We start from the raw sequence: 109,851 nt of genomic DNA, 5'->3' as shown, positions 1-109,851 counted from the left end.
TGGGGAGGCAGGATGCCCACAGAAGAGTCAGAAGAGCCAGACCCTGAGCAGCCGGCACATCACCAACAACTGAACCCAAGTATAATTTAACCATCGCCGGAGAAATAATTCCAGCCGTTTATCTGTGTGTGTGTGTGTGTGTGTGTGTGTGTGTGTGTGTGTGTGGTTTTTTGTTTTGTTTTGTTTGTTTTCAGATGGAGTCTCACTCTTGTCCCCCAGGCTTGAGTGCAGTGGCGCGATCTCGGCTCACTGCAACCTCCGCCTCCTGGGTTCAAGTGATTCTCCTGCCTCAGCCTCCCAAGTAGCTGGGATTACAGGCATCCGCCACCACGTCCGGCTAATTTTGTATTTTTAATAGAGACGGGGTTTCACCATGTTGGTCGGGCTGGTCTCGAACTCCTGACCTCAGGTGATCCACCCGCCTCGGCCTCCCAAAGCAATGGGATTACAGGCGTGAACCACTGCACCCGGCCTGTGTGTGTGTGTTTTTACACAAAACTAAAACTCAGCAATGACAACCAGAAAGCTGCGTGTGGTGTGGTGAGCAGGGGTCACGTTCTAAAGCCCCGGCCTGCTCAGAAAAGCCTGGAGAAACTGCATGGCCTCTCTTGGAATAATGTGCAGTTAGTTGTGTATGTTAAATATCGAATGTCAATGGCCGGGCACGGTGGCTCACACCTGTAATCCTAGCACTTTGGGAGGCTGATGCAGGCAGATCACTTGAGGTCAGGAGTTTGAGACCTGGCCAACATGGCAAAACCGTCTCTACTAAAAATACAAAAATTAGCTGGATGTGGTGGCGCCTGCCTATAATCCCAGTTACTTGGGAGGCTGAGGCAAGAGAATCCTTTGAACCCGGGAGGCGGAGATTGCAGTGAGCCGAGGTGGTACCACTGCACTCTAGCCTGGGCGACGGAGGGAGACTCTGTCTCAAACAAACATACTAACTAACTAACCAACATAGAACACACCACACGAAGAGCATCCAGTGTGGACTTCAGGATGGACTTCCATTAAGAAGGACGTGTCAATATCGGTTCATCAATCATAGCAAAGGTACGAAACTCATGAGAGATGTAGATAATGGGGAAGTGGATGGAGCACAGGGTTTGGGGGAGAGAGGGGTATATGGGAACGCCGTACTTTATGATAGATTTTTCTATAAATCTAAAATTGCTCTGAAACATAAAGTCTAATAATTTTAAAAAGCAAATTACTAATTAATGTAGCCAAAGAGTGCAAAACTAATATTCTGAAGGCTACAACTACAAACCATGACCAAAAGAATCTAAAGAAGGTCAAAGTAAATGGAAAGATGTCCTGAATCCGTGGTAGGAAGACAATATTGTTAAGGTGTCTCCAACCTAATCATTCAACACAATCCATATCAAAGTCCTAATGAGCTTTTTTCAGAAATTGACAAGTTGATCCTAAAATTTATATGGAAATTCAGGGGACTCAGAATAGCCAAAACAACCTTAAAAAGAACAAAATTGGTCGGGTGCGGTGGTGTCTCACGCCTGTAATCCCAGCACTTTGGGAGGCCGAGGCGGGCGGATCACGAGGTCAGGAGATCAAGACCATCTTAGCTAACACAGTGAAACCCCATCTCTACTAAAAATACAAAAAATTAGCCGGGCGTGGTGGCAGGCGCCTGTAATCCCAGCTACTTGGGAGGCTGAGGCAGGAGAATCGCTTGAACCTGGGAGGTGGAGGTTGCATGAGCCAAGATCGTGCCATTGCACTCCAGCCTGGGCAATAGAGCAAGACTCCATCTCAAAAAAAAAAAAAAAAAAATGCCAGGCGTGGTGGCTCACGCCTGTAATCCCAGTACTTTCGGAGGCCGAGGCGGGTGGATCACCTGAGGTCAGGAGTTCCAGACCAGCCTGGTCAACATGGTGAAAACCCGTCTCTACTAAAAATACAAATATTAGCTAGACGTGGTGGCGCAGACCTGTAATCCCAGCTACTTGGGAGGCTGAGGCAGGAGAATCACTTGAACCCAGGAAGTGGAGGTTGCAGTGAGCTGAGATTGCGCCACTGCACTCCATCCTGGGTGACAGAACGAGCTCCATCTCAAAAAGAAAAACAAAACAAAAACAAACAAACAAAAAAAGATGCTCATTTCCAACATATTCAATAAAAATTTGATAAAAAAAAATTTGATAACATACACAAAGTAGTTATGCCACACAATACACAAAAGGTCAGATATCAGTCATACCTACAGAGAAATTAGACACATACACTACACACAGCCGTGTGCACACACACACACACAATACCTACCTGCCAAAAGACAGGCAAAAACATTAAATACCCATCTCAAAGTCTTTTTTTTTTTTTAATTTATTTTGAGATGGAATCTTACTCTGTCGCCCAGGCTGGAATGCAGTGGCGCGATTTCCACTCACTGCAAGCTCCACCTCCCGGGTTCACGCCATTCTCTTGCCTCAGCCTCCCGAGTAGCTGGGACTACAGGCGCCCGCCACTACGCCTGGCTAATTTTTTGTATTTTTAGTAGAGATGGGGTTTCACCGTGTTAGCCAGGATGGTCTCGATCTCCTGACCTCGTGATCCGCCCGCCTCAGCCTCCCAAAGTGCTGGGATTACAGGCGTGAGCCACCATGCCTGGCATTTTTTTTTTTTTTTTTGAGACGGAGTCTTGCTCTATTGCCCAGGCTGGAGTGCAATGGCATGATCTTGGCTCATGCAACCTCCACCTCCGAGGTTCAAGCGATTCTCCTGCCTCAGCCTCCCAAGTAGCTGGGATTACAGGCGCTTGCCACCACGCCCGGCTAATTTTTTGTATTTTTAGTAGAGATGGGGTTTCACTGTGTTAGCTAAGATGGTCTTGATCTCCTGACCTCGTGATCCGCCCGCCTCGGCCTCCCAAAGTGCTGGGATTATAGGCATGAGCCACCGCGCCTATCCTCCATCTCAAAGTCTTAAAGCAGGTTAGACCCTATTGGGAGGCAATTCTCCACACCTCATGTTTCTCCACAGTCCAGGTTCTCAGAGTCACTGAAACCACGTTAAGAATGTTTGTCCAGGCTGGGCAAGGTGGCTCACGCCTGTAATCCCAGCACTTTGGGAGGCTGAGGCAGGTGGATCACTTGAGGTCAGGAGTTCAAGACCAGCCTCGCCAACATGGTGAAACCCCGTCTCTAGGACAAAGACCTCCTCCACCCCCACAATGCCTCCCACCTACCTCTGTCCCTGGAGAAGGCTTACTTACACACCAGAGAAGGGACCGGGTTTGTCTCTCTGGAAGGGAGGATGAGGAGGCCCCCAGCAGCCACATAAAGGAAAAAAGAGTTTCAGCCGGCCGCAGTGGCTCACAGCTGTAATCCTAGTACTTTGAGAGGCCAAGGCGGGTGGATCACAAGGTCAGGAGTTCGAGACCAGCCTGGCCGACATGGTGAAACCCCATCTCTACTAATAATACAAAAATTACCCGGGTGTAGTGGCACGCGCCTGTAATCCCAGCTACTCAGGAGGCTGAGGCAGGAGAATCGCTTGAACCTGGGACGGGGAGGTTGCAGTGAGCCAAGACTGCGCCATTGCACTCCAGCCTGGGCGACAGAGCAAGACTCTGTCTGAAAAAAAAAAAAAAGGATAAGAGAGTTTCCTAAACTCGGGGTTCTTCCCCAACATGCACCTGCTGCCTGTCCAGGTTCCACCCACATCGTCCGAGGCTGAGACACGGGGACGGGACTGGCAGCTGCCATTGCCGGGAGCGGTGAATGCTCTCGGTCTCTGATGGGAACTGATGTTTCCCGTGTCCATGTATGTGTGAAACTGGCTGGCTATCTTGTTAGCTTGTGAGCAGAGCAAAGTCTCAGACACTTCAAGTCTCTGATTTAACACACATTCATTTTATAACACACACACACAAAATCATTTCACACCACGTAGATAAGAAAGTAGATACCTGATCACACAATGTACAAAATATTAGATAACTAAACCCTACACACACACACACACACACACAAATTCTTCTTCACCTTCTTTTTTTTTTTTTTTTTTTTGAGACAAGAGCTTCACTCTGTTGCTCAGGCTGGAGTGCAGTGGCGAGATCTCAGTTCACTGCAACCTCCGCCTCCCCAGTTCAAACGATTCTCCTGCCTCAGCCTTGTTTGAAATGCTTGTTCCCCGGTGCCGTAAAGAAATAGCACTTGAACATAAATTTAATTTACTCAACAAGGCCATTTCTTACTTTCTGCAGAAAGAGCACACTCGCCAGCAATTTTGCCGTGAAGGTACACCGAACAAAGGAGACAGGGTCATTTATAACCTGATGCGTCCACCCTACTGCTGTGTCCGGTTTCCACTGGCTGGAATAGGACCTCACATTCTGTATTTGTCCCGATTGGCTAGCAACTTAGAACTTTTTAAAAGAGGCAAAGGCAGAGGAAGACGAAGGAGGAAGTAACTTGTGGAATGCTGAGAAAGGTAAAAACATCTTCAAATAAGGAAGACGAACAGACTGTGACCTAATGCTTGCTGGGACCAGTATAAGCATGCCAGGGCAAATATTTAGGCTAAATTGTGGGAGCTAAGAACAACAAGTACCTTGATTTCTTTATTACGGCTAGCAGATATTTAAGAATGTTAGCACAGGTCTTTGAATAAATTTTGCTTTTAAGAGAAGTTACTATTTATTCCTAACTAGATGGGGAGGAAAGTTTTTGAAGAGGAACCTCTACTTAACTTTTTACAGCCTCCCAAGTAGCTGGGATTACAGGCACGCACCACCCCGCCTGGCTAATTTTTTGTATTTTTAGTAGAGATGGGGTTTCACCATGTTGGCCAGGCTAGTCTCAAACTCCTGACCTCAAGTGATCCGCCTGCCTTGTCCTCCCAAAGTGCTGGGATTACAGGCACGAGACACTGCGCCCAGCCGATTTAGAAAGCTTACTTTCCCAAGGTTAAGTACGGCCTGTGACATAGCTTCAGGCAGTCCTGATGGCAGGTGCTCAAGGTGATTGGGGCACAGCTTGTTTTTTTGTTTGTTTTTCGAGACAGAGTCTCCCTCTGTCGCCCAGGCTAGAGTGCAGTGGTGTGATCTCGGCTCACTGCAAGCTCCGCCTCCCGGGTTCACGCCATTCTCCTGCCTCAACCTCCCGAGTAGCTGGGATTACAGGCGCCCGCCACCACACCTGGCTAATTTTTGTATTTTTAGTGGAGACGGGGTTTCACCATGTTGGTCAGAGTGGTCTCGAACTCCTGACCTCAGGTGATCCGCCCGCCTTGGCCTCCCAGAGTGCTGGGATTATAGGCATGAGCCACCGCGCCCAGCCCACAGCTTGGTTTATACATTTTAAATAGGCATGAGACATCGATCAATACATGTAACATGTACATTGGTTCAGTCTGGTAAGGCTGAACAACGTGAGGAGGTGGGGGGCTTCAGGTCACAGGTAGATTTAAAGATTTTCTGATTGGCCATTGGTTGAAGGACTTACTATCTAAAGACCTGGAATCAAACAGAAAGGAATCCCTGGGTTAAGATGAGAGGTTGTAGACAGCAAGGTTTTATTATAGATGAAGCCTCCAGGGAGAAGACTTGAGAGAGAATAGATGGCAAATGCTTATCAGACTCAAAGAGACTGAAGGTCTCTGTGTTGATGTTTGTGAAGCTGCTCTGAGTCCCATTTCCCCTCATGGCCTGAAGCAGTTTTTCAGGATAATTTGGAATGTTGTTGGCCAAGGGGAGGGTCCATCCTTTGGTTGGGGGCTTAGAATTTTAATTTTCATTTACACACAAATGAGAACATCAGGTCCTTCCACGCTTATACGAAATCCTCTGTGAAGGAGAGACAGAGGGGGCCCCCTAGACTCCAGATTCAAGGTGCTCCGACTTCGGGACTCACGGGAGCCTCCACGCTGGATGGGGAGGGGAGGAGAAGGACACGGAGGGCTCCTCTCTGGCAGGTCCGACTGGAGTGGCATGTGGCCTGGACGTGGCGAGGGCCCTCCCTTGTCTAAGTAAATAGGCTCATGTTCCTGCGCACATCTCTGTAAAAGGATGGGCCTTCCACATGCTTGAGGATGCATTCACGTTGTCACTCTAGGGCAGCCTGTGCATCCGGGTCTGGGTGTGCTGACTCAGTCCCGGCCACAGGCGCTGTCCCGCATGGGCTATCGGCAGCCGGGCCCTGAAGGGAGGTGCAGAGACAGATGGGAGTGATGGCATGCAGGCGCGTGGAGATGGGGCACATGGAGCCAGACATGTCAAGGAGGCTCCGCACAGGAAGTGAGCACCCTGCGGAAGAACCTGTCTGGCAGGCCCGGGGCGGTGGAGGGACCCACAGCAGACAGGCCATGCCTCCCACGGTTTCTGTTTTTACCCTGGAGCTGTGCTGGGTAGTCCTTCCCCCAGGGCTTCAGGGTGGGCAGATGGCTCCTGCCCTCACATTGCTGAGGTTCTCTGGGAGGAGCAGATAAAAACCACTCAGAGGAGCAGCAAGACAGGCAGGTCGTCTCACTCAGAGGAGCAGCAGGACAGGTAGGCCTTCTCAGCGCAGCAGGTGAGGTTTCCTCCCTGACAGGCTGGAAAAGGTGGCCTGCCTCCTCCTTCAGTCTTGGCAGAGCAACTGTTCCCAGTGGCTTGATTTTGAACAAGATACTGTTTAGGAAAGACACATTAGCCCGAAATTAACAAATGCTAGTCTGGGATGCTGACAGAAGTCTATGTTGGGTTAAAAGAAGAAAGATAACAGCATTGAAATGCAAATTTAGCCATAACTGTGTTATGTTAAGGATTATTTAAATAAGCTTTTGAAGATCCTTTTCTTTTCTTTTTTTTTTTCTTTTGAGACAGCGTCTCCCTCTGTCGCCCGGGCTGGAGTGCAATGGTGCGATCTCAGGTCACTGCAACCTCCGCCTCCCTGGTTCAAGCGATTCTCCTGCCTCAGCCTTCCAAGTAGCTGGGACTACAGGCACCCACGACCATGCCTAGCTAATTTTTTTCTGTATTTTTAGTAGAGACGGGGTTTCACCATGTTGGCCAGGCTGGTCTCGAACTCCTGACCTCAGGTAATTTGCCCGCCTTGGCCTCTCAAAGTGCTGGGACGACAGGCATGAGCTACCGAACCTGGCCGAAGATCCTTTTGAAAAGCAAGATGCTGGGTGCCTTTGTATGGAGGTCACCATCTAAACGTACACAGGCAATTCTGGGCTCAGGGTGAGGATCCCAGGATGGTGCTGTACCCGGATCCAAAACTCAGGCAGCTTAGATGAGTGTGCTGAAGGTGCTTGTGGAGAAATTTAAACAAAACCGTTTCATTAGATGTGAGAGTGGAAAAAGTCATTGTTTCCAAATGAGTGGACTTATACTATGAGATTTTTTTAAAAATTAAACTTTTTTTTTTTTTGAGACGGAGTCTCGCTCTGTTGCCCAGGCTGGAGTGCAGCGGCACAATCTCGGCTCACTGCAAGCTCTGCCTCCCAGGTTCATGCCATTCTCCTGCCTCAGCCTCCCGAGTAGCTGGGACTACAGGCATGTGGCACCACGCCCGGCTAATTTTTGTATTTTTTGTAGAGACAGGGTTTCATCATTTTGGCCAGGCTGGTCTCAAACTCCTGACCTCAAGTGATCTGCCTGCCTTGGCCTCCCAAAGTGCTGAGATTACAGGCATGAGCCACCGTTCCCAGCCGATTTAGGAAGTTTATTTTGCCAAGGTTAAGGACTCGCCTGTGACATAGCCTCAGGCAGTCCTGATGGCACGTGCTCAAGGTGGTTGGGGCACAGCTTGTTTTTTTTTCGAGACAGAGTCTCCCTCTGTTGCCCAGGCTGGAGTGCAGTGGCACGATCTCCACTCACTGCAAGCTCCACCTCCCGGGTTCACCTGAGGTGTGAGCCACCGCGCCTGGCCCACTTTTTTTTTTTTTTTGGAAACGAGGTCTTGCTCTGTCACCCAGGCTGGAGTGCAACGGTGTGATCTCGGCTCACTGCAACCTCTGCCTCCTGGGTTCAAGCGATTCTCCTGCCACAGCCTCCCAAGTAGCTGGGATTACAGGCATGCACCACCACACCCGGCTAATTTTTGTATTTTTAGTAGAGATGGGGTTTCACCATGTTGGCCAGGCTGGTCTCAAACTCCTGGCCTCAGGTGATCTGCCCGCCTCGGCCTCCCAAAGTACTGGGATTACAGGCGTGAGCCACCGCACCCACCCGGCAAAAATTAAACTTCTTATTTTCAGCTAAGTATAGATGGACACACGTAGTAGAGAGATCACTTGTACACTTTGCCCTGTTTTCCCCCAAAAGTAACAGTCTGCAGAACCCAAATGTACAATATCAAATTCATGATACTGACATTGGCACAATCCGCCCGTGCTGCTCAGATTTCCCTGGTTTTCATCGTGTTCATTTGTGTGCGTGTACTTATCACACGCGTGGGTTCCTGTGCCGCCACACTCGTGTTCATTTGTGTGCGTGTACATATCACACGCGTGGGTTCCTGTGCCCGCCACACTCCTGTTCATTTGTGCGCGTACATATCACACGCGTGGGTTCCTGTGCCCGCCACACTCGTGTTCATTTGTGCGCGTGTACTTATCACACGCGTGGGTTCCAGTGCCCGCCACACTCGTGTTCATTTGTGCGCGTGTACTTATCACACGCGTGGGTTCCAGTGCCCGCCACACTCGTGTTCATTTGTGCGCGTACATATCACACGCGTGGGTTCCTGTGCCCGCCACACTCGTGTTCATTTGTGCGCGTACATATCACACGCGTGGGTTCCTGTGCCCGCCACACTCGTGTTCATTTGTGCGCGTACATATCACACGCGTGGGTTCCTGTGCCCGCCACACTCGTGTTCATTTGTGCGCGTGTACTTATCACACGCGTGGGTTCCAGTGCCCGCCACACTCGTGTTCATTTGTGCGCGTACATATCACACGCGTGGGTTCCTGTGCCCGCCACACTCGTGTTCATTTGTGCGCGTACATATCACACGCGTGGGTTCCTGTGCCCGCCACACTCGTGTTCATTTGTGCGCGTACATATCACACGCGTGGGTTCCTGTGCCCGCCACACTCGTGTTCATTTGTGCGCGTACATATCACACGCGTGGGTTCCTGTGCCCGCCGCACTCGTGTTCATTTGTGCGCGTACATATCACACGCGTGGGTTCCTGTGCCCGCCACACTCGTGTTCATTTGTGCGTGTACATATCTCGCAAGTGTGGGTTCCTGTGCCCGCCACACTCGTGTTCATTTGTGCGTGTACATATCACACGCGTGGGTTCCTGTGCCCGCCACACTCGTGTTCATTTGTGTGCGTGTACTTATCACACGCGTGGGTTCCTGTGCCCGCCACACTCCTGTTCATTTGTGCGCGTACATATCACACGCGTGGGTTCCTGTGCCCGCCACACTCGTGTTCATTTGTGCGTGTACTTATCACACGCGTGGGTTCCTGTGCCCGCCACACTCGTGTTCATTTGTGCGCGTGTACTTATCACACGCGTGGGTTCCTGTGCCCGCCACACTCGTGTTCATTTGTGCGCGTACATATCACACGCGTGGGTTCCTGTGCCCGCCACACTCGTGTTCATTTGTGCGCGTACATATCACACGCGTGGGTTCCTGTGCCCGCCACACTCGTGTTCATTTGTGTGCGTGTACTCATCACACGCGTGGGTTCCTGTGCCCGCCACACTCGTGTTCATTTGTGTGCGTGTACTCATCACACGCGTGGGTTCCTGTGCCCGCCACACTCGTGTTCATTTGTGTGCGTGTACTCATCACACGCGTGGGTTCCTGTGCCCGCCACACTCGTGTTCATTTGTGTGCGTGTACTCATCACACGCGTGGGTTCCTGTGCCCGCCACACTCGTGTTCATTTGTGTGCGTGTACTTATCACACGCGTGGGTTCCTGTGCCCGCCACACTCGTGTTCATTTGTGTGCGTGTACTTATCACACGTGTGGGTTCCTGTGCCTGCCACACTCGTGTTCATTTGTGTGCGTGTACTTATCACACGTGTGGGTTCCTGTGCCTGCCACACTCGTGTTCATTTGTGTGCGCGTACGTATCTCCCATGCGTGGGTTCCTGTGCCCGCCACACTCAAGATGCAGAATGCTTCCACACCACAAGGGTCCCTCCTGTTGCCCCACAACCCCAGTCCCTAAACCCTTGCAACTGCTGACCTTTTTCACTTCTAAAAGGCTGTCTTTTCAAAATGGAACATCAACGGAGTGACAGAGGATGTGCTTTTTAGGCTTGGCTTTTTTTGCACTTGGCGTCATTACTTGAAGATTCATTAGGTTGTTCTATGTGTTAACGGTTGGTTCCTGCTGAGTGCACTTTGCTCAGCCATCACTGACAGAGAGACACCTGGCTTGTTTCCAGTTTGGGGCTTCACAAGTAATGACTATGAACATCTGGGCACTGTTTTTGGGGTGAACATAAGGTTTTTTTGTTTGTTTTTTGAGACAGAGTCTCATTCTGTCACCCAGGCTGGAGTGCAGTGGTGCAATCTAGGCTCACTGCAACCTCTGCCTCCCGGCTTCAAGCGATTTTCCTGCCTCAGCCTCCTGAGTAGCTGGGACTACAGGTGCCTGCCACCATGACTGGCTAATTTTTGTACTTTTAGTAGAGATGGGGTTTCACCATATTGGCCAGGCTGGCCTTAAACTCCTGACCTTGTGATCTGCCTGCCTTGGCCTCCCAAAGTGCTCGGATTACAGGCATGAGCCACCATGCCTGGCTAGGGTGAACATAAGTTTTTATTTCTTTGGGATAAATGCCCAAGAGTGCAATTGCTGGACCATATGATGATTGCATATTTAGGTTTTTTGTTTTTTTTCTTTTGAGACAGAGTCTTGCTCTGTCACCCAGGCTGGAGTGCAAAGGCACGATCTCGGCTCACTGCAACGTCCGCCTCCCAGATTCAAGCGATTCTCCTGCCTCAGCCTCCCGAGCAGCTGGGATTACAGGCGCCCGCCGCCATGCCTGGCTAATTTTTGTATTTTTAGTACAGATGAGGTTTCACCATGTTAGCCAGGATGGTCTCGATCTCCTGACCTCGTGATCTGCCTGCCTCAGCTTCCCAGAGTGCTGGGACTACAGGCCTGAGCCAACATGCCAGGCTGCTCATTTTCTAATTGGATTTTTGTTTGTTTGAGATGCAGTCTCACTCTGTCACCCAGGCTGGCGTGCAGTGGTGCAATCTTGGCTCACTGCAACCTCCATCTCCTGGGTTCAAGCAATTCTCTGGCCTCAGCCTCTTGAGTAGCTGGGATTACACGCATGTGACACCATGCTTGGCTACCAACTGGGTTTTTAAACTGTTGAGTTTTGAGGGCTCTTTATATATTCTCAATACTAGACCTTTGTTGGATATGTGGTTTGCAAATATTTTTCCCAGTCTATGACTACAAAAACCTTTTGATGGAATTGAATTAAATGTATAGATCAATTTAGGGAGAACTGACATTGTTACTATGTTGGGTTTTCCAATCCATGAACATTGTATGCCTCTCCATTTCTTTAGGTGTTTGTTGATGATGTCTTTTATTAATGGTGTGCAATTTTTTTTTTTTTTGAGGTGGAGTCTCACTCTGTTGCCCAGGCTGGAGTGCAGTGGCACGATCTCAGCTCACTGCAACCTCTGCTTCCCGGGTTCAAGAGATTCTCCTACCTCAGCATCCCAAATAGCTGGGACTACAGGTGTGCGTCACCACACCTGGCTAATTTTTGTATTTTTACTAGAGACGGAGTTTCACCATGTTGGCCAGGCTGGTCTCAAACTCCTGACCTTGTGATCACCTGCCTTGGCCTCCCAAAGTGCTGGGATTACAGGCGTGAGCCACCGCACCCGGCCCACGGTTTGTAATTTTTAGCATGCAAGTTCTGTAGATGGTTTACTAAGTTTATACCAAAGTATTTAATTTTCCTTGGAGTAATTATGAATGTCTTTAACTTTGGTTTTCATGTTTCTTGTTGGTATACATCAATGCAAGTGATTGTTGTGTGCTGATCTTGCATTCTGCAATGTTGCTGAGCTCACTTGCTCAACCCAAGAGTTCCGACACGTAGGGAGGAGGAGCCCCTCGACAATGCACGCTCAACAGAGACTGAACGATGGAGGTAGCTTCTGTGGCTGCCCCGTTTCATGGTGAGAGGCTCAGACACCACCTGTCAGAGGCAGTGCTCCACAATAGTGAGGTCCCTCAACAGGGAAGCCTGCACTGCAACTCCCCCTCTGCCAGGTGGGGTTAGGGGATGTTGAAGGCCCCAGGCCAACATTGGCACTGGGCTATGGAGGAAGGTTGTGAGGGGGCTGGGTCCTCAGGGCAGGGTGAGCAAGAGGTGAGGAGAAGGAGAACAGAAGGAACTGGTGGGGGAATGGGGAACAAAGATGAGGGGGGAGGCTAGACGGGGGGAAGGCAGAGGAGATAAAGAGAGTGAGGACCACAGGGCCCCATCACATGTCTCAGAGAGTGGAACCCCCTTGGGGCCCACCCATCTCAGGACACCCTGGGTGAGCTCCATTTTCTCTTTGTTACTGGATGAGACTCTACAAAAAAAAAAAAAAAAAATCCCAAAGCGGACAGCTCTATCTGAGACACACGCACAATCCCTGCAGAAGATTGCACAGTGAAACCTGGGGCCTCATGATTAGCCTGTTCAGACTCAGGTGTGGACCATGGACAGGCCCTGGCAAAGGAGATGAATGTTTAAGACAAAAACCAGGAATAATATTGTGTCAGAAAACGGGGATGGTTTCAAGGGTCAAGAGAGCCTCCCTGTTTGGGGGATATCCTGTTTGCACGTCTGACCAGGCCAGCCTCCACCCCACCCCTACACTGGCCTCAGCAACAGGGCCTGGAGCCCCTTGGGTCCCCCCAGGGTGGGCCGGGCACAGTTGTGGGATCTGCAGGTTCTTGCAGACAAGACTAAGCCGAAACTCCCTCCTCTGCCTTCCGACACACAGGCCTCTCCATCCCAAACAAACAGAAACCTGTGCCTACTCCTCTGAGAGCTGTGTCCTCCGTTGTAAAATGCAGGTAACAATCCGGTGCGTGTGTGGCGGACTGCCTACCCCAGGGTGGGGCCCACAGGCCTTCCCGGCCCTCCCTCCCGCCTTGGCCTGCAGCCCCTCGCCTCTCCTACCCCATGCCTGCTTCCCACAGGAGCACTAGAGGGGCTGGTCTGATTTGAGGCTCTGCGCGAAGCGAGCCCAGCCTCTTCTTCCAGGCTGGCCTCTGGCCCCTCCCTGTGGCTGGCTTGAACCTCAGGAACTTGGGGTCCACAGCCCCCTTCAGGAAATGCAGAGCTTCTGCTGGGCAGAGTGACTTCCAGGCCGCCTTTCCTGCGCCCACCCTGAGAAGCACACAGGCTGTGAACGGGGCCCTTTCCGGAGGGGACATTCGGTTTTTGTGGCAGGGACTTCCAGCATGAGGCCGAAGGAGGAGGGTCCAACTTCACCTTTGCCCGCCCTTCCCCCGCTTTTCTGGGTCTCCTTTAACTGGGACGGGGCGGGACCCTCCTCCGTAGTCCTTGGGGCGGAACCGGCCCCGTGGCCCGGCCCGGCCCCATCTCCGCCCGCAGGCGGTCCCGGCCCACGCGGGAAGGTCCTTAAGCCCGGGCGGTCGGCGGGACCGGCGGAGACCCGTGGAGGCAGCGGACGATGGCGGGGCCGACGGAGGCCGAGGCGGGGTTGGCCGAGCCCCGGGCCCTGTGCGCGCAGCGGGGCCACCGCACCTACGCGCGCCGCTGGGTGTTCCTGCTCGCGGTCAGCCTGCTCAACTGCTCCAACGCCACGGTAGGGGCGGGGGCGGGGGCAGGGGGCTCCGGGACCCTCAGTCCCTCGGACCAGCCGGGTTTTGTTTTCCTGTGGCCACAGCCCGAGGTGCCAGGTGCTGGCTGGGGGCGGGGGGTGCCTTCTGGGGGTGGCTAGGGATTGCGGGCACTGGGGGCACTGTCTGTCCTGGAGGTGGCCGGGCCCAGGGCACAGAGCAGGGCTGGGTGCCCAGGGGGATCTGCCAGTCACGGAGTCCCAGCCCTTCCCAGCCTTCAGTAGCTCCAGCCTGGGTCCCTCTTCCCCAGCCAGTCACATACAGGTGGCCCTGCGGTGGCCCTCTCTCCCTCCACGCCTCCCAGCCCCCGGACAGCAGGCACAGAGCAGAGGCGCGCTTGGAGCCGCCCTCCCCTCCACCTGACTCTGAGTGAGGGGCGGCTCCTGGGCTGGGCTGGGTTCCGTCCTGCCCCCACCCTCTTGCGGTGCTGCACGCTGCAGCCTTTGCCGCCCTGTGTGCTCTCATCAGCCATCCCCCAGAGCCTCAGGAACTGGTCGGGCAGCATCAGGCCAACGTGCAATGAACAGCTAGAGTTGGCAGCAGGACCCACAGCTCAGGGAGGCGCCGGGTCACGGGGACGGTCAGGAAGCTCAGGGTCAGGGGCAGGAGTCACTCTTAGGCCTGGGTCAGGGCTCTTCCAGGTGGACCCCGGGGCCTCTCCCCTCCTTCTTTGCTGACTGGGTATGGAGAGCCAGCCTCTGGCCGAGACAGGCCCGGGATCTGCTGGATGGGCCCGGGGGCTGCCTGCTGCCCACAATGCTGGCACGAGCCATAACTCACTGCCGTGGCTTGGCGCCCTGGCCCACCGTGTCCAGGCACTGGGGAAGCCATAACTGGCTTTGGGTGGAGTGTCTGAGGGTGCAGGGCTGGTTCCATGGTCCAAGAGTCAGTGGGTGTCCTGGGTGTGAGGCATTCCTTGGACAGTCAAGGGTCTCCTCCTGCAGTTCTTCACCGTTTTATTAATATCCACAAGTCATCATGGAGCACACAGAAATCTCACCCTGACACCAAGAGTTGTCATGGTCTCTGCCTGGGTCACCACAGTGAGCCGTGAGCACCACGTTCACTCCAGCCAAGTGCCCTTGAGGCTGGAGGTTACTCATCTGCAGCCAGTGACCAGGGATCCCGGGTTCCAACGGGCAGCATGAGGGACAGGCGGAGCAGAGCTCGGGTCAACACCCACCCCGGAAGGCAGCCCAGTGCTCTGGATGAAACTCAAAGGACCCAAGGGGGCGAGCGCAGGCAGGGTCGAGGCTGGGAGAGGAGGAAGGGAGTCGGACAGATCATCCTCCCACGTTGCCCCGCACGCTTCAGATGCATCTCTGCTCAGTGAGTCAGCTGTGGGCCGCACTCAGGCCCCCGAGGAACCGGGACAGGGCTGAGGCTGGAGCGGCGGGCTCGGCTCCGCAGGGCGGGCTTTCTTTCCTGGGCTCGGCCAGGCAGGCAGCAGCTGGGCCTGGGGAGCTCGTTCTGTGCCTGGCCCTGTCCTGCAGAAAAAGGAAGACAAGGCGGCTGTTGCCCAAGCTCCCTGTCCTGTCCCGTGGGCTGAGTCAGACCTTGTCCGGGCGGAGCCTGGGTCTGGCTGCTCTGTCCGAGGGTGTGGCCTGGAGCTCAGTCGACTCATGGAAGTTGACCTTGAGTGACACGGTCTCCTCGGGGCCCACGCCCAGACGCTCCCCTCCCTCCCGGAGTGAGCCCCGGTGACCTGCTCCACTTTGGCCTCCCTCAGGGATGAGCCAGTCTCACCTCTTCTAGGAGGCCTTCCCCTTGGCCGCAGCGTGCGCTTGTGCTGTGTGCTGGACGTCTGTGGGGTGAAGAGCTCTAGCACTTGATAATGCCTGTGGCTGGGGAATGGTGCCCGCTCTGGCAACATTCTGCCCAAACACCTGGGCCTTGCAGGAGGGAAGGTCAGGCTGGCCTTGGGTGAGGCCGGCCTGCAATCCCAGAGGTTCTAGCTGAGACCCTGTCATGCCCACCTTTCCCTGACTTGGAGCGCCAGGTCTGGTCTGGGCAGGGCTCGTGGTCCTGTGGGCTCTGGCCAGGTCCTTGGCCTCAGTGTCTGCCCCTCAGGCTGGTCCCCGGTCAGGGCACGCTCTCTGACCCTGCGCTGGGTGCCTGCCCTCGGGGGAGGCAGGGTGGCGCTCTCCTTGGGCAGGAAGGCCCTGTGTCCAGCTGCTGTGTCCCCTCGGCCTCACAGGCCTGCTGGCACTCTGACTCCCTCAGGCTGGCTGGGGCCAGAGCATGTAGGTCCAGGGTCTGTGGCCCTGCGCTGACTCCTGCCTGGCCCCCGCAGCTGTGGCTCAGCTTCGCACCTGTGGCTGACATCATTGCTGAGGACTTCGTCTTGTCCATGGAGCAGGTCAACTGGCTGTCATTGGTCTACCTCGTGGTATCCACCCCATTTGGCGTGGTGGCTATCTGGATCCTGGACTCCGTCGGGCTCCGTGCGGTGGTGAGTCAGACCTCACACCATGGCCCGCTCTGGGACAGGGCAGGGGCCCCTGCATTTGGGAACGAGAGTCAAGGCCTCCTCCCCAGACCAGGGCCCACCAGTTCCAACAGCTGGGGACCCCAGCAGAGGCATCGAGGAGGCGGCAGTGGGAGGTCCAGGTGCTCGGAGGACGGGGCGGGCACTTGGGCTGGTGGCAGCGTTCCTGACCCCGTCCCTGACCCCCTCCTCACAGACCATCCTGGGCGCGTGGCTAAACTTTGCCGGGAGTGTGCTACGCATGGTGCCCTGCATGGTTGTTGGGACCCAGAACCCATTTGCCTTCCTCATGGGCGGCCAGAGCCTCTGTGCCCTTGCCCAGACCCTGGTCATCTTCTCTCCGGCCAAGCTGGCTGCCTTGTGGTTCCCAGAGCACCAGCGAACCACGGCCAACATGCTCGCCACCATGTGTGAGTTCCAGGGAGGGAGGCCGCCTGCCTGGGCTCACCCCAGGGTCTCTTCTGGCTCCACACACAGATACTCGACTCCCCGGGCTCTCTGGCCAGGGTGGAGGAGCTGGGGCCCGGAAGGTTCTGCCTGTGGGCTGGCGATGAAGCCGGGCCACAGCCGAGCTGACACGTTTCTCTGTGCATCCGCCCACCCAGCAAACCCCCTGGGTGTCCTTGTGGCCAACGTGCTGTCCCCTGCGCTGGTCAAGAAGGGTGAGGACATTCCGTTAATGGTGAGGGGTCATGAGGCGCCCGTGCCTGGCCTGTGTGGTGTGTGCGCATGCACGTCTGTGTGTTCCTGAGCCCAAGTGTGTCCGTGTTCCTATGCCTGTGTGTGATTCCCGTCCCCCGCCCCGCCACCCGAGAAGGAGTCTCAGCCTGTCGCTCCGGCTGAATTGCAGTGGCGCGATCTCGGCTCACTGCAACCTCCGCCTACTGGGTTTAAGCAATTCCCCTGCCTCATCTTCCCGAGTAGCTGGGACTACAGGCGTGCGCCACCATGCTTGGCTAATTTTTTTTTTTTTTGTATTTTTGGTAGAGTTGGGGTTTCACCATGTTGGCCAGGCTGGTCTCAAACTCCTGACCTCATGATCCGTCTGCCTCAGCTTCCCAAAGTGGTGGGATTACAGGCATGAGCCACCGCGCCCGGCCAGTGTGTGATGTTTCTATGTGTGCCTGTGTGTATTGAGTGTGTGTGGTGTGTGTGGTGCGTGTCTCTGTTCCTGTGCCCATGTGTGTTGTGTGGTGTGTGCATATGGGTCTGTGTATCTGTGCACGTGTGCGTGCACCACATGTGTACCTGTGTGTGCTTGTGCATGTGCCTCGGGTGTATGTGGTGTCTGTGCTTGTGGGTATGTACTGAGCGTGTGTGTGCACGTGTGCCTCTGCACTCACCTGTGTCCGTGTGTTGAGCCCTATCATGGGCTATGCAGCTGGCAGTGAGATGTAAGTCTGGAGCCTGGGGGTGCTGGGCTAACGTCAGCCGGGAGGGTGTCACTGGTGAGGGATGCGTTGACAGCCAGGGGTCCCCATGAGCTCCTGGAGCAGGCCCCTCCCAGCCTGGGCCTCGCAGAGGGCAGCTGCAGACCAGAGGTTGGGAGGCAGCTGGTGGTGGGGCAGGAGGAGCTGGGAGGTGGCGCCTGGGACAGGCAGGGCTGCGGCGTGTGTGGGCACCAGTCTGCATGGTCTCCTTGTGCACACACACCCCTCCCCAGCTCGGTGTCTATACCATCCCTGCTGGCGTCGTCTGCCTGCTGTCCACCATCTGCCTCTGGGAGAGTGTGCCCCCCACCCCGCCCTCTGCCGGGGCCGCCAGCTCCACCTCAGAGAAGTTCCTGGATGGGCTCAAGCTGGTCAGTGCCGTGGGATCCCTGGGGTAGGGTGGATTTGGGGGTGGGGGCAAGAGGCTGAGGAGGTGACGAGTTTGAGAAGGGCCCCCGGGCTCTGGGGCTGAGAGGCTCTTTCCCCGCAGCTCGTGAGGAACAAGGCCTATGTCATCCTGGCTGTGTGCTTGGGGGGAGTCATCGGGATCTTCTCCAGCTTCTCAGCCCTCCTGGAGCAGATCCTCTGCGCAAGCAGCTACTCCAGTGTAAGCCCTGGCCCCACCCCTGGGGACCCTGCCTCTGTCACCCACCCCATATGGCCACGGAGTCACCGCCGCCTCCAGGGTGCCCAGTGTCCGACCCTGGCGGGGGCCACATTGACAAGCTTCTGTGCTGTGGGCCCTCCCGAGATGCCCTGTGTGACATTATGTCCACAGGCAGTGGAGGTGGTGGGCACAGCTGCAGTGGGGTGGGGCAGCTTTGGGACGGAGCGGAGGGACTGACGGTGCCCTGTGGATGGGAAGGTGGGGCCCCCAGGGCTCCCAGTGCCCCTTCCCAGCAAGGCCCCGCCCCTGTGGGTCTGCAGGACAGCGCCACCTTCTGGTATCCAGACGTGCAGCGGGGAGGGCCTTGCTCTGCTCACACATCTCCGAGCTGGCCCTCTGCCCTCTGCCCTCTGGGATCAGTGCTCAGTGTAGGATTGGAGGCATGTTTCCACCTTTGCCAGGGCCACAGGCACCACGGTCCTGTGGGGCCTCTGTGGAGACAGGCTCTTCCCTTTAGCGATTGCTTTGCTCTGGGGTGGGGTGGGAAACACAAGGCAGGAAACCCTACCCTGCAGGCAGCCAGCGGTGCGGCTGGAACCTGTGTTGCTATGCCTGGGCCTTGGGCACAGCACACAGCCCTACACTGAGCCCCCTGCCCTGACGGCGTGCACCTAGGATGATGGTGGCTTCTTGGGGCCCTGGCCTCTTCTCGTCTCCTCCAGGGGTTTTCCGGCCTCTGTGGAGCTCTCTTCATCACGTTTGGGATCCTGGGGGCGCTGGCTCTCAGCCCCTATGTGGACCGGACCAAGCACTTCACTGAGGCCACCAAGATTGGCCTGTGCCTGACCTCTCTGGCCTGCGTGGCGTTTGCCCTGGTGAGGGTCTCCTCAAGCCAAGACCGCCCTGTGGGTTGGGTGGGTGGTGAGGCCCGGAGAGGGCGGTTGGCGGCTTGGCTGGAACAGAGGTCTGGACTATCTCATGCCCAGCCTCTGCCAGCCAGGGTGGCTCCGGGATGGGATGGGTTCTCCTGCCCCGTGCCCCATGTCCCGTGAAGCCAGGTCCAGTTCTGACTGCCACCCCCTCCACCTGTCTGCCTGCTGTTCCGCTGCTCCCAGGTGTCCCAGCTGCAGGGACAGACCCTTGCCCTGGCCCCCACCTGCTCGCTGCTTGGGCTGTTTGGCTTCTCGGTGGGCCCCATGGCCCTGGAGTTGGCGGTCGAGTGTTCCTTCCCCGTGGGGGAGGGGGCTGCCACAGGCCTGATCTTTGTGCTGGGGTGAGTGTCCATCTGCCCCAGCTGCACCCCAGAGATACTCCCCTTGCTCCACCCCTATACCCCTGGGGTTGCACCATGTGGTCCAGGCCCCTTTTCGGGGAGGTGGGGAACCTGCCTGCTCTGGCAAGAGCCGAGCAGGTTCTGAGCGCTTGCTGTGTGCAGGCAGGGCGGGCTGTTAGGGCCTGTGACCGAGGCTGCGTGCTGCCTTCGGGAGGGTGGTGTCGGGAGGGTGGTGGCACAAGGGACAGCACCGATGTCAACACTTCCCAAGGTGGCACCTGGCTCCGAGGGGGTGGGCAGTGCAGCGGGGGCTGAGGGCCACGTGTGTCCAGGCAGGCCGAGGGAATGCTCATCATGCTGGTGATGACGGCACTGACTGTGCGACGCTCGGAGCCGTCCTTCTTCACCTGCCAGCAGGGGGAGGATCCACTTGACTGGACAGGTGAGCCCCACATGGGGAGTCCCCGGGGAACAGGACAGGTGAGCCCCATGCGAAGAGTCCCGGGGAGGGGGACAGGTGAACCCTACGTGGGGAGCCCTAGATAGCAGGACAGGTGAGCCCCACGCAGGGAGTCCTCGGGCAACAGGACAGGTGAGCCAGGACAGGTGTGGCCGAGATCAGAGGTGGGGCTGGCACACCCATATCCCAGACCCCATGCTAGTGACCTCTCTCAGGACCTGGGTCTGCAAACACCCCCTCAGGGCTGTGAAGAGCTGGGAGTGGGCTCTCTGTCTGGGGTCACTCTGTGGTCAAGGGTAGTGGGGTCACCATAGGCCAGCATCGGGCTCTGCCCATCTGTGGCCCCTGGGCTTGGCTGTGGGGACAGCTGTGCTATGTGTCCCCAGTGTCTCTGCTGCTGATGGCTGGCCTGTGCACCCTCTTCAGCTGCATCCTGGCGCTCTTCTTCCACACCCCATACCGGCGCCTGCAGGCCGAGTCTGGGGAGCCCCCCTCCACCCGGAACGCCGTGGGCGGCGCAGACTCAGGGCCGGGTGTGGACCGAGGGGGAGCGGGAAGGGCTGGGGTCCTGGGGCCCAGCACGGCGACTCCGGAGTGCACGGCGGCGGGGGCCTCGCTAGAAGACCCCAGGGGCCCCTGAGCCCCGCGCGCAAGGCCCAGCAGCCACCGACGCGCCCTCCCGCCCCGGCAGACTCGCAGGCAGGGTCCGAGCATCCAAGTTTATTGACCCGGCCGGGCCTCACTCCTCCTTCTCCTCCCCGTGGGTGATCACGTAGCTGAGCGCCTTGTAGTCCAGGTTGCCCGCCGCATCGATGGAAGCGAACTGGAACATCTGGTCCACCTGCGGGCGGGGCGCGAAAGAGCTCCCTGCGGGCTCCGGGAGCGAATTACAAGCGCGCACCTGCAGCGGCCCCGGGTGTGGTTTCTGCGCCGCGGGAGGGGGAGCGGGGATGGGCCGGGGTGGGGGTGAGGGCGGGGCTAGAGGGGGCGGGGCGGGGCCGAGGTGGGGTGAGGGCGGGGCTAGAGGGAGCGGGGAGGGGCCGGGGTGGGGTGAGGGCGGGGCTAGAGGGGGCGGGGCGGGGCCGAGGTGGGGTGAGGGCGGGGCTAGAGGGGCGGGGCGGGGACGGGGGGCGGTGGCGGCTGCAGCCACAGTCTGGGCGCAGGTGTCGGGCTTGGCCCTTCAGCAGCGTCGGGGAGGACCGTGTGGGGTCTGGGGGAGGTGCGGGGGTCCTAGGGGGTGGCCGGGCATTAGTCTCGCCCGCTGGGGCTGGGGCTGGGAGCGGCGCGTCGGGGGTGGAGGGCGGCTCCGGACCGCACAGCTGTGAGCCCCGCCCCTCCGGCTGGGACAGACGCTCGGGCCGCGGAGGGGTCTCCAGCCGCTGACCTAACGGAGGGGAGGGGTCTCCAACCGCAGACCTGACCCCTCTGAGCCAGTTCCGTCCCTCAGACGGACACTTCGGGAGCCCCCCCGGGGACCTGTTCTGTCCTGGGTCCTGACCGCGGCGCTGCAGCCCCTCGGGCTCCGCGTCCCCTCCACCCAGCTGACCCCGGGAGCCCCGCCCTCCCCTCGTGGGCTTGGCAGGGGAGCCGCGGGCCAGACCTCTTCCGCTGTCATCTTGTCAGCCTGGGACATCAGCAGACGCTTGATGCTGAGGACGAGGAAAGGGGTCAGCGCGGGCTGATGCGGGGGCGCAGGAGCCTTCTCGGTGGGGCTCAGGTGCTCCAGGGGCCCCAGGTTGCACTCGCTCACTGCACTCCCGCCCTTCCCGCTGGAGTGTGGCCCTGGGGCAGGTCCCTTCCCAACACACAGTCCGGGGCCATCACTTCTGGGGGAGCCGCTGATGGGGACAGAGCCCGAGGGAGCTTAAAGGACACACTCGGGGGCCATCACTTCTGGGGCGGACGCCTGGGGGCCGCTGATGGGGACAGAGCCGGAAGGAGGTTGCAGGCCAGCGCCTGGCACTTTCCCCAGCGCCTAGTAGGAGCTGAAGATGGAGGAGTGGGCTGAGGGGAAGCCGCCTCCCGCCCCCCGCACCGCCCCGGGCACAGGCGCTGGTCCCTGTGTGAGCAGGACTGGCCTCCCACTCAGCTGGGATCCTGGGTTCGCTCCTCATGGCCCTCAAGCTGGTCAGAGGTGGGGAGGTGGGGGTGGCATCTGGTGGCTGACTGTCCCTTTTGGGACAGGGTGAGATCGCTGGGGTCCCCCGGAGGCCGGGCCGCCCTGGCCGAGCCGGGCACTCACTACTCCTTGTTGATTTTCCCTTTTCCGTCCGGGTCCAGCATCTTGAAGGCGTTTAGAATGGTCTCCTCGGCGTCGGTACCTGCCACAAAGGCACCTTCAGCCCTGGGGCTTCAGGATGGCCGTCCTGCTGTGGCTGCCAAGGGCAGATGGCAGGAGGGGAGACCCCTGCCCCAGCAGGGGGAGACTCCAAGCCTCTGCCCACGAGGTGGCCTCTGCCTGAAGGCCTTCTCCTTTCCTGAGCCCCAAGGAGGCCTTGTCGGGCACTCCTGCCCTGGGGTGTAGTGAGTTTTGGGGTGCCCAGGGTCAGCCCAGGCCTGGAGCTGGGGGTGAGTGCTGCACGAGTGAGGGACAGAGGTGTCGACGGCGGGTCACACAGCACGTGGGGCAGGAGGGCGGGCCTGAGCACATGGCTCTGGGGTGGCTGACGGGGCCCCACAGTTGTTGGCTCCCAGAGTGCCAGGCCCTAGGGCTTCTCCAGAGATTGGAAAAGAGGGATTTTTACGTGAAATGTCCGGATCTCTAACTGTCAGGAATTAGCTAGGAGGGCAAGGCCTGCCCCACCGGTGCTCACCGCTCAGCTTCTCCCCAAACAGGTTCAGAAACATGGTGAAGTTGATGGGCCCTGAGGCCTCTTTGAGCATGGCATCCAGCTCGTCGTCCTTGACGTTGGTCTTGCCTGTTACAGACGTGGGGGCGTCACAGGGCAGGGCATGTTGCCTGCCCTGTGCCACCAGCAGGTGACCCCAGCACAGGGCCAGGCGGGCAGATGGGAGGGGTGGGGAGGGAGCAGGAAGGAGGCGCTTGGCCCAGGCACGTGGGGCAATGGGTGCATCTGGCTGGCTGTGTCCACCTCACCCCAAACCCTGAGCCCCATGACTAAGTGCTGAGGGAGAGGGAGGTGACACAGAGCCTGGGAAGGTGCTAGGATCTGCTGTTCTTAACTTGGGCATAAGCAGGGCCGAGAGGAAGGTGGGTCACTTGCGACCCTCCCACCCCAAGGAGAAATCACTCCCCAGCTCCCAGGGCAGGACCGAAGCCCCCTGCCCTCCTGCCTCAGGTCAGAGGCAGCTGCTGGGAACAGAATGTGCCGCAGGGAGAACTGAAGCTGGGGAGGGCAGTGTGCCCCACCACACTCGGGCTGTGCTGCAGAGGCTGGGCAGGGACTCCATGCCGGCCCCGCCCCGACACTGTGGTCCAGCTGGGCAGGGTCTCCATGCCCTCTGTCAGCTCTGTGGTCCGGCCGGGCAGGGTCTCCAGGCTCCCTGCCAGCTCTGTGGTCCGGCCTGGGGGCAAGCTGCCTGCCTGCCTGTGGCGTCCTACCAGAGTGTCGGCCCCTCCCTGGAGTCTGCTGCCCCAAAGCCCACTCTGAGTTTCCAGGCTTGGGCTGTCCCACCCACCCTGTCTCACCCTGGGATGCTCTCTGCCAGCTCTGATGGAACCAAGGGCGGCCAGGGCCATCGCCTCGCAGCTTCAGGGCCGTTGGTGGGCCTCTAAGGCGCGGACCCTGGCTCCACTTGAGGAGGGGCCGCGGCGTCTGGAGCTGGAGGACCTCTGTGTTCGCCTCCTCCAAGGGCTCTGAGGCGTTCTGCCTGGATACCTACCCAGGGAGGCGTAGGTGTCCTTCAGGTCCTCCTTGTCAATGAAGCCATCTCGGTTCTGATCCATGAGTGTGAATGCCTGGGAACCAAGGTCAGGGCTGCTGTGCTGCAGACCCGGCTGGGCTCTGCCCTGCCCCCTCAGGGCTCCTCAGCACCCCTGACTGAGGATAGGCTCCCACTCCTGCTGGCCCTGGAGCCAGCCCACCTGGGGTCTTTCCAGCACAGGCTCCTGGGGGTGGGGGCTCCCAGTGAAGCAGGAAAGTCTCACCTCCTTGAACTCCTGGATCTGAGTCTGCTCAAAGTTGGAGAAGACATTGGATGAGGCTCTCTGGGCCCGGAGGGCACCCCCTTCCTTCTTCTTGGTCTTCCTACTGGCCTGCAGTGGGAGCGCCATAGCTGAGGGGCCTGGGCTGGCTGAGGAAACCCTCCAGGGCACCCAGAGTTTTGAGAGACTTAACTCAGATGAAGGGTGGACCTCAGCCCTTGGGGCTGGAGGGGGCCAGGCAGCTGAGGAGCATGCCAGCCTCAAGCCTGGGTAGCTGGGGTTGGGGGCAGGACGGCTGCAGGTGTCTGGCTTCAGCACAGGGAGTAGGGGAGGGACAGTGGCTTCCAGAAGGCCCACAGAGCACAGTGGTCAGGGATCACAGTCCAGCAGGAGCCAGCTTGGCCTCTGAAGGCTTGAGGGGCAAGTGGACTCTGGGTGGGCTTGTTCTGGGTACCAGGATTTTGTGAAGGCCAGGAACCCCCTCATCCTGCTCCGGACTCTCACCAGGGCAGCAGCGTGGGACATGTACCTCCCACCGCACAGCACAAGCCCACACCTGCAAGGTGACACACACGCACATACACACGCTCATGCACACACATATGCACGCACAGCACACGCCCACACCTGCACTCACATGCATGCACAGACACGCCCACGCTCTTGTCTGTGCACATGTACACATGCACAGCACAGCTCACACCCACACGCCTGCCCCAGGCATGCACGGCGGCCTGCTCACCATGCCTGCTTCTGCCTGCTTCGATGTGTCTGCCCAGGGCCCCAGGTCTTGCCCATCTTAAGCTCCTGCTTGGTCCCCCAGGACAGTTCAGACTCCGGCTGCCACTCCCTACAAGGACAGGCTTGGGGCTACCCCAGGGGACTGGACAACTGCAGAGTGAGCTTTGGCAGCCCGACAGTGACTCACACCCTTGCCCTGCCCTACCCCGCAAGGCCCCCAGCCCCCCCAGACTCCTCTGGCCAGGACCACCTCCCACCCCATGTGTCCCCTATCCCCAGGGAGGCTTTGTTCTCCCAAGGATTCTGTGTGTCACCAGGGCCACCTGTACACGCTCTTGGCTGGGGGCCTGGGCACCCTGGAACTGCAGGAGCCAGAGGAAGGGGCACTTTTTCTAGATTTGCACAAAGGTGCTGTGGGTGACTGCAGCTGGTCACCAGGCTTCTGCCAAGCACACTCTGTCTGTCAGGGGTGTCCACGCCCCTCCCTGCCTTGGTGACAGAAAAGTCAGTCCATAGCCTTGGCCCTGGGACCACCCCGTCTGACCTCATGGCTGGGAGCTCCTTGCCTGGCCCATGGGTGATGACATTTCTGGGTTGGAAGAGCCATGGAGATGGCCAAGCTGCTCAGATGGGCTGGGATGGGGAATCCAGGGCCCTGAGCCTGGTCTTCCCCACTATACCATGGTCTCAGGGGCAGAGTCTGGGGAAGGGACCTGGCCCAGGGTCTGTTGGTGGTGCCAGACATCAGAGGCCACCAGAGTCAGAATCCAGATGCCCTGGTTCAAGGGGTGGGAGGAGGGTCTGCAGGCCAAGCCGGATCAAGGAGGAGGCCTACAGGCTGAGTGGAGAACAAGCTTTTGGAGCCCCCCAGGCCTGCGTCTGGGTGGGTGGCAGCAGGTAATAGGACCCAGGGCACCTGCCCCTCGGTGCTGCAGGGGCCGGGGTGGGAGTGAGTGTATGCAGCCACAACAGCGGGTGGAATCCCTGGGGGCGCCACCGTGTCTGCAAAGCTAAAAAGACAGGCGGCACTTGCATGTCTCTTGAGCAGAGGTCCTACCCCCGAGGGACACATGGTCACAGTTGGCGTCCCCTGAGATGCTGCCTGGTGCCATCCCCAGGTCCAGCGGCCTCTACGAAGCACTGACGCCTGAGGTCGAGGACCCTGGGAGGCATGACCTGCCCAGGAGGGACCTGGGGCCGACTGCAAGGGGCCAGGTGACCAGATGTGGGAACCTGGGGCTGGGAGCAAGGGCCAGGGCATCCCCTGCTGCCAGTCCAGTGGGGTCTGGGTGTGACCCTGAAGGGGCACTGCTGGGCTGCAGGAGTGGGGAGAACCACACCGAGGGGGGGAAGCATGGTTGGGAGGCCCCCCGAGGCCACCGGGAATGTGAGAAGGGCTGCAGAGCCCCCTGCAGAGGGTTCCCAGGCCACTGGAGTCTGAGCACAGTGCTAAAGATAGCAGCAGAGCCTCAGCCGGGGGAGTATCGGCTTCTGCACCCACAGCTGACCTGACAGCTGCAGAGGACCCCGCGGGCGGTGTGCTGAGCCAGGTGGGACCCCTCCCACCACTAAGCTCTCAGGAAAGGCCTTGAGCAAAGGCAAGTCTCCATCGGCTTCAGGGGGTCTTCCTCAGGCGGTGTGTGTTTGCCCGCATGTTTTCTCTGCTGGTGCCCTGCCCCGCCCCACCTCTGGTGGAAGCTGCTGGTATGTCCCCCTCACCCCCCACCTTGGGCCCCAGAGACACTTATTTTTGATTCTGGAAGCAGGAGTTGCTGAGGAGTCTGGTTTATTTTAAACTCCAGTGAAGGGAAAACCCATTGTCACCTGAGGCTGTCTGCCCTGGCGGAAGAGGGGGCTTGTCGAGGGCCAGGATGGTTCTGTGTCTTGTGGATCCAGTGTGCACCTGTGGCTTCCTCAGCGAGCAGTAGGCCTGGGGAGGGCTGGAGTTTGCTTCTGGCCCCCTGAGGACAGGGTTCAGGCAGAGGCCTCAGGCAGGAGTCTTCAGGGACTGCCAGTCAACCTCACAAAAGCTGGAGAAAAGATCAGGGTGGCCCTACAGCAAGTACCTAACCTTTCTGGCACCTGGGACAGGTTTCATGGATGACAATTTTTCCGTGTTGGGGAGGAAGGTTTCGGGATGAAACTATTCCACCTTAGTTCATCAGGCATTAAATTCTCACAAGGAGAGCGCAATCCAGATCCAAGTGCGCAGCTCACAGTAGGGTTCACGCTCCTATGGGAATCTGTTGCCCAGGCTGATCTGAAAGTGGGTGGAGCTCGGGCGATCATGCTCCCTCAATGCTCCCTCACCTCATCTTGTGCTGCCTGGTTCCTAACGGGCCACAAGCTGGTACTGGTCTGCACCTGGGGGTTGGGGACCTCTGCTCTATAGGATTGGCCTTGGTATACCCAGCCCAGGAAACAGAGCCCAGTGACTTCCTAGTTTCTCAGCCAGAGAGGGCCAGGACCCCAGAGCAAGCCAGGAGAGGGGGCAGAGGCGACTTAGGCCCGGACAGGCAGCCCAGGCCGCCAGGATCACGGGTCCTCCCCACGATCGCCTCAGGAGTCCTGGAGTTTGTGATGCTGCACCTTAGCGAGGCCCGAGCCATAGTTCTCCAGTTGCTTCTGCCCGTAGCAGTGCAGGGCCAGGAGGGGACACAGGAGGCCTTGCGTCACTACTGCATGGTGCCAAAGGGGGCCCGCGGGTGGCCCAGCACGGGCAGCACGGCTGCCGCCAGGAAGACTCAGAACGTGTCCCAAGAAGATCCCAGCCCCTCCTCGGGACAGAAGTGATGGGGCATCCTTGGGTGAGGAAGCTCCAGCTCCGAGGTGAAGGGCGCCCGGTGCTCCCAGGCAGAGCAGCCGCAGGAAGAGGGGCTTGGAGGCCATGCTACCGCGGGCCGCGGAATCCAAAGCGGCCCGGCCGGCGACAGACACTACTGCCTTGTAGGAGAAGGACCTGCCCGGGGAGCCACCTGCACTCGGCTCACACTCCGCTCCCAGGACCCCCAGGTCCCTGCCCAGGCCACCCTCGGGTGGGCGCGGTCCGCGGGGCTGGACCCGCCCGAGCCGCCCTGACTTCAGGCCTCGGACGCTCCGCGCAAGAAGACAGAGTGCGCCCCGGTCCGCAGTCTGGGGTGTGGACACACGGCCAGGACGCCGACAGTGGGGCCTCGACAGCAGCGCGGGGAGACAGCGGACGCCCAGCCCTGCGGGGAAAGGAAACCCCCCGCCCACTGGGCGCTGACCCCGCCTCACGCAGCAACTGCGCAGGCGCAGCCGATGGTCCTTCGCGCACTCCCCAGCCTTTGTGCGCGTGCGCCTCACGTGACGTTACCGCCGCGCGGGGGCGCGCAGTCACCCTCCGGCCGCCAGGGGGCGCGGCCCCCCGCTCTCTCTCGCCGCTGACGGCGCATGCGTCCGCCCAGCTCCGCCTTTGCCTCCAAGGCTTTGCCGGCTTGTGCGGCATCCGCCTCGGTGTGCAGGTTGTGCTTCCGGTGCGGAGGTCAGGGACAAGATGGTGCCGCCGGTGCAGGTCTCTCCGCTCATCAAGGTGATCCAGGCTTTGCAGCCGCCGCCCAGTGCTCTGGGCGCCCCCGTGTCCCGCCCCGCAGCTCCGACCCCGCGGGCTGCGACCCCCGGCCCCCGCCCCCATGATCCTCGCCCGGCGACCCTCGCCTGGCGACCGGACCCCCACCCCTCCTGCGACCTCTGCCCAGCGACCCCACCCCCTCTCCTCCCGCGACCCCCGTCCCGCGAGCCCCGTTTCGCGCCGCCTCTGACCAACCTCTCCCGCAGCTCGGCCGCTACTCCGCCCTGTTCCTCGGTGTGGCCTACGGAGCCACGCGCTACAGTGAGTGACCGCGGGCGGGGCCGGGGCGGGGTCTGCTCGGCTTTCCTGTGGAGCTCCAGTGCTATTTGGAGAACTCCAGCTCTGGAAGGGGGGCTGGGACGCATGCGAGGCTGCAGGACCGTGTCCTCCACCGAGCGTGACCCCGAGAGTGGAATCAGCTCACCCAAAGCTCAGGCTTCTGAGGCCCGGGCGGGGGACTCGAAAACGGCTGCTTCTTGGTGAAAACGGGTGCTAAGTGGCTGTTGGAGTGCTGAGGTCTGACGGGAGGCAGTCCCTATTCGCAGAGGACGAGTGAGCCAGTGCGTGAGTGGGTGGGCAGCAGGGACTCTGTAGCTTCTGGGGTGAAGGTCAGGCGTTGACTCGCATTAACATAAAGAGAGGGGACAGCAGGTGCGTCTGGTTTACAGCGTCGCTGAAGATACCTTGACCTGTGGACTCAGTTCCTTTTGTGCAGCATTTCCAGTGACTTTTATTCTCCTGCATTCCGCCAAACAGATTACCTAAAACCTCGGGCAGAAGAGGAGAGGAGGATAGCAGCAGAGGAGAAGAAGAAGCAGGATGAACTGAAACGAATTGCCAGAGAATTGGCAGAAGGTACGAGTGACACTGGCTCTTATAGATTGTCCCTCCCAGGTTTGTGCAGGGATAAGGAAAATGGAGGAGGACATTTAAGCAGAGCTAAGTAGATGCGGATTGTTTAAAAATGGGGAAGCTGGCCAGGCGTGGTGTCTCATGCCTGTATCCCAGCACTTTGGGAGGCCGAGGCGGGCAGATCACCTGAGGTCAGGAGTTCAAGACCAGCCTGACCAACATGGTGCAATCCTGTCTCTACAAAAATTAGCCGAGCATGGCCCGGTGCGGTGGCTCATGCCTGTAATCCTAGCACTTTGGGAGGTTGAGACAGGCAGATTGCCTGAGCTCTGGAGTTCGAGACCAGCCTGGGCAAGATGGTGAAACCCCATTTCTATTAAAATACAAAAAAATCAGCCGGGCATGGTGGCAGGCACCTGTAATCCCAGCTACTCAGGAAGCTGAGGCATGAGAATTGCTTGAACCCGGGAGGCGGAGGTTGCAGTGAGCTGAGATCACGCCACTGCACTCCAGCCTGGGCAGCAAAGTGAAACTCTGTCTAAAAAAAATTAGCCAGGCATGATGGCGGGTGCATGTAATCCCAGCTACTCAGAAGGCTGAGGTGGGAGAATCGCTTTAATCTGGGATGCAGAGGTTGCAGTGAGCTGAGATTGCGCCTTTGGGTGACAGAGCGAGACTCCGTCTGAAAACAAAAAATAAAAAAAAAAACAACTGGGAAGCTGAAGTGGTCTTTTTAGGTTGCCTGAATGTAGTAGCATGTGCTTTTCTTCTAACCTTCCAGCCCAAGATGACAGCATATTAAAGTGAGTGACCCTGCGACCCTCTCTTTGGAGCAGCAGCGGATGAATAAAGCTTCCTGTGTTGTGTGATACTCCGGCTCCTTCTCATTTGCTGTCGCTGGTTGTCGAATTCCTAGGTTGAAGTTCTGTCCACCTCCCAGTTCACATGAGGTGGAAGACAGGGAGGGGGTTTCAAAAGAATCCACGTCACCATTCACAGACCCAGAATGCATCATATAAACACACTGGGAAGAACAGATGCGCGCTGCCTGTTCTGTCTGGGGCATCCAGGTGGGGAGCCCCAAAGGCCGTCTGTAATGGAGTCAGTCAGCTGGGGGCCTCATGAGTACTGGGGTTGTCTTGATTCTGAGTTCTAGGCTGCTGCTGTCAGCAGCCCAGACCCCTGGATGGGGAGGAGTGAGCACTGACTGATGCCCTTACAGTTGGGAAGCTGGGTCCTCCACAATAACCCCTTGCCCCCACCTGTCACTTCACAAATCCTCCCTTTGATCCCAGGAGGTGGCCAGGTCAGACTTGGGACTAAAAGTCCGGTGATGTGACCTCCTGAGCACAGGGCCTGAGTGCTGTTTGAGTTGTGCAGGGAGGTGGTCCTGTGGTGCCTGAGCGACTTCCCTCCCCAGCAGTCTTCCTGGGCTTCTCGCCCCTCCTGTCTGTGAGCTTGCCAACAACCCTAACCCCTGGCCTGGTGGTTTGCAATGGACAGATTGAATTTGCTACTTCCCAGTTACGTGCCTTGAGCAAATCTAAGCTTGGAGCCTCAGTTTGTAAAATGAGTTCATTTGCAAATATAAAGCCAAAGGGAGAAGCAGCCTACAAGCTTTTCAGGACATTTGGTTAAGGTGAGGTTTGAGTGAGCAAGTTGCTTTCACATCCTGTCCTGGCGTCCAGAGGGGCTGTTTGCAGGATCCCTCAGAACCTCTTAAGAGCCCCTCATGCCCGTCCCAGGCTCTGGATACCAGGGGTCTCTGACCAGTGAGATGAAAAGGCTGGGCACGGTGGTTCACACCTGTAATCCCAGCACTTTGGAAGGCCGAGGTGGGCGGATCACTTGACGTCAGGAGTTCAAGACCAGCCTGGCCAACATGGCGAAACCTTGTCTTTACTAAAAATACAAAAATTAGCTGGTTGTGGTGATTGGTGCCTGTAATCCCAGCTACTCAGGAGGCTGAGGCAGAATTGCTTGAACCCGGAAGGTGGAGGTTGCATTGAGCCAAGATCAAGCCACTACACTCCAGGCTGGGTGACAGAGTGAGACTGTCTCAAACAGAAAACCCAGCACCCGCTTCCTGCAGGCCTGTAGCTGTGCTGGGCATGTCTGCTGCTCTCCCACACCCACCGCAATGACCCCATCTAGTTAAGCGTCATCTAGTGTTGGGAGCAAATGCTTTGGAGCTCACATCATGAATTGAACATCCTGAATTTAACATAATACCCATTTCAACTGGGAAGTCCGTTTCTTTGCCTCTGTCCTTTACTCCAGGCTCACCAATATTTAATCATGGGGGTGCACGGGCATCGGCATCCAGCCCCGCCCCGCCCTCCTGGAGCCGTCTGGGGCCATCAGCGCCACTCTGCATGGTGTTCATTACAGATCATTTCCACTCAGACCACTGAAGTTGGATGGCTGCTCCACTCGTGGCCTGGACCTTTCTGGCAGAATTTTCTGATGGGTCAAATGTAGGGTGGCTTCTGCTATCATTTTACCACAAATAATGGGCAACTAGTTTTCTGTTTATTTTATTCTGAATTCCTGAGCATGTGTGTTTTCCTAAACCAGATGAGAAACGGCCTCTCTGTGTCCATCTGTCTACCTGTATACACATATGTACATGTGTGGCTGCAAATGTTCTCAGTGATTTCAGAGTTCACGGACCCTTTTCAAAGGTCTCCCAGTGGTAACTATCCAAAAATGGATGAGTAATGTAAGCTACAGTTTATTCACAGTTGGCTTCAGTTTATAAAAACAGGCTGGGCATGGTGGCTCATGCCTGTAATCCCAGCACTTCAGGAAGCTGAGGCGGGGTGATTACCTGAGGTCAGGAGTTCGATACCAGCCTGCCCAATACAGTGAAACCCCATCTGTACTGAAAATACAAAAATTAGCCATGTGTGGTGGCAGGCGCCTGTAGTCCCAGCTACTCGGGAGGCTGAGGCACAAGAATCGCTTGAACCTGGGAGGTGGAGGTTGCAGTGAGCTGAGATCATGACACGGCACTCCAGCCTGGGTGACAGAGCAAGAGTCCATCCCCTCCCAAAAATAAAAATAAAAAAATAAAATACCCAGAAAGATCTTCAGTCATTTTGTTGGACTTCCTAACCTCTTGTAGCAAATGGCCACAGGCAGAACCCAAATCCTAGTGGGTGAAGATTGAGGGAGCCATGGGGTCCCCACAGGACCGGTGCTCACAGGATACAGCAGGTTGAAGACTTGGGTGCTGGGCCGCCATTGCAAATTTCTGTGCCTACTGCAAGAGAAGACAGAAGATGGTGAGTGGAACCACCTGTGCACACCAGCACTATTCCTTCCCTCCTGCCTGGTGTGACCTCTACCAACCCCTGCAGGAGGAAGGACAGCGCCTGGGTCTGTGACCAGCCCAAGCCGATTAGCCGGGCTGAGCCTTTCTTAGTGCTTTAGCCCCTGTTGACACTGTGCCCTGATTATGCTCATCCTGGCCTTCCATAGTCCTGAAGTCGCCTTGTTTATGTAGCATAGGATAGCGGGAATAGCATGGGGTAGGGGAATAGCATGGGATAATGGGAAGCATGAGATAGTGAGAATACCGTGGGATAGTGAAATAGCATGGGATAGGGGAATAGCATGGGGTAGTGGGAGCAGCATGGAGTAGTGGGACTAGCATGGGCTAGGGGAATAGCATGGCATAGGGGAATAGCATGGTGGAGTGAAGAATAGCATGGGGTGGTGGGAATAAATAGCACGGCATAGTGGGAATAGCATGGGATAGCGGGAATAGCAGGAATAGCAAGCCAAACCTCAGAGCTAAGGTAGCCAAGCGCGGGCAAATGGCAAGACCACGATGCCTTTGGGACTTGAACTTGGGGGGTGTGCTGACTTGTTACAACTAAGTCCTTTATAAAGGACATAACATATGGTTACTTCTTTAGTGAAAAATGGGGTTCACTGGCTAGGAACGGAGGAAGTTTTTCAGTCCGGGTTTGCTACTGAGGTGGAGTCAGCTGCCACTCTCCCCCGCCGTGGCCTCTTTCCCTGCACTCCGGCCCTGTCCACGTCGGGGCTGCTTGAAAGCAGCTCTGCTTTTCTCCATTTTAACTCTGCTCTGTGCCTTGTCTTTTCATTTTGCCTTGGGAGAGTCACCGAGTCCCTGCCCCGCAGGCCACACAGAGCCAGACCTTTCTTGACCGCCACCCTCTCCTCCTCCTTCTTCTTCTCCTCCAGAGCCTTCACTTTGGCCTCATACTCATCAGCCAGCGCCTTCCACTCCTTCCTATTGTTTTGCAGTCGGTCGAACATGGGCAGGATCTCTTCGTGGAAACGAGAGAACTCCTGAGGGGAGTCGAGAAGTCACCACGAGTCCTGTCCTGCCTGCTCTCTCCAGAGTAAGACAGCCCTTCCCCAGCTCATCCCCCTCGTAGGGGAACTGCCTGGCAGGAGGAGGGAGTGCCACAGAGGGGGCACCTTCCCAGCAGAGCCCTATGAAGGGAGAAACCTCGCGGCCTGTGTTGGTGGCATTAAAGCCGGGAGCTTTAGGGTGTGAATGCTTAGGGTGCAGCGTTGCAGGGAGAGGAACCCAAGAACGAGCAGAACAGCTCAGGGGGCGGGGGCAGGGTGCTGGGCAGAGGGGTGGTGGGCGCAGGCGGACAGCAGGCCCTGCAGTGCCTTCTCCCGTCCCTCCCACACACGGCACACATCATGCAAGCGCAGCACATGCGTGCACTCACGCACATCACACATGGAGTGTGGCGGGGTGGGGAAGGCAGTCGGGGGCACCTGCAGTGGGGCCTTGACCTGTGGCCACTTCAGGCCCAAATATCCTCTCTTGTCCCACCTTCTCCCTAGCACTGGCGACCTGGGGTGGGTGGGACGGGGTGGGGAGCGGGCATGGCCCACTCCGGGACAACTTCATGTGGAACCCGTGGCATCCTCCTTGGGGCGTGGATTCCATCACCAGGGAGCGCGGCCGGAGGCAGCTGGCTCTTATGGGCATCACACAGGGGCCCCACGGTCAGACCCCTGCCCCAGCGAGTCTCCCCCTCAGTGTCTGCCTTGCGTCCTCGGAGACTCAACTGGCATCGGACTGTGGCAGATTGGCAGGGATGTGGCTCCTTCTGCTGTTCCAAATGCCGCTGTGGGCGGGCACACCAGCAGACAGGCCGACCCAGCCCCGCCTCGACGGTTCACAAATATGGAACAAATGAACCCACAGAGCTGCAGCCAGGGTCCCCAAAACAGTGCTGGCCACGGTGGGGGGCACTGAGGGGGAACTTCTGGGGTGGGCCTGGAGGCTAGCAGAGGACATTCTGGGCTGGGAAAGGACTCAAAGCTTCCAGGGGCACAGTAGGGTGAGGACGGCTGGGGCACCTGTGGGGGTACGGAAACTGATGTTCCTCCCCATTTGCCCCACTCGAGAGCGGCATGAAGCCGGCACTGGCATCCCTGCTCCAGTGAGGACACCGCCGGGCCTGTGTGAGTCCACACGACTCCAGCCCACGCCCCCTTGCCTGCTCCCAGCCACCCTGCCCCAGTCAGCTCGGAACACCCGTGAACCACGCGCCTTGTACACGAATGTGCACACGAAGTCGATGAAGCCCACTTGCAGCTTGGGGAGCTCGGCCGCCTTGTTCCGGTCCATCATAGGCTGGTGGGAGGAACAGAGGGTGGGAGAACAGTGACCAGGGAGGCAGCTTCTCGGACCCCGCCCAGCCCCCCCGACCCTGTGACTCAGATGTGCTCGTGGAGACACAGCCTGGGCAGGGAGGCAGCTCCTCGGACCCCGCCCAGCCCCCCGACCCTGTGACTCAGATGTGCTCGTGGAGACACAGCCTGGGACGGAGCCTGCCCGACAGAAACTGGCTCTCGGGAGGGGAAGCTGACACCCTCCCCCTCGGCCAGCTGCTCCACAACTCCTAGGAACTGTGGGCAGCTCCCTCCCACAGCTGCTGTTGGCTCCAGCCTGTGGTCCCCTGAGGGCAGCCCCCTCTTGGCTCTGGGGACCCTTCCTGCAGCTGGGGAGAGGCGGGGAGGGGGATGGCGCTGTACACAGTGCTGAGCTGGGCTGGGCTACACTGCCCAGACACTCAGCTGACCAGGACCTCACCGTGCACTCACCTGGGGCAGACACAGACGTGCTCTGGAGCTGTTTCTAGTGTCAGACCCCAAGTGCCCTGGGCTATCTTCAGTCCCCTCACAGCCTCCTGGTGGAGGGTGAACCACGCAGCACTCTAGAGGCTGGGCCCGGGGGATGGACCTGCTGCCTGTCCTTCCCCTGTGGGGCTTTGCTGACCAACCAAGGCCCCCTTTCCTGCCAAGGCTGCACCTGGCCTAAGCCCTCTCCACTGCAGGCTCCAGACAGCCCCTCGCCACCCACCGGAGCGGGTGTGTGAGGAACCACAGCTCCCACCTGGTCCACGTGGGGCTGGGGCAGCCCTGCCTCTCCTGTTCCTGGCGCCTATCCTGCCTCTCCCATTTGCTGGCGCCTCTCCTGCTGCCAGCAGGTATCCAGACCCCGCTGCTGACCTGAGGACCCTGGCGTTGTCCATCGTGCCACGGTGTGGGCCTGGGACGCCCCCCCTGCGTTCTCTGCCCCAGCACCCTCCCCAGGGCTTTCTGGGGGCATGGCTCGCGGCCCCGCTGGGGTTCACCTGAAGAGCTGCCTGGACCCAGAGGCTCCTGGTGATGAGCCGGTGGCCCTGGTTCCTCCAGTGCCAACGACGTCACCTCTGCATAAGCATCACCCAAGCCACAGCTGTACCCAGATCCGAGCCACCCACACGCATGTCACATGACCCCACAAAGTGAGATAAAGACCCCAGGACCTCGGAACCCCCTGCCTGACACCAAGCCAGGACCTGAGGCTCCTGAGGACCAAGAGGGGTCTCTAACAGCCGTTTCAGGAGTGGAAGTTTCCAGAAGCAGCACTCACAATGGGCTGCTGATCCAAGACTGTCCTTTCCAAGTCACCTTGCTCCCAGAACTCAGCAGCCACAAGAAGTGCGACCTGGAGGCACAGGAAGGCAGCTGTCTGTGGAGCTCTGAGCCCATGCGGAAGGGCCTGGGCCCGCCCCGTGAGACTCCGAGCCTCGGTCTTCTCCGCCCCAGACCCCCGGAGTCCCCATCACACAGGGCTCCAGTTGGGCCATGCAGGCACACTGCAGCACCCTCACCCTTGCCGCCCTGGCCTGGCCCGGAGGTGGCCCTCAGAGCTCCTTGCAAACAATGGTCTGTCGCCATCCGAGGCTCCCGCCCGCCCGGCAGTCCCCTGTGCTGAGAGGCACTGATTCTGGGTCTGGAGGGCCCTCTGTTCTAACCTTGCTCTGGACTTCCCAGGGCTTGGTGATGGCAGACAGATCGCAGGCTGTCATCATCATGGCCCTGCAGACACAAACCGGGCACGAGTGCTGATGGGCGTCTCCTGAGGGCAGGTCGTTTATATGTGTTTTCTTTTTTGAGATGGAGTCTTGCTCTGTTGCCCAGGCTGGAGTGCAATGGCGCAATCTCAGCTCACTGCAACCTCCGCCTCCTGATTCTCGTGCCTCAGCCTCCCGAGTAGCTGGGATTACAGGCGCCCGCCACCACGCCCGGCTAATTTTTGTATTTTTAGAAGAGACGGGGTTTCACCATGTTGGCCAGGCTGGTCTCGAACTCCTGACCTCAGGTGATCCACTCCCCTCGGCCTCCCAAGTGCTGGGTTCATGTGTATTTTCTCACTGGGTCCCTGGGACCAGCCTGGGGAGGGGCTGGTTGTGAATCACAATTTTACAGGTGAAAAAGTAGAAGGTCAAAATGAAGTAAGTTACTGCCAAGGGCTACAGACCAAGGCAGTGCCTGTGTGCTCCCCAGCTCTGCACCATCTCCCTGAGAGCTGGGGGGAAATAAGGACGGCGCATTTGTTTCACAGGCCTCGACAAGCTGCCGCGACGGGCTCTTCCTGCTCCAGAGCGTCTGGGGAGGGCTGCAGGGTTAACCAGCTGGTGAGTGGGCCCGGTCCCTGCGGGGGAAGAAGGACCCCTCGTGCCCCCTCCGCCCGCGCTCACATGACGATCTCCTTCCGGGTCGTCTCCAGGGACAGGTACTCCACCCAGCTCTTCTTGTCCTCGTAGTTCTTGGACTCATCCACGATCTTCTGAAACATCGCTCTCTTCCTGAACCCAGGGAACAAGGGAGGTGCAGGTGGGAGCAAGTGTGGAGACCCCGCCCCAAGCGCCCGTCTGCAGGGAGGCGCGGAGCCGGAGCGAGGCCCCATCCGGGGTGTGCGGGGCCGGCGGGCGGGGACGGAATCCGGGGCTGCGCCCCCGTGTCTGCCGGGGGTCCCAGGCTTCCCGCCCGCCCCGCGAGGCGCCCCCTCCCGGAAGGCGCGCACTTGAAGTACAGGGCCAGGTCCGTGGCGATGATGGCGATGTCCATCAGGTGGATCACGTGCTCGTGCTGCCGCCGGTTCAGGTTCTGGTAGATGTTCAGGGTCTGCGGAGGTTGTGCCCAGCGCGTCAGGCGCCCTGCGGCCGCCTCCCAGGGTGCCCGGGGACCCCGCCCTTTCCGCCCCGGCTGCCTGTCCCTCTCACGCCCCCGCCCTCGGGCCCTCGGTGGGCGGGACCCCTAATCCGCCTGCTGCTCAGGGCCCTCCTCGGGGTGCCCAGCCCTCCACCAGCGGCTCCTGCCCCGGGTCGTCGGCTTGGGACGCAGATGGCCTCAGAGGTCACCACCGGGGAGGGCAGGGAGGGGGCCGCTGAGTGTCCAGGTCCCTGGGGGCCGCTCAGGGCTCGGCTGCCCCTCATTCCCCCGCTGGTGGGTCCCAGGCCGCTTCCCCCTCGGCTTCCACCCCACCCCACGAGGGGCCCTTTCCAGATGTGGACCAGCCCCACAAGCGTCTTCCCAGGGCCTCCGATGCACCTGCCCCCAGCCTCGGCCCTGGGCCTTCTCTGCCTCCCTCCCCCAGTGCTCACCCACCCAGTGCTCACCCACCCAGTGCTCACTCGCTGCATCAGAACCCTGCTCCGCAGGATACGGCCCTGCAGTCCTGCGGACGCTGCGTCCCCAGTGCCCACAGCAGAAACCGAGAGTGAGTATACCAACCTCCTCCGAGAGCAGGAACTTCCCAAACTCCAGGTGGTGCCGCTCCAAAATCGAGGAGCCGTGGAGCTTAGCCAAGGGGTTCTGGGACCTGTTACACAGGTGGTGGGGGTGAGGCCCGTGGGACCTGCCCTCGGCCCACCCTGCGCTCTGCAGCCCCTCCAGATGGGCCCCGCTTTCTTTCTTTTTTTTGAGACAGGGTCTGGCTCTGTCACCCAGTCTGGAGTGCAGTGGTGGCTCAACACAGCCTTGACCTCCTGGGCTCAAGTGATCCTCCCACCTCAGCCTCCTAAGTAGCTGGGACCACAGGCGTGCACCACCATACATAGCTTTTTTTTTTTTTTTTTTTTTTTTTTTTTTTAAAGTTTTTGTAGAGGAGAGATCTTGCCGTGTTGCCCAGGCTGATCTCGAACTCCTGGGCTCAAGCAATCCCCTCGCCTTGGCCTCTCACAGTGCTGGAGTACGGGCCCTGGCCGTGGACTCCACTTTCTGCATAGCCTGCTATGCGGAGCCTGATTCACGCCAAGAGCGTGGAGTTGATTTAGGGCTAATTCCCATGCCCGCCCTGAGGTGCCTACTTCATCTGGTACAGGTTGTTGGTGCCACGGTGATCGATGTCGTGGCACAGGCCGGCTGTCACCATGGCGAAGGCCTCCAGGTCCGTGTAGTAGCTCTTTAGTTTGCCGGTCTGTAGAGACAGGGCCACCTTGCTCACCGGTCCTGGCTCCAGCAGGGTGGGGAGTGGTGAGGGGTTGGGATGACCGAGGAGTCGGGTTGGAGGTTGGACCTCCAACCACTGCAGGGCTGGGGTGCGGGGTGCACGGTGTTAGAGGGCGTTGCCCTTCTCCATCCTTCTGCCCTGGGAGGACCCCCATCTCATCCCTCGGGGTGCATGAGCGCTGCCCTTGGTACCAGGAGGGCCTGCACAACCCCGGCCATTCTGGCAGCCACGCACCGTGAGCAGTGTGAACATCGTCTGGGCCACATTGAAGCCGTGACGCCAGTTGTGGTAGGTGATTCTCCGGTACCCTTTGCTGATGGAGAACAGGAACCGCACCAGGACCTAGGGGAGCCGAGAGGACACAGGGCTCCGGCAGCAAGTGTGTAAGTCCCGCCAGAGCGGCACATGTGGCTGACTTCACGGTGGAAGCCCTGCTCCGTACCATCATCCCCACACCCTGTCTCCCGGACTCCCCGACCTTCCCCGTCCCTGCGTTTCCCGCTGGCCTCCGCTGGCCTTCCTGGGTAGGGGCTGCCACATTGGCACCTATGGGGTGGAGCCAGGCAGGGCAGGAGCTGAGAACAGCCCCAGCCTTCAGGGGCCGCCCAGCCTCCATCCGACTGCCTGGCCTCAAGCTGGGAGGAGGACCCCTGGGGATGCAGCATATTTTAAGATGTCGGTTTTAGGCATGGACATTTGAATGAGCAGAATGTGTGGGCTGCAGGCTGGGGTGGGAGAGCTGATGTCTGCAGGGCAAGAGAATGCTGGTCACCAGGAGGCTCTTCCTGCAGTCATTGTGATTTTTAGGGTCAGAAAATTATTTGGAAATATTTTTTATTCTGCAAATATTTTCTATACATTTTTTCTTGAGTGTTTTCCCTTAGTATTTAGTAAAACTTCTTTTGAAAATGCTGGCCTGCTGCACCTGTTCTCAGAGGGGCATGAGAAAAGAGGATTCTCTTCTTTGGGCTGTGGGAAGCCCCCTGAGATGTTGGAAGCAGGGCAGGGCAGGAGAACCCAGGGAGGGCACAGAACTGTGGATGAGAGCTGGGAAAGCCATCCCGCCTCCCCAGGGGGTCTCCGAGGAGCGCTGCTGTGGCCAAACCTGGAGGGCCACTTTGTGCTTTCTGTTTAGGTGATGGGATGCTTCTATCTCCTCAGCACCCTACACCAAATCCCGTTATTGCCAGATGATGTGCCTAATGATCAAATTGCTTGGAACTCCTAATAATAAAACCTTAAATCTATCCATTCACCATCCATCTGCTGTCCACCCACCCATTCACCCATTCATCGACCCATCTATTAATTCATTAATTGACCCACCTACTCATCTATCACTCATCCACCCACTTCTCCATCCACCCACCCATCCATCCACTTATCCAACCATCCAAGTACCATTGGCCCGCCCACCCATCCATCCACTTATCCAACCATCCAACTACCATTGGCCCGCCCACCCATCCATCCATTTATCCAACCATCCAACTACCATTGGCCCACCCACCCATCCATCCATTTATCCAACCATCCAACTACCATTGGCCCACCCACCCATCCATTTATCCAACCATCCAACTACCATTGGCACCCACCCATCCATCCATTTATCCAACCATCCAACTACCATTGGCCCACCCACCCATCCATCCATTTATCCAACCATCCAACTACCATTGGCATCCACCCATCCATCCATTTATCCAACCATCCAACTACCATTGGCCCACCCACCTATCCATCCATTTATCCAACCATCCAAGTACCATTGGCCCACCCACCCATCCATCCATTTATCCAACCATCCAACTACCATTGGCACCCACCCATCCATCCATTTATCCAACCATCCAACTACCATTGGCCCACCCACCCATCTATCCATTTATCCAACCATCCAACTACCATTGGCCCACCCACCTATCCATCCATTTATCCAACCATCCAAGTACCACTGGCCCACCCACCCATCCATCCATTTATCCAACCATCCAACTACCATTGGCACCCACCCATCCATCCATTTATCCAACCATCCAACTACCATTGGCCCACCCACCCATCCATCCATTTATCCAACCATCCAACTACCATTGGCACCCACCCATCCATCCATTTATCCAACCATCCAACTACCATTGGCCCACCCACCCATCCATCCATTTATCCAACCATCCAACTACCATTGGCACCCACCCATCCATCCATTTATCCAACCATCCAACTACCATTGGCATCCACCCATCCATCCATTTTTCCAACCATCCAACTACCATTGGCCCACCCACCCATCCATCCATTTATCCAACCATCCAACTACCATTGGCCCACCCACCCATCCATCCATTTATCCAACCATCCAACTACCATTGGCATCCACCCATCCATCCATTTATCCAACCATCCAACTACCATTGGCATCCACCCATCCATCCATTTATCCAACCATCCAACTACCATTGGCACCCACCTATCCATCCATTTATTCTTTGTTTCTTTCTGCTTGCCTGTTTGCCTTCCTTCCTTCCTAACCTCCCTCCTTCCTCCCTGCTTTCCACCCACCCAGCCATCCATCAATCCAGCCATCCACCCAGCCATCCAATTATTTGTTTTATGCTTACTTCCCGTGTGCATTTTACCTGTTCTGTGATGAACACGTCTGCCCTCTAAACTTCCTGTGGGATCTGGAACCCCCATTCTCATCCCCCTCACCTTCTGGGGCACCTGAGGCCCTGATCACATCCCCACCCCCACGTCCTGGGCGGCCTCAGGGACCTGACTGTGCGCCCTGCGGTGTCTCCCACCTCCTGGGGGATCTGGAACTTTCGGACCACGCCCAGCTCGTAGTACATCTGGATACCACATTTGACCAGGTCCAGTTCGGTGCACTCCAGGTCAGAGAAGTGGAATTCGTAGATGTCAAATGTGGTGGGCCCTGGCAGCTCCTCCTTCTGTGGGAGGGATTGTGGTCTGAGGGAGGTTGGCCGGCCACAGCCCCCACTTGCTTCTCATCCTTTCTTCCCTCCAGATCCCCTGTCAAGCCTCAGACACCTCAGGCATCTCTGAGGAGACGTGTCATTCCCGGCGCTCCAGCCTGTATCCCAGGCTGCTCACACGCCCCGCTGGCTCAGCCTCACTCTCCCCTCTTCTACCCTGTGGCCCAACAGTGAAGAACTTGCCCAGTTGGGTGGACAGGGTGATGTTGTTGAAACAAGCAAACACAAAGTGTGCACATGAAAAGAAACACACACACGGATACAGACACACACGTGACACAGGCACACCTGGACACACGGCCACTCCCGTGAATACAAAGGCACCGGTGTGGACACACGGGCACACACATGAACACCCAGGCACACCCACAGACACGCAGGCACACACGTGCAGACTCACACATGTAGGCTCAGGCACACAGCCATGAGGTAACACACACAACAGTGGACTTGCAGACTCACCAGGCACATTCCCATGCTCGGTCCAAGGCCTACTCACAAGGCTCGTGGCCCCAGGAGATTCTGGCTAAATTGCACAGGCAGACACAGGGTGATGGGGACACCACATAATCCCCACATTGATCCAGCAATGGTCTCTGGGAGACACACACAAGCATGTGTCTATATATATCCACGTGCACACACATGCACACACACATGTGCACACAATACACACCCACCTGTGCACACATGAGCACACACACATGGGTGCACACAGGGCACACACACAAATGCCCATGTGCAAACACATGCACACACATACTCATGTGTGCATACATGTGCACAAGCACCACGTGTACATGTGCATACTCATACAATGCGCACATGCACACATACACACCCACATGTGCACACACATGCACACAGACACCCACGTGTGCACACATACACACCCACGTGTGCACACACATGCACACACCCGCGTGTGCACATACACACCCACATGTGCACACATGTACACACCTGTGCACACACCCACGTGTGCACATACACACCCACATGTGCACACATGTACACACCTGTGCACACACGCACACAGATACCCACATGTGCACACACACGCACAGAGACACCCATGTGTGCACACACATGCAGATGCACACACACTGGGTGTTGCAGGCACCTAGGCACTCTGACAGCAGAGATGACATAGATGGACACTTAGTCCAAATCAGGCCCACTAAACATCCGGTGAAGACTAAACATCTGGCAAAGCGCAGAGGTGACAGGAAGACACGAAGATACACTCAGGAGTGCAGACATCAAAGCCACATTCTGGCCTTGCAAACACACTCAGGGACACACTGGCTGAGACTGAAAGCCAGGCTTATGTAGACACACGTACACTGAGGTGCTTAGATACACAAGTATACACACACACACAGCACCAACATCCCCGATGACTGTGTGTGCAAAAGCACCCTCGGGTCCGTCCCGGAGAATGGAGAACTCTTCCTCCCAGCCTCACACGTGGCCGGCCTCCATGGGAGGGACGGGAGCGAGGTTCTTACCAGGATTTCGCCCAGCTCGTCCTCATCGCAGTCAGCAGGCTCCTTCCCCAGGCGCGCTCTGGTTGGCTAGCACAGAGACACAGATGTGTCACGAGAAAGAGCCTTGCGTGTGGGACAAGGTGACAGCGGTGCGTCCACCCCGTGTGAGCTGGAGGAAAGCGCTGTCAAGAACTCGTGCTTTCACCCTGGGAAGGCCCTGGCAGCCTCTCATCTGGAGACAAATGACCGCGTGCACGGCCTGCTGACTTTCCCACCTGTCCTGTCTCTCGGGCACTGCCTTATGCAGGCCTCAGGCATAACGATGGGACTCTGTCATGATGACCAGGAGGGCTCTGGCCACACAAGGCCCCTGGCTGGGGAGATTGAGCACAGGGAAGGGATGCCGGGGCCGTGCAGACACAGGGACCTTGGGGGCATGCCAGGGCTGTACTCAGCTCTGGCCCCGGGGCCGTGTCCCCGCCACACAGAGAGAGCTGTGACCCCTGGGTAACCTGGCCGTCCACTGCGCAGAGGGAACCGTGACCCCTGGGCGACCTGCCCCCGCCACACAGCCGTGACCCCTGGGTGACCTGCCCCCGCCACACAGCCGTGACCGCTGGGTGACCTGCCCCCGCCACACAGCCGTGACCCCTGGGTGACCTGCCCCGCACACCTGTGACCCCTGGACAACCTGCCCCCACCGCACAGCCGTGACCCCTGGACGACCTGCCCCCACCGCACAGCCGTGACCCCTGGACGACCTGCCCCCACCGCACAGCCGTGACCCCTGGGTGACTTGCCCCCGCCACACAGCCGTGACCCCTGGGTGACCTGCCCCCGCCACACAGCCGTGACCCCTGGTGACCTGTCCCCGCCACACATCCATGACCCCTGGGTGACCTGCCCCCGCCACACAGCCGTGACCCCTGGTGACCTGTCCCCGCCACACATCCATGACCCCTGGGCGATCTGCCCCCACCACACAGCTGTGACCCCTGGTGACCTGTCTCTGCCGCACAGCTGTGACCCCGGCAACCTGCCCCCACTGCACAGAGAGGGAGCCATGACCCCTGGTGACCTGCCCCTGCCGCACAGCCATGACCCCTGGGTGACCCCTGGATGGACCCCTGGACGACCTGCCCCCGCCACACAGCCATGACCCCTGGGTGACCCCTGGATGGACCCCTGGACGACCTGCCTCCGCCATGACCCCTGGGTGACCCCTGGACACCCTGCCCCGCCGCACCAGGATGAGCTGGATCTCGTCCCTATCGCACTTCACGTGGTAAAGGACCATGTCCTGCGCGATGTCCTTGCGGTTCTCCAGCTTGTTCATCTTGTCGTAGGTGTCGGTGTTCATCACTGACCAGCCCAGGAACTGTGTCAGGGACTGGAAGGGGTGGCAGTGTCACTGGTGCTCAGCGCTCCCAGCGCGCCCCCCTCCCGTGTGCCTGTGTGCCAGGCCCCGTGGCTCCGCAGGCAGGTCCTGGGGCTGCCACCGTGGTGTCGCAGTGCTTCTGTGCGGGGTCTCCTGGGTGCTCTGCAGAGTCCCCTGCTCCCGGGGGGGCCCTTTGTCGTCCTCTCCCTGGCCGCACGTTGCGCCGCACGCACACAGCACACACACGAGCACACACACACGGCTGAATGCTTGGCGGGGAGGCCCCCACACCGCACAGACCCCACCCCTTGCAGGGCATCCCCAGCGGAGCCACGTCTGCCCAGGTGCTTACCTCCATGAGAACCTCGTCCTGTTCGTCAAAGGGCTTCCCGTCTTTCCTGTTGTAAAATGTGGCGACTCCCACAATCTCCTCCTTCTTGTTGACAATGGGCATGGATAACACATTCTTGATGAGCCACCCGGAGTCGTCCAGGGCCCCTTCCTGCGGGAGCGGTGTCCAGAGCTGAGCTCCGCGCTGAGGCTGGCCCTGGCCCGGGCGTGTGGCCGGGGAGAGTGACCTCACGTCTTCTCCCCTGGAGCCGTGACGACCGGGCTCGCATTCCCGTCTCTGCTCTCTGCGTTCCCTCTCTCCCTCTCTCCCTTTCTGCATTTGGAGTTTATGTCCATGGTTTTTGTGTCATGATATTTTCCTACTGGAGGAGGTAGAGGCCGTTTTCCCACCAGGAGTGGTTTCATGGGCGTGTGTGGGGCTGCGGTCACGGCCTCGTGGGTGTGTGGGGGCTGGGGTCACGGCCTCACGGGCGTGTGGGGCTGGGGTCATGGCCTCACAGGTGTGTGTGGGGCTACGGTCACCGCCTCGTGGGTGTGTGGGGGCTGTGGTCACGGCCTCAGGTGATCCGCCTGCCTCGGCCTCCCAAAGTGCTGGGATTACAGGCGTGAGCCACCGTGCCTGGCTGAAGTTGTTTCTTAAGTGACAAAAACTAATTTACTTCATCATTGCTGAATCAAAATCTCCTCTTTTGTAAGTAAGTGTAATTTCTACCAAGGCATGGACAGATACCTGAAATTTGAACATTTCATCAGCGGAAGCATTCATGATGTTACAAATCTGAAAAAGGATCAGAAAAACGATTTCATCCAAAGCAGCAGAAGGTCTGTTATGATCTAAAATGGCCTCTGTGGCCCTGAGGTGAGCTTTTAAGTAGGTAAAGCAGGGTAGCTGGGGGCTCGCTGAGGCACGTGGAGGCTGGCTGTGAGGGCGGGACGTGGGGCTTCGCTGAGGCACGTGGAGGCTGGCCGGGAGGGCGGGACGTGGTGGAGACAAGGAGAAGCACACATCACCACACCCAGCGAGGGCAAGGCTGTGGGGGCTCCAGACAGCACAGGACTCACAAAGCCGCTTTCCGCCACGTAGCTTGGAAGGCCGCTGGCCAGGGCCCAGTGATCGGCTGGGGGTGTGCTGTGGGCAGAGAGCAGGAGTCAGATGGGCCACACTGGGCTGGATGTGTGCATGCAGGAGTCAGATGGACTGGATGTATGTGTGCCGGGGTGAGAGGGGCCGGGCTGGGCTGGATGTGTGTGTGCACGGGTGAGGGGCCGGGCTGGGCTGGACGTGTGTGTGCAGGGGTGAGAGGGGCTGGGCTGGATGTGTGTGCAGGGGTGAGAGGGGCCGGGCCGGGCTGGATATGTGTGTGCAGGGGTGAGAGGGGCCGGGCCGGGCTGCACGTGTGTGTGCAGGGGTGAGAGGGGCTGGTCTGGGCTGGACGTGTGTGTGCAGGGGTGAGAGGGGCCGGGCTGCACGTGTGTGTGCAGGGGTGAGAGGGGCTGGGCTGGGCTGGATGTGTGTGTGTGCAGGGGTGAGAGGGGCTGGACTGGATGTGTGTGCAGGGGTGAGAGGGGCCGGGCCGGGCTGGATGTGTGTGTGCAGGGGTGAGAGGGGCCGGGCCAGGCTGGATGTGTGTGTGCAGGGGTGAGAGGGGCCGGGCTGGGCTGCACGTGTGTGTGCAGGGGTGAGAGGGGCCGGGCTGGGCTGCACGTGTGTGTGCAGGGGTCAGAGGGGCCGGGCTGGGCTGGATGTATGTGTGCAGGGGTGAGGGGCTGGGCTGGGCTGGATGTGTGTGTGTGCAGGGGTGAGAGGGGCTGGGCTGGATGTGTGTGCAGGGGTGAGAGGGGCCGGGCCGGGCTGGATGTGTGCATGCAGGGGTGAGAGGGGCCGGGCTGGGCTGCACGTGTGTGTGCAGGGGTCAGAGGGGCCGGGCTGCACGTGTGTGTGCAGGGGTGAGAGGGGCTGGGCTGGGCTGGATGTGTGTGTGTGCAGGGGTGAGAGGGGCTGGGCTGGATGTGTGTGCAGGGGTGAGAGGGGCCGGGCCGGGCTGGATGTGTGTGCAGGGGTGAGAGGGGCCGGGCTGGGCTGCACGTGTGTTTGCAGGGGTGAGGGGGGCTGGTCTGGGCTGCACGTGTGTGTGCAGGGGTCAGAGGGGCTGGGCTGCACTGGACGTAGGTGTACAGGGGTCAGATGGACTGCGCGTGTGTGCAGGCGTCTGGGGGTCTCTGGCTCATGTGCCATCCTCAGCATTTACTCTTTTCTGAGCTCCGGGGGGTTCAGGAGGCGAGGAGGCCAGGGTGTGGGTTGGAGGACGGCTGTGCTGCCTTCTTCCTCCTCCCCAGACTGCCGTGCTGGGGCCCCTGCCTCTTGGGAACCCCTCCCTCTCCAGAGGCAGTGTGGCTTCAGCCTGCTTTCTAGGACTCAGCGTTGGTGCCTGCCCTGCCACCCTGGCCCTGACTTGTGCTCAAGCCTGGCACCTGGATCCTGGTTCCTGCTTGGGGCCTGGGGATGGAGTCCCGACAGGCTTATGGGATCATAGGGCCACTGGGCCATGCAGCTGTCCCTCCCTTGGCTGGAGTCCTGCTCTGACCTCCGGACTGGAGTTCCCCTCCTCTTCCAACCCCACGGGGCCAAGACTCGGCCTCCTGGCTGGAGGCTCCACTGTCTGGGTGGGGCTGGTGGAGCCAGGGTCAGATCCTGGGGCCTTTGTGCTCAATTGTTGCTGGCGAGGCTGCCTGGACAGCTCGCCCGGTCCCCTGGACGTCCACTCTGGATGTCCACAGTGACTCAGGCTCCTCAGCTGCCCACGTCCTCCTCACCGTCTCCCAGAACAGTGAGTCGGCTTCTGTCTCACCCCCCACTCCACTATGCCCCACGGCACACGGAGCACCACAGGCAGGGCCGGGCCAGGCTGGCGCTGCTGACTGCTCCGTGGGAAGCCCTGGGAGGACGGCCCTGGAGGCTGAGCCCGGGTCTGAGGGGAGGTCCCTCCCCCGGGGACGCTTCTGGTAAAATCCTGCACTTACGGAATGACCTTGATCTCCTCCCTGCCGTGGAGGATGTAGTCGATCACTTTGTAGAAGACGATTTCCTGAGAAGCAGAAGACACCGGTCAGGGGGCTGCCTGGCCAAGCTCTGAGGGGCTCCCACACACGCACACGCAGCTACACGCAGCTACACACAGCCACACGCATACACACACATGCACACCCCCACACACGTAACCGTGCATGTGTACACATGTGAACAGATGTCTCCGCCGTGCGCAGGTATTCTATGAACGCGGGTGCACTCACGCCCATGTCCACACATGCACAGGCTCAGGGTGCACACACATGCAGACCGTCACCAATACTCACGGGACACGCATCACATGCCATGGTTTAGGTCTGTCTTCCCAGCCTGTGTTCCGCACAATCCCACACACAAGCTGGGCCCGTACTCTCTCACACACATACACACACACACACACACACATCCTACACGTGCACAGGAGGTCCCACGTGGGGAGATGGGGCAGCAGGAGCCCCCGCAATCAGAGCCGACATGGGTCTTCAAGACCAGCCTGGAGGCCCTCATTCAGGGACCAGCCCTGGACACCCCATCCCTGGAGTGCAGCAGGGGAGCCTGGTGGAGACGACAGACAGGCACCCGGGGGCCCACCCGCCAGTTCCCACCTCCCTAAACCCCACCCCTATTCCTCCCTCTCCTGCCCTGCAGTTGGAGCCAGGGAAACAGAGGCGTGTGGACGGGCCCTGGGCCCCTCCCCTAAGACTCACCCGGCCATCAGGCGTGCGTGGGCCCGAGTACGGCTGGGACTCTCCCATCAGCACAGGCCACACGTCAAAAAATTCCTGGGCAGAGAAGAGGTGAGGGTGGGGCGGTCAGCACGGGACTGGGTCGGGCCAGGCATGGGGTCCCTCAGCCACCGAAGCCTCACCTTCTCCTTGGTCATATCCAGGAGGCCCACGGAGTACCGCTCGCAGTTGAGGTAGGCCCGCACCGTGTAGAAGGCCTTGTGGAACTGCCTCTCGATGTCCGTCAGCTCCTCAAACACCTTGTTGGCCGACCACAGCAGCACCTGGAGGGAGGGGCACACCTGTGGGCCTGCGGCCACTCCCACCCTCACACCTGTCTGACCACAGCAGCAGGGGTTCAACTCAAGCCTGACACACAGGTGCGCTCCCTGATCTGACCACCTGCCCAGCCGCGGAGCCTGGCACAGACCCTGATTGGTGGCGCGGTGGCCAGGTTTCATCTGAGCTTGTGGGGCCCAGGAGCCGGCTGGTGGTGAGGCCTCCAGGCTGTGGTCGCATCCCTGATCACTCACGAGTGGATGAGTGGAAAGTGGTATCCGTCGCTTTGAGCTTGAGAGGCAAATATCCGACCAGCCCTTCCTCCGCCCGGCTGCTCCAGAACCACCTGTGGCGAGCAGGGCTTTGAGAACATCGGGCTGTGGTTTCCAGACGTCAGGCCCCCTGTGGCCTCCACCAAGCATCTGAGAGTAAAGCGTTACTGATGCACTCCACGAGGTCCTGGCCAGACCTTGCGCAGGACATCCCGCCGCACGGGCCCCCGGCTGCTGGGTCAGCGCTGCCGCCAGGCTCAGACTCACCCCAGCGCCCTCCTTGGGCCACCTTTCTCTGCCTCCTTGGTCAAGGCCCAGACCCAGGCTCCGCCAGGCCCCGCCTCCTCACACTCGCGGTGGCCACTGGGTCTTCTACCGTGTGGTGCCAGCTCCCTCTCCTCCACTGCGGTGTCCTAGCCCAGCTCTCTCCCTGCCAGGCCTTCTGAAGTTCCACCCCCTGGCACTCAGCTCATGGTGGGAACAGGACCAGGCTCTCCTGTTGCCAAGGGCAGTGAGACGTTCGTAGCTTTATTTCCCAGTACATTGATTTTACTGATTTTAGTTTATCTTCAGTTGAATAATTGTGTGTATTTATGGGGTTTATGTGTTATGGGGTTTGGTGTGATGTTCTGATCTACGTATTTGTTGCAGAAAGATTCAATTAAGCTAATCAACATATCCATCACCTCACCAACTTGTTTTTTTGTGGTGAGAACATTACAAATCTATTCTCTAGCATTTTGGTATACAATACAGTCATCCCTCGGTATCCTCAGGGAAATTGGTTCCAGGATGCCGCTCTGATAACAAAATCCAAGGATGCTCAAGTTCTGGATGTGAAATGGCCTAGAGTTTGCACAGAGGTTGCACATGCCCCTGCCAGCACTTCAAACCATCTCTGATGACTTAGCACCCAGTGCAAGGCAATGCCATGAAAATGGCTATTTTACTGTATTGTTTTACATTCTTATTCTTATTTTTAATTTAACACTTTTCCCACATCATAAATCCTCGGAAGCAGAACCGCACTTACCGAGCACCCTGTGTACTGTGGTTAACGGCAGTGGTGGCCACCATACGGCGAGGCTGACCTGGAAGCCCACAGCTCCAGCTAACGAACGCTTTGCACCCTTTGACCAACGTCTCTGCTTTCTCTATCTCTCTTCCTGCCCCAGCCTCCTGCAACCCCCTTTCCACTCTCTGTTTCCATGAATTCAGGGTTTTCGGATCCCACACGTGAGTGAGATCCTAGCTTCTCTCAGCCAGTGGCATCCTCCAGGTCCATGCACGTCAGTGCCCTTCCCTGGCAGCATCCTCAGTGCCGGCTCTGCTGTTCCCAGAGTCCCTCCCTCCCTCCCTGCTGAGGCCCAGCCCCCCAGCAGTCCCTGAGCACCAGCCTCTCTCGTCCAACGCCTTTTACTCCCTGAAGCCTTTCCTGAGCCATGTTTCTGCAGCGTACCCTGACTCCTGCCTCACCGCTGGCTGTGGACCCTCCTCACCGGCCTCCGCACTCTCCTGCCCTGGCCGCAGTCACGGTCATGGAGCTGCTGCTGGTGCCACCCTCAGCAGAAGCTCCCAGCCTTCTCAGCCCTTATCTGAGTATGTCCCGCCCCCCGTGTCCCTGCACTGGTCAGGAGCTTTGGCCCTGTGCCCGTGTGCAGAAGTCAGCTCAGTCACTAGAGTTAGTGGGTCCAGAACAGGACTTAGGAAAACAGCAGGTGCAAATGGCAACCGCTCTACCACTCTCCATAGCCCTGGCGTCTGCTGAATGGAGATGGCTCTTCATAGCCCCAGCGCCTGCTGAATGGAGACGGCTCTTCATAGCCCGGGAACCTGCTGAATGGAGACGGCTCTCCATAGCCCCGGTGCCTGCTGAATGGAGACGGCTCTTCATAGCCCGGGAGCCTGCTGAATGGAGACGGCTCTCCATAGCCCCGGTGCCTGCTGAATGGAGACGGCTCTTCATAGCCCCAGCGCCTGCTGAATGGAGATGGCTCTTCATAGCCCCAGCGCCTGCTGAATGGAGACGGCTCTTCATAGCCCGGGAACCTGCTGAATGGAGACGGCTCTTCATAGCCCCGGCGCCTGCTGCTCAGGAGACTCGCTGTAGATGTGTGGAATCGCCAGGTGCATTCTCCTCGAATGACTGGTTCATCCAGAGCCGCAGGTGGAGGCCTGGCCCCACCCCCTGCGCCCTCTGCGTCCCTCGCACTCTCAGTCTGTCTCCTGCGGAACTCAGCACCTTTGCACGCGCTCTGGCCTCTGCCTCCAGGCCCTCATCCCGGGCCCTCCTCCTCCCAAGGCTTGGCCTCAAGTCCTTTCCAGGAGGCCCTCCCTGAGGACCCACCAACCCCTGGGGCCCCCACTCCCCATTCAGTCTGACCCCACGGTGGTCCCGCCTCACGAGGCCCCCGGACCGCAGCCTGTGTGGGGTTGGGAGGCGCAGGTGCTGGTGCCCATTCGGGCCGTGCACCCACGTGCTCGGTCTGCCCAGCGCAGACCTCCAGGCTCTGTGTGATTGCAGCCAGCGGCCCCCAGGAGGCCTTTCTCCACACATGCGCCATGGGGAGGGCGGCTCACCCCCCACCCCCGCCCCCTTACATCCATCCACCTGCTACAGGGTGAGCCCTCAACCCTCTGCTGTTAATGCACGGACGGGGAGTCAGGCATTTCCCCAGCACACAGCACTGAGGACGCTGAGCTACCTTTCGCCAGCCCTGTGACCTCGGGAAGGCTATCTCACTCCTGGACCACAGTTTCACCACGTGTAAAACAGAAAGAGTGACATTCTGCACTCAGGGTGCAGGGAGGGTTGCAGGCAGTAATGCTTGTCACACTCTCCAAGGGTGCCTGGCTCTGGGAGCCCCTCGTGTGTGGCTGTGTGAGTCGCTTGTGCGTGCACCGCACAGATATTCTGTTGGGGACCAAGCTCTGGCCAGGACATTGCACACAGCTGCAGCTCACTCTGCTGGAGCTCAGGGAGGGCTGGGCTTCACATCTAATTTTTTGAGTCGTCTGAGGACATCGGGAAGAGGGTTTAGCCCTCCCCCCACAGTATCGAAGGCTGGTCGAACGTCCCCAGCCCCTGCCCCGCCTGTGACAGCCCCACTGCTGTTGACATCGGTGCCTCAGTGAGGGCAGGCACTGAGTTCAAGGTGGTCCGAGCCCAGCAGCCCCACCCTGAGGCCTCTGCCTTCCTCCTTGTTTTCATTTTTAATTTTCCGGTTAAAAGCCTGCTGGTGCACACAGTAATTGACTGAAGTGTGGGCGTCTTCAGCGTGCAGCCGGTGGATTTTCGCTGCCGGCTCAGGCTCAGGGCATTCCTCTGTGCCTTCGTCAACACCCCCTGCCCTCCAGAATGGCTCTTCCAACCTCTGACCCTGGCCTGATCTGAAACTGCATCTACACAGCCTCCTGAACCAGCCTTCTTGCCTCCACAGCCTCCAGACGCCAGCCCTCCCTGCCGGCCCCCTCTCCCTGTGTGTGGGTGCTGGAGCTGTTTCTGTCCTGACTGCTGGGAGTCTTGGTGCCTGGGTGGTTCTGGGCTGGGGGACCCCCTCCACTCTGTCCCCTCGGTGCCCTGACCCCACGCTTGGGGCCTTCCTGGGCCCTCTCTGCCCACACAGGTGGCCCTGGCATCTTCCTGGGCAGCATCTCCCAATTCCAACTCCAGATCGAAGGGGAGCCCTGAGGCCTCTGATGGAGGCTGTTGCCTGTGAGGAGGAAGCAGGCTGTGAGGCTTCGCACCTGGGGTCTGCCTGTCCCGGGCAGTGGCCCAGGGGGCCGGACACCCAGCAGTGTTGAGCTCCCAGCCTTTCAAGAGATGTAGAAACCCCAATTCTTACGTGAATTGTCTCGACTTTAAAATGTTGGGAACTTGTTAAGCCAAACATCCAGTGCTGGGTGGGACCCCCTTTTCAAGGTGTGGCTGGAGGCCTGCCCTGGAGTCTTCTGGACTTGTCCCCTCCTCAGGGAGCGGGGGCCCCTCTTGCCCCGAGCCCGTGCCCAGCGTCCCAGCACCCTGGTACAGGATACACCTGCTGCATCCACAAGGCCCCGGGGATGGTTTGAGCGGCCTGGGCTTCTGGGCTGCATGGAAGCTGAGGTTGTGTCCCTCCTGCATTGACTGGGGTCGGGTTTAATGCTCCAGGGTGAAACCAGGGTGACAGCGGTGGCTGCCCAGTGTACTCAGAAATGAGGGATCCACTGACACGGGGGGCAGAAGGCACAGAGACTAATGTGGCCCTGGAAGGGGAGCTGCTCAGCTTCATGGCCCTCTCATTACTTATGGGAAGGAGGAGTCAGGAGGTCCTGAGGGGCCAGGGCAGATGGGATCCCCACTGGCTGCCCACCCAGCAGAGTAGGGCCTGAGTCTCCCCCCGACCCCTGAGCCCTGGCTGTGGTGGGAGGCAAGCGCTTAGGCCTACGCGGTCCCAAGCCCGGGCCTTTGTGGGTCCACCGGTGAACAGTCTTCCTAGGCTGTGGTCAGCATGACAGACCCCAGCGAGTGCCTGGGGAATCCAAGAATGGCGCTCCTGGACTTTCAAAGCAGCAGCAGGTGGCCCCAGCGTCCCTTGGAGGCCCAGTCGCTAGGACGGGCCTCGTCCCTACTGAAGCCCCAGCCCCAGGAGCCTTGTTTCTGGAGACATGTCCCCCTCCAGACCCAGGGCCTTGACATCCCCAAATCTAGTGTGTGTCCCGGCATCAGGGCCAAGGGCTTCATCGCATGGTGGGCTTCTCAGAGCTGGTTGTTGAATCCTCAGGCATTCTGAGAGCCAGCCGTTAAACATAGCCACTATGACAATTAAATCATGTAACCTATAAACTAGAATGTTGTATTAAAAGGAAAGGTGACAGACACCCAGGATCACCCGCCCAGCCCCACTGTGGGTCGCTGTTGCCTGTGCTCGGGGCTTCGCTACGGCAGACGGGCTGCTGTGCTAGCGTGGATCTCCCCACAGCTCCGTCTGGCTCATCATGGTGGGGCCCTAAGTCACGAAGTTGGCCAGCTCAACAGGCTCCCGCCACTGCCCGGTGTGGACAGACCACGCCCGCCCCTCCTGGCCACCTCTCCATGTGGACAGACCACGCCCGCCCCTCCTGGCCGCCTCTCACTTCTGAATGGCTCTGCTTCCTCACAGGAGGCAAGAGTCAGACCTGCTGAGACGGAAGGCTCCCCCGCTCCTCCCACGCCTGACCTGAGTCACAGCACCTCCTCTGCCCTTGCAGCGAGCCATCGGGTCCTGACGCACGGCCGGCCTGGAGGTGGGAGCCGCAGCCCTGTGCCCACAGGCCCTTCACGCAGCCTTGCTGCTGCTCAGACGGCTGGGTGGTGAGAATTCCTCCACTAAGCCGAACAGGCGGCTGCCGTGACAGGTCAGAGAGAAACCTGAGCTCTGTAGGGCCTAACCCATGGCTTCCCTGCAGCCCCTGTTGGCTCTGATGGGAGTGTCCGAGAGGCTTTTCAGAAAGGGAATGGCAGGGGCCTCCAGCCGGAGGGTGCCTGGGACAGAAGGTAGTTCCTGATTGTCCAGGTGAGGGCCTGGACAGAGGGAGGGGTGAGCGCCCAGAGGCTGCTTTAATCCCAGTGACCAGCTTTCCTTCCAGAGCTCAAGGAGGAGGCAGATGAAGTGCAGGCGCTGGGTGGACCACGGGGGCCAATCTTTGCTCATCACAAAATTTATTTTCAAAAAGAGCCGTGAGGCAGGCCTGTGCCTCCTGCAAGTCAGGATGCCTAAAAATGCCGTTCGGAGGGGAAGACCCAGAAACAGCTTTTCCTAGGATTGGGCAATGTCTGGTGCAAAATCAAAAGTCTCGCATGGAGACACAAAGTCATGTGTTAGAACCTTGAGCTGGTCTTCACACGCCTGCAGGCTGAGAGGCTGGAAACAAGGGGTTTCCTAGGTGTTGGTAATTCACTTATTGCCTGGTTTAGGGCTGGCGTGACCAGACAACAGAACGGGCAAACACGCCTGACTCTTGGCTCTTTCTTTTTTTTTTTTTTTTGAGATGGAGTTTTGCTCTTGTTGCCCAGGCTAAAGTGCAGTGGCGCGATCTTGACTCACTGCTACCTCTGCCTCCTGGGTTCAAGCGATTTTCCTGCCTCAGCCTCCTGAGTAGCTGGGATTACAGGCACACACCACCATGCCCAGCTAATTTTTTGTATTTTTTAGTAGAGATGGGGTTTCACCATTTTGGCCAGGCTGGTTTCGAACTCCTGACCTCAGGTGATCTGCGTGCCTCAGCCTCCCAAAGTGCTGGGATTACAGGCATGAGCCATCACACCTGGCCAGAGCCACACTTTTAAAACTGAGATGTGTTGCTGGGTGGTTCCTGCTGTGTACCAGATTGTGTGCTCCTCCCCCCATGCATCTGTGAAGCCCTCACCCCAGACGCGATGGTGAGTGGAGGTGGGGCCCTGGGGGATGATTAGGGTTAGGTGAGGTCATGAGCGTGGGGCCCCTATGAGACGATTGGTGCCCTTATGGGACGAGGACACAGCAAGCCAGGGAGAGAGCCCTCGCCAGAAACGGAACCTGGTCAGCACCTTCATCTGGAACTTCACAGCCTCCAGAAGTGTCAGAAACAAATGCCCACTGTCTAAGGTGCTCGGTGTGTGGTATTTTGTCATGGCAGCTCAAGTTAATACAGGAGCAGAAACAAACCACAAACAAGGGCGCGGAAGCGAGAACCCTCAGCTGCAGCAAATGTTCAATACAGCCCAGCTCCTGGCCAGATGGACCCCAAATCCCACACTTAAGACTGATTTGCCCCAGTGCCTGCTTTGGCCAAAAATTATAAATCATGCTAAAAGGCAAGAAAAAGCAACAGTCCAAAAAGACAAAGCAAGCCTCAGAACCAGACTCAGATGTGACACGAAGTTGGGAATTATCAGACTGGGAATTTAAAATTACTATGATCAGGCTGGTGGAGGTGGCGCATGCCTGTAATTCTAGCACTTTGGGAGGCTGAGGCGGGCAGTTGAACTGAAGTCAGGAGTTCAAGACCAGCCTGGCCAACATGGTGACACCTTGTCTCTACTAAAAATACAAAAATTAGCCGGGCCGCGGTGGTGGGCACCTGTAATCCCAGCTACTCAGGAGGCTGAGGCAGGAGAATCACTGGAACCCGGGAGGCGGAGGCTGCAGTGAGCCAAGATCCTGCCACTGCACTCCAGTCAGGGCCACTGAGCAAGACAACTCTCAAAAAAAAAAAAAGAAGTAAAATGACGATGATCAATATGCTAAAGGCGCTACTAGAAAAAGGAGGCAGCGCACCGGAGCAGATGGTAACATAAGCAAAGAGATGGACGCTCTGGGAAGGACAAGGCGTGCTGGAGTACAGGAAATGCCAGGTGGAAATGCAGAGTCTGCGCGTGAATGAGGACGGGGGCCGGGAGCGCGAAGACAGAAACGCAGCAGAAACGCAGAGGGAACCACGAGCGGAGCGAGCGCGGCAGACAGACAATTACAGAAGGTGCGGGGGGCGGCGGGTGCCGGAAGGAGCAGAAAGAGCGAAGGAGAAGACATGTTGGAAGTAATAATGGCTGCGATTTTCCAAAAGTATTGACAGACACCAAACCGCACGTCTAGGATGCTCAGTGACTGTCAAAAACGACAAATGCCAAAAAACTGATCCTAAGGCACGTCATATTCAAACTGGAGACAACCGAGCTGAAAACCTCCAGGGAAGCTGGGGGTGGGGGAACATCTGACCAAGAGTGGAACCAGACGTTGGAAGCATCTCATCAGAAACGAGGAGAGTAGAGTGAAGTATTGGAAGTGTTGAGAAAAAAATGTGCTAACTTATAATTCTGTATCCAGTAAAATTATCCTTCAGAAGTGAAGGAGAAATAAAGACTTTCTCAGATAAACAGAAACTGAGGAATGTGTTACCAGTGGACTTGCCCAGCAGAAAATGTTCAAAGAAGTTCCTTGGAAACAGGAAGAATGAGATAGATCAGAAACTTGCATATGCGTGAAAAAAGGAAGAGCAGCAGAAAATAAATAAATGACAGGAAAGTAACATATTTTCTTTTTCTTAATTTCTCTAATAATAACTATTTGTTCAAAGTAATAATAGTAACAGTGTATTACATGATTATAGCACATGGATAAGTAAAATAAATGACAGAAATTTTATAAGGGCAGAAGTGAGAAATTGTAGGTACATTTTTGTAAGATAGCTGCACTCTAAGTGAAGCAGTATAATGCTCTTTGGAAGAGGGCTTAGAGTAGTCATAAATGATTATTGCAAATTCTGGGGAAATGCTAAAACTTTTTAGAAAAACAAGTATAACTGATAAGCTAAGAGAGGAGAGAGTGTGGGATGAGATGTTCAATTCAAACCAGAGAAGGCAGAAAAAAGAGGGGATGATAATAATAAAGAGTAAGTGCAACACAGAGAAAATGTCTAAGAATATGCTATATGTATTAATCCAACTATATCAATAATCACTTTAAATGTGAATAGCCTAAATACACCACTTGACAGATTTTCAGAGTGGATAAAAAGAACTAAGACCTGACCATATATATATATGTTGTCTATAAAAAACCCACTTTAAGTATAAAGACACACATAGTTTAAAAGTAAGGAATGAAGAAATATATGCTATGCTAATACTAATCCAAAGACACTGGGGTAGCTATGTTAATTTAGACAAAGAGTACTTTAGAACAAGGAAAATTATTGGTGGAAGGGGCATGACAACATGATAAAGGGGCTGTTTCTCTATGAAGACATAAAAATCATTCATGTTCACACATCTAATAACAAAGCATCGAAACACATGAAACAAAAGCTGATAGAGCTGTAAGGAGAGACGCATCCTCCACTACTGTTGGAGACTTACTACCCTCTATCAGAATGAGCACATCCAGCAGGCAGAGGCTCAGTAAGGACATTGCTGAACTAAACAACACTGTGGGCCGGGCGCGGTGGCTCACGCCTGTCATCCCAGCACTTTGGGAGGCCGAGGCGGGCAGATCACCTGAGGCTGGGAGTTCGAGACCAACCAGGGCAACATGGCAAAACCCCGTCTCTACTAAAAATATAAAAAGTAGGTGGGCGTGGTGGCGTGTGCCTGTAGTCCCAGCTACTCGGGAGGCTGAGGCAGGAGAATCACCTGAATCCACGAGGTGGAGGTTGCAGTGAGCTGAGATCGCACCACTGCACTCCAGCCTGGGCAACAGAGAAAGAATCTGTCTCAAAAAATAAAAAATAAACAAAAATAAACAACACTGTTGTTCGACTGGACATAATTGACATCTGTAAATTACCTCATCCACCAACAGCACAATACACATTCTTCTCAAGGTCACGTGGAGCATAGAGCAAGATAAACCACATTCTGGGCCATAAAACACATCTTAACAAAATTTTGAAAATAAAAATAATGAAAAATATGTTCTTATACCATAGTGCAATTAAATTAGAAATCAGTAACAGAAATATAGCTGAAAAATTTAAAATGGATTTAACAACACACTTCTAAATAACAGATGGGCCAGAGTCTGAAGAGACCTTTTAAAAGATTTTGAACTAGGGGCGCAGTGACTCATGCCTGTAATCCCAGCACTTTGGGAGGCCGAGGCGGGCAGATCACGAGGTCGAGAGATCGAGACCATCCTGGCCAACATGGTGAAACCCCATCTCTACTAAAAATGCAAAAATTAGTTGGGTGTGGTGGTGTGTGTCTGTAGTTCCAGCTACTCGGGAGGCTGAGGCAGGAGAATGGCGTGAACCCGGGAGGCGGAGGTTGCAGTGAGCCAAGATCCCGCCACTGCACTCCAGCCTGGCTACAGAGCGAGACTCCGTCAAAAAAAAAAAAAAAAAAAAGATTTTGAACTAAATAAGAATAAAAATACACAACCTGTCAGAATTTGTCAGGTGCAGGGAAAGCAGTGCTTGGAGGGAAATTTATAGTATTGAATGCACATAATAAAAAAGAAGAAAGATCTAAATCAATACTCAAAGCTTAAGAAACTAGAAAAAGAACTTCAAATTAAGCCTAGGGCAAGCAGAAGAAAATAAATAATAAATATTATGACAACTCTATGCCTCAAAATTTTATTTTAACTTAGATGAAATAGACTGATCACTAGAAAGACACAAACTACCAAGACTCACACCAGGAGAATCAGGAGAATCAGAAGAATCTGAAGAGTTCTCTGAGTATTAAAGACATTGAATCAATAATTAATAGTCATCCAAAAAGAAAGCACCAGTCCCTAATGGTTTCACTGGTGAATCTGACCAAACATTTAGGAAAGATATTATGTCAATTCACTACAATCTCTTCCAAAAAATAGAAGCAGAGGGAATACTCCTATCTCATTCAATGAGGTCAAAATTATCCTAATAGCAAAACCAGATAAAGACATTATAAGAAAGAAAAACTACAGACCAATGTAGCTCATGAATACAGATGCAAAAATTCTTTTTTTTTTTCTTTTTTTGAGATGGAATCTCGCTCTGTCTCCCAGGCTGGAGTGCAGTGGCATGGTCTTGGCTCGCTGCAACCTCCACCTCCCGGGTTCAAGTGATTCTCCTGCCTCAGCCTCCTGAGTAGCTGGGACTACAGACGCCTGCCACCACACCCAGCTAATTTTTGCATTTTTACTAGAGACGGGGTTTCACCATGTTGGCCAGGATGATGTCGATCTCTTGACCTCGTGATCCGCCTGCCTCAACCTCCCAAAGTGCTGGGATTATAGGTGTGAGCCACCACACCCGGCCTATAGATGCCAAAATTCTGAACAAAACATGGCAAGACCGATTTAACAATGTATGAAAATAATTACACTACATGACCAGGTGGCATTTACTCCAGGTATGCAAAGCTCGTTCACAATTTGTTCAAAAAATACATGATGTTATCAATCAATGCAGAAAAAAATTAGAAAAATCCAACACTCATTCAGAATAAAAACACTTAGCAAACTAGAAATAGAGAGAACTTCCTCAACTAGATTTTAAAAATTCAACAAAAATCCTAGAGCTAAGGGCATTCTTTTTTTTTTCTCCTTTCTTTCTTTGAGACAGTGTCTGTTGCCCAGGTTGGAGTGCAGTGGTGAGTTGCTGGGACTGCTGGCACACACCACCACACCTGGCTAACTTTTTTGCATTTTTTGTAGAGACGGTGTTTTGCCATGTTGCCCAGGCTGGTCTCAAGCTCCTGGGCTCAAGGTGTCTGCCTGCCTTAGCCTCTGAGAGTGCTGGGATTATACGCATGAGCCACCGTGCTGGGCGATGTCATTCTTTTGTTTTGTTTTGTTTTGTTTTCAGACGGAGTTTCACTCTTGTTGCCCAGGCTGGAGTGCAATGGCATGATCTTGGCTCACCGCAACCTCTGCCTCCCGGGTTCAAGCGATTCTCCTGTCTCAGCCTCCCGAGTCTTTTAATTCGTTTTAATTCACTTAAAAAGATTTAAGTGAATTAAACCTGGGATTACAGGTGCCCACCACCATGCCCAGCTAATTTTCGTATTTTTTTTTTTAGTACAGATGGGGTTTCACCGTCTTGGCCAGGCTGGTCTCAAACTCCTGACCTCAGGTGATTGGCCTGCCTCGGCCTCCAAGGCAGGGATTACATGAGCTGGGATTACATGAGCCACCATGCCTGGCCAATTGGACTTTATTATAATAAAATTTAAAACTATTTTGCAAAATACAGTGGAAAGTGAATTAAAAGACAAGCCACATCTTGGTAGAAAATATTTGCAAATCACTCTTCTTTTTTTGTAGAGATGAGATCTCACTATATTGCCCAGGCTGATCTCAAATTCCTGGCCTCAAGTGATTCTCCCACCTCAGCCTTCCAAAGTGCTGGGCCTGTAGAGGTGAGCCACTGCTCCTGTCTCAGCATCACCTTTTTTATTTTTTTGGAGATGGAGTCTCGCTGTGTCACCTAGGCTGGAGTACAGTGGTGCGATCTCGGCCCACTGCAAGTCCTGGGCAGGAGGACCTGAGGAGGAGAACCCAGCTTCTGGGTTCAAGTGATTCTCCTGCCTCAGCCTCCCGAGTAGCTGCTACCATGTCTGGCTAATTTTTTGTATTTTAGTAGAGATGGGGTTTCACCGTGTTTCCCAGGCTGGTCTCAAACTCTTGACCTCAGGTGATCTGCCCGCCTTGGCCTCCCGAAGTGCTGGGATTACAGACGTGAGCCACCGTGCCCGGCCTCAGCATCACTTTTGAGTACAAGTTTAACTTTCTCATGCCAGAAGCAGGGCTTAGTCACCCTTGACAGTTTCCAGTTCTGCACCTAAATGGCTCAAGCTGATGGCAGCCATAAGAACTTAGAGGCATCTCTCCTGCCCAGAAGCCTGGGCTCCCCACTTCTCCCCCTTTCCTTTAGAAAAGGCTGTTCAGACATTTGCCTATGAACTTAAGGGACCTGCTCTCTATTCCCTCATGTTTGCTGCTAGCAGAGCCCCTGCTCTGCCTGACTTGCCATTTCTGCCTCCTGTGAACTGTGGACCCCAAGAAAAACATCACAGAACTGCCCTCCTGCCATCCTGGGCAACACAGCAAGACTCTGTCTCTAAAAAATAATTACCCAGGTGTGGTGGGGCACACCTGTAGTCCCAGCTGCTTGGGAGGCTAACGCAGGAGGATCTGTTGAGCCCAGGAGTTTGAGGCTGCAGTGAGCTATGATTGCACCACTGCACTCCAGCCTGGGCAGCAGAGTGAGGCCTTATCTCAAGAAAAAAAAAACACCCCCCAAAAAACAAAACTGCCTCCGGAATCATGGTGCCCTTCCTGCCCAGGACCTGTAGTAAAAATCTTTGCACGTGTTTCCTATCACAGTGGTGGACTGAATTTGTGCTTCCATCTGAAGAGCTAGGAGCTACCCCAGGCCAGCTTTTCCCTGGGACGCTGGAGGGAACAGAGGGTTGGGCTCCCTGTGCCAGAGTGATGGCCAGGTAGGCATGACCTGGGCGTGGGTCAGACACAAGCCTCAGGCACCTGCCGATATGAACAAGTTTCCTGTGTGAGGGAGCCCCTGGTTGTGGGCTGGATAATTAGGCACGAGGCTGCCCACCCAGTGAAAGAAGATCCTGTGAAAGGTGCAGGATAAACACCAGGCCCAGCCCCCCTCATTACTTGCTAGGGTAACGAGGACCCCTCATTACTGGGACCCTCATTGGGGCCCTCAATGGGACCCCAATTTAGCAAGAAGCTCTCAAAACAAACATATCTGATAAAGGACTTGTGTTGAAAATATATTTAAAAACTCTGGTCAGGTGCAGTGGCTTACACTTGTAATCACAGCACTTTAGGAGGCCGAGGCAGGAGGATCATTTGAGGTCAGGAGTTCGAGACCAGCCTGGCCAACATGGTGAAACCCCATCTCTACTAAAAATACAAAAACTAGCTGGGCATGGTGGTTAGCGCCTGTAATCCCAGCTACTCGGGAGGCTGAGGCAGGAGAATTGCTTGAATCTGGGAGGCGGAGGTTGCAGCGAGCCAAGATTTCACCACTGCACTCCACCTGGGTGACAAGAGTAAGACCCTGTCTCTAATAAATAAATAAATAAATAAGTAAATAAAATAAAAACAAAACTCTTTAAATGCTAAGAAAACAAATAACCCAATCAAACAGGGCAAAACATCTGAACAGACACCTCATCAAAGATTAAGATGTACAGATGGCAAATATGTAAATGAATAGACATGTGACATCATCTGTCATTAGGGGATTGTAAATTACAACAATAATGAGATGCTACCATACACCCATCAGACTACAGTTCCACCAAACGCTGGTGAGGGTGCAGAGCAGCAGGAACTCTGACTCGTCACTGGTGGGAAGGAACAGAGCAAGCCGCCTTCTGGCCTCAGTAAGACTGAAGGCAAAAGAAACTCTTCATCAACCCCGTATTCTACTCGATAACACTGCTCTCCACAGGATGCGGGTGAACAATCCTGACGCTGCTATACCCCTGCGCTGGCATCAGACAATTAAGTGCCTGGGCGGAGGACAGCTCCCAGGCGTCCCACTGTTGGATGGGAATTCACATAGCAGCAAGAGGAAGAAGCCAGAATGTGCCGCGCTGTCGTGGACCAGGGTTGGAGACGTCAGCTCGAGCGCGATGGTCACATGCAGGAACATTTGCAGCTCTGCGCACACGCAGGGGACGCGCGAGGGCTGGCAGAGCACGGCTGCCTCTCGCTCTGCCGGCCGAGAAGGCCTGGAAGCAGTGACCCCGGCAACCAGCACAGCCGGCCCCCAGGCCGCGGCTCCTGTTACTGCTTTCCAACAGAAGGAACCGGGCTCCCTGGAGAAGTGGCTGATGGCGAGACCAGGGCGGGAAATACACAATGAGCCAGGGGCATCCGTTTCAAAACCAAGCCAGGCTGGGCGCGGTGCCTCACACCAGTAATCCCAGCACTTTGGGAGGCTGAGGTGGGCAGATCACTTGAGGTCAGGAGTTGGAGACCAGCCTGGCCAACATGGTGAAACCCCGTCTCTACTAAAAATACAAAAATTAGCTGGGCATGGTGGTGCACGTCTGTGATCCCAGCTACTCGGGAGGCTGAGGCAGGAAATTGTTTGAACCGGGGGGGGCAGAGGTTGTAGTGAGCCCAGATGGACCCTGTCTCAAAAACAAAACAAAACAAAAACAAAAAACACACAAAAAACAGAAAACAAACCAAAGCGAAACCCCACAGTGATGGGGTCATGTAAAAGGGGCCCAGGAGACAAGTGAAAGAGCTCCCAGTGGCCACAGCTGGACTCACGTGAGCAAGAAAATAAATAAAATCATATTGAATTATAACCTAAGCATACCATACTCATAAGTCCACACTGACATAAATAAATGGTTGAATAAATTAGTAAATGAGGAGAAGAGACAAATCGCTCATGCAAAAGAATTCCAGATACATTACACAGATGGTCTCCCTGGTCCCTGGTTCCCACGGCCCTGTCCTGTGGGAGGCCTGCTTCGATTGAGGCTGAGACGTCCCTCCGGGGGGTTTTCTCACAGGTGTCCACTGGCTGGATGGCTGGATGCCCCAGGGGCCCTGACCGCCTTTCCAGACTGCCCCTGAGGCAGCCCTGGGGCCAGGAGGAGGCCCCTAAACCCGGCCTTCCTCCAGATGCTGAGATAAAGACCTCAGCCTCTCGCCACGTTCAGCAGGCTCGCAGCAGGTGACCAGGGCCAGGCAGCATCCGCAGGCAGAACAAGACACGGCGAAGGCAGGAGGTGACCTGCCGTCTTCACAGTTCTCCTTTGTGGCTCAGCCCCCAGGCCACTGTGTGGATGGCTTCCCAGCCCCAATATAGAGCCTCCCTCCCCTGGCCACTCACTGTCCATCCAGGTCTCCCCTGAGCCAGGGTCTCAGACGGGAGGACCACCTGCCCTGGAGGTCATCCCCCTGCGTTTTCCCACACACCTGGGCACACCTGACTCCATAAGGTCCTCAGGCCTCCCTCCCCAGCATCTCGGCCAGGGCCAGACCTGCCCCCGTACCCTCTCTCAGCCAGGGCCAGACCTGCCCCCGTACCCTCTCTCAGCCAGGGCGGGACCTGCCCCCGTACCCTCTCTCAGCCAGGGCCGGACCTGCCCCTGTACCCTCTCTCAGCCAGGGCTGGACCTGCCAGGGAGCCCCTCTGCTCCCTGCTCACTCATCACTCATGCTGGCTTCTCCCAAGGAGGTTGGGGGCAGCCTCTAGGAAGGGTGCCCCTTTCCCCCCTCTGCAGGTGCCTCACACCCACTCTGGCCAGATCGCAGGCAGGTGGCAGATGGGTCTGGCCATTGCAGCTCAGCACAGCCACAGAAGCCATGGGGCCCTCCTCTCCCCGGAGCAATGCCCACCCCAGGACCTACCCAGGTGAGCACAAGACCACCTGCCACCACCTGCCTCTGTGCAGGCAGCGAGACGGGCGGAAGGACCCTGGCCCACGTGGGCAGGGCTGTGCTCAGCGTGTGGGTACCTGGCCACGGCGCGTCTCGCAGTTGTGGAGGTAGCTCACGTGATAGATCTTCAGGTACAATGTGGCAAAATTCAGGTACTTCAAGAACACCTGAAACAGGAATTGCAACAAGAGGAGCTAAAATTCCAGTTTTCAGACACGTGCCCCCGTGAGTATTTTGCAGGAGAAACATGCTCGCCTGAGGGTGCCCAGACACGCCAGGAAGCTGTGCCCCGCAGACAGACATGGACTGGCACACGCAAGCTCAGGTGCATAGGGTGGGCACGCAAGCTCTCTCTCTCTCACACACACACAGGTGTGCACAGACACACAGGAGCACAGTGATGTGCAGATGAGCATGTGGAGCCCAGCAGCCCAGCAGATGCACAGCACAGAACACACAGGCAGGCAGGCAGGGAGGCAGGCAGGGAGGCAGACGTGCAGCACAGAACACGCGGGCAGGTGGGCAGGCAAGTAAGGAGGTGGACGCACAGCACAGAACAGGCCGGCGGGCAGGCAGGCAGGTAAGGAGGTGGACGCGCAGCACAGAACAGGCCGGCGGGCAGGTAGGCAGGCAGGGAGGCAGACGCAAGGCTGCCCAGGTGCCCCCCACACTCACATCTTCGTCTTCGCTGGTGAAGAATGGGCCGTTGAGCTTGTTCACCGCCATGATCACTGCCACGACGTCTTTGCCATTCATGATGGGTGTGGCCAGCATATTCTTTGTTTTGTAGTCAGTGAGCTCGTCAGCAAATGAGCTGAAGTGAGGGCACTGCCGCAAGAGAGGAAAGAGGCTAAAGAGGCTGTCGCTCTGTGGGCCTGGAGCCGGCACCACTGGGGTTGTCATCAAGCTCTGTGGAGGCTGCTGCCCTCCAGGTGTGAGGTGCCCGGGGGCCCCGCTGGGCACTGGGACGTGGCCACTGGGGGGTGAAAGCTGGGCCTGTCCCTGTGACTCCAGCCTGGCTCCATACACCTCTGTGCAGAGGACGCTGGTGCCCCCCAAGTGCTCAGTCCAGCAGACTTGGACAGGCCTCATGGGTGGCCCCGCCCTGCCTGGCACCTCCCGCACCTGCCACCCTCCGGCCACGTTGGGCCTCCTGGATGCCTGTTGAGCCTGCCTGCTCGCCTTGTCCCTGAAGCCTCCTGGTGCCCGCCACCCTCTCCTGCCTTTAGCCCCCTGCAGGACACTCCTACCCTCTTCCCTGAGAGACAGCCATTGGTAGGATGCGAGATGGGCCCATTCTGATTGGGGGCTTGTTCGTCGGACAGTTTAGCCAGGGCGGGTGCAGCTGGCAGGCCGGGGTGGGAGTCCTTGCACTCCTCGGGTCTGTCCTCCACCCCTCTGGCCTCCCAGGCGCACACTCCCAGGGGTCTGCTCCCTGGGGTCTGGGGCCCACCGTGATGAGAACTTTGCCTGCCTCTGGCTCCTGGAGGGTACCCACCCACCCTCACTTCTACCCTCACTCCCACCAGATTTAGAGCAACCCCTCCTCTCTTGGGTCTTAGGTTCCGGCCCCTCAAGGAACAGGTCAGCTGAGCTCTGCCTCAGCCCAGACACAGTGAGGGTTACTGAGACCAGGCACCCCCCGGCGACCGGGATTCTGTCCTTCAGAGGGTTGGATGTGACCCCAGACCCTCCTCTTACTTCCTGGTTCTGACGTTTGTTTACATGAGGCCGGGGTGCCCTGGGGCAGTGTCCCAGATGGACGGCTCCGGGGTCAGCCCTGCTGGGGTCAGGACTTCCCACCTGTGCGACCTGCAGCAGGCACAGGGCGGTTCTGTGGCCTGCTCCTCACCAGTCAATGGGGCAAAAATAACAGGCTCTGCCCTCAGCCACTGCGCCAGCTGAACGGGAGCTCCTGGGATGTGCCTCACATCTGCTGTTTCTAGGGATGGTGGCCCTGCAGCGGCAGAGGGCAGACTCCTCGAAACTCCCCTCCACCCCCTTCCCCTGCAGCAAGGATGAGAGGTCAGAGGAAGCCTGCTGGGGGCTGGCCGAGGTCCAGCGTGCTCCTAAATGGCACCCACCCTTCCTGCTCCTCCTTTCCTGATTCTCGGAGATACAGCTGCTGCCCATAGCCACGTGGGCTGGCACTGAAGGAAAACCAGCATTTAAAAGATGGTGGAGCAGGAAGATGGGTGAGTGAGCCCTGGCAGGGGTGGCAGCGTGGGCAGTGGGGCCAGCATCCCTTTATTGGATCTGAAACAGGGACAGTCCCTGAGGGAGGGCTCATCTCTGCACCTGCGTCCCCTGAGGGCTCATCTCTGCACCTTCGTCCCCTGAGGGCTCATCTCTGCACCTGCGTCCCCTGAGGGCTCATCTCTGCACCTGCGTCCCCTGAGGGCTCATCTCTGCACCTGCGTCCCCTGAGGGCTCATCTCTGCACCTGCGTCCCCTGAGGGCTCATCTCTGCACCTGCGTCCCCTGAGGGCTCATCTCTGCACCTGCGTCCCCTGAGGTCTCATCTCTGCACCTGCGTCCCCTGAGGGCTCATCTCTGCACCTGCGTCCCCTGAGGGCTCATCTCTGCACCTGCGTCCCCTGAGGGCTCATCTCTGCACCTGCGTCCCCTGAGGGCTCATCTCTGCACCTGCGTCCCCTGAGGGCTCATCTCTGCACCTGCGTCCCCTGAGGGCTCATCTCTGCACCTGCGTCCCCTGAGGGCTCATCTCTGCACCTGTGTCCCCTGAGGTCTCATCTCTGCACCTGTGTCCCCTGAGGGCTCATCTCTGCATCTGTGTCCCCTGAGGGCTCATCTCTGCACCTGTGTCCCCTGAGGGCTCATCTCTGCACCTGCGTCCCCTGAGGGCTCATCTCTGCACCTGCGTCCCCTGAGGGCTCATCTCTGCACCTGTGTCCCCTGAGCCAAGCACAGCACACTCCTGCCTGCTTGTCGTGGTGCCTGTTATGCCTGTGGCGGTTTGGACAGTGTCTCCCCCACCAGCCGTCAGTGCTACAGTGGCCACCATGTGTGCTCCCTGCTGAATTCAGAGTCTCTGTTACTGTTTCCCTCCCTTTCTACCTGGAGCCCATCCTTTTACCCATCCCTTGCCAACTTCACTGACACCCTCACCTGGGGTCCTTCCCTGGTTGCTGATCTTCACAGCATGACACCTGGACATAAACCAGTGATTATGGAAAGAGCACAACATGACCCTCAGACGGCACCACACAGATCCACACAATGTGACCCTCAGACAGCACCATGCAGATCCACACAACGTGATCCAGAAATGGTGCCACACGGATCCACAAAACGTGATCCAGAGATGCTGCCACACAGATCCACACAACGTGACCCTGAGACAGCACCACACAGATCCCCACAATGTGACCCCCAGACAGCACCACGCAGATCCACATGTGATCCAGAGGTGGTGCCACACGGATCTACACAACGTGACCCTGAGACAGCACCACACAGATCCCCACAATGTGACCCTGAGATAGCAGATGGCACCACACAGATCCACACAACATGACCCTCAGACGGTGCCTCATGGATCCACATGTGATCCTCAGATGGCATCACACAAGATGACCCTTAGATGGTGCCACACACAAATCCATACAACGCGACCCCCAGACAGTGCCACACGGATCCACACAGCATGACTCTCAGCTGATACCACATGGATTCACACAACGTGACACTCAGATGGTGCCACACAGATTACAGCATGACACCTGGACATATACCAGTGATTCTGGAAAAAGCACAACTTGACCCTCAGATGGTGCCACATGAATCCACACAATATGACCCTGAGATAGCAGACGGTGCCACACAGATCCACACAACATGACCCTCAGATGGTGCCACGTGAATCCACGCAATGTGACCCTGAGACAGCAGATGGTGCCACACAGATCCACACAACATGACCCTCAGATGGTGCCACGTGAATCCACGCAATGTGACCCTGAGATAGCAGACGGTGCCACACAGATCCACACAACATGACCCTCAGATGGTGCCACGTGAATCCACGCAATGTGACCCTGAGACAGCAGATGGTGCCACACAGATCCACACAACATGACCCTCAGATGGTGCCACGTGAATCCACGCAATGTGACCCTGAGATAGCAGACGGTGCCACACAGATCCACACAACATGACCCTCAGATGGTGCCACGTGAATCCACGCAATGTGACCCTGAGATAGCAGACGGTGCCACACAGATCCACACAACATGACCCTCAGATGGTGCCCCATAGTCACACAGGCTATGGTTGATGAATGTTCAGCCTCACTTCTCTTGCCAGCTTTGTCTCTACCAGTTTCTTCCTGGATCTCAGACCTGACTCTGTCACTTCTCTCTGCCCCACACGTTTTCACAGCTCTTGCTTCACAAAGAAAGTATGGGAACAGCCACAGAGCCTTCCCACCTCCCTCGTGGCCTACGTTCCACCCAAGAACCTCACACTATTTGTCACCTTCTCTTCTTCATAGTCTCTCCCCATCCTGGGATTTAAGTGCACTCAGGACTCTGTAAAATGCTCTCTCAGCCCATTCGTCTTTTCTCTTTCACAGCTGCTCCTGGGTCCTCTGTCTTCCTGGCTGCGTCACTGGTCTCAGCAGGCACCTGGCTCCATTTCAGCTCTCCCAGCTGAGGTGGGCTGCCGTTACCATCCTTATGCCGACAGCCTCTCTCCTTCACCACTGGCCCCATTCACTCCCTGGTCCTTCCAGGCCTGTGCCAGATACACCCTTGGTCCCAGCACTGAGACCTTCACCCTGAGGCTTTGTGACTGCAGCCTCTTTGTGTCTCACCAGCCCCCACACCCTCAGGAGCGAGGGGAACAGCTCCTTAGAGGTCCAGAGCAGGCAGCCAGAATTGGGGCTTGGCCACCGCGGAGTTTCTGCCAGAAGCTATGCTCCTCTGAGCAGCTTGTTTTGAGTGAGGTTGCCCCTCGTTCCTCCTTCCCTGTACCTTGTCAGGCCTCTGTGAGCAGCTGGCCCAGCCCAGGGACTTCCCAGGAACATCTGCTCCAAACCCTGGCTTGCACTCTGCCCTCTGCCCTCCTCAGCTTCCCTGACACCACAGGGAATGTTTACTTTTTTGTAAATCTGCCATCAAGACTGCGAAGAGTCCCACATGGAAACATCCAGCCACTCTCCCACTGACACCTGCTCTCCTTTCCCCAGCATCTGGTCACTCTGCTGCCCATGCATGGATGGGCACTTGGTACCAGCCGGGCCACAACCACCTTGGTCCCAGCTTGGCTGGTGCAGCTTCCAGCCTCAGCAGCTCCCACCCTCTGCCCTTGGTGGCCCAACAGCCCGACCCCAGCTCAGCCTTCACTTCCTGAGATGACAGCCCTGCAAACTCCCCTCGGCCACAGGGATGGGCCCCTGGGCCTCCCCGTCTGACTGCCAGCTGCCCCACCCATTGTGAAATGCAGCCACACCATGGTGCGTCTATCGGTGAAGATTAACACGTGGCGCCCGCCAGCCCCCCGTCTCTCGTCTCTGGTGCCCTCTGGGCTCTGTGTCCCCTGTAGTGATGCTTGGCCGGGGGGTCCTTGCCTGTCTCTTCCTCTCCACTGTCCAGTCCCGGCTTCCCTGCTTCCCCAGAGCCTCCTGGTCAGACGTGCCAGGAGCCTTGCCTGGGAGCAGGAGGCAGCTGTGGACTCTCAGGCTCCTGGGAACCCCCTGCATTTGCTCTGCCTCTAGCAGGCCAGGGGCCTGTGTGTGCTCACATAGCCGAGCAGCTGGGCCTCGCTCTGGGGACTTCACACCCACTGTGGCTTCTCCAAAGCACCCCCAACTGCCCGAGCCCCACGCCTCCTCTGCCGTCTGTGCTCAGCGTGGCTGACAGCTGGTCCTGCTGCCCTCCTCCCTCTGTCTCTGGGTTCCCACCCGGCCCGTGTTCTCAACGCCCCTGCTCTGTCTAGCCTTGTAGAGACCACCACAGGACTGAGTCCAAGGGTCTTGACTGCTTGCTACGTGCAGGACCCCGTGATGAGGTGTTTTGGGGCAGGGGTCAGGAGACCTACCAGGGTCCCGGGACAGGCCTTTGGGATGGGTTCCCGTGACAGTCCCAGGGAGAGGAGCTGGAAGCGGGTGGAGGCTGAGGCTGCATGCACAGCACTGCGGGGTCCGTGGCTGTTCTGCTGGGGCTGGGCTCAGAAACCGCTGCACAGTCAGAGCCGGGGTGTGAGTCCTGCCCTGCCACTTGGTGGCCGTGGCCGAGCCCCACCAGCCCGCCAGGATTGTCCATCCCAGCTGCCCTTGCTGTGAACTCTTGCAGGTCTGATGAGCCACAAAGGGGTGATGGCAGGGCTGGTGGCTTCCCCCTCATCAGGTGTGGGCGGCGTCCCTGCCCGGGGTGCACAGTGGGGGACAGGGAAGGCCGTGCTGCCTCACAGGCCCACTCGCTCCTCCGTCTCTGCACCTGACCCGTGCTTCCTTCCTGCTAAAAGGCTTGTCTAGGGGCCGTGGACACCGGGTGGCTGGGCAGGGCCTCTCACCCGGCTGCCCCTTTGGCTTCTGACATGTTGGGAGGGATGGAGGGGGGCCTGGTGTCCACTTTCTGGGACCTGTGGTTCCTGAGCCCAAGGTTTTAGGGTTCACAATCCACGCCCAGGCCTGGGCCAGGCTCCAGGAAGGTTGTGCTCAGTCCTGAGTCCCAGCAGGGCCCCCCTTGTGCAGGCCCTGGGATCCGCCATGTCTCCCCAGGGGGCTGCCGTGACACACAACATGCGTAGTTGTGGGGTTCTGGGAGCAGACAGGGACTTGGAGCCATCAGCTGAAGCCCTGCACCTCCCAGAAGCTGGTCCCATGTGGCCTGGCACTGCCTGGGCTCCCTGTAGGCCCGAGAGAGTGAGCCCTGGGCAGCCCCTCCCTCCGTGGTAACTCCTGGGACAGACCCCTGGGGACAAGAGGGCCCACAGGCCAGGCTACTGCAGCCTTCACCCTGGGCTGGCACCCTCAGCTCCAGGAGGATGGATGCTCGCAGCTCAGGGAGGAGCTAGTTACCCGGGGCCTGCCGGCCCTGCAGACTCACAGCCCGCCTGTGCTCAGGAGCAGGCTGGTTTAGCCGCTGCAGCGCCCTTGCGAGGCAGACATCATTTCCCCAATGTAAACAGGGAGACAGGGCTCAGGTGGGCGAGACTCCAGGTGGCCCAGGTGTTGCATGCTGGCCACCCATACCCCGTCTGAGGGACTCTTGCACCACAGCCACCAGCTGCTCTCCTGAAACGGCCGGTGCAGCTCACACCCTCCAAAGAGGGTGCAGTGGGCCAGAATGAGGTGTGCTCTGCCTCAGTTTCCCCTTCTGTAAACTGAAACATGAACCCAGAAGCCACTTGGCAGTGCTTAGGGTGCTGAGATGCACTTCATGAGGATTTGCACTTCATGAAGATTTGCACTTCATGAAAATTTGCTTTTTTTTTGGCAATTTAGACTCAAGTTTCTGTTCCCTTAGTCTAAGATAACTAAGACTTCACAGAATGGAGGGGCAGACACCATGCTCAGCCCCTCGGAGTGGCACCAGCTACACTGGGCAGGGGAGAGGCCTTGGAGGTCAGTCCTGGGGCAGGTGCTGCCATGGCACTGGGGGTGGGGGTGGCAGGACCTGGAACAGCCCTGGGGAACAGGCCAGGCTAAGGGACAGACCTAGGACAGCCCAGCAGTTTGAAGGGGACCCGCAGAGCAGGGATGAGAGACCATCAGCCGGTTGGGGACAAAGGGGTGAAGGGGTGGTGGCAGCGGGGGACAAACTCCTGGGGGCAAGAAGGACACAGCCCGGGCTTGGGACAAACTCCTGGCAGTGAGAAGGACGCAGCCCAGGCTCGGGACAGGGTGGGGATGAGAAGTTGTCTTGGGGATTGTGTGCAGGAGGAAGGGAGAGAGGGAGGATGGCAGAAAAGGAGGGAGGAGGGTGGCAGGAGAGCGAGGGGAGGAGGGAGGAGGGAACGGGGGGAGGGAGGAGGCAGCTGGTGTCCACCCCAGGCCCCACCGCTGTGAAGTTTCCTGGCTTCCTGGTAACTCATGCTCCTGATGCACGATTGATTTGTGGGTGCCCCACTTCTTAGGAGGGAGGTGGAGATGAAGGTAACCCGGGGATTACTGAATCTAGGTCACTGCCTCGCTGCTTGCTTACTGCCATTGGGATAAGAGGATTGCCACTTCCGGCCTGGTGCGGTGGCTCACGCCTGTTATCCCAGCACTTTGGAAGTCCGAGGCAGGTGGATCACCTGAGGTCAGGAGTTCGAGACCAGCCTGACCAACATGACGAAACTCCGTCTCTATTAAAAATACAAAAATTAGCCAGGCATGGTGGCGGGTGCCTCTAGTCCTAGCTACTCAGGAAGCCAAGGCAGGAGAATCGCTTGAACCCGGGAGGCGGAGTTTGCAGTGAGCTGACATCGTGCCACTGTACTCCAGCCTGGTGACAGAGTGAGACTCCATCTCAAAAAAAAAAAAAGGATTGCCACTCCCTCTCCAGCTGCCTGGGAAGGAGGGACCACGCCTGCCCCTGGGCTGGCGGCCTGATGGGTAATTCCCAAGGCTCATCCAGCAAGAGCGGAGGCTGCCTGGGCCTCTTGCAGCCTCTTTAGCTGTGGGGACAGAAAAGGGGAGAGGAAGCTGGGACAGGTGCAGGACAGGGAGAAGGGGCTTCCCCACTCCCCTTCTTCCTCAGAGCCCCCTTGCCGGGCAGCTCCTCAGGGCCCTTCCAGGTCTCTGCTGGCCGCTGCCCTCACCCAGTCTGGCAGGCACCTCACACCGTCTTGTTCTCCAGTCCTGCCAGGACCGCCTCTGTCCTCGGGAAGCGTCTGCTCCAGCCCGTGCTTTGCATGGACAGGCCCTGCCCTTCCCTCCTTCGGTGACTCCAGTGAGCCTGTCTTGATTCTCAGTCTCTTGTCCCTGCCCAGTCCCACCCTGGACCGCTGTGCTCAGTGGCTACCAGGTTTGTTCTCCCCTGGTGGCCGGCGTGGGCTTCCATGGGATAAAGCTGCTTCTGCCACAGTGGGAGTTTGGGGTTCCCCTCGGCTCCCCCGCCCTGTGGGCGTCTGTACCACCTTCGACTGTGACCTCTTCTTCCCAAATCCCAAGGCAGGGCCTCCCTCCCAGCCCAGAGAGCTCTGAAGCCCCCATCTGGTCAGTCTTCCTGGAAGCCAGGGGTCCTCACTCGGATTACACGGTCCCCACCATGGGACGTGGATGCAGAATCAGGGGCACCCTGGTTTGAGCCTGAGTCTGCTTCAGCCGAGGCTCCTAGACTCAGGTCTAACCAACTCAGTGGCCATGCGATGTCAGCTTGAGCCAGAAGCTGAGTCGGAGAGGCAGGCGGCCAGGGCACAGTGCCGGGAGGGGGCTCTAGGTACTTGCTCCTCAGCACAGAACAAGCCTTGTGCCCTGACAAGAGGCCTTCCTGGAGGCCTGAGGATCCGAGCTGACCCTCAGACACCTGGGACAGGTGCAAGAGATGCACACAGCCACCTCCCTGATGTAATGCCCAACCTAGTTTTTACTAACCCTGTTTTTAGGCTTGTTTCCACCTGAATTGACTTTCCCTTAGCTAAGAGAACCAGACAGACTCCATCTTGGCTCTTTCACTAGCAGCCCCTTCCTCAAGGACTTAACTTGTGCAAGCTGACTCCCAGCACATCCAAGAATGCAATTAACTGATAAAATACTGTGGCGAGCAATATCCGCAATTCCGAGGAATTTGTCTGATTGATAACGCCCAAAGCCACAAGTCTATAACCTTGTAATAATCTTAAAGCCCCTGCACCCGAAACTGTTTACTTTCCTGTAACCATTTATCCTTTTAACTTTTTGCCTACTTTATTTCTGTAAAATTGTTTTAACTAGACCCCCCTTCCCTTTCTAAACCAAAGTATAAAAGAAAATCTAGCCCCTTCTTCAGGGCCGAGATAATTTTGAGCGTTAGCCGTCTCTCGGTCGCCGGCTAGTAAAGGACACTTAATTCGTCTCAAAGTGTGGCGTTTTCTCTAACTCGCCTGGGTACAACACCGAGGCTTCGCACAGACCCACCTCGGCCACGTCCTTGACGTTCACCATCTTCTTGGTCTGAGCCACGTGGCCCACGACCCCGACGTCCAGTGGGAAGACGATCTCGGAGTCGGGGGGCACCAGACAGTCCTCCAGGACGCTGTCCGGCTGCACGCTGAAGAGCCTGGTGGCCAGCTCGGCCACGCCGTTGCGCTGGCGGTACATGAAGAGGCTGCAGCGGTCGGCCTGCAGGAGGGTGCAGAGGCGCCGCAGGACCTTGAAGACCACGCGCTCCATGTTGATGCTCTCCTGCGCATCCTGCACCAGCTCCAGCAGCGCCGCGCTCTCCTCCACCTGGCAGAGCTCCCGGAGGCTGTCGCAGTCCGGCGGGCACCCGTGCTCGCAGGCCGCGGCCACATTCTCGGGGCTCAGTTTCTTCCCAAAGTACTGGTGGGCAAAATCGGGGTTCTGGTCGAGAAAGCTCCGGGCCTGCTCCTCACTGAGGCTCATGGTGGCTGCCTGTCCCTGGAGACGCTGCTACTCCAGGCACGCATGGACTCCCAGGAAACCCTGTCATCAGCAAAGTCTTTCTTAGTGAGATTAGGAACCCCGGGGGGAGTCCGCTGACTCACTCCTACAAATAGGGGCCTGCGCTCCCTCTCCTCGGACCCCGGGACTTCCCACCTTCCAGGAAAACCAGACCCCGTGGAATGAAGGCTGGGAGTAACTGTTGGGGGATCTCCTGCCTGTTGCAGGGGTCATGGGTGGCTGGGCGCAGGCATTTGGCTTCCAGTGGACCAGGCCTTGAGAACTAATCCCCTGAGGAGGTTATCCCATACACAGCATGAGGCTTTCTGCCGGCGGAGCTGCCTGAGGGTTTGGGTTGGTCCCACAGGTGGCCCCAGGCCATCCTGGGAGCCCACCTGGGTTCGGGTGTGGTGGGGAGGTGGTGGGGCACTGGCCCTGCCTCCAGGAGACGCAGTTCACCCCTGTGCAGGAGACAGGGCCAGGTAATCACACCAGGACCCAAATGCCCAGAGGCCAACAAGGGGACCCTGGACGTGGAGGTGGGACCACATCCACCTTCCCCCACACTCTGAGGGATCCAGAGTCGCTAGTCAGCCTTTACCTGCTGTCAGGCCCCGGCTGGGACAAGCTTTGGGGTGACGCCGCTCTGAGGCCACATGGCTGTCGGTGGCAGAAGGACCTGAATGTTGGGGGCTGCCTGGCAACAAAGCCCGGCCTCTCCTCTCCGCTGTCACCGCAGCAAGCCCTGCCTGCTCCCATAGGCCTCTCGGCTCCTGGGCCAGCTCCCCGCGGGCCAGCAGGGGTGATGTGGTGGGAAGCACCTTGGCTGGGTCTGGCACGGGCGCCGGCCTGGCAGGCGGGTGGCAGTGTTCCCGACTTCCCTGAATATAAAAACGCTGATTGCCGCTTTCCAGGCACCTTTGTGCTGCCAGATCCTGGGCTTAAGGTTTCTTGCCATCTTTTCCAGTTTGTCTGTCCATGTTCTCACCGTACTTTTAACCAAGTTGCAAGGTTTTCATGTGGTTCTTTTACTGCACTCAGCTGGTAGACGTGTGTGCACGCATGCATGAGTGTGCACATACGTGTGTGCAAGGAGTGTGAGTGTGCGCACGTGTAGGTGTATGTGTTCGTGTGTGAGCACGTGTGCATGACAGCCAGGTACCCTCTGGAGCGCAGAGTTCTCTCAGCACGAGGCCAGGCCCCGGGGAAGCTTCTGCGAGGGCCCTGGGCTGCACGGCTGCAACTGCCTGTCTCGGAGGCTGCTCTAAGGGCAGCATCTGCGCCGTCCACAGTGGGCCCAGCTGGGCGTGTGACGTGTGCCCTTGTGCCATGATGTTCCTGCCTCCGCTTAGTCACAAAGTCACTTCCTTTCAAGGATCTGCTGAGAGGCTTCCCCTTTTTCCTCAAACTAGTGAATTCTCACTGGGGACGGGGGAGTGGGGATGCGGGTGGGGGGAGGGGTTGCGGGGCCGCTGCAGTGCTTGGGTTTGGGGCCAGGGTGGAGGGTCGCCTGCTTTGCATTCAGTCCCAGAACAGCCTCCAGAGCCTGCCGGGTGCATTTCCCAGCTCCCAGGGATGAGCTCACATTGCACCTGGATGTGAGGATGGTGGCCGGGCTGAGTCTTCAGGTCCTTGGTTGCTTCAGGTCCTCGGTTGCCCCACCCTGAGGTCTATGCACGCGCAGCCCCTCCCCACCTCCTTCTTCCTCTGCAGGCTCTTTCCCGTCCCCCAGTTCTTCACAACCCCCTTCTGGATGCCCCCACTTTGCCCCTTGAGTGCGTGGCAGGTGCTAGTGCCCTCGATGAAGACGGGTGCAGACGACACGCCACAGAGGACCACGGTCCCCACCTGGCAAAGGTTGGGGGGAGGGTCCACAGGAGCTGGGCAGGGGGCTGTCTGGAAGGGGGTCCTCACCGTTTGGTACCTGTGGCTCCTGTCGGGCAGTCTCAGGCTCCCTCCAGATGTGAGGGCGGCACCTGCTCCTGCTCAGATCTGAATACAGATGGGCCTTTGTCCTCAAGCCGAGGATGTTTCTGTGTATAATGAGGAGATGCGGAGCAGGAGGCAGAGCCTGTGTTCCTCTGTTGGTTGGGGGCGGTTGGTGCCTAGCAGGATGATCCCGCTCCCACCAGTGGCACGACCACCTGCTCCATGGTGTTTATTTTTGCTTTTTCATAAAGAGGCCCCAGGGCTCCTCTGCCTCCACTCAACAGGACCTCTTCATCCATTTACCTCCTTGTAGCCCTGGAAGTGCCATGTTGAAACTCCGGACACCCGCCCCTCATCCATAAAAGACTTGGTCCCTGTTCTCACGAGGCCTATAATCTAACGAGGGCAACAGAAGTTTATTTTAAAAATCCCACAAATGCATGGAAAACACTCACTGTGCCCAGGGCCAAGGCTGATGGAGATGCCGGGTGTCCGTGGGTTGGGAAGCCACATGGAGGGGATGATGGCGCAGAGAGCAGGGGGAGCTGGTGTGACGCGAGGCAGCCCTGGCCAGTGGGGGATCCAGTCTGTCTCACTTTAGGGTGGGACAGGTTGAGGTGCAGCCTGGAGGAGGCGCAGGCACCACCTCCTCGCAGCTGGCGACCCTTACGTGTGTGTGCCCTGCATGTGGGTCACACCAGCGTGGGGAGACTCCTGCTGCCGTGGGGTGGAGGGGCTTAAATCTCAGCTCCAGATGGATACTCCTCAGTGGGCAGAAACCATCGCTCATCCTTCAGGACGCGTCTGACACGGGGCGTCAGAACGTGTTTTGCTTTGTGCGTCTGTGGGGCTTTGTGCGTCTGTGGGTCTCAGTTTCTCAATCTCTTGGTGCATCTTGGGTCTCGGTCTCAGTGCTGGACCCAGGGAGCATTCTGTCCTTGTTTATGAGGTTCTTGGTTGATGAGGAGACAGAAAGTGAGCTCATGTCTCTGTAGGGAAAAGAAAGAGAGATCAGACTGTTACTGTGTCTATGTAGAAAGGAAAGACATAAGAGACTCTATTTTGAAAAAGACCTGTACTTTAAATAATTGCTTTGCTGAGATGTTGTTAATTTGTAGCTTTGCCCCAGCCACTTTGACCCAACCTGGAGCTCATAAAAACATGTGTTGTATGAAATCAAGGTTTAAGGGATCTAGGGCTGTGCAGGACGTGCCTTGTTAACAAAATGTTTACAAGCAGTATGCTTGGTAAAAGTCATTGCCATTCTCTAGTCTCAATAAACCAGGGGCACAATGCACTGTGGAAAGCCGCAGGGACCTCTGCCCTTGAAAGCGGGGTATTGTCCAAGGTTTCTCCCCATGTGATAGTCTGAAATATGGCCTCGTGGGTTGAGAAAGACCTGACTGTCCCCCAGCCCGACACCCGTAAAGGTCTGTGCTGAGGTGGATTAGTAAAAGAGGAAAGCCTCTTGCAGTTGAGATAGAGGAAGGCCACTGTCTCCTGCCTGCCCCTGGGAACTGAATGTCTTGGTATAAAACCCGATTGTACATTTGTTCAATTCTGAGATAAGAGAAAAACCGCCCTATGGTGGGAGGTGAGACATGTTTGCAGCAATGCTGCCTTGTTATTCTTTACTCCACTGAGATGTTTGAGTGGAGAGAAACAAATCTGGCCTACGTGCACGTCCAGGCATAGTACCTTCCCTTGAACTTAATTATGACATAGATTCTTTTGCTCACGTTTGTTGCTGACTTTCTTCCTATTATCACCCTGCCTTCCTACTACATTCCTTTTTGCTGAAATAATGACGATAATAATCAATAAAAACTGAGGAAACTCAGAGACCGGTGTCAGTGCAGGTCCTTGGTATGGGTCCCTGGGCCCACTGTTGTTTCTCTATACTTTGTCTCTGTGTCTTACTTCTTTTCTCAGTCTCTCGTCCCACCCGACTAGAAATACCCACAGGTGTGGAGGGGCAGGCCACCCCTTCACGTCTCCATCACGATGTCTCTGGGCTACATTCTGCTGAGTCCTTCCCTTGTTCTGTCATTTCACCTCTTTTCTGCAAACGTTTTTTTCAATCATGTAAATGCTTCTTTTCTAGTGGCTGGGACTGTCTGAGGTCTCCATAACCAACCCAGGTTCCTCGGGGCTGTCCACTTGACCTGGTCAGAGGGGCCTCGTCCTGGTGCAGCCTTCAGGGGGCTCCCAGGTGGCCACTCTTGCTCAACTCTTGGGGTTTTGTGCCGTGCGTGCGAAGCTTAGTCCTCAGCCAAAGCCCCATGTGGCCCTGTACAGATCGTTGGAGCCTGTCGTGTGCACAGATTCCTCCTCGGCAGCAATCTTCCCTGCAAACTGTGGCCACCGCTGCCTCCCCAGGGCCAATCTGTCTTCCAAGCTTCATAAGATCTCAAAACAGTAATTCATTTTTGTCTCCCAGTTTTCCATAACAACACATAAATAATTGCTATCATAAATTAGTAGAGCCTCATGTAAGGTAATCCCTAATGTGTCTACACAGTGCTCTGCAGATTTTCAAAATAATGAAGATGTTTTCGTGTGAATGGGGTGCCCTTGTGTTGTGCACAACCTGAGCAACTGTGCATCTTAGCCTTGTAGTAGCCCAGAGAGGCTTTGACTTCCCATGTTAGATGGATCGCGAAACTCTGAAGCAAGCATCTCATGATTAGGAGAACTATTGTAGTTTTGCAGAGTCTTTTAAAAAATTATTTTCTCCTCTATTATCCCATAGTGATCATCAATAAAATATTTAAAATGTAGATGGTGTGGGTAAGAATGTTAGAATGGCAACTCTCTGGGCCGGGCTTGGTGGCTCACGCCTGTAATCCCAGCACTTTGGGAGGCCGAGGCAGGCGGATCACGAGGTCAGGAGATCCAGACCATCCTGGTTAACATAGTGAAACACTGTCTTTACTAAAAAATAGAAAAAATTAGCCGGGCGTGGTGGTGGAGCGTGGTGGCGGGCTCCTGTAGTCCCAGCTACTTGGGAGGCTGGGGCAGGAGAATGGCGTGAACCCAGGAGGCGGAGCTTGCAGTGAGCCGAGATCGCACCACTGCACTCCAGCCTGGGTGACAGAGCGAGACTCCGTCCCAAAAAAAAAAAAAAGAATGGCAACTCTCTGGAGAAACAATCACTGAACTGGTAGAAAGGAATGAAATTATAAAGAACAGTTGAACAGAAGAGGATTACCAGCAGATGAGAGCTATGGCTGCCTGATTTAAAGGGGCAGGGGAGGCCCACCAAAAAGGCCACAGGCCAGCCTGGCCAACACGGTGAAACCCTGTCTCTACTAAAAATACAGAAATTGGTTGGGTGTGGTGGTGGGTGCCTGTAATCCCAGCACTTTGGGAGGCCGAGGTGGGTGGATCACCTGAGGACAGGAGTTCGAGACCATCCTGGCCAACGTGGTGAAATCCAGTCTCTACTAAAAATACAAAAATTGGTTGGGTGTGGTGGTGGGTGCCTGTAATCCCAACTACTTGGGTGGCTCAGGCACAAGAGTAGCCTGAACCCAGGAAGTGGAGGTTGCAGTGAGCTGAGATCACACCACTGCACTCCAGCCTGGGCAATAGAGTGAGACTCTGTCTCAAAAAAAAAAAAAAAAAAAAAAAAGCCACAGGAAGGTACCCTGTGAGACACACTGATTCACCCCGTAGCTCCAGAGGACCAAGAGATTCAGACCCTGGGGCTGGTGTCGGTTGGGACTCCCCAGGAAGCAGACGCTGGCAAGCAGGTTCACTGTTGATATGTTTGGATATGGGTCCCCTCCAAGCCTCATGTTAAAATGTGATCCCTGATGTTGGAGGTGGGGCCTGGTGGGAGGTGATTGGGTCATGGAGGTGGATCCCTCACGAACAGCTGGTGCCCCTCTTGTGGGGCTGAGTTCTCCCTCTCACCTCCTGTGAGCTCAGGTTGTTAGAGCCTGGCCCCCACCCCCCTCTTTTTCCACTCTGGCATGCTGGGTCTCCTTCACCTCGCCCACAAGTGGAAGCTCCTGAAGCTGTCACCAGAAGCAGACCCTGGTGCCAGACTTCCTGTACAGCCTGCAGAACCGTGAGCCAGAGAAATCTCTTTCTTTACAAATGACCCAGCCCCAGGTGATTCTTTACAGCAACACAGCTGGACTAAGACAGCATGCCCTGGACTCAGCCTGGACTCCTGACTGATGCCCTGGACTCAGCCTCAGGGGAGGACTCTAGAGACCTCCCAATACCATGAACCGGCATCAACCCACGGGCACGAGTCCAGGGAGACAGAACATGCACACAACCAGTTATGAAAGCAACTTTATTACTCACAGGCAGGCAGCAGGGAACAGCAGAAGCCTAGGATCCATGGTGAGCGGCTCCCTGAGGCTCGGGAAAACTGCCTAGAACGAATGGAGCCTTGTCTATGTGTGCCCCGCTTCACACCACAGCTGAGGGATCCCAAGGGTGCACTCTGCTCTGGGTTCCATAGCCAGGGGTGACTCGCGGGGCTACAGTGTGCGGGACATCCTGCCCTAGGAGGCACAGGAGCAGAGCCAGGGCTGTCCGGCTGGTCTTTCCCTAGACCAGGTGGTTGCATTCCTGGCACATTCTTCAGGTATTCTCGTGAACTACGCATGAGAAGGGAGGGGCTTGTTCATTCCAAGGCCACCTGGGACTTGTCCTGCAGATGCCAAGACAGAATAGGAAGTGGATTTATGGGATGGGGGCTCCCTTGGAGGGGTAGAAGGGAGATGAAGGAGGAGCAGGTGGGGAACCCCAGGTAGAGGTGTGGTTGTGGCACCTGTGGAAGGAGAGGGAAGGAAGGTGGCTGGGCAGGACCAGCCTCAGACTGAAGTTCAAGACCGTACTAGCCAGGCTCGGAGGAGCCCTGGGGAAAGAACGCCTTTCGGGGAAGCCCCTGCGCATGGAACGTTCTGAGTCTAGCACCTGCCATTGCCCAAACTGGACTTCCAGCCTTTGGTACCTCATGTGAGGAGCTCAGGAGCTGCTGCTCCACCCTAACAACAAGTCAGCTGAGCAGACTGAAAATCAACAATTCTTCCCACACCCAAAACAGCTTGAAATGTGAAGGTACCTGGTATGCCCAAGACTTGAGGGGCTGGCAGGCGCTGGCCTGTCAATGACAGGGGCCGTGGTTTGCCAGAGCAGAGACGCATCCATGGAAACCACCTCAGGAGCCTGTTCCAGGGCGGGGAAACCTGAACTGTAGCTGATATATCCCTGGAGGCTCAGTGTGGGCAACTCCAAACTCCTCCAGGGGGACCCAGTCATGGCGGACACCACTGGGGGACCCAGTCATGGCAGACACCACATGGGGGGACCCACTCATGGCGGACACCATGGGGGGACCCACTCATGGCAGATACCACATGGGGGGGGACCCAGTCATGGCGATCACCACAGGGAGACCCAGTCATGGGGGACACATGGGGGACACCACACGTGTGTGAGTTTTACCCCAGGAGTTCTACCACATTCTCACAGTGAATATCAGAGAAAAATCTCATTCTGCAGGTAGTAGGATGGAAAATGGAATCATTTTGAAACACACTAGACCATTCTGTCCTTAACAAGAGCTGCCCTCAGGAGAAACTGTTCAGCTAGAGTATAACCTGCTGGGGGAAGAGAAATATCCAACTTCCGCCCCCTCGAGCCATCCTGTCCCACCTAAGAAGGTGAGGGGTGGGCGGCTGAGAAACCCTTGCGAAGTTCACAGCCCATTGCACAGGTTCACTAAAGACTGAGGCCTGGTTAGAAGGTTCTAGAATGCTTCCCCTCCCCCCACATCTTACAACCGCATCACTAAAGGCATCTGTATGGCAGGTCTTTATACTCTGCACATCATGTCTGGCTATCAAGAAAATATTACAAGACATACTAAAAGGAAAAAAAAAAAAAAACCCCACACCAGAATTTGAGGAGCCAGAACAACCATTAAAACCAGACATGGCAGTTATGTTGGAATTATCAGACAAGGAATTTAAAACAGCAATGACTAAGATGCCAAGAGCTCTAGTGGGTAAAGGAGACAGCACACAGAACAGATGGACAATGTAAGCAGACAGATGGAAAGTCTAGGAAGGAACCAAAAAGAAACATAAAGATAGAAAACACGGCAACAGAAATGAAGACCGCCTTTGATAGGCTCATTAGTAGACTGGACACAGCTGAGGAAAAAGCCTCTGAGCTTGAGGATAGCTCAATAGAAATTTCCAAAAGTGAAAGGCAAAGAGAACAATCACTAAAAAACAAACAAAAAAAACAGAACAGAATATCCAAAAGCTGTAGGACACCCATAATACCAGAAGCAGAAGAAAGGAAGGAAGGAAGGAAGGAAGGAAGGAAGGGACAACAAAAAAACTGAAACAATAATGACTGAGGATTCCTCCAAATTAATGTCAGACACCAAACCACAGATCCAGGAAGCTCAGGGAACACCAAGCAGGATAAATGCCAAAACAAAACAAAACAAAACAAAAAACACTGCCCCCAAAGAAAACAAACAAGTAAACAAAATGACACCTAGGCATCTCATATTTAAACTACATAAAATCAAACATGAACAAATTTTGAAAGAAGCCAGAAAAAAACCTCCCAACACCAACACCTTGCCTGTAGAGGAACAAAGGTAAGAACGACACCACCTTCTCTCAGGAACCATGTGTCTGAGTCCATTTTCTGCCACTAAAACAATGCCACACAGATGGGGTAAATTATCAGGAAGTTTATTTGGCTCACAGTTCTGGGAGCTGGGAAGTCCAGGAGCTGGGTGCTGGCATCTGGCCAGGGTCAGTCTATGGTGAGGGGCAGAGCAGGGACGCAAGCAGGGGAGACAGAGAGGAAATCAGCCTGAACTCATCCTTTTATCAGGAGCCCACTCCCAAGACAATGCACCCACTCCTGAGATAATGGCACTAATCCGTTCATGAGGGTGAAGCCCTCAGGAGCTAATCGCCTCTCAGGGGTCCCATCTCTCAATATTGTCTCAATGGCAATTAAATTTCAACAGGACTTTTCGAGGGGACATCCGAACAACAGCACCACGCAGCAGGAAGAGAGCGGAGTGAGATATTTAAAGTGTTGAGAGAAAAAAACCCACCACGCTAAAATTGTGCACCCCATGAAATTATCCTTCAAAAGTGAAGGAGAAATAAAGACTTTTTCAGGAAAACAAAAATTGAGGGAATTTGTCGTCAGTAGATTTGCCTTGCAAAAATCTTGAAAGAAGCTTTTTAGAGAGAGGAAAGTAATATAGATCAGAAGCTCAAATCCACATAAAGAAAGGAGTAACACCAAAGAAGGAACAGTGAGGTAAAATAAAATTTTTAATATTCTTATTCTTAGCTGATCTGACAGATAACAGCTCTAAATAATAACAATGCATTCAATTATGTATGGTTCCTTATGTATCTTGCGTGTGTCTTATATGTACATATATGCTTATGTATGCTTAGACATGACGGAAACAAATGGCATTAATCATGCAAAGGACACAAAGAAGGAGTTAAGATTATGTTGTTGCTGTAAGGAACTCATGTCATGTGTGAAGCAGTGGAGTGTTTGAAAGTAGACTGGGATTAATTGGGGATGATATTGCAAATTCTAGTGCAATCACTAACTGATATTCTAAGAAAGGAGAGAAATGGAACTGAGCATATAAGATGCTCAATTAAAATCACAGAAGGCAGAAAAAGAGTGGGAAAAAACAGGATAAAAAGAACAAGGGCAACAAACAGAAAACCGTAACAAAATGGCAGATATTAATCCAATTATATGAATAATTACTTTGAACATCAATGGTCTAAATGCAACAATTAAAAAAACAGATTTTTGGCAGGGCGCGGTGGCTCACGCCTGTAATCCCAGCACTTTGGGAGGCTGAGGCAGGCAGACCACAAGGTCGAGAGATCAAGACCATCCTGGCCAACATGGTGAAACCCTGTCTCTACTAAAAAAATAAAAATAAAAATTAGCCGGGCATGGTGGCACGCACCTGTAGTCCCAGCTACTCAGGAGGCTGAAGCAGAAGAATATTTTGAACCCAGGAGGCAGAGGTTGCAGTGAGCCGAGATGGCACCGCTGCACTCCAGCCTGGCCACAGAGCGAGACTCCGAAAAACAAAACAAAACAAAAAAACAGAGATTTTTAAATCAGAGTGGATAAAAAATGATACCCAACTATATATTGTCTACAAGAAACACACTTTACAGTTAGATACATATAGACTAAAAGTAAATGAGTGGAAAAAAAGACACCGTGTTTACACTGATGGAAAGAAAGCAGGAGTAGCTATTTTAACTTCAGACAAGGCGGACTTCAGAGCAAAGAAAGCTACCATGGATGAAGAGAAAGCATTCCATAATGATAAAGGGGTCGAGTTGTTCAAGAAGACATAACAATCCTTAAGGGATATGAATCAAACCGTGTGAGGCAAAAACTGCAAGGAGAAAGCTATGAATCCCCGATCATGGTTGGAGACTTTAACACGCTCAGTCAGATATGACTCAATTGTCTCCCCAAAAGTTTATTTATTATACCTTGACCTCAAATGTGACTGTTTGCAGAAAAGGCTTTTAGGAGGTAATTGAGGTGCAATGAGATCACAAGGGTGGGGTCCTAATTCAATACCACTGGTGGGTTTCTAAAAAGAGGATGAGATCCTCCACCACACATGTATCACAGAAAGGCCACGTGAGGATACAGCGAGAAGGTGGCTGTCTGTAAGCCAGGAAGAAAGCCCTCACCAGAAACTGACCGTGCTGGCACCCTGATTTTGGACTCCCAGCCTCCAGAACTATGAGAAATAAGTGTCTGCTGTTTCAGAGACCGGGTCAGTGTGGTATTTTGTTATGGCAGCCTGAGCAGAATGAGACAACTCCAATTCTGCTGAGTGGGTGGTGGGGATGCCTGGAGGCCACGGCCCCACTCCTCAGTGTGGGTCTCTAGAGGGGAGGTCTGAGCAGGCACCATGGCAGCTAGTCCATGCCTCGGGCCACACAGTCCGACTTCTCCATCCACGTTGGGGAAGGAGCTCCTCATGGTTCCTGGGGCCTGTCCCCCTGAGAGAAGGCTTTGCACAGTTAGTGGGGCACACCACAGCCTCCAGCCCTGCAGCTGGCCTCCATCATTGCTTCTTACTGGGCCATGACAGGGGCTCCCTTCTTCCTCCATCCTCGCTTTTCACCTCCTCTCCCTTGACTATCACTTCTGTAGGTCTTGGGGGCTTCCCTGGCTACGTGAGGAGACTGAACCCCTAATGATCACACTCTTACTGGGTTAGGGGTGGCTGCACCTGCCCAAGCACAGTGATGCAGGACAAGGGCACCCTGAGGTTGGCCTGGCCCCACGAGGTCCCTTCTTGCCTGTGTGCAGCTGCCCCACATCCCCCGCTGCTCAGGGCCAGCTTCTCCACCAAGACAGCCACTCCTCTCCTGCCTCAACCCTGGACACCAGAGTGCCAGTTCCTGGCAGCAAGGACCTGAGTCGTGGCCCCTGTTAACAGCGTGCCCCCTTAGGAGATGAGGACTCCCAGCCTTGCCAGCCAGTGTTTCAGGGTCAGCAAGCACCAGGCCCCAAGGGTCACCGGGGGGGAGGGGAGTAGAGAGCACCCCCACTTCTGCCTCTTGGTTCCAGGCTCATGCTGGTCTTCCTGGCAGTGTCAGATGTCACACGGCACCCTGGGTTTCACATACCTGCAAGGTGGTGTACTGTTACCCGGGTTCCTGGCCCCCATCACACAGGGCTGACTCCAAGGGGGGCTTCGGCTGTGCCTCCAGCAACCGACCCTCCGGTACCTCTCGGTCCAGAAGCTTCTCTATAGCAGGGCGGCTGATGCAGCCAGGAGTCCCTTCACCCCAGCCCTGCCTTGGCTGAGCAATTAAATGCCCTGGGGCATTGCCACTCACAACTGGGGCCTGCGCTGGCCACTCAGCCTGGCCGCCCTTTCTCAGGGGAGATGAGTACCTCTCTTCAGGGGCCCCTCGGGCTCTCACGGTTGGCATCTGCCCTCAGTTTCCTGTTGCTCTTCCGCCAGCATCCACCACCTGGCGATGCCCAGCCACCCTCTGCCCCATGCCTCCCCAATGCCTGAGCCACAGCCCCTGCCAGGACCTTCCCTCAACTGGTTGCTCTCCAGGTGGCCGCTGGTGCCACTTTGTCCCAGGAGCTACACCTGCCTCATTCTAGCTGCGGTGCTCACTGCTAGATCACAACGGAGCCAGGCTTCCTATGCTCTGGCATTTTAATGCCACCTCATCAGAGTAAGGCAGGACCCAGGTGGCTTCCCCACAGAGTTAACCCTGGAGGGAGGCACCGGCGTGATTCAGACAGAGCCCAGAACCCAGGAAGGAGTCTTCGCCCAGCCACAGAGGGCAAAGACACAGCCTGGGAGGGGCTCTTGGAGAAAGGAATCGGCAGCTTATCTGACACGGATGCACTTGGGAATAAAGAAACGAATACTATGCATTAGTGTTAGCTGGGACTATAGGCGTGCGCCATCACACCCAGCTAATTTTTGTATTTTTAGTAGAAACAAGGTTTCGTTTCACCATATTGCCCAGGCTGGTCTTGAACTCCTGGCCTCAAGTGATCTGCCCGCTTTGGCCTCCCAAAGTGCTGGGATTACAGGCATGAGCCACTGTGCCCAGCCCAGCATAAAGCTCTCAAATGGAAATAGCATTCCGGAGAAAGACAAGCACCTGCTCCCCCGACAGTTCACACCCAGCCTCCACGTGCGGGTGAAGGCGTGACCGAGAAAGACCAGCACCTGCTCCCCCGACACTTCACACCCAGCCTCCACGTGCAGATGAAGGCGTGACCGAGAAAGACGAGCACCTGCTCCCCCGACACTTCACACCCAGCCTCCACGTGCAGACGAAGGCGTGACCGAGAAAGACCAGCACCTGCTCCCCCGACAGTTCACACCCAGCCTCCACGTGCAGGTGAAGGCGTGACAGAGAAAGACCAGCACCTCCTCCCCCGACACTTCACACCCAGCCTCCACGTGCAGATGAAGGCGCGACTGAGAAAGACCAGCACCTGCTCCCCCGACACTTCACACCCAGCCTCCACGTGCAGACGAAGGCGTAATGCTTTCCTCACTTTCTGACGGTGCACAGGTTTTGCTTGTGTAGTCTCTCCCCTTAGATGGTCCTAGGGCCACTGTCTCCCAGGTTCCTGGTCTCTGCCTCAGCCGCCTCTGCCTGGCTCACCTGGGTCCATGTGGTGCCACCTGGTGCTGACCCGTCACGGGGGCTGGGAGGGCACCATCTCCCTCTTGGCTGTTCTTTTCTGCCACTTCTAGACGGGGGTGAAATGCCGCCCTGCAAGCGGCCGAGAGCACACGTGCTGAGCAACCCGCTGCGTCTCTTTGCAGCTTGTCACAAGCCAGGTGTCAGACACTAACGCTGTTCTTGGCTTTGCTGACAATTCTTCCCTGAATCACTACTGCCTGGAATTGTATCTCCTTAATAAATGATTCACGCTTAACCCTTGCCCCAGGCTGTTTTCTAGGCAGTCCTGGAGTATCAGCTATCTTTTGCTGCATAGCAAACTGCTCCCAAATTTAGTGGGTTAAACAATTTTATTTGCTCATGATTCTGTGGGTCAGGCTTTTGGGCTGGGCTCAGCTGGGCAGTTCTCTGCGGTTACTGTGCAGCTTGGTCATCTGGCAGCTGACCTGGGCTGGATGTGGCAACGCCTCTCATGAGCCTGGCAGCTGGCGCCCGCCTCTGACTGGTTGGTCCAGGAGGCCTCAGTTGCTCCACGCAGCTGTTGCTACTCCAGAGGGCTAGACCTGGCTGCCTCACAGCCTTCAGGCAAGGTTCTGCAAGGCAGGAGCAGAAGCTGAGCGGCCTGGAGGCCTTCCCTGGGATGGTCCCTCCTGGCTCCTCTGCCACTCTCTGTGGGTCAAGGTAAGTCACAGCCCAGCCTGGATTCAAGGGGCAGAGAAAAGTCTTCACCTCTTGATAACAGCAGCAGAGTCTCATTGCAGAGGCACAAGGCGAAGAAGGGAGGGACTGTGCCATCTTCACAGACGTCCTGCGATGACAGTCTGAGACAACCACCATAACACTGTCCCTAATGTTACTTTGGAAGACAGGAAACAGGAATCTGGAGCCTAAATTCCGGGGAGGGAGAGATGAACTTGTCATTGTTATTTAGATGATGTGACTGAATATCTGGGGGAAGGAGAAGGAGTCCCTTGACACAGCATTAGGATGATCAGCGAAGCTTTAATTTTAATTTTTTCCATCAGCAAGGGAGCCGGGTCCTCAGCTGCACGGATGATGTTGATACTCAGCACCTGCAATGAGACGTTCATCCCCTGTGTCTCCCTCTCTCCCATCCCTCCTGGCTTACACTATTACCCTGTCACCACTTTGAGGGTTTTGCTGCATCAACAGCTCTCTCTGGGTGGGTCGCCTCCCCTCGACACAAAGGTGCTCAGACGCCCTCCCGCAATGCTCACTGCTAAGCTCAGGGGCTCTGTGTTCCCGTGACCCCCTTCTGCACCTTCCTCTTGCTCTTCATTGACTCTGCCTCAGGCTCCACCCTCACACCCCCACCTGAGCCTGAAGGGGCAGGGCTCCTCCACGCCAAACTCCCTCCTCAACAGTCTCACCAGGACCCGTGTGCTGTACCTGCAAAACAGGGCACATCCCATCTTCCATGTGTCAATCATCTTCCATGTGTCAATCATCTTCATGTGTCAATCATCTTCATGTGTCAATCATCTTCCTTGTGTCAATCATTTACCATGTGTCAATCATCTACCCTGTGTCAATCTTCCATGGGTCAATAACATATTTCTGGCTTTTTTATGTTCTGTCAGTTTGGAACTTCCCACTCTGGTCTTTTTTGCCTCTTAGAATTAATTAATGGAATTCCTATACCTGGCCTTAAAACCTGCCAGTTAGCTGGGGGTGTGGTGTGTGCCTGTGGTCCCAGCTGCTTGGGAGCTGAGGCAGGAGGATCACTGCAGCCCAGGAGTTCATGTCCAGCCGGGGCTACGGAGCAAGACACTATACCTTTGAAAAAAAACCTGCCAGCTCTCCCAATTTCTGGTGAAATAAATCTTGACAAAGTAAGAAGTGAAAAAAATTCCCTCTTTGTTTACAGCTGCAGAAAAGCAGACGCAATTCTGTACCATAAACCGCCCCACAGGTCTCAAAGACACATTTGTACACGGTGTTCATGGCAGCACTATTCACAACAGCTAAAACATGAAAGCGACCCAAGCCTCCGTCGAGGGATGAGTGGGTGAGAAAATGTAGCCCATTCATACGATGGGATGTTATTCAGCCTTAAAAAGGAAGGAGATTCCGAGACTCACCACAGCACGGATGAACCTTGAGGACATTGTGCTGAGTAAAATAAGCCTACACAAAAGGGCAAATACTGTGTAATTCCACGTAAGAGGTCCCTGGAGCAGTCACAAGTCACATTTCCAGAGACAGAAGGTGGAATGGTGGGTGCCGGGGTGGGGACGGGAGAGGGGGAAATGAATGTTTAATGGTGGCGAGTTTCAGTTTGGGAAGACTAAAAGGTTCTGGAGATGAAACCTTTTACATCCTTTTACATATTAAACCTTTTACATATTGAATATATTCATGATGTGCAGCCATAGTGAACATATTTAATACCTCTGAATTGCATACTTAAAATGGTTAAGATGGTACATTTTATGTTTATGTATTTTACCACAATGCATTTTTTTTCTTCTTTTGGAAAAAAAGAGGCAATGCTTAACCCTGAAGAAAAGTTGTGCATGACTCCGGAGGGAAAGGCCCTTCCTGCAGGATCCCCACCCCCCTCAGCAGTGTCTGCCTCAGGAGGGGAAGGCCCTTCCTGCAGGAGCCCCCGAGCAGCGTCCGCCTCACAGAGAAACAAGCCAGACCTCAGCACTCGCTTGCAGACTCCAGACTGCAGAGGGTTTAGAAGACTCTGCCTGTGCCCCCACTCTCAGAGCCCTGTTCTGCAAACCCAAGCTGATCAACAGCCTTTCTGATGTCTGCATGGGTTTACTGTTGGCTACGTTTAAACGACCACACATGTTCTAAAGTAAAAAATAAAGCAATGGGCCCGGTGCAGTGGCCCACGCCTGTAATCCCAGCACCTTGGGAGGCTGAGGAAAGTGGATCATCTGAGGTCAGGAGTTTGAGACCAGCCTGGAAAACATGGCGAAACCCCGTCTCTACTAAAAATACAAAAATTAGCCAGGTGTAGTGGTGGGTGCCTGTAATCCAAGCTACTTGTGTGGCTGAGTCACGAGACTCACTTGAACCTACGGGTAGAGGTTGCAGTGAGCTGTGATTGCGCCACTGCACTCTAGCCTGGGCAACAGAGCAAGATGACCTCAAAAAAAAAACAAAAAACAAAAAACAAAAACATTTATCATGAGATTCCAGCAATTCAGTCCCATCCTCAGGCTCCACTTCTAATTCTAGTTCTCCTGCTGTTTCCACCACATCTGCAGTAACTTCCTCCACTGAAGTCTTCAACTCCTCAAAGTCATCCTTGAGGGCTGAGATCAGCTTCTTCCAAATCCTGTTCATGTTGCTGTTTTAACCTCCTCCCATGAATCATCAATGTTCTTAATGGCATCTAGAACAGTGAATCCTTTCCAGAAGGTTTTCAGTGAACTTTAGCCAGATCCATCATAGGAATCACTGTCTGTGGTTGCTATAGCCTTAGAATTTTTTTTTTTTTTTTTTTTGACAGTCTTGCTCTGTCGCCCAGGTTGGAGTGCAGTGGTGCTCACTGCAACCTCTGCCTCCCGGGTTCAAGCGATTCTCCTGCCTCAGCCTCTTGAGTAGTTGGGATCACAGGCACCCGCCACCATGCTCGGCTAATTTTTGTATTTTTAGTACAGACAGGGTTTCACCATGTTGGCCAGGCTGGTCTTGAACTCCTGACCTCAGGTGATCTGCCCGCCTCGGCCTTCCAAAGTACTAGGATTACAGGCTTGAGCCATCATGCCCGGCCAGAAATGTGTTTCTTAAATAGTAAGACTTGGAAGTCAACACAACTCCTTGATCCAAGGGCTGCAGAATGGATGTTGTTTTAGCAACCACGAAAGCAGCGTGACTCTGTGTACGTCTCTGTTAGAGCTCTGGGAACTAGGTGCATTTTCAGTGAATATACCTATGTATTTTGAGACAGGGTCTCACTGTCACCAAGGCTGGAGTGCAGTGGTGTGATCCTGGCTGACTGCAGCTTTGACCTCCCTGGCTCAAGTGATCCTCCCACCTCAGCCTCCTGAGTAGCTGAGCCCACAGGCATGAGCTACCATATTTGGCTAGTTTTAAATTTTTAAAATAAAGATAGGGTCTCCTTATGTTGCTCAGGCTGATCTCGAATTCCTAGGCTCAAATGATCCTCCTGCCTCAGCTTCCCAAAGTTCTGGGATTACAAGCATGAACCATCATGCCCAGACTCAGTAATATTATGAAAGGAATCTTGTTTTTCCCGAGCAGTAGCTCTCAATAGTGGGCGTAATGGATTCCGTAAACCATCCGGGAGCAGATGTGCTGCCATCCAGGCCTTGTTGCTCCATTTCTAGAGCAGGCAGAGTGCATGTGGTGTAATTCTTAAGGGCCCTAGGATTTTCTGAATGGTGAATGAACACTGGCTTCAATCTGAGGCCACCAGCTGCACTGGCCCCTCACAAGAGGCTCAGCCTGTCCTGTGAAGCTTCGAAGCCAGGCACTGGCTTCTCTCCAGCTATGAAAGTCTCAGATGGCATCTTCTTCCAACAGAAAACTATGTTGTCTACATAAAAGGTCTGTGTAGCGTGGCCACCTTCATCCATGATCTCAGCTGGATGTTCCGGGTAACTTGCAGCTTCTCCATCAGTACCTGCTGCCTCACCTCGAACTTCCATGTTACGGAGATGATTTCTTTCCTTAAACCTCACAAACCCACCTCTGTTTGCTTCAGACTTTTCTTCTGCAGCTTCCTCATCTCTCTCAGCCTCCACAGAATTTAAGAGTCAGGGCTTTGCCCTGGATTAGGCTTTGGCTTAAGGTTTTGGCTCCAGCCTTCTTGGCACCAAGGGCCAGTTTTGTGGAAGACAATTTTTCCATGGACTAGGGGTCGGGGGAAGATTTGGGATGAAGCTGTTCCACCTCAGATCATCAGGCGATAGTTAGATCCTCACAAGGATCTGTGAACCCTTGCACGCACAGTTCACAGTAGGGTTTGCACGATTCTGAGAATCTAATGCTGCCGCTGATCTGACTCTCCTGCCACTCACCTCCTGCTGTGTGGCCTGGGGGTTGGGGACCCCTGGCTTATGGGAATGTTGTGGGTGGTTTGATCATTCCATCCAGGCCGTTAAAACTTTCTCCCTCTCAGTGATTTGGCTGTTTTGCTTTCTTATTCACGTGTTCCATGGGGTAGAACTTTCAATCTCCTTCAAGAACTTTTTTGCATTCACAGGTTGGCTCAGTGCTTGGTGCACGAGCCTAGATTTCCACCTGTCTCAGCTTTCAACATGCCTTTCTCACTGAGCCTAATCATATCTAGCTTGTGATTGACCATTCACTTGAGGACTTAGAGGTCACTGTAGGGTTATTGGTTGGCCTAATTTCAAATTGCTATTTCTCAGGGAATAGGGAGGCCCAAGGAAAGGGAGAGAGGGAGGAATGGCCAGTCCATGGAGCAGTCAGAAAACACACAGCATTTATCAATTAAGTTCACTTTCTTATATGCGTGGTTCATGGAGCCCTAAAACAATGACCAAGTAACTTCAAAGATCACCAACCACAGACCACCATAAAAGATATAATCATAATAAAGTTCGACACATTGCAAAAATTACTAACGTGTGACTCAGAGATGTGAGCGAGCACACACCATTGGAAACATGGCGCAGGTGGGCTTGCTCCACGCAGGGCGGCCACGGACCTTCAACAGTCAAACATGCAGTATCTACAAAGTGCAGGAAAGTGAACACAATAGGCTGGGCGCGGTGGCTCACGCCTGTCATCCCAGCACTTTGGGAGGCCGAGGCGGGCAGATCACGAGGTCAGGAGATCGAGACCATCCTGGCTAACACGGTGAAACCCTGTCTCTGCTACAAGTACAAAAAATTAGCTGGGTGTGTTGGCGGGCGCCTGTAGTCCCAGCTACTCAGGAGGCTAAGGCAGAAGAATGGCGTGAACCCGGGAGGCGGAGCTTGCAGTGAGCCGAGATCGCGTCACTGCACTCCAGCCTGGGCAACAGTGCAAGACTCTGTCTCAAAAAAAAAAAAGTGAACACAATAAAACAAGGTGGCCCGCATCCTTTAAAATCTAAGTCCTTATTTAAAATTGGGTTGTGGCTGTGCATGGTGGTTCATGCCTGTAATCCCAGCACTCTGGGAGGCCAAGGAGGGTGGATCATTTGAACCCAGCAGTTTGAGACCAGCTTGGGCAACACAGTGACACCCCATCTCTGCAAAAAAAATTAAAAATTAGCTGGGTGCGATGGTGTACACCTGTAGTTCCAGCAACTCAGGAAGCAGAAGTGGGTGAATTGCTTGAGCCTGGAATGTTAAGGCTTCATTGAGCTATGGTGGTGTCACTGCACTGCAGCCTCGGCAACAGAATGATACCCTGTCTCAAAAAACAAAACAAAACAAAACAAAAAACCCAAACCTCAAAACAAATTGGATTGTTTGTTTACTTATGACAGTAGTTTCTCTTTATCTTTGGGGTATACATTCCAAGACCCCCCAGTGAATGCTTGAAACCATGGATAGTACTGAACTCTGAACTTTATACATACTACATTTTTTTCCTATAAATATATACCTATGATAAAGTTTAATGTACAAACTAGGCAAAATAAGAGACCAACAATAATAAAAAAAAGAACAATTATAACAATAAACTGTAATAAAATTATGTGAATGTGGGCTCTGTCTCCCTCTCTCAAAATATCTTGTACGTAATATTTTCCGACCACAGTTTACTGCTGGTAACTGAAACCACAGAAAGTGGAAGCACAGATAAGCGCGTGGTGGGGGGGGGTACTGTAATGCATTTTGTTCTTTATATATTCCAGACATAAATCCTTTATCAGATATGTGATTTTAAAATACTTTCTTCCAGTCTATGAATTGCCTTTTTATTCTGTTAACAGTGTCTTCCCAAGAGCAGATGCTTTTAATTCTGATGAAGGCTGGTTTATTGTTTTTATAGATGATGCTTTTGAAATCACAGCTGAAAAATCTTTGTCCACTCAAGATCACAGAAATGTTCACTTAGGTTTACTTCTAGAAACTGTGTAGTCTTAGGTGTGACATTTACATCTGCAGTACATTTTGAGTTATTTTTATATGTGGTCCGGGTATAGATCGAGGCTTTTTCTTTTTGCACATGCATATTCAATAGTTCCAGCATCATTGGTTGAAAAGACATTTCTTTCTCTATGAATTGTCACATTTACATATTATACCACTTCACATACAGTGCAAGAACCTTACGTCAGTGTTATGGATTGAAATCGTGTCCCACAAAATTCATATGTTGAAATCCCAGCCCCTGGTACCTCATGATGTGATCGTATTTGAAGGTAAGACCTTTAAAGAGATAATTTAGGCCGGGTGCGGTGGCTCAATTTAGACTGGGTACGGTGGCTCGCGCCTGTAATCGCAGCACTTTGGGAGGCTGAGGCGGGCGGATTGCCTGAGCTCAGGAGTTCAAGACCAGCCTGGCCAACATGGTGAAACCCTGTCTCTACTAAAATACAAAATATTAGCTGGGCATGGTAGCGTGCACCTGTAATTCCAGCTACTCGGGAGGCCGAGGCAGGAGAATCGCTTGAACCCAGAAGGTGGAGGTTGCAGTGAGCTGAGATCGTGCCACTGCACTGCAGCCTGGGCAACAGAGTGAGACTCAGTCTCAAAAAAAAAATAAATAAATAAAATAAATAAATTTAAAAAAGAAAGAGGTGATTAAGCAGAAATGAGGCATGAAGGTGGGGCTGTAATTCAACATGGCTGGCATTCCTACAAGACGAGGAGACCGGGTCACACAGAGTCCCCTGGGTGAGCCCGCATGAAGGGAAGACCACGTGAAGAGGCAGCGAGAGAGCAGCTGTCTGCAGACCAAGGAGAGAGGCTTCCGTGGAGACCACACCCGCCAACATCTTCATCACAGACGCTCAGCCTTCAGAATGGTCAGAGGATACATCTCTGCTGCTGAAGCCACCTAGTCTGTGGTAGCTTGCTATGGAAGTGTTAGAAAACTAACGAGGAAAGTGGGGATCTGTGTGTACTTGGGGGATCAAAGCCTTTGTGCAGAGGCCCCTGACCCTCCACCCTCGAGGCCTGGGCAGGGCTGAGGAATGACCACATCTGTGCTTCCACTGGCTTGCATCACCCTGGCAGCTGGAAACCGGTTCTGCGGTGTTAGGTGAACACAGGGCACCTGACTGGTCCAAACACGCCACCCAGAGGCAGCCTTGGAACTGCACCTGCTGGGCAGGACCTGGGCTTTACCTGCATCCTTCCTGACAGCCCATCAGAGTCCATGGGATGGATGCACCTGCTCATGCACCTGCCTCCAAGGTCTGTGGGCTAGGTGGGCTCAAGGGGGCCTGGTGTTGGCACAGAGCCTCTGGAGCCAGGAAGATGGTGGCAGTGTTTGGTGGCTTCTCCTGGCCTGAACATGGCCCCCAGGGCTGGGGTGAGATAGGATGCCCTCATCTACAGGTCCTTAATCGGCTGTGATGACAAGAAGTGGGAGTGGCTGCTCAGGGCCCCTGGGCAGCTGGAACTTGGGGACAGTCCCTGGGCTGGGAGGGTGCTCAGAGTGCGCGTCTTAGCAGCCTGGGGTGCCTGCTGCCCTCGAAGGGGACATGGGTGGGTTGTTATAGGGCAGAGGAGTGGCCGGCCTTGGGTAGAAAGGAGCAGAAGGAAGGCCGGAGGAGGGAGGTGACTGGGCAGAGGCAGCCCTGTGGCCAGGCTGGGCCGCTTGCCCCCATCTGTCCTGTGGGGCTCCCTCACATCCCTTCAATCTGCCCCCACTTTGGCGCCTTGAATTTGAGAGAGGCCACGTGTTCTTGAAGCCTAGTGGGATCCCCGGCAACTGCCTTTGAAATCCCTCTTCCACGACCAAGGTGGCTGGGGCAAGCCGTCTCCCGTCAGCGTTTTGGAGAACAAATGCTTTCGCTGCCCTGATCTGCCCAGCAGGGCGGCTGCCAGTGCCCAGGTCTGAGCAGACGCAAGGCAGAGACGCGTGTGGAGACCAAGGGGCGAGAGTGGCCCAAGCCTCAGCCTCGTCCACCCCGTCCTTCTTCCATGCTGTGGCCAGTGAGATTTTCCTGAAATGACTGATCTGGTCCCATCATTTTCCTGATCAAGACATCCTAGCAGTCTCCCAGTACTTTCTGGGAGTCTCTCAGTACACAGAAGATCTCCCTGAGGTTTCTGGCCAGAGCAAGGTTGGGGTTTCCAGTCCCCAAACAGGGGGAAACAGGGCGGGTCTGATCTGTGTGAGCAGAACAAAATCCAGCACCCCTGGCCTGGACACCAGGCCCTGCCCCTGACTCCTGTCAGTGACCCTGGTGAGTAGCAGGTGTGCTGAGGATTTGGGTAATGAAGGGCGTTTCACCATAGCCCATCCTAGCAAATAGCTTAAGGGTTCCATTCATGGATTCTAATTACTTAAACTGTTTAGCTAGTTCATTCCACAAATACTCATGGAGCACCTACCTTGTGCTAGACACTGTTCTTCCTCCTGGGATCATCAGTGAACAAAAAAGACAAAACTGTCTTCCAGAGCTTATGGGAAGGATAAACATCGCAAACAAGTGACTTCTACAACACAAGGGTGATTCCATTATGGGAAAAATAGAGCTGAGAAAAGAGACTGGGAGCCCTGGGGGTGCACTTTGAGTCGGAGGCGGCCTCCCTGCACGATGTTTGGGTAAAGACATGAAGAGGGGGAGGGGCAGCCCTGTGGCTGTCAGAGGCAGCGGCTGACGCAGGACTGGGGGTGGACAGAGACAAGCTCACACAGTGACTCAGCCTCTTTTGGTGGCTTCAGTTTTTGCTCCGAATGAGCCCAAATCCATTTTGAGCATAGGATGATGTACACTGACTTAAAATTTCGAAGGCTAATTGTGGCTGCTCCTTTGGAATAGACAAGGTGGCTCCTTCAGCACCCAGGTCAGAAATGCAGGGGTCTGTCAGGCTCCGATGCACGTCGAGGTTGGAGGCCACATAATTTGCTGCCTGGCTGTGGGTGGGGGGCGTACAGGATGTCCCTGAGGTTTCTGGCCAGAGCAAAGCTGGGGTTTCCAGTCCCCAAACAGGGGACAACAGGGTGGGTCTGATCTGAGTGAGCAGAACAGACACTTGAGTTTCGATGTTATGGGTGGGTGCCTGTTGGATACCCTGAGGGAGATGTTGGACATGCGGCTCTGTCTTATCTGGAGGCCCAAGGAAAGATCTGAGCTGAAATATGAATTTGGGAGTGGCCCGAATACAGGTGTTTTTTAAAGCCATGAAACTAGATGACTTTAAAATAACCTTTAGGTCAATCCAAGATGGCTGATTAGAAACAGCTGCAGTCTGAGGCGCTTACAGAGAAGAATGAAAAGGGGTGAGTGAATTCAGCACCTTTAACTGAAATATCCAGGTTCTCACATTGGGACTAACTAGGCAAACAACTCGACCCACGGAGAACGAAAAGAGGTGGTGGGAGGGTCAATGGCCCACTCAGCAGTGGCACAGAGCCAAAAGAACCTCCACCGCCAGCCAAGGAAGTGGTGAGTGATTGTGGACCCTGCTGGGAAATCATGCTTCTCCCATGGATCCTTGCAACCGTGGATCAGGAGATCCCTTCATGAGCCCCCACCACCAGCGCCTTGGGCCCGATACACAGAGCTTTGTGGAACTTCAGCAGAGCAGCCACTCAGCCACACACAGAGACCCAGGCGTTTTACATACTCCGGCCCCAGGATCCCTGGCAAGGTGGGAAATCCATCCTTCCAGATTCCTGGGAAGAGGGCTAACTCCATGGAGCCAAGCAGAATCATTCCGCAGTCCTCACTTCCATGGCACATCACAAGTTAAGACCCACTGGCTTGGAATCCCAGCCAGCCAACAGCAACAGGCTGGACTCTGCCTGAGAAGGGTCCAAGTTCCCAGGGGAGGGGTGGCTGCCATCTCTGTAATTCGGTAGACTCAGCCGTTCCAGCCTGCAGACTTTGGAGAACACAAGTGGTCCAGATGAGAAGGGGTCCCCCACAGGCAGCACAGCTGCCTTGCCAGATCATGGCCAAAGTGGTTCTTTAAGTGTGATCCCATCCACTTCTCCTCACTGGGTGGGTCCTCCCTGCAGGGTCTTCAGCCACTCCAGCCAGGGTTCTATGGATAGAGCTCTGATCTCTCCTTGGGATGGAGCTCCTGTGGGGAGGGGCAGCCACCATCTCTGCAATTTGGTTGACTTAGTCATTCCAGCCTGCCAGCTTTGGAGAATACAAATGGTCTGGATGAGGACGGCCCCCCCTACCCACCCCCGCAACAAAACACAGTACTCCTGCTCTATGAAAAAGCAGCAGGACTGTTTCTTCTTCTTTTTTTTTTTTTTTGAGACGGAGTCTCGTTCTGTCGCCCAGGCTGGAGGTGATGTGGCGCAATCTCGGCTCACTGCAAGCTCCGCCTCCCGGGTTCACACCATTCTCCTGCCTCAGCCTCCTGAGTAGCTGGGACTACAAGTGCCCGCCACCAGCATGGCTAATTTTTGTGTATTTTTAGTAGAGATGAGGTTTCACTGTGTTAGCCAGGTTGGTCTCGATCTTCTGACCCCATGATCCGCCCGCCTTGGCCTCCCAAAGTGCTGGGATTACAGGCCTGAGCCACCGCGCCCGGCCAGGACTGCTTCTTTAAGTAGGTACCTGATCCCATTTCTCCTGACTAGGTGAGATCCCCCAACAGGTGTCTACAGCCACCTCCTGCAGGTGTGTTCAGGCTGGCAACAGGTCAGTACCCCCCTGGGACAGAGCTTCCAGAGGAAGGAGCTGGCTCTCATCTTTGCCGTTTCTGCGTCTTCACTGGTGATACCTCCAGGTATGGGAAAAACCAAGGCAACTAGGGTCTGGAGTGGACCCCAGCAAACTGCAGCCATCTTATGGTAGAGTGGCCTGACTGTTAAAAGAAAACAAACAGAAAATAACAACAACAACAACATCAGCGAAAAAGTCCCCACAAAAATCCCATTCAAAGGTTAGCAACCTCAAAGATTGAAGGTAGATAAGCCCACAAAGATGAGAAAAAATCAATGCAAAAATGCTGAAAACTGAGTGCCTCTTCTCCTCCAAATGACTGCAACACCTCTACAGCAAGGGTACAGAACTGGGCTGAGGCTGAGATGGCTGAATTGACAGAAGTAGGCTTCAGAAGGTGGGTAATAACAAACTTTGCTGAGCTAAAGGAGCATTTGTAACCCAATGCAAAGAAGCTAAGAATCATGATAAGACAATACGGTAGCTGACAGCCAGAATAGCCAGTTTAGAGAGAAACATAACTGACCTGATGGAGCTGAAAAACACAACCTGAACTTCTCAATGCAACCACGAGTACCAATAGCAGAATAGGCCAAGTAGAAGAAAGAATCTTAGAGCCTGAAGACTATATTTCTGAAGTAAGATAGGCAGACAAGAACAGAAAAAAAAAAAAAAAAAAGAATGAAAAGCAATGAAAAAAACCTCTGGGAAATACGGAATTATGTAAAGAGACCAAACCTACAGCTGAGTGGGGTACCTGAAAGAAATGGGGAGAATGGAACCAAATTCGAAAACATACTTTAGGATATCATCCAGGAGAACTTCCCCAACCTAGCAAGACAGGCCAACATTCAAATTCAGGAAATGCAGAGAACCCCAGTAAGATACTGTATGAGAAGATCAACCCCAAGACACATAATCATCAGATTCTCCGAGGTTGAAATGAAACAAGAAGTGTTAAGAGCAGCCAGAGAGAAAGGCCAGGCCACCTACAGAGGGAAACTCATCAGACTAACAGTGGGCCTCTCAGTGGAAACCCTACAAGCCAGAAGAGATTGGGGGCCAATATTCAACATTCTTAAGGGAAAGAATATCCAACCCAGAATTTCATATCCAGCCAAACCAAGTGTCATAAGCAAAGGAGAAATAAGATCTTTTTCAGACGAGCAAATGCTGAGAGAATTCGTCACCACCAAGCCTACCTTGCAAGAGCTCCTGAAGGAAGCACTAAATATGGAAAGGAAAAACTGTTACCAGCCACTATAAAGACACACTGAAATACACAGACCAGTGACACTATGAGGCAACCACATAAGCAAGTCTGCAAAATAACCATCTAGCATCATGATGACAGGATCAAATCCACACAAAACAATATTAACCTTAAATGTAAATGGGCTACATGCCCCAATTAAAAGACACAGAGTAGCAAGCTGGACAAAGAGCCAAGACCCATCAGAAAAAAATACAAAAAATTAGCCAGGCGTGGTGGCAGGTGCCTGTAGTCCCAGCTACTCAGGAGGCTAAGGCAGGAGAATGGCATGAACCCAGGAAGCAGAGCTTGCAGTGAGCTGAGATCATGCCACTGCACTCCAGCCTGGGTGACGGAGCGAGACTCCATCTAAAAAATAATAATAATAATAATAAAGAGACCCACCTCACATGAGAAGATACACGTAGGCTCAAAATAAAAGGATGGATAAAAATTTACCAAGCAAATGAAAAACAGAAAAAAATAGAGCTTGCAGTCCTAGTTTTTGACGAAACAGACTTCAAACCAACAAAAAGCAAAAAAGACAAAGATGGGCATTACACAATGGTAAAGGGTTCATTTCAACAAGAACTAACTATCCTAAATATATATGCAGCAAATACAGGAGCACCTAGATTTATAAAGGAAGTTCTTAGAGATCTACAAAGCGACTTAGCTTCTCACACAATAATAGGGGAAGACTTTAACACCCCACTGACAATATTAGACAGATCATTGACAGAAAATTAACAAAGATATTCAGGACCTAAACTCAGCTCTGGATCAAGTGGATCTGATAGATACCTACAGAATTATCCACCCAAAAATAACAGAATACACATTCTTCTCATTGCCACATGGTACTTACTTTAAAATTGATCACATAATTGGAAGCAAAACACAACTCATCAGATGGAAAAGAACTGAAATCATAACAGTCTCTCAGACCACAGTGCAATCAAATTAGAACTCAAGATTAAGAAATTCACTCAAAACCACTGAACTACATGGAAACTGAACAACCTGCTCCTGAATGACTCTTAATAATGAAATTAAGGTAGAAATCAAGAAGTTCTTTGAAACTAATGAGAACAAGAGACAATGTACCAGAATCTCTGGGACACAGCTAAAATAGTGTTAGGGAAATTTATAGCACTAAATGCCCACACTGAAAAGCTAGAAAAATCTCAAGTTAACAACCTAACATCTCAACTAAAAGAACTAGAGAACCAAGAGCAAACAAGCCCCACCCAAAGCTAGCAGAAGACAAGAAATAACCAAGATCAGAGCTGAACTGAAGAAGATAGAGACGCCCAAAACCCTTCAAGAAAATCAATGAATCCAGGAGCTGGTTTTTTGAAAAAATGAATGTAATAGATAGACCACTAGCTAGACTAATAAAGAAGAGAAGAGAGAAGAATCAAATAAACACAATCAGAAATAATAAGGGGGATATCACCACTGACCCCACAGAAATACAAACACCTATCAAATAATACTAGAAATATCTCTATGCACATAAACTAGAAAATCTAGAAGAAATGGATACATTCCTGGACACATATACCCTCCCAAGACTGAACCAGGAAGAAATTGAATCCCTGCATAGACCAATAACGAGTTCTAAAATTGAGGCAATAATAAACAGCCTACCAACCAAAAAAGGCCGAGGACCAGATTCACAACTGAATTCTACCAGAGGTTCAAAGAAGAGCTGGTACTATTCTACTGAATCTATACAAAAAAAATTGAAAAGGAGGGACTCCTTCCTAACTCATTATGTGAGGCCGGCATCATCCTGATTACCCAAACCTGGCAGAGATACAAGAAAAAAAGAAAACTTGAGGCCAATATCCTTGACAAACATTGATGTGAAAATCCTCAATAAAATACTCGCAAACCAAATCCAGCAGCACATCAAAAGGCTTATCCACCACGATCAAGTTGGCTTCATCTCAGAGATGCAAGGCTGGGTCAACATACAAAAATCAATAACTGTGATTCATCACGTAAACAGAACTAAAGACAAAAACCACGTATTTATCTCAATAGATGCAGAAAAGGCCACGATAAAATTCAACATCCCTTCATGTTAAAAACTCTCAATAAACTAGGTATTGAAGGAACATACTTCAGGATAATAAGAGTCATATATGACAAACTCACAGCCAATATCACACTGAAGAGGCAAAAGCGGGACGCATTCCCCTCGAAAAACAGCACAAGACAAGGATGCTCTCTCTCACCACTCCTGTTCAACATAGTACTGGAAGTTCTGGCCAGGGCAATCAGGCAAGAAAAAGAAATAAAGTGTATTCAAACAGGAAGAAAGGAAGTCAAATTATCTTTGTTTGCAGATGACATAATTCTATATCTAGAAAAAACTATTGTCTCAGCCCCAAACCCTCTTAAGCTGATAAACAACTTCAGCAAAGTCTCAGGATACAACATCAATGTGCAAAAATCTCTAGCATTCCTATATACCAACAACAGGCAAGCAGAGAACCAAATCATGAATGAACTCCTATTCACAATCGCCACAAAAAAATATACCTAGGAATACAGCTAACAAGGGAAGTGAAGGACCTCTTCAAGGAGAAATACAAACCACTGCTCAAAGAAATCAAGATGACACAAATAAATGGAAAAACATTCCATGCTCATGGATAGGAAGAATCAATATCATGAAAATGGCCATACTGCCCAAAGTAATTTATAGATCCAATGCTATTCCCACCTAACCACAATGGACATTCTTCACAAAATTAGAAAAAAAACAAACAAAACTATTTTAAAGTTCACGTGGAACCAAAAAAGAACCCAAATAGCCAAGACAATCCTAAGCAAAAAGAACAAAGCTAGAGGCATCATGCTACCTGACTTCAAACTATACTACAAGGCTACAGTAACCAAAACAGCATGATACTGGTAGAAGAACAGACACATAGACCAATGGAACAGAATAGAAAACTCAGAAATAAGACCACACATCTACAACCATTTGATCTTTGACAAACCTGACAAAAACAAGTGATGGGGAGAGGATTTCCTATTTAATAAATTGTACTAGGAGAGTTGGCTAGCCATATGCAGAAAATTGAAACTGGACCCCTTCTTTATACTTTATATAAATATTAACTCAAGATAGATTAAAGACTTAAATGTATTATAAAACCCAAAACTATAAAAACCCTAGAAGAAAATTCAGGCACTACCATTCAGGACATAGTCACGGGCAAAGATTTTATGACCAAAATGCCAACAGCAATAGCAGCAAAAGGAAAAATTGACAAATGGGATCAAATTAAACTAAAGAGCTTCTGCACAGCAAAAGAAACTAGCATCAGAGTGAATAGACAACTTACAGAATGGGAGAAAATTTTTGCAATCTATCCAACTGACAAAGGTCTAATATCCAGAGTCTACAAGGAACTTAAATTTATGAGAAAAAACAACTCCATTAAAAAGTGGGCAAATAACATGAACAGACACTTTTCAAAAGAAGACATACATGTGGCCAATAAACCTATGAAAAAAAGCTGAACATGACTGATCACTAGAGAAATGCAAATCAAAACCACAGTGAGATACCATCTAACGCCAGTCTGACTGTTATTAAAAAGTCAAAAAACAAGAGATGCTGGCAAGATTGAGGAGAAAAAGGAACGCTTTTACACTGTTGGTGGGAGTGTAAATTAGTTTAACCATTGTGGAAGACAGTGTGGCAATTCCGCAAAGACCTAGAGGCAGAAATACCATTCGACCCAGCAACCCCATTAATGGGTGTATACTCAAAAGAACAGAAATCACTCTGGCCGGGCGCAGTGGCTTGCGCCTATAATCCCAGCACTTCGGGAGGCTGAAGCGGGTGGATCACAAGGTCAAGAGATCAAGACCATCCTGGACAACAGGGTGAAACCCCGTCTCTTCTAAAAATACAAAAATTAGCTGGGCACGGTGGCAAGCACCTGTAGTCCCTGCTACTCAGGAGGCTAAGCCAGGAGAATCGCTTGAACCTGGGAGGTGGAGGTTGCAGTGAGCACTCCAGCCTGGTGACGGAGTGAGACTCCATCTCAAAAAAAAAGAAAGAATATAAATCACTCTATTATAAAGATACATACACACATATGTTCACTGCGGCACTATTCACAATAGCAAAGACACGAAATCAACCTAAATGACCACTGACGACAGACTGGATAAAGAAAATGTGGTACATTTATACCATGGAATACTATGCAGCCATCAAAAGGAATGAGATCATGTCCTTTTGCAGGGACCTGGATGGAGTTGGAAGCCATTATCCTCAGCAAACTAATGTAGGAACAGAAAACCAAACACCACGTATTCTCATTTATAAGTGGGAGCTGAATGATGAGAATGCATGGACACGGGGTGGGGGGCAACAACACACACTGGGGCCTGTTGGAGGGTGGTGGCAGGTAGGGAGAGGGAGAGCATCAGGAGGAATAGCTAATGGATGCCGGGCTTCTTACCCAGGGGATGGGATGGTTTGTGTAGCAGGTCACCATGACACACATTTACCCGTGAAACAAACCTGCACATCCTGCACATGTACCCATGAACTTAAAAGCTGAAGAAGAAAAAATAACCTTCAAATGTTGAAAGAATGAAAGAAAGAAAGAAGAAAGGAAGAAAGAAAGAAAGAAAGAAAAAAGAAGGAAGGAAGGAAAGAAAGAAAGAAAGGAAGGAAGGAAGAAAGAAAGAAAGAAAAAAAGAAAAAGAAAAAGAAAGAAAGAAACTAGATGAGGTCACCAAGGGAGTGAGTGTAGACAGAAGGGACAGAATCAAGGGCTGAGCCTTAGGGACACATGTGTGAAGGGGACACCACCCAACCCCCATGAGACAGCATCCCCTGCCATGTGCTCCTGTATGTTTCAGCAGCTGGACTTAACAGTTTGTAACTGGGTATTTTTGTGAAGATGTGATTCATCTCCATCTCTCCCACCACGCTCCTCCAGTGAGCAGGAGCCCTGTCCTTTTGCAAACTGCTGTACCCCAAGGCCTAGAGCAACCCCTGGCTGCCTGACAGTAACAAGTCAATAAGCAAGTGCATGAGTGAAGGGCACCAGGATTCTTTTCTCTGTCTGTTTTTACCATTGTCACACTTAAAAAACATAAGTTATTCTGTTTTCTTGGTGGGTTAGAGATAAAAATTTGAAAAATAATTTTATGTTATTAAAATCCACGCTACTATTTGAGAGTTTAACATAAAAATTTCCATCAGTAATTTCTTCATATAATTTTAGAAATAATAGGCCGGACGCGGTGGCTCCGCCTGTAATCCCAGCACTTTGGGAGGCAGAGGCGGGCAGATCACGAGGTCAGGGGATCGAGACCATCCTGGCTAACACAGTGAAACCCCATCTCTACTAAAAACACAAAAAATTAGCCGGGTGTGGTGGCAGGCGCCTGTAGTCTCAGCGACTCGGGAGGCTGAGGCAGGAGAATGGCGTGAACCCGGGAGGCGGAGCTTGCAGTGAGCCGAGATTGCGCCACTGCACTCCAGCCTGGGCCACAGAGCGAGACTCTGTCTCCAAAAAAAAAAAAAAGAAAGAACATATATTTTAAGCTAAAATTCTTACCTGTTTTTTGTTTTGTACCTATCACTCCAGTGTGACTTGCTATTTCTTACATCCACTCTCAGTTTTTTGTTTGATTTTGTTTGGTTTTGAGATGGAGCCCCACTCTGTCACCCAGGCTGGAGTGCAGTGGCGCGATCTTGGCTCACTGCAACCTCTGGCCCCTGGGTTCAAGCAATTCTCCTGCCTCAGCCTCCCAAGTAGCTGGGATTACGGGTGCGCACCACCGCACCTGACAATTTTTGTAGTTTTAGTAGAGACGGGGTTTCGCCATGTTGGCCAAGCTGGTCTCAAACTCCTGACCTCCAGTGATCTGCCCACCTCAGTCTCCCAAAGTGCCAGGATTACAGCCGTGAGGCACTGCACCTGGGCCACTCTCGGTTTTTATAATTGTGTCACCAATAATGGTGTCACAGAAACAGGCTTTGAATAAATGCCTGATTATCATCTGACCCAGCAGAGAGCTTCCTCACATTATTAATGAACAGTGCAGTTCTGAGTTGAACGTGGTTCATACTTTCATTTATGTTAATAAGTAAAAGGTAATTGAAATCACAAAGACATTGGAACGTCACTTCATCAATGACATGAGTGCCTCTCCTGAGTCACTTTCTGATACTGGAAGTAATACTTACTAATCCTTGATTTTTGGTAGTATTCACAATGTAATGGTTACAGCCACAACACACATTTAAATTTAATCTACATTACTCATATTTTCCCATAACTTCATTAAATCTAGACAGTCAATAAAGCAACAACCCAGCCTGCATTTGTAGCATTTGCCAATTTCTGTGGTGTAAATGCCCCCCTCACGGCCAACTTGGAGCCACACACAAAAAGTCACTGAGCACGGTGCTAGGAAGAGACCGTGGTAGCCCATTACAGCTTTTACCCCTACAGATACAGCTGATGTCGGTGATCTCAGGAACGCAGGCGATGTAAAATGTAGCAAAATAATTAGAAAGTAATGGCTTTGAGTATTTATTACCTATGTTTTAAGTAAGCTTTATTTCATTGTAAGTGCGTATCATTTACTTTTCAGCAATGTCTGTATCTAACAGCAAAGCTCCTGGCAGTGCAGCTTTCCATTCCAGGAGCCATTGCACGCCGACTCCAGCACACACTGGCTCCTGGGCTCCTCTGGTGGGCCTGACCTCATCAGGTGAGCCCTGAGAGGAGCGAGCAGAAGCAGGAGCAAGAAGGACGCAGACTGGCCCGTGTGGGCCACCTGGGAAGGGTGGTGACTTCTGGAAGGGGTGAGGGCCTCGGCCCTACAACTGATCGTTGACAAATCAACAACCAGAACAACCCTGGAAGAGACCCTTGTGCCTCAGATGAGATCACAGCTCTGGGCGACGCCTTAATTTTGGCCTGGAGGTGCAAGGGGCAGAGGACCCAACTGACCCCATAGAAAGTGGAGAGAGGGCCGGGCACGGTGGCTCATGCCTGGAATCCCAGCACTCTGGGAGGCCGAGACAGGTGGATCACCTGAGGTCAGGAGTTTGACACCAGCCTAGCCAACATGGTGAAACCCTGTCTCTACCAGAAATACAAAAATTAGCTGGGCATGGTGGTGGGCGTCTGTAATCCCAGCTACTCGGGAGGCTGAGGCAGGAGAATCACTTGAACCTGGGAGGTGGAGGTTGCAGTGAGCCGAGATGGTGCCACTGCACTCCAGCCTGGTGACAGAGCGAGACTCCATCTCAAACAAATACAAAAACAAAAAAAAAAAAAAAAGAAAAAAAAGAAAGTGCAGAAAATGCCCTTCTGTTGTTTTAAGTTACTAAAATGGTGATAATTTGTTACGCAGAAATAGAAAAACTAGCGAGTAAACTGACTCCCTTAAATTTGAACTCATAAAACAAAAATCCATTTTAAAAATACCCCCACAACTTTCTAAGGTGGTGTCTGATGACCTGGAG

General features: G+C 54.7%; 4 protein-coding genes and 1 long non-coding RNA gene across 6 annotated transcripts; 3 read left to right on the top strand and 2 right to left on the bottom strand.

The window, feature by feature from the left end:
• Window positions 1-12,001: 12,001 nt before the first annotated feature.
• Window positions 12,002-20,985, top strand: SLC49A3 (solute carrier family 49 member 3). Its single transcript, XM_063663440.1, is given in 13 exon segments — window positions 12,002-12,109; window positions 12,957-13,029; window positions 13,220-13,787; window positions 16,115-16,273; window positions 16,506-16,719; window positions 16,915-16,991; window positions 17,973-18,110; window positions 18,230-18,346; window positions 19,069-19,221; window positions 19,462-19,619; window positions 19,952-20,061; window positions 20,466-20,715; window positions 20,717-20,985. Coding segments are annotated over 11 exon segments (1,650 nt in total). The 5' UTR covers window positions 12,002-12,109; window positions 12,957-13,029; window positions 13,220-13,652; the 3' UTR covers window positions 20,856-20,985.
• On the bottom strand, window positions 20,785-26,886 carry MYL5 (myosin light chain 5). The gene is made up of 8 exons (XM_054485692.2): window positions 26,750-26,886; window positions 24,927-25,034; window positions 24,188-24,295; window positions 23,923-23,998; window positions 22,893-22,997; window positions 22,322-22,400; window positions 21,680-21,728; window positions 20,785-20,920 (listed from the first exon to the last, which is right to left on the bottom strand). Exons 2-8 carry the CDS (start codon window positions 24,927-24,929, stop codon window positions 20,819-20,821), a joined length of 522 nt encoding a protein of 173 aa, XP_054341667.2. The 5' UTR covers window positions 24,930-25,034; window positions 26,750-26,886; the 3' UTR covers window positions 20,785-20,818.
• Window positions 26,689-30,240, top strand: ATP5ME (ATP synthase membrane subunit e). Its single transcript, XM_054485691.2, has 4 exons — window positions 26,689-28,478; window positions 28,724-28,778; window positions 29,274-29,372; window positions 30,151-30,240. Exons 1-4 carry the CDS (start codon window positions 28,443-28,445, stop codon window positions 30,174-30,176), a joined length of 216 nt encoding a protein of 71 aa, XP_054341666.1. The 5' UTR covers window positions 26,689-28,442; the 3' UTR covers window positions 30,177-30,240.
• A 1,165-nt stretch (window positions 30,241-31,405) lies between these two features.
• Window positions 31,406-77,130, bottom strand: PDE6B (phosphodiesterase 6B). 2 transcript variants are annotated; one of them, XM_054485695.2, is made up of 23 exons: window positions 76,734-77,130; window positions 75,647-76,174; window positions 66,256-66,408; window positions 65,658-65,747; window positions 49,307-49,447; window positions 49,146-49,220; window positions 48,393-48,457; window positions 46,434-46,500; window positions 46,102-46,149; window positions 45,373-45,522; window positions 44,889-45,032; window positions 43,664-43,729; window positions 41,961-42,107; window positions 39,388-39,495; window positions 39,011-39,120; window positions 38,436-38,523; window positions 37,726-37,826; window positions 37,400-37,507; window positions 36,674-36,737; window positions 36,289-36,363; window positions 34,921-35,004; window positions 33,539-33,692; window positions 31,406-32,634 (listed from the first exon to the last, which is right to left on the bottom strand). In XM_054485695.2, exons 2-23 carry the CDS (start codon window positions 76,112-76,114, stop codon window positions 32,573-32,575), a joined length of 2,568 nt encoding a protein of 855 aa, XP_054341670.1. In that variant the 5' UTR covers window positions 76,115-76,174; window positions 76,734-77,130; the 3' UTR covers window positions 31,406-32,572. The 2 variants fall into 2 exon arrangements, with proteins under 2 accessions (XP_054341670.1, XP_054341669.1); XM_054485694.1 differs by lacking the exon at window positions 33,539-33,692 and having other exon boundaries at window positions 32,561-32,634.
• On the top strand, window positions 37,426-40,885 carry LOC129035373 (uncharacterized). Its single transcript, XR_008502177.1, has 3 exons — window positions 37,426-37,535; window positions 38,299-38,421; window positions 39,025-40,885. It is a non-coding gene; the product is annotated as an uncharacterized LOC129035373 (long non-coding RNA).
• Window positions 77,131-109,851: the final 32,721 nt, after the last annotated feature.

This window comes from Pongo pygmaeus, chromosome 3 (genome assembly GCF_028885625.2).
Source record: "Pongo pygmaeus isolate AG05252 chromosome 3, NHGRI_mPonPyg2-v2.0_pri, whole genome shotgun sequence".
Classification (NCBI taxonomy): Eukaryota; Metazoa; Chordata; class Mammalia; order Primates; family Hominidae; genus Pongo; species Pongo pygmaeus.
The sequence above is the reverse complement of the archived record's forward strand: the minus strand, read 5'-3'. Positions and strand labels throughout refer to the sequence as shown.

Excerpts from the sequence above, each read along its gene's own strand:
- ATP5ME (XM_054485691.2), top strand. The coding sequence starts at position 28,443 with ATGGTGCCGCCGGTGCAGGTCTCTCCGCTCATCAAG. Across the intron at positions 28,479-28,723 it reads AGGTCTCTCCGCTCATCAAG|CTCGGCCGCTACTCCGCCCT; the intron begins GTGATCCAGGCT and ends CCTCTCCCGCAG. Across the intron at positions 28,779-29,273 it reads CTACGGAGCCACGCGCTACA|ATTACCTAAAACCTCGGGCA; the intron begins GTGAGTGACCGC and ends TCCGCCAAACAG.
- MYL5 (XM_054485692.2), bottom strand. Across the intron at positions 22,401-22,892 it reads GTTTGGGGAGAAGCTGAGCG|GTACCGACGCCGAGGAGACC; the intron begins GTGAGCACCGGT and ends CCTTTGTGGCAG. Across the intron at positions 20,921-21,679 it reads ACAAGATGACAGCGGAAGAG|GTGGACCAGATGTTCCAGTT; the intron begins GTCTGGCCCGCG and ends CCCCGCCCGCAG.
- PDE6B (XM_054485695.2), bottom strand. The coding sequence starts at position 76,114 with ATGAGCCTCAGTGAGGAGCAGGCCCGGAGCTTTCTCGACCAGAACCCC. Across the intron at positions 42,108-43,663 it reads ACGAGCTGGGCGAAATCCTG|AAGGAGGAGCTGCCAGGGCC; the intron begins GTAAGAACCTCG and ends TCCCTCCCACAG. Across the intron at positions 37,508-37,725 it reads GACCTGGCCCTGTACTTCAA|GAAGAGAGCGATGTTTCAGA; the intron begins GTGCGCGCCTTC and ends CCCTGGGTTCAG.